At 57.0% G+C, this 138,077-nt stretch overlaps 5 protein-coding genes and 1 long non-coding RNA gene across 11 annotated transcripts in view; 2 read left to right on the top strand and 4 right to left on the bottom strand.

Moving 5' to 3' along the window:
• The first annotated feature begins 6,357 nt into the window (after positions 1 to 6,357).
• EIF1 (eukaryotic translation initiation factor 1) lies at positions 6,358 to 8,891 on the top strand. The gene is made up of 4 exons (XM_074941037.1): positions 6,358 to 6,524; positions 6,904 to 7,067; positions 7,680 to 7,781; positions 8,180 to 8,891. Exons 1-4 carry the CDS (start codon positions 6,494 to 6,496, stop codon positions 8,222 to 8,224), a joined length of 342 nt encoding a protein of 113 aa, XP_074797138.1. The 5' UTR covers positions 6,358 to 6,493; the 3' UTR covers positions 8,225 to 8,891.
• A 5,065-nt stretch (positions 8,892 to 13,956) lies between these two features.
• LOC141978627 (gastrin/cholecystokinin-like peptide) lies at positions 13,957 to 18,035 on the top strand. 2 transcript variants are annotated; one of them, XM_074940849.1, is made up of 3 exons: positions 13,957 to 14,075; positions 17,071 to 17,286; positions 17,790 to 18,035. In XM_074940849.1, exons 1-3 carry the CDS (start codon positions 13,958 to 13,960, stop codon positions 17,912 to 17,914), a joined length of 459 nt encoding a protein of 152 aa, XP_074796950.1. In that variant the 5' UTR covers position 13,957; the 3' UTR covers positions 17,915 to 18,035. The 2 variants fall into 2 exon arrangements, with proteins under 2 accessions (XP_074796950.1, XP_074796951.1); XM_074940850.1 differs by lacking the exon at positions 13,957 to 14,075 and adding an exon at positions 15,786 to 15,858.
• A 1,751-nt stretch (positions 18,036 to 19,786) lies between these two features.
• HAP1 (huntingtin associated protein 1) lies at positions 19,787 to 36,515 on the bottom strand. Of its 2 annotated transcripts, XM_074940641.1 has the most exons (15): positions 36,226 to 36,515; positions 31,405 to 31,481; positions 31,011 to 31,127; positions 30,530 to 30,630; positions 29,907 to 30,015; positions 29,461 to 29,539; positions 29,062 to 29,192; positions 28,839 to 28,913; positions 28,488 to 28,616; positions 28,049 to 28,119; positions 27,567 to 27,773; positions 26,653 to 26,966; positions 24,255 to 24,473; positions 23,532 to 23,637; positions 19,787 to 21,892 (listed from the first exon to the last, which is right to left on the bottom strand). In XM_074940641.1, the coding sequence occupies exons 1-15, from the start codon at positions 36,371 to 36,373 to the stop codon at positions 21,403 to 21,405; spliced, it is 2,373 nt and encodes a 790-aa protein (XP_074796742.1). In that variant the 5' UTR covers positions 36,374 to 36,515; the 3' UTR covers positions 19,787 to 21,402. The 2 variants fall into 2 exon arrangements, with proteins under 2 accessions (XP_074796742.1, XP_074796744.1); XM_074940643.1 differs by lacking the exon at positions 23,532 to 23,637 and having other exon boundaries at positions 21,701 to 21,892; positions 36,226 to 36,512.
• Positions 36,516 to 42,611: 6,096 nt separating this feature from the next.
• On the bottom strand, positions 42,612 to 58,999 carry LOC141978494 (uncharacterized). Its single transcript, XR_012636391.1, has 3 exons — positions 58,909 to 58,999; positions 53,850 to 53,975; positions 42,612 to 42,751 (listed from the first exon to the last, which is right to left on the bottom strand). It is a non-coding gene; the product is annotated as an uncharacterized LOC141978494 (long non-coding RNA).
• Positions 59,000 to 67,260: 8,261 nt separating this feature from the next.
• Positions 67,261 to 118,084, bottom strand: JUP (junction plakoglobin). 4 transcript variants are annotated; one of them, XM_074940930.1, is made up of 15 exons: positions 117,997 to 118,084; positions 85,012 to 85,235; positions 83,222 to 83,478; positions 82,118 to 82,356; positions 81,139 to 81,340; positions 79,466 to 79,610; positions 78,033 to 78,136; positions 73,752 to 74,090; positions 72,944 to 73,099; positions 72,197 to 72,316; positions 71,813 to 71,963; positions 71,076 to 71,197; positions 70,088 to 70,127; positions 69,138 to 69,295; positions 67,261 to 68,123 (listed from the first exon to the last, which is right to left on the bottom strand). In XM_074940930.1, exons 2-14 carry the CDS (start codon positions 85,226 to 85,228, stop codon positions 69,162 to 69,164), a joined length of 2,226 nt encoding a protein of 741 aa, XP_074797031.1. In that variant the 5' UTR covers positions 85,229 to 85,235; positions 117,997 to 118,084; the 3' UTR covers positions 67,261 to 68,123; positions 69,138 to 69,161. The 4 variants fall into 4 exon arrangements, with proteins under 4 accessions (XP_074797031.1, XP_074797033.1, XP_074797032.1 ...); XM_074940932.1 differs by having other exon boundaries at positions 85,012 to 85,239; positions 117,999 to 118,015; XM_074940931.1 differs by lacking the exon at positions 117,997 to 118,084 and adding an exon at positions 117,160 to 117,450.
• Positions 118,085 to 136,512: 18,428 nt separating this feature from the next.
• P3H4 (prolyl 3-hydroxylase family member 4 (inactive)) overlaps positions 136,513 to 138,077 on the bottom strand; it is an 11,075-nt gene continuing 9,510 nt past the window's right edge. Inside the window, exon 8 of the mRNA XM_074940991.1 lies at positions 136,513 to 136,927. Coding sequence (XP_074797092.1) covers positions 136,914 to 136,927 — 14 coding nt within the window. The 3' untranslated portion in view covers positions 136,513 to 136,913. The remainder of the gene's footprint in view (positions 136,928 to 138,077) is intronic.

Here is a 138,077-nt window from a genome sequence, read left to right on the forward strand (position 1 = left end):
ACGGACCCTTGGTCTGGCCCTGTCTGGCTGCTCTCCTGTTCTAGGAGTGAGCCTGTAAAGAACAGCGTGTCACAGCTCACCAGCTGTGTTGTGTCGGCGTCCCACCACCATGCTGCAGATGAGTGCTGCTGGACTGCGCATGCCAGTTTGTTATTGTAGGGTTGTTGTCGGACGCTGGGCTGGGAATGCGGGATTGTTTTCCGTGCTTCTCAACAAGCTGATGGAAAGTTTCTCTTGGGAGATCTCTTCTGCACCCCACTCCTTAGAGAGCCGTGTGTCTCTGTTCTGTCTAACACAAGGGTGGGCAAACTATGGCCCACAGGCTGGACCCAGCCCCTCAGGGCTTTGGATCCGACCCACGGGATTGCCCCCTGTGGTGCTGCAGGCCCCGCGCCACTCTCAGAAGCAGCTGGCACCACGTCCCTGGGGCCCCGGGGGCGGGGCGGAGGGCTCTGTGCGTTGTCCTTGCCCCCAGGCACCGGCCCCCCGCAGCTCCCATTGGCCGGGAATGGGGAACCGTGGCCAATGGGAGCTTCGGGGCAGGTGCCTGGAGGCGTGGCAAGGGCAGCACGCGGAGCCCTGTTCCCCCACCCCCAGGGGCCGCGCAGGGACGTGGTTCCAGCCACTTCTCGGATCGGCGCGGCGGTGGGGCCAGGGCAGGCAGGCAGGGAGCCACCCCAGAGCCGCTTTAGGTAAGCGGTGCCAGGCTGGAGCCCAAACCCCTCCTGCACCCCAACCCCCTTCCCTGAGCCCCCTCATACACCCTGCACCCCTCCTCTGCTCCAATCCCTTGCCCTGAGCCCATTCCTGCACACCACACCCCCTCCCACACCCCGCACTCCCTCCTGCACCCCAACCCCCTGCCCTGGCCCTGCATACAATTTCCCCACCCAGATGTGGCCCTTGGCCCAAAAAGTTTGCCCACCCCTGGTCTAACAGAAACTTTGCAGATAAAGTCAGTCTTCCTACCCTGCTGAGGAGATTGTTGGTGCCCTATAAAGTAGAGCCCTGTAGTGTATCATTCACAACTCATAAATAACATCTGTCTGGCTATGGGGTCCCCACTCCAATTCGCCACGTCCTCGATACGTCTCAGCGAAAAGCAGGTGTTCCTGGTTATACGCGCCATGGGCCTGGGCTATGCCGAATGGCGCCCTGAAAACCAAGCTGTCAGGCTCCACATTGCCAAGTTTGCAAGCACAGAGCTTGTCAACCACAGAGAACTAGACTTAGGCCTGCATGCAGATAGGAGTGGTAATTTGCTAAGTATTTTGTGTAAACGGATCCTGCACCAATTTAATTCACTCTTTTAAATGCCCATGCATTGGATACAGAAGTTTGGATGGCAGAATTGAGCTCACAAGAGAGATCAACAGTGCCACCTTGTGGACACTCCAGGACAAATGCTTCCCACCGAGGACTTTTTGCCCGTTTGAATAGATATCACACCAGATTCCAGGCTAAGGAACTCCTCGAGGTCACTAAGTCGCACAAAGCAAAGGGTCAAACAAGTGAGACGGAAACTTTCCCTGCAGGGTGCATGGGGAGGGCATTTCCCATCTGGCTTGGCAGAAAATAAATGCATTTCTAGCCTTTATGATTGCGAAGTAACCTGTGCCCTGCCGCCATTTTCTGCCTGCTTGAGGCTGCAGCACCAGGGAGGTGCGCAGGGCCTGCGATCACCACAGGGACCTCGGGCTGGCTGGAAAACTCGGGTTGAAATAAAGGGGCAATATTTCAACTAAAATGTTCACGTTTTCATTTTCCAGCCAGCTGCTGGGGTAGGTCTGAACCGCGACACGCTCTCTGAGTCTTCCTCTCTCTTCGTTTTACCGCTCAAAAGGTCTTTATTGGAACAGCTGGGAGGGGTCAATTGGCGCCTTTTCCCCAAATCTCTATGAATACAGACTAGTGACTTCCGGGATGGCTTGACAAAGGTTGGGACAAGGGATCAGTCCACGCTGTCAGCCAGTGGACTGGAGATACAGGGGGTAGATTGCTCTGTTGAAGTTCTTGGTGTCTAGACTGCTCTGATGGGCACCGTAGAGACAGGAAACAAGAAAACAATCGATTGGCTATAGGAAGTGCTTGCGGTCACTCTAGAGGTGGTGCTCTTCCCTGAGAGTCACTACGGCAGTGCTGCTGGAGGTACTCTTAAGATGGGATGTAAAACTCAGGCCCTGGTCAATTATGGTCATTAAAAGATTTGATTCCATGGCACCTTTCACAAGAGTTGGAGTGTTGGACATTCTCCAACTTCGGTAATTACCAACCCTGCCAGCCTAAATCCCCCCCGTAGTTTCAGTGGTTCTTCCCTTTCCATCTTAACCCTCCATTATACAGTTTTGCTGTCATAGTGCAGGGGCCACCTCAGAAGTGGCTGCATGTCAATCAGAAGTGAATGATGTAAAGTATTTTGGGACCTGTCTAGCTGAGAGACACTATATACAGGTATAATTATGTGTCTATCATCTAGAGACTGCGGAAGGGATGCTGCCAGATATGATATCTGGTCCATTCTGAAGGGAAAGCATGAACAGAAAAGCAGGCACATTATCCTAGAGAAAAGACCCATCTGTTTATTCCGGATGTTGGTACAACAAATTCACATTTCAGAAAAAACAGAGCAGGATCTCCCATGAAGCCAGCCCACAGAAACAAATGCAGGGGACAGATGCCTTAGAAATCCCAGCCATGGACAGTGAAATGCACTGAGGTGTACCCACCTCTCTGTATGGTAAAACAAATAGGTAGCTTTTAATCCATTTAGCTGTGGAGCACCTCAAGGCTGGACATGTGTTGATGCTAGTTGGAGAAGTGGGTCAGACTAGATGACCACAATGGTCTCTGGAAATGGCCCATCTTGATTATCACTACAAAAGGTTGTGGGGTTTTTTTCTTTCTCCTGCTGGTAATAGCTTACCGTAACTGATCACTCTCATTATAGTGTGTATGATAACACCCATTGTTTTATGTTCTCTGTGTGTATATATATATATCTTCTTACTGTATTTTCCACTGCATGCATCCGATGAAGTGGGTTTTAGCCCATGAAAGCTTATGCTCAAATAAATTGGTTAGTCTCTATGGTGCCACAAGTACTCCTGTTCTTTTGACCTTAAAATCTATTATTTATACATCAATAGAACTACCAAGGATGACGCAATCCCTAAAGACAGGTTTCAGAGTAGCAGCCGTGTTAGTCTGTATCCGCAAAAAGAACAGGAGGACTTGTGGCACCTTAGAGACTAACCAATTTATTTGAGCATAAACTTTCGAGAGCTGAATGCATCCGATGAAGTGAGCTGGAGCTCACGAAAGCTTATGCTCAAATAAATTGGTTAGTCTCTAAGGTGTCACAAGTCCTCCTGTTCTTTTTGCAATCCCTAAATAACGTCATTGCTCACAGGTGCCACAAGATGGCATCACAGCCACTGACTCCAGTCGCAAAATGGTCTCTCAGTGAATCCCTCCCAGAGCTGAACCGAAAACCAGCAACCTCATGAAAGCTGAGGGCTCCAGAGATGTGGGCGGGACGGATGAATTGTAGGTTCAACAAACCTCAGTGCAGTAAATACAATGCAGTAGCCCCAAATGTCTCCAGGAGGGCTGGGCGGAGGGGGAGGGGGGTGTCAGTCAGTTTCCCCAGAGGTAACCGCTCCCCAGAGGCAGGTGTCTCATTCCTGTGGATCTCTACGGGTTTTGTTTCTATTACTTTATTTGAATTTTTAGTGTATTTTAAAAAAAAATAAAACACCAGGAGCTGGATGTCAAGTTCAGTTGCAAAGAAGAATAACCCACAATTAAACTCCAATCCAGTTTTACTCCGTATGGTGGCTGCACCGTGGGGAGACACTTCCCAGCCAGTCTGGGAATGGGGGTTTTGGCTACCACGGGACAGCGGGAAAGCTATACATCGTCTTTTGATAACTGTAGCTAGCACAGACTGCTGAGATCCAGCCTCTGAGCCACTGGATTAGAAGGACCTGGAAATAGGGTTAGATGCTTCTCTTTTTGAATTGTGTTCAGCTACAGGCCCATCCACACAAGGTTTGGGGAAAGGATTTGATCTGAGACAACTAATTCCTGCTGACAAGTGATTGGGGCTTAGCAGATTCTTACAAACCCAAGGTGATAGATTCACCCCCACGGCCCTTCTCTCATTTCCAAGGGCCGCAGGCAGAGGGGGCTGGATTAATGGATGGAATGACCAGAGCATAAGCCTCTGCTGGTCATAAGATCCCGCCCAGTGAGTTGTTTTCAGCAATGCCAAGCTGCAGTTTGGAGGGCAGTAGTCTATTTACGCTGACTGTAATTACAGTTTATAAGGAGCCACTTCTGGTGTCACAGCTTGAGCAGACTGGATGCTGGGTGAGATGTGTTGTCCAGGGTGTCATGAGTCACTGGCAAGGTGCTCAGAAAGCTGCTGCTTTGTGGTATTTCAACTGAGCATGTATGTAGCAATCAATTCACCCACCACTCACACAGCTACCTCTGAAGTGGAATGGGGCAGCTGCTCTGTGCCCGCAATGCTACACAACAGTTTAGGACAGGAAGTGGAGTGATTTACAGTAGAAACTCAAGTTATGAACACCTCGGGAATGGAGGTTGTTCGTAACTCTGAACAAAATGTTATAATTGTTCTTTCAAATGTTTCCAGTTGAACATTGACGTAATTCAGCTTTGAAACTTTACAATGCAGAAGAAAAATGCTTCATTTGACCATCTTAATTTAAATGAAACAAGCACAGAAAGTTTCCTTGCCTTGTCAAATCTCCCTTTTTAAAACTTTCCCTTTATTTTTTAGTTTACATTTAACAGAGTACTGCCCTGTATATACTTTTTTGTCTCTGCTGCTGCCTGAGTGTGTACTTCTGGCTCCAATTAAAGTGTGTGGTTGACCAATCGGTTCATAACTCTGGTGTTTGTAACTCTGAGGTTCTACTGTAGGCAGTTGAAATGCCAGGGGGAATTTAAGTTGGTCAAAACATGATTGGTTGAGATTCTTGGTGCAGGATGATACCTTCTTCTGCGCTTCCTGCAGCGTTGATGGAGCCATGTAGGTTCTAGGATATTAGAGAAACAAGGTGGGTAAGATAATATCGTTTACTGGACCGTCTGTCGATGAAAGATATACGCTTTTGAGCTTACAGAGTTCTTCCTCTTTTATTGGACCAAGGTCTGTTCGTGAAAGAGGAAGAACTCTGTAAGCTCAAAAGCGTATATCTTTCATCGACAGACACTGGTCCAGAAAACGATATTACCTCACCTACCTTGTCTCTCATCTGCTTTTGGGAGCCTCAAAATTATCCGTGATGATAACAATAAACAGCTCCCACAAAATCCTGGTTTTACCCACGACCTTCAGTCCCCTCCAGCCCCTCTGCCGGGCAGGTCAGCATGTTTTCCTCGTGCTGCTCTCTGGTGCAGATGGACACGCGGCGCGGCATGTCCCGGGCACGCCGGGGGGGGCACCACATGCCTCCAGTGGGGGGCCGCTGCGTCCAGACATGCCAAACCCGCCAAAAACACGCAGAAAGGGGGCTTGTTTTTGACTTAATTGGCTTGTGAGTTGCTCGTTGGCTAGTTCTTGGCTTGTAGCTTGTTGCTTCCTCTGTGTGATGGGCAGGGCCAGCGGAGCCAGGGGTGCAGAGCGGGCCCCCCCCAGCCCCAGACTGCAGGCCGGGGGGGGGGACTAGTCACCTGGGGGGCTGGGGGATCGGCTTGTTGTGAAAGGGGGGGGCTGACGGGGAAAGCCGAGGGGCTCCTTGACCGCGTGGAAGTTGGCAGCTGAGGCCGTGCCCTAGGGAACGGGGCTGGGGGGCGGGGGCAGGGCACTTCCCAGAGCTGCCGGGGGGGCGCACTAAGGGGGCCGGGGGGTCCCAGTTTGGGTTCATTCCTGGCTGTTTCCTCACACGAGGTTCCCGTTCACTCCTGGCGACTCCAGGCCCCTGCGGGCGGGGGGGCCTGGGGGGGCGATGGCGGGAGGGGGAGGGGCTCAGAGGGGCTAGGACGGAGAGGGTGGGGGAGGGGCCGGGGGTCGCTGCTGGGCTCGGGAAGGGAGACAAGGCCCCGGCTCCCCTCCCCCACCCTGCGGCCCTGTCCCACTAAGGCCACTCCCGCCCCATTGCGCATGCTCCACGGCGCACCCCCTCCCCCCCAACGCGCATGCGCCAAGCGCGTTCCCGGGCCCCAGTGCGCACGCGCCCGGCCCCACCCCTGCCAGTCAGGCCGTGGCTCCCCCTCCGTGCGCGGTGACGTTTCCCGCCCCAGGCCAATCGCAGCCCTCGCTTCCCGTGCGCGCTGGCGTCACAAGGGGCGGCTATATAAGCCGGCGGCGCCGGTCCCGCCCCCCTGACACGGTCTCGAGCCGCCACAGCGAGAGCATCACCCTCCCGAGAGAGACCCGCTCGAGCCGCTGCCGCCCTCGCCGCCCGGCCGCCGCCCGCCCGCTCCCGCCGCCGCCTGCACCGAGGGAAGGGAAGCGTATCGTATGTCCGCTATCCAGAACCTCCACTCCTTCGGTGAGGGGGCGGGGCCGGGGCGCGCGGGGGGGGCCGGGGGCCCGGTCGCTGGCGCTCGCGGGGGGTTGGGGGCGGGGCCTCGCGGTGGCGCAGTTTTTAGTCCCCGGATCGCTGCGTCAGCGGGGGGGCGGGCTCTGACGTGACCGACGCACCCGCCGCCCAATGGCGAGCGCTGTTTCGATGGCGTCGGTTGTTTTTTTTTTCGGGCGGGGCGGGGCAGGAGTGGCGCAATCCCCGGGGAAGGGCGGGGCCTGAGGGCTCCGCTTCTCTCCCCCGTCCTCTGATGTCACGGCCCCGTGACTCGCCGGTGACGTCACGAGCCCCTGCCCGCGCGCGCGGGGGGGGGGGGCAGCGGGGCTCACGCGCGCTCTCCCCCCAGACCCCTTTGCTGATGCAAGTAAGGGTGATGACTTGCTCCCCGGCGGCACTGAGGACTACATCCATATAAGGATCCAGCAGCGCAACGGCCGCAAGACCCTCACCACTGTCCAGGGCATCGCGGATGATTACGATAAGAAGAAACTGGTGAAGGCCTTCAAGAAGGTGGGGGCTGGCCCGGGGGGGGGCAGGCTCCTGTGGGGGCGGGGCAGTGGGTTTACTGGGCAGAGGGGGAGGCTCCCGTGGGGGGTAGTAGGGATTTAACTGGACGGGGGGGGTTCCCGCGGGGGGCGGGGGAGGTTTACTGGGCGGGGGGGAGGCTCCCGTGGGGGGTAGTAGGGGTTTAACTGGGCGGGGGGGAGGCTCCCGTGGGGGGTAGTAGGGGTTTAACTGGGCGGGGGGGGCTCCCGCGGGGGGGGGGTTTTAATGAGCAGTGGGGCGGAGGGCGGCTGCGGGGGGGGGGTGAAGCTGGAATGCTTCCGAACTAATGGGGGTCTTGAAAGTGCTTGGATGAGCTGACTGGCAGGGGCACATGAGGATGAAAACTGGCCTGTAGAGCTGCTGTTAAACTGAAGTCTCAAGCCTCTGAGGCTAATAGTTACAAAGCTTTGATATTAAAAAAAAAAAATCTAAGTTCCAGGAACTGGTCAAAGTCCATAGATTTCTTATGTTTCCATGTGGAAAGATGACCTTGTATGGTGTGTGCCTGCGTTATGGGACAGGCTGATATCTGGCCTGCGCTGCATTTTTGCCAAAATATGGTTTCTCTGCTCGTAGAAATTTGCTTGCAATGGTACTGTGATTGAACACCCTGAATATGGAGAAGTGATTCAGCTGCAAGGTGACCAGCGCAAGAACATATGCCAGTTCCTCATAGAGGTATGACGTTCCTTTCTAGAGTTTGTGCTCCAGCACTTAACAGATGGTATTCACTGTAACTTTATCAACCTTAGTATAATTTCTTTACAATTAAAGAGATACCTCCATTTGCTGTGGTTTAATGAGGTGTTAGTTTTGGATCTGATACTTCCTGATACCAAAAGGTGGAATAAGAATCAGAGTGTGGAGAGGTATTCAAGAAATTGCCTGCATTTTTCTCAAACTGTGTATTGCTTGTAATGTTCTTGCATTTCTAGGGACTCAGTCTAGTTCTTGATGTTGTAGCTTTGTGCTTCCTTGGTGACAGGAGCTTTGGAAATTTAGCCTGTATCTGAATGTCAGAGGTTCACCAGGTTAGTGTTCTGTAAGGCATGTTCATGTCTTTTTTTTCTTCACAGATTGGTTTGGCTAAAGACGACCAGCTGAAGGTCCATGGGTTTTAAGTGCCAGTGGGTCTCTGACGCTTTAAGTGAGAGGACTGCCTTGCGATGAGTAAAATCCCCTTCTGTCCCTTGTCATAAGTTTAAAGCCAGCTGGATTGTGTAATGTAACCATCTGAAGTCTGCTGTTTAGTCTGGACTATAGTGTAACTCAGCGATGTAATAAACTGGCAAGAGCCATGCTGTCTCGTCTTGCTGTCCCTCATTTAAACCGAGGTAAATCAGGCAGTGTCCAGCCTGAAGCTAAAAATAACCAGAAGTTTGTGTTAAGTCCAGGGACTCAAGTCTGTCCAGAGACTGTCTGAATCTCTCTTCAGTCCAGCTTCCTTTCCATTTAAATGGACTTTAATACTTGAGGTGCCTACTGTGGTCCTAAACGCATGAGGCACCAAACATGAGCTGTGACACTGAATGGGGAAATAGCATCCTGTAGGCAGGGCTTGCTTCTGGAAGTGTCGTGGTCTAGACACAAACTGACTGACCAAGAAGAGTAACTGAAGAAATCTGCCTTAGGAGATACCTGGAAGATTGGCTTCTCCAAGGCTGAATGTCTCGACCTCAGGCCAAGTCAGCTGTTGGTATCATTAAACCCAAAGATACAGGGTAGAGTGCTCAAAGGAAACATTACCTTGGGTTAAACTTTTGACAAGGGATCAATTTTTGGATCATTGTAGATAGAGCTGCAGAGCTTACATGTTACTAGTAACTGCTGCCCAATGCCCTGTGAAGCAACAGATTCTTCGTTTCAGTTTTAATGTTGTATGTAATGTATTTAAACCTTTATTTAAATAAAAATGGTTTTCAAAAACACCTGCCTGGTGGATTCAATTTCCTGTTTGAGCCAGAGGGTCTCTAGTTGCTGCTGTTCTAAGTTTGGGGCCATGTATACCTTATGCTAGTTGGCTAATTGGCTTGCTCTACTGGGGCTGAGGGTGGAAAATGACCTTTGAGAGATGTGACTTACCAAAGTCTAGGTGGCTTCCTTTGTTGCATCAGCCATTGATGTGCAAACATCTGGACAACCTTTCCTGATGAGTTGCTCGGATGGGATTTCTATGAAAAGTTAGTGAGCCCTGCTGTGGGCACTGCCTCAGCCCATACAGGATTGAGGGGGAGTTTCCTCCCCCCCCATTGCTTTACCTCACAATAGTTGAGTTGAAGGTCAGTAGTATATGCAGCTGCCTTTCTAAGTCAAAATGTGGCAGCCATGGTTGTAGTGTTGAATTGTTAGTGTGGACAGAGGCCTGAGTAGTTAATAGGCTGATTATGCAGTGTAACTGCAGCCATGTTGGTCCCTTTCCCAGACCTGAAGAGCCATGTGGCTTGAAAGCTCACCAACAGAAGTCAGACCAATAAAAGAGAATCACCCACCTTACGTTGTAAGCAGCAAAAATCTTGGGAGATGGTTAGTGGTGGCTTGTGGGTGTGTCTAATACAGATGTGCTCAGGAATGCAGCTTGAAGCTTCGTGGGAGCACAATGAGTTTTTAACTAGGGTGAGGCCCTTTTGCTTAGAGTGGGGGAAGAAGTGTTCCAGGGTTGGACATCTGCCAACACAGCGCAAAAGCTACACAGGATTTACCATGGTGGATCAGAACACTGCCAGGCTCCTGGCTCAGCCTGGCAGTTGCTTCACACCACCGAGGAGGGATGTTTAACCCCAAAGGGGAGAGAGAAAGATGGAGGTTGTGTTGGGGGTGGCACAGAGTCAGCTCTACTTACCTGGAACAGGTACAATCTAAGGCACAACTAGGAGCTGTCCACTTGTTGCCTGACTTTCTTGTTTAAATTACACCCATGTCTGACTGGCTTCCCTGAAACAGCCCTTTGATCTCAGACCTGTTTTCCAGTGGGGTGCTCTGCCTGCTTTACAAACCTCTCCTGAGAGACTTGGCTACAGTTACGCAAAGCAGCAGGGAATCTCTTACAAAAGCAGTGAGTTAGAACAATGACTTTCTGTTCCTAGGGGAATGACTGTAAAGGGTGTGTGCTTGGGCCAGGATTGAAATAGGGGCAGGAGATGTTCATAATTCATTTGGCTGAAGGGCTGGGATGGTCTTCACTCAGCTGCACCTGTGCACAAAATCACGGATGCAATAGCCACCTCTGTGCCCTGTGCTTTAATTGATGGAACAGAAGAAAAATATTTTCATGCTAAAGTGAACGGGTTGGGAGAGTTCAAAGTGGCAAGAACTAGTTTTAACACAGGGTAGCTCCTATGCAAATGAGCTTTTATGGGGTAAATTACTTATTTCTAGAGCACCTGTCATGCGACTGAGCATGGTGATTGCTCAGTCCTTGCCCCACTGACGTCTGGTAGCTTTACTTGTCCTTCCTTGTGAGCTCCTGGCAATGCAGAGAGCCTAGCAAGCACTGAGAGGCTAAAGGCCTCCTGGAGTCTGGGATAAGGACACTTAGTCAAGTTCAAGTAACTTTTTATGTATTAAAATATATCTAGCACCATCACCAGTGTTAAGCTGCAGCTGGGAGTTTGGTGGAATGATGAATATAGCCCTGGTTCCCCTTCCCTCTTTGAGCTCAGACAGTCACGTGTAGTCTGAAGGGAAGAGCTTGGTGTAAGCTCAGTAGCTTCTCACCAATGGAAGGTGGTCCAACAAAAGATATGATTTCTCTTGGACTAATGTGGTACAACAGTGCATATTTTAACCTTCCTCCGTTGGGGGCCCTGCTTGGGGGAGGAGGAGACCTGCCTAGTGGGGCTGTAAGGCTCTGTCTCCATTAGGTGTTTGATCCCTGCTAAGTACAAATGGTGGGTGCAGTTTTCCTGGGGTTGGGAAATGGGATGCACCATGTGGTGGAAACTTGACTGCACAAGTGTGAAATCAGGTCTCCCAGAGACATGTGTACCCCCCCAAATACAAGGTTTTCATGTGAGAGTAAGGTATGGCTGCTAGACATGAACATCAGGGAAATGGCTCACTGTTACTAATAACCTCTTCCAGGGAAAAACCACTGGGCTGGGGCCCTTGTTGACACTGCTTTCTGATCTATAAAGAAAGCATAGAAGGTCTTCGTTAAGGTCTTTTCACCTTTAGAAATTCAGGTCTTTCATGAGATGGAGAGAAGTGATCTTAAGCTTGACTGTTTAAAACTCTACCTCAGATCCTGGCTTCATTTAAGTCAATGGGACCAGGAATTCAATCAGTTTTAACCACTGATGAATTGACGACAAGAATAAAGTCCTTGTCGGAGATTTGATGGCTTTCCGTTAATGAGCAAACTCTCAATGAATGTCCCTGTGCTTTCTGAGAGTTGCCAGCAAACCAGAGGAGGACTGACTTGATATTTTAAAGTTAAAGAACCAATCAAGAAGGAAATATCTTTCCAGGCCTCCCACTAGTCATAAATATACAGAACATGCATCAGCCTGTTTTTAAATTATTTTAATTATTTCCAAACAAGCCCCTCGAGCCCCCTTCGGGGTTTTAAGGATTTGCTAGCCGTGCTGGCTGAAACGGACTTTTTCCCCCAGTGGACTCTACTCAGTGCTCATAAAAGCCTGTTCTCCTCACTGTGAAGCCCGAGCCATGATCCCTTCTGGCAATGCTGATCCTGATTCTTCTGCTGAGCTTCCCTGCTGCAAAAATCAGATACGTCAGTTAGGGCTTAGCTCCATGGGAAAGGGAGTCCAGTTATACCGGTATAATTAAACTGATAGAGATACACTGGTCTAACTCCCATGTAGACACTCTTACTCCTGTATAAGGGGCTTTCTGGGGGGGTTTCGTTTGAACCCTTTCCCAAGTGACAGCAAGTTTCCCCTTTAGACAAGGCCTTAGGCATGGGCTCCAGTACTGCTGTTCCAACACAAGAGGGAGCCACTTGCACACCAGAAGAGATGAACTCTGGGACTTGATTTTCATGTCCACTCTGATCCCCTACACCTGGGTCTGTGCTCTGTCAACCTGTCTGGGAAGAGGGACCAGGCTGGCTGCTTTTGCTACCGAGGGCCTCTGGGAACTCACCCAATGGGGACAGTGCAGGTGGCCAAATATTTACTTCCCTGCTGATGAACCAAGGGGAAATAAGTGTCACTCCTCAGATGCATCCAGTATCACAGGGACTTTCCAGCGATAATTGACAGAGGGTGACAGCAGCACTTGACTCAAGATCGGCGGAAAGGCTCATTTAGCCCAGATCAGCAGCATTAGGGGCCGCTAATTGCAGAACAATTTGTTTGTTGCCTGTAGGAAACGCTCCAGGGAGCAAGCCATCGATTGGGGCGAAGCATTAGCACTTGATACCTTCCCCGCCAGGCAGATCCTGTTTGCCCTGGGAGCCAAAAGGGAAGGATTTTGTTTAAAGAATGTTTGCGCTGCTCGGAGCCTGTTCTGAATGAGGCCACCTCCAGATGAGTTAGGGGGCAAGCTGTGAACCTCCCAGGATGCACCCAAGCCAGTGGCAGTATCCTTGGCCATTAGCTACCCAGCGATACCTGCGTTAGCTTGGCACGTCAGCGGGCTTTTCTTCCTGACCTTAGCTGTGGGTCAGCTCATATCTTAATGCACAGGCAGAGCCAGAGGCTGGGAGCCCATCTTCTGTTCCCGGGTCTTTGTCTCACCCTGGAAAAGACGCTTCATCTCCCTATGCTGTTCTGTGAGGATAATGATACTGCCCCACCTCAGAGGGGCCGGTGACATCTCTCGTCTTAGCCCGATCCCTTCTCACAGCACCTGGCTTTGGCTGCACCCAGCTGTGTGTCTAGCACCGCAGCCGGATCTGTCTCTAGTCTTCAGTTTAAATGAGCTCCAAATCCAGCTGCTGCGGACACGCTCGTTAGCAGTCCAGGTTAGTGTCATGCCTTGCAAACACCATGGAAATGGGGAAACTGCTCTGAGAATTGGTAACATACCAGGCCTGGGAGCAGAGCAGAGACGTGCACCAAGACAGATGCCCATTCAGAATATTGCCTCCCATGTCCTGAGTCTGCCTGAGCTTTTCTCCCTAATCCCCCCCAAGTTAACACCTCCCTGCCCCTCCACCCGATCCAATTGCCAAGCCTCTAATATCCGTGTGGGGAAGGACACAAGTTAATGCACGTGGGCAGCCCTGCCACCTGCGACCCCGTGGTCTGTAACTTCTCCAGAATCCCAGGCAAACCCTTGTCTCTTTGGCCAGGTCCCTTAAAAGCGGGGAGGAGGCCCTCAAACAGCGTAGCATCAATCGTGAGGGCTAAACAGGCAAAACCAGGCCACTATTTTCTTCCTCACGTGTGCTCCAGTGAGAGGCCCTGTCCCAGTGAAGTACCCCACTTAGGGCAGTGTGCGAACACAGCACGCGCCTTGAGGGGATGAGCCTGGAGCTGACGAGAGGCTGGAGGATTGCAAAGCAACAAGCCGCGCAGCCCTGGCCGTCAGGCTGGGAATGAGCCACGAGGCCTGGCACTTCCCTTAATGGCTCCTTCAGCCGCAGCTGGCATCTGGTGGTGGTGGGGGCTGAAGGATGCGTCTCCGCAGAGGACGGGGGAGGAATTCAGGCTAAACAACGGTTGTAGCAAAAAACAAAATCCCGCTCTGGTGGCGCAGCTGTGGGTGAAATCCTGCCCCCACCGACTTCAAAGGGGCTTTGTGCTGAGTGGCTCCAGGCTTGGCGAGTGAACGGCCCGCCCCCCACTCTCCAGCACTGCTTCCTTTGAGGGCTCAGCTTCTCCTTACACCCGCGCCAAATGAGCGGCAGGACCAGCAGCTGGCTGGAATCTTGCCCTGGTCCCTGACCCATGGGAGCAGCGAGTGCGCGGCAGACCAGGGTGGCCCAAAGGCCTGGGGGGGGGCCGTTCCTCGCCGTGGCGTGTGTGGCCATGGGGCGCCAGCGAGCAGCCGGATCGCTGGGCGCAGGTGAGCACGGGGCAGCTTTGCAAACCCCTGGCTGTGTCCTTTAGCGGGTTGTGTCAGGGCAGCTGGGCAGCAAGCGACTCCCTGCGTTTGGAGGCGGGTTCGTCCTGCATGTGAGCAGGGCGGGCACCTGGCAGGGCAGGCTTGGGAAGGGAGCTCCCCCCAGGTTTCATGCCTAGGCCACTGACTGGGCACAATGCAGGCCCAGCCGGCACCCCGTTGGTGTCCAGCGTGTGACATGGGGTGTGGCAATTGCAGGCATTTGTCTCATGGGGCCGGTGCCCACAGCCCACTGCCCCCACTTTCCCGGCAGCCTCCGCAGAGAGGTGGAGGAGGGATGGGGTCCCAGAGGCTGCGCTCACTCCAGAACCAGAGGGAGGAAGGGAGCTGGGGAAACTGACACACGTCACACGCTGGCGGCGCACACTGGGGCCCTTTCCCCCCCCACCACCACCCTCTGCCCCCCCCCCCCCCCCCGCCCACCGCTGCTCCCTTGGTGATTAAGTGCACGGGAGGCGGCGGTGCACTGACCGGTGGGTGCTCTGCGGTTAGTGGGCTCCTAGCACCCACCTGGGAGCAGCTCCAGGGGCTTCGCTCCGCGTCGATTCTCTAAACAGTCGCGTGGCTGTAAGTGTGTGGCTCACCCATTGATTGCCAGAGTCAACAGGCCCCCGGCTGCCTTGAGTCCTTAAAAACGACCATTTGAAAAGGTCGCTAGGGAATTAAAAGCCCATCTAGGGCTGAGCCCACCACCCCATCAGCTCCCAAAGGATGCGCTGCGTCACAGGGTGCCCCGCCCTGCAGGCTCCTTGCCAGCTGCCCTGTGTGGGGCTGGGCTGACGGAGGGGCTCTGATGTGGGAGTTTCATGCCCAGCGTGGACTGAAATCACCGGGGGCAGGTGGGTTTGTCACGCTAGAAAACACTTTCCTAGTGGCATCCTGCTCGGCACCCTAGTGCTCGCTAGCCCCCCCCCCATGGTACGTTCACGCCGGCAGGAACCATTACTGGAGCCCCCGGACAACACACCAGGTTGGGGAAGGGGGGGGGCGGGGCTGCAGTCACAAACCCACTTTGTTGTTCCCAGGCAGCCAAGTGGCCAGGGACACATGTGAGAGCCACCCCCGCCCCCCCCAATGCTCGAGGGTCACTTGCTTCTATTCCCGCCCTAATGGCGCTTGACATAAACCCCCCTCTTTGTGGGCCCAGGTGCACATGCCAGGAAGCAGCCAGCCTGCCACAGGGCACAGGAAACTAAACGCTGCCTTGGGTGTGCACAGCCGCACTGCCTTGGGGCCCGAGCCAGGCTGACGCGAGCTTGGGGAGGGCGGGGGGCAGGCAGGGGTTTGCACAAGGGTTCTGGTCCAATGCCTGCTCCCCACCCCTTACCCACTGCTCCCCACAGTGCCCGGTGGGTGGGGGCTTCGCCTCGCCAGCTCTGGGACACGCCACACACGTGAGCCATGGTGCCCTGTTTTGCCGAGCGGTGGCTGGAGCTCAGTGGCCGCGGAAGCGCTACCTGGCTGGGGTTGGCCACGAGCCAGCGCATGGCAATGCCCCCTTCCCCACGCAGCGTGGCACATGGCCTGTGACGCCCTCTGCACAGCCAGAGGGGGGGGCGGGGTTGGGGAGTCCAAAGGCGGGGCTTCCACCCATGGGGGTGGAGCCTAGCCCCCTGCACCACCTTTAAAAAGCAGGGGCTTGGCCCCTGACACGACAGAGGCGAAAAATCTACCCAGAGGTGACACCTGATTCCTTCGTCTGCTTGCTGCCGCCCGACTCCAGCAGGTGAGAGCGTTCGGGCGCCCAGTGCACGCTTTGGGGGGGGGGGTGCCAGTGATGGGGGGGTGGGTCTCACGGCCTTGGGGTGCTCGTGCTGCTGGGCGCCTTTGTGCCGCACGCTGCCTCTCGGGTCTCCTTTAGCTCCCGGTCCACGTGTGCTGTCCTGCTTCCCCACCCCAGCTACTTGTGTCACTGGCAACTGGCCAGTACCCTAGGTCTCTGGCTGGTTCAAGGCAGGTGCAAAATCCTGCTGATGGGGCAAAGGGAGGTGCTGAGCTCCCCCCCCCCCCCGACCCCATATGCCAGCTTGCCAGGGGCTGGCTGCTTAGCCCACAACCTGGCAACTGGCCCGTGCCTTGGTGAGGGTGAAAACGGACCAGGCATAAGCCTTTAGCTGCAAAGGCAGAGATGGGCCAGGCCTGGCAGCTCGTTCCCCAGGGACCAGGGCACGCTTGGCCCCTGCAGGGCCCCTCTCGTGTGCTGGGGCTCCCAGCTCCTCCCTACGGCTGGCCACAGCCTGCTGGCCAGCTCCTCCCTCTGCTGCAGCCTACAGTTGCCTCGAGCTCCCTTTGCCTGGTGCTGCCCCGGCCCTGGCTTGGTGTGAGCTGGTCAGCTGCGGGCACCAACTCCCCCCGGTGCTAGTCTGTGAAGTGGGCTGGGACGGCGGCACAGACCCAGTGGGACTGCACGTGTCACTCCTCACACCATGGCATCTGGGCTTGCTCTGAAAGCTCCTGGCACTGATTGGGGGGGCCCTGCCCTGACTCTGCCTGGATCAGCCAGGGAGGGGCTCTATGCCTGGGGCAAACTCACCCCCACTCTGCCCATCAGGAGTGCCTGATACCCTGCTGTATTTGACCCACATATCACCAAGTGTGTGCCTCACTGGGAGGGGAGGGGGGGGGGCCTCTGTCTGCCCTGGCCGGGGGGAGCAGGTTATGGGGCCGTCTTAGGGCATTGCCAACTGTGAGGCACAAAGCGCAGGCCGGGGACGAGCTTTGGGCTGGGCCCAAAGTGGCAGCACCCCCCAGCCCAGCCACCTGTGGGCACCCTGCCCTGGGTCCTGAAGCAAGAGCTGAGCGTGCCCTCAGCTGGGCAACCTGACCCGGGCTGGTGAGCCCCAGCCCTGCACCCACCCCTGACCGCTCTCGGGGAGGCTGCTGCGTCACGACACTGTCCCAGCACCAGCCCCCAGCAGCCCCGTCTCCTCCCTTGCAGCCATGAAGGTGGAGGTGTGCCTGCTGCTCGCCATCCTTGCGACCCCCGGCCTCGCCAGGCCGGACGCCCGCCAGCTGGGCAGCGCGCCGGGCCCTGAGGAGCTGGCACGGAGCAGCAGCGGGACTGACCCTGGCCCTGTCCGGAGAGACTTGCTCGGGGCCCTGTCTCAGGACCAGAAGCACCTCATGGCCAAATTCCTGCCCCACATCTATGCAGGTAGGAGCTGCAGTGGGGCCGGGGCCGGGGCCGGGGCCAGGCACATGCCAATCCTGGCCCTTAAAGCCCTTTTGTAATTGCATGCCTGACCCTCTCCTCCTCCTGGCTGTTAAACCCTCTTGTATCGCTCGCCCCGTCCAGCCCACACACAGGGGCCCCTGGAGCCTCCACTGCTGGGCAGCCACCTCTGGGGTGGGACACGGCTGCTATTCACACACCCTGTGATAGTTTAGGGCAGGATATGGAGGATTCCACCCCACTGCAGGGAGGAGGCAGGTTGGCTGCCCCACCCCGATGCTGCTGGGCTGCGGTTCAGCTCAGGAGAGCATTGCCCACACTTGGCCATCACCTCACTGCTGTCTTCAGGTCACCGGGGGGCTAAACAGCTGACGGGGTTGCCCCTGCCAGGCCCCCCCCAGGGCACTTTAGTGCAGGTTAAGGGGTGAAGCCAGCTGGCTCTGGGCAGGGGGGTTAACCGGGGTCTCTGTTCCCACTCCCGGCAGAGCTGGCAAACCGGGAGGGCCATTGGTACGAGAACAATGCCCTGGGCCCCCTGCACGACCGCGATTATCCCGGCTGGATGGACTTCGGGCGCAGGAGCCTGCCCGCTTCCAACGAGGCCGCCTAGAGGAGCAGCAGCCTAGGCGGCCTGGCTCCGCCCTGCCAGAGGGGGCGGGGCCAACACAGCAGGCTCCGCCCTGTTACAGAGTTTTAAGCATCTCGCACTTGCTCTTGTTTTCAAAACCTTTGGCTGCTGCTCCCCAATAAAATCTGCTCCGTGTAGCCCCTGCGGTGTCTGTTCTCGCGCACGATTAGGCCACAGCAGGACACCTGGGTTCTGCCGCCTGCCATGTCCCCTCCCAGGGCTGGACGAGCGGCTTCAGGGGCTGAGGACACAGCTGTAAAAGGCAGCCGGCGGCTGTTCGGGCAGCGTTCCCACACACCCCAGGCAGGGCACTGCCAGAGCCGCAGGGTAGCTGATGTCTAGGCCGTCAGCCCCACCTGGGCGCCCCAGGGGTTTTGCTCTCCCTCTGAGCCGGACACAACTCACGGTGGTGCTGGGACCAAGAACTGGCTTCCACCCAGAGACTCCCTGCCCTGGTTTGCTCCTGAGAGGGGATGGGGATGGCAGCTCTGCCCCCCAGGATCAGGGTGGAGTGAGGAGGCAACGGGGGACAGCAGGTGTTTGCTGGGCTCAGCTAGCCCTGGGCAGGCAACTGCAAGGGCCCTAGGCCACCTCGCCTCCTTAGCAGAGGCCAACCCCCCCCCCCGGTCAATGCCCAGTAAGTTATGTTAATTTATTCTTTTGAAGCCAGTGCTTCCTTTCTCCCTCCCCCTTCTGCTCACTTTAAAAATAAAGATAGATAGATTTGGGGGGGGGGGGGGGGGTTTGATTCTCTGGTTGCAACTATTTTCTCCCCCCCACACACACACCTTAATCAAAAAGCCAAGGCCCAGCCTGGGGCTCCAGGCCCCTCTATGGGCACAGGGGGGCAGCCTGCAAAGGGGGGTGCTGGTGCCCTAGGGGCCAGGTGAAGATGGGGTAGGGAAGCTGAGGGGCATCAGAGGTCCCAGCCCCAAGGGGGGCAGGGGTGACAGCAGCAGTAGGTGGAGCCAGTGGTGGGGTGAGGTCTGGTCATGCTACAGCTCCCTGGCCAGCCTGGGACAGCAAGTCCTGATCTGGGGAGGGAGGGATGCTTCCCCCCTACCCTGCCCCAGCCTAGGGCTCCTCCCCACCAGCAGCTGCCCTCACCTCTGCCCCATCGCTTTTCTTGCCCACTAGCCCTGCATGTTCAGGACTCCCTGGTCAAGGAGTAGTTCTTGATGCAGGAGAAGTTCTTCCAAAGAGCAGAATGAGTGGTGAGAAAGCCCGACAATCCCGTGACTCCAGGAGCTGAAGGAAAACAATTGCAAGACTTGTAGTAAAATTGCCAGCGCTGGCCCCTGGACCTAGTCAGGGTGGAGGATGCCAGAGCTCAGCTGCTGGGCCATTCCTGGCCAGCTAATTGCAGGGGACAGGGCGCAGGGTATCATGCTTGCAGGGGTATTTCAATCAATCCCTCCAAGCAGCTCTCAGCCACCCTCAGTGCAGGGGGAGCTGCTTTAGTCCGGTCCCCTGGGGGTGACACAGCAGCACCATCCCTCCCCCCGGCAGGTCCCTGCAGCATTCACCCAGGCTGGTGCCTACACACCTGGCTCCTGCCCCGTGCAGCATGGGGCACCAGCCTTTGAATAGCTGCAGCCAAGCAGCTGACCCCCCCCCCCCCCCCCCGTGCCCCACCTCACCCCTGCTTCGCTGAACCCATGGGGGCAGCTCCAGAGACCTCCCCACTGCTGGGATCTGGTCATGGCCAGGCCCAGCTGTCGCTTGAGGGGTCAGGCCACACAAGCCCCTGTCCTGCTCAGATGGCGCCACGAACACCAGGCCAGAGCCGGTTCTGATTACGTCACGTTTATTTCACCAGAAAGACACAGCTGGGGAGTCGGGGGGGGGGGGGGGGGGGAATAAACTCCAGCTAGTGCAGAGACTTATCGAAAACAGCAGGACATGGGGAGCAGCAGCTGTGCATGGAACAGCCCTAGAGCCACACCCCCAGCAGCACGCAGGCCCCGCCCCCTGTGGGAAGGGGCAGGGTCTTCACTCCCTAGTTTAGTTTATTGATACAAGACAAAACAGCTGTTGAAAAATCTCAGTGTTTTAAAAAGACAGGTCGGCCCAGGGCCGCGCCCCGCTGGGTGACAGGAAATCACACACAGCCCAGCCCTGCCAGCCCAGGGGGTCGAGTACAGCCCGGTTCCAGGGACTCGGGCCAGAATTGCTTCGGCAGGGCTGGGCATTTGCTATTGTACAATATTAACAGTACAGCAGGGCCCACCAGACAGCCCAGAACATCCTGCATTGACCCCAGCCCCTCCAGGAGAGCAGATTTCCTCTCCCCCCGGGGCCTGGGCCTCAGGCTGTTGGGAGAGCAGGGCCTGGCCTGTCCATAAGAGTCACTGCCCCCTCCCTGGCTGGAACAATATTGCCTGTTCCTCATCAAGATCCTAAGCCCCCCCTCACCCCATTGACAGCCACAGCCGCGGCACCTGGCCTTCCCCACCGCTGTGCTCGGCTAAGAGGGAGTGTGGGTGTAGGGGGGAGACCAGGCAGCGGTGGGAGCCACCCGCACCACCTACATGTAAACCATAGACCTGAGCCCCTTCCCTGCCCACGGTTCCAGGGGCAGACACCCCCACCCCCAGCTGTGCCTGCCCACTGCGGCTGAAGGCACATTCAGGGCTCGGGCAGGCGGCTAGAGCCCCTACGAGCAGGGGTTGTGCCAACTTCCCTCCCCAGAGCCGCTGCCCCTCGGCCCCTGAGCTTCCAGACCTGGTTTCGTGATCCTGACACGACCCCCCCCGGAGCAGCGGAGGCAGAGATGCTGCCATCCTGGGGCGGGGGGTGGAAAAGGACAGGACAATGGATCATTGCAAGATGCGACAGGCAGCACAAGCTGCCCCGCAGCCCCCCAGGCCCCACGTGCACTCTGTGCTCCCCTAGCATTAACATGGCTGGGGGAAGGGCCCAGTCCAAGCACCTGCTCTGAAGAGACCAGAGCCAACCTCCCAGCCCAAAGCTGAGTTCCAGCTCAGCAGAGTGTCTCTGGCCTCACCCCCTTGGTACAGGGCACACGGGAGACCTGCTGCACCTGGGGGAGGGGAGGCGGGGGGCTTGCCATGGGGCAGCCTGAGCCCCCCTGGGGACACGTCCCCTATGCCCAGGTCAGTGGCAGAGAGCCAAGGTGCCTATTAAACAGCAGCTGCTGCTGCACTGGTCATCACTGCCACTCAGAAAACGGTCACCCCACCCCCATCACCTGTGGGGGGCCCCTACCCAGGGGACCCACTAACAGTGCCTGGAAATAAGTTAAGAGACAACAGAGCAGATCCCTCCACAGAGCCCAGGTCCCGCCAGCAGCCAAGAGCTGGACGGATCATCTCCCCCTGCCAGCTGGCTCCTGGCTGGAAAGGGCTCTGGGGAGGGGGTGGTGGGGAGGCTCACGTTGCTCTGCAGGGGTCATGTCCCAACCAGGAGGCTCACGGGCTCCCCTTAGCAGCAGAGTCCCAAGAACCAGCTCACGGCCGTGTGGTGGTGGTGGCAGCTGGTGTCCCAGCGGGCTGCCTGGCCTCCTCTGTGCCCCGGAAGGAGGCCTCTCCTCTGGCCACCACGTTGTCCAGCCTGAGTCTCTTCAGCTTCTCCACCAGGTTCCAGCTGAAGATGTTGCTCTTGTTCTGGGATCTGCTAGGCCCAGGGGCCCTGCCGTCCTCCAGCCCGGGGGCCCTTGGGAAAGGCTGAGCCAAGCCTGAGCTGCCCGGAGACCTTCCCCCCAGGCTGTCCCACTGCTCCCTCAAGGGGGAAAGCCAGGAGGGGGGCTCCGGCGCCCGGAGCGCAGCCAGGGCGTTGCTCGCTCGCACCGAGGCGGAGATGCCGTGCTCCAGCAGCAGTGTGACGAGCCTGAGAGGCGCAGCCAGCGCCCTGGGGCCAGGGTCCGGAGCCTGGGGCACGGGGCTGGTGGCACTCAGCCTCTCAAAGGGTCCACAAGAGGGCACGACTGTATTATAAAGACTGGGGAGGAGAGAGGGGAGAAAGCTGGTCAGTACAAGGAGGTGGCAGCCCCACAGGCCCGGCCTGGCCTAGGAAAGAGGAGCTCTCACTCTGGGCTGAGCTTCCCCCCCAGTGCCCTGACCTCTGGCATGCCCCCACCCCAAAGCTCTGGGCTTCGGGCCAAGCTCCGGACTCCTGGGTTCTACTCCTGGCTCTGTCCCTGACTTGCTCTGGGACCTTAAGTCATCTTGAGCCCCCAGGGGGGTGCCACAGGGTCCCTGCCCAGCACAGTGTGAATAGTTTGACCCAGCCAAGCTCCATCCAGTGCCAGCTCCCCTGCAGCCCATTGCCAACACTGAAGGGAATTGCCCCCGGTGCAGCCCTGGGAGAGAACTGGCAGAGCAACTGGGTCTGTTTGGAGAGTCCCTGGCTCTACCCTAGAGCAAGGAGCTTCCTCTTTCCCGGCACTGGTCCCGTTAGCTCGTTTACTTAACGAATCCTTTACCATTAACCTGCAGCAGCCAACACCCCCCGCCCCCTTAGCCAAGTCACACAAGGTGCTGAGAGCCCACAGCAAGTTTAGGACCCCCCTTGCCCAGGGTAGGGCAGCACCTCCCGCCTGGTGCCAGCCACGTTAGTCTCTTTAGGCCTAGAAAGAAAAGGGAGGGTGGGTTAATGGCACATCCTGTGTCCCAGGCAGCTACTGGTTAGTGGGTTAGTTGGTGCTCCCCAGAGGCAGAGGCTGGACCCAGGCTGCTCCCCCCACACACAGGAGGGGCTCGACCTACACACATGGAGCATGGCACTGCCAGGGCACCGGGCAAGTTGGGAATCTCAGCCCAGGGGGGTCTGGCTCCTGATGTCCAATTGCTCATTCGTGTCAGTCAGTGCCAGGTCTCTGCGGAGATCTGACTCCTAAAGCAGCATCTGGGCTGCACAGAAACCCCTTCATCTGATGGGAGACAACAGCTGCCCGTTCCCTCTTGCTCCAGTGCTGGGCCCAGCTCCGCCAGGCTTGTCAGCCCACCAGGAGCAGCCACCCGCTGGTTCATTAGGGAGCGGGGATTCTTAGCAAGAAACTGGCACGACAGGGACGCCCGGGTTTGCCAGTTCCCGAGCGCAGCTGGGAATCAAGCCAGGCACGAATCCCCCCCCCACAGCTGCGGGGGATGCAGTGGGGCACATAGGGAAGAGCAGCCTGGGCCAGCCTCTGCAGTCCAGCGGTAACCCCACTCACACCTCGCAGCCTGCAGGGGGGCAGACTTGGGGGACGGCGTAGTCCTGACCCAGAGCAGGGGCCAGCTGGCAAGAGCCCCCTCGTCACCTCCCAACAGCTGCTCCCTGCTCTGTAAGCCCCCAGGATCCTGCCCAGACAGGCAGCTGGAGGGATCCTTCCTGCAGCGCACATGCCCCCTGCGCTCAGTGTCTGTGGGGCTGCCGCGCCCAGCTCTGCCAGCGTGATACGGGGACTCTTACGTTCGCACCGAGCCCCTCAGAGCGTCAGGGGCTGCAGGAGGCGCCCGCCCCAGGAGTGCCGCTGCCTAGAACCAGGAGCCGATAGAGCAGCCCGGGGGGCGGGGGGAGAAAAGGAGACAGGTTAGAGAGGGGATGATTGGCTCACAGGGATGGGGACGGGAGGGCGGGGCCCTGGCCGCCTTACCTGGGTGTCACCATGGTGATCTCCTTGCTGGGGTGCAGGATGCGGCAGGTGGTGATGGTGAAGGTGGATGGAGTCTGGGGGAGGTTGTTAATGGAGGAGCGGAACACTGGCACGGACAGGAGACACGGGGTTAATGTATGGGTGGGGGATGGACAGACTGACCGACCTGGGCACCAGAGACAAAACCCGGGGGCTCAGGGCTCTGACTACAGCACAACACAGGCCCCCAATGAGTCAGCAGGGAACGGGTGCAGGGAGACCCCGGCGGGCTCTGTAGGGCTCCTGGGGGACCCCAGCCAGGGGCAGATTCAAGGACCAAGGCTGATGTTTCCGCACAGCAGACCAAGGGCCCCTTTGTACACACCAGGCTGAACAAGAGCAGCTCCCAGGGCGGGTGGAGCACCTCACGGGGACTGGGGGAAGAGAGTCTCAGGCCCTGGGCTGCCCAGCAAGAGACTGGAGAGAGAGCCAGACAGAGCGTCCACACATGGATGACCGAGACAAGATGGACGTGCAGACAGACATGGGAAGGAGAGACGGCAGCAGGGGTCCTGGGAGCACCTGGATGGGTTGGAGCAAAGGACGCCAGCCTTGTTGCACCCCAGCAGGGGGCATGGAGAGTCCCGCTAGCCAGGCCGATACCTGTCTGCTGCTGGCTCAGGGTCCCGTCAGGGCAGGCTTAACCCCCCACACACACACACACCCACCCCGGCCCCGGCTCACCACTGGAGCAGCCGTTGGCTTTGGAAGGCGTGGACGCAGCGAGTGCCGGGAACATACTCAGGTCCACGTCATCCTCCTCAAGGTCATTCAGGTTGTAGACCTCCTCCAGGTCCACGTCCAGCTGCCGGAAGTCTTTGGTGAGCACACCAGGCCGGGGGTCCAGGATCCCACCCAGGTTGGGCTTCGCCAGCTGCTGCCAGTGGTGGAGAGTCACCGAGCCTGGGGACAGAGACACCAACCATGCAGATCTCCAGCCCTTAGCTCCGTCCCATGCTGCCAGGGGCCCCAGTGCCCAGAGCTGCCGACAGACATCGCTATGGCTCTAGCCCTCCAAGCCACCTCCTGCAGTGGGGAATGTCCCACGTTTGCAATGCAGGAGACCCCAGCAGCGATGCTGCGGCTCTGCCCAGCCCCCGGAGGGCAGCAGCATTCACAGTGCCTAGCATCACCACAGCTGGCCCCTGGGGGGGGACAACAGACACACTGGTGGGAGAATTGGGTCTTAAATTGACTCAAATGGTGAGCTCAGCTGGGAGGAGGGAGTGAAAGTTCATAAAGGGTCACAATAACCGAATGGCTGAATGGTGACGGGAAAAGGCTGGGGGGGCGGGGCGTGGAGACAGACGGAGACTGGCCTGAGGCCAGACCTCAAGGACTGTGTTGAAACTGGGCTTGGTAAAAACAAGATGGTGGAACTGGAAATTAAGGACCCAAAATCGGGGTGCTGGGTATTAGGCCTAAGTGTGGGACAAATAAGGGGACAGACTGTTCTCTTGTCCTTCTTTGAGGCCCCAAAGAGCATTTGGGGCGGGGGGGAGAGAACAAAGGGGCTCCTGACGCAAGCTTCACCATTACGGCTGCTACATGCCCCCCCCCACACACACACACACACCCTCTCCAGGGACCCTGGGCCATCTGCATCCTAATGCAGAGACCCCCTGAGCAGACTGGGCAGAGACATCGCCACCTCTCCCGGCTCCAGCTGAATCCCACACCTCCTGGGATGAAACGGGGTTGGACTTTCACAGCAGCCACAAGGAAAGCTCCAGCTCCTCGCTGCTGCCTTCCTCCCTCATGGGACAGGCATCAACCAGCGAGACCCTGCACACTAGGGGGGTTTCCTGCTAGAACTCCCCAGCTAAAGGGAGAGAACAAAAATATTCCACTGAACCCCTCACTGACCCCTTCCACGTCAGAGGCTTTAACCGGTTTGTCTTCTCCTGTAGCGGGAGGATTTTTATGTTTGTATTTTGTATACTTTAGAATGAAGGATAAAGAAGAATGTAGCATGTATTCAATGTATTGATGTAGGATTTGACCATATCCTGCCAGCCCCCTTTCTGAAAGCAGAAAGAAATGGCCTAATGGGCCATTGGTAGAGATGCATCAGCCAGAATCTGTCTGAGCCGATTTCGAGGCAGTAACAGACCTTTTAGGGTCACCACTTTGTTGTAGGTTTAGCGTTTTAAAATAAGTAAAAGAATGCAGTGATTGTTTTCTCTTGCATTGCAATTTGATGTTCCTGTTCAAATGTTCTGTGTAAATCTATTCTGTTGTGTGAGAGAGGGAGGAATGTGTGTGTTAGAAGATAAGTGTGAAGGCCATCATTGGACCAGACGTTCTAGGGAGGAACTGAGGACAAACGTAAGGGTGCCAGGAGATTGCAACACACCCCTATTGAAATGTCAGATGGCAGCAAATTAATGACTAAAAATAAAACAGGCACCTATCAATGGGGACAAAAGATCTGTAATCAAAACCAGCATAGGGTAACTCCCTAAAAAAACTTAAAATAAAAATTAAAAAAAAAACAAATCAAGTACTCGTCAAACAATTACAGCATAATGATGCAAAACTCATTAGTCCCAATTTAAAAAAAAATAAAAAATCACTAAAAAAACACAAGGTGCCTTGCCATTAAACTTTGAGTTTGTCCTGCCACTTCCCCGGAGCATTTTGTCGCGACCGACAGAACCCAGCTCCTCCCTACCTGTGATCAACTGAGCTGGCCGCTATATGGATCCAAACTGGTAACTATAACATCGATGTGTGTGTGGTGTGGGTGTGAATTGTTGTTTTCCCAATAAGTGTGGCATATTGCCTTTTCCCCTGAAAGAGATCCCATGTGCTTTCCCTTCGCAGGCAGCGGCCTCCGGATGCCCAGCCCTGGACCTCATTCATGGCTGTTTAACGCTGTCCAGTGACTGGCTTATGCAACACCGTTGGCCCGGTTAGTCCATTTCAATTAATACAACACTTAACTCCCAAGGCTGACGCAGGCGGCTCCTCCAAGCAGCTCCCCTTGGGCCTGAGCCCAAACCTGGCCTGTTCCTCACCTCCTGCCCTGGGGCCACCCTCTGTGCGAGATGCCCCAGGCCTGCTTGTTCCCCTCACTCACCTTCCAGGGGCTTGACGATCTGCAGCTTGTCTGGCAGGTAGGAGAGGGAGCTGAGGGAGAAGCCGGAGGCCCCGGTGTGCTCCGAGCTGCCAGAGTAGTTGGTGCCGATGGACAGGATGCTGTCGTTGGGTGTGAGGAACCCACTGGAGCTCTCCACGTCCCTGGCCAGTTGGTTCAGCTTCTGCTCGCGCTCCGTCTCGAAGAAGGAATGCTCCGAGGCATGGCTCTCCTGGCGGGCGGACAGACGCTGCAGCGCGGCCTCCAGGTCGTGCCTGCCCGGGGTGCCCGGAGTGCCTCGCAGCTTCTCCTCGCCTCTGCCACGGGGAAGCAGGAGATAGAGTTAGGACGGCCCTGGAAGCTCAGCCCTGCAGCTGGGTGTGCCCGAGGAGCGTCACGCCATGCCCCCCGAGCACCACCCCAGTGCAAGGGGCACTGTGCCAGGGCTGTGCCCCACAGGGGTGACAAGCTGGCTCAGAGGACTAGGGCACAGTCATCTATGAGATAGACCCTTCATCTCCATTAGCCCCTTGCTGGGTTGGGTCCTGGAACCACAGCCAAGGGGGCCACCTGCCCTGATCTCTCACACCAGCTACATCCCACTGGGCCATGGCTGGACCCACCCACATTCCCAGCCACGCTGCTCCAATCCCCCGTCGGGGGTCCTGCTCCGGACCTCACACACCAGTATGATCATCAACAAGGAGACCCTACATAAACCTCCCCAGGAGAGCATCTCTCCGCAGAGTCCAGCAGAGATCAGGTATGGGCTGAGTGCGGCTGTTTGCAGCCCCCCGGTGTCCCTCCCCAGCACAGATCTTTTGGGAAGGGGAAGGGTGGAAGCCCCGACTGACCCTAGCCCACAAATGCATGGCACCCGCCTTCCCAGCCGCCGAGTGTGGGGGAGGGGCACTTACAGGGCGCTCTCCAGGTTCTCCAGTGCCAGGCTGGCGCTGTCTGACCCGTAGTAGCTGGTGCGGGGCGTGCTGACCCGGCTGCACCCTGCCGAGGGGAGGGCCGAGGACGGCTTGGAGCCGGGCAGGTTCTGGGGTGACTCCGCACGCGACTTGGCTTTGACTGCCTGGTTCACAACCTTCACCGTCTCGAAGACCCGCTTGTAGCTCCTGGGCGGGGACAGCGCCCGTCAGCGGGCTCCCCTCCCCCGGGGGCCCGCCCGCCCGGCCACCCCTCCCCCAGACAGCATCACTGGGGGGGGTTGGCCACCCCAGCCCTCATCTGCACCCAGGGACACCCCCTCAACCCCCATCCATTATATGGGTCCACTCAGGGCCCCCACCCCCGGACACGGCAGGCTCGCTGGGTCCCATGAGTCGTAGTTAAGCCCGCGCCCTGGCGGCCGGCCGGCTCCCCTGCCCCACAGCGAGGGGGGGAGACTCACTTGTACTCCGAGGAGGGTGAGCTGTCAGCTCCTTTCCTCATGATCCCTTTGATCTCCGCGGCCAGCGAGTCCTGCAGGCAGAGAGCACGTGGTGTCAGTGGGGACAGCGAGGGGAAACACCAGCAGCCTGGAGCCAGGCACCCCATGGGCACCAGTGCCCAGAGCTCAGCACAGACGCGCTTCACATGCCACAGCTCACGCATCCCTCCCTCTCCCTGCAAGGCAGGGCCATGCCGGCTTCCCCCGGGGCTGGTGCAACGGGCCCGGGCAGCCCATTCATGAACGTGGCACGATGCCCGGCTCGCCCCGGGGGGGCAGCACCCAGGAGCGCAGCTCCAACACGCCCAGCACTGCCGGACCCACGCGTGGGGACAGTGGCAGTGCCCAGGATGGGAGCCTCCCCCCGCGGCGCGGCCGGGTGCCCCGCGGCCGTACTCACCAAGGGCAGCAGGCTGTACCGGCTGAGGGTGCTGTTGGGGAGGTTCCGGGTGCGCAGGGTTTTGGTCTCCTCCTGGGCCTCGTGCAGCATGCCCTCGCACTCGGCGTATTTCTCCTGCAGGTCCCGCAGCTACCCGGGCACAGGACGGGGGTCAGGGCAGGGCACGGGGAGCCGGGCCTGGCACCCCACTGCCCGCGTCCCATGCTCTGCACTCCCCGCCCTGTCGCTAAGGGCGGCGCGGCAGAGAGCGAGTCTGGGCCCGCGGGGGCCAGGGATCAGGCCGGTGGAGGGAGCAGCAGCGGCTGAGCGCCGGGGGCCCAGCGCCGCCCCCCCCGCCCCCCAGGGGCTCACCTCAGTGTGCAGCTTCTGCTGAGCCTCCTTCGTCGCGGACAGATGCTGCTGCAGCTCCTCCACCTCCGCGCCGTACTGGGGAGACACAGCAGGTCAGGGCTGCGGTCGCCCCCTCCCTTGGCACCGACCCACCTCCCCGGCTGCTCCAGCTGGGCTGCCCCCCTCCAGGGAGAGGCCCTGGCAGCCAGCCAGACGCAGGGCGCTCCCCAGCCCCAGCACTCACCGTGCGGCACTTCTGCTGCAGGTCCACGATCTGGGCCAGGAGCTGGCTGATCTCCTCCTGCTGCCGGGCTGTGTCCTCAGTCTTGCGGGCCAGCTCCTCGGAGAGAGAAACCACCTGCCGGCTGGCTTCAGCTGGAGGAAGGGGGCAGGAGATTAGCCACGGCGCAGGGAGCCAGGCCCATGAGGGGCGCCCACCCAGCCCAGCCGTGCCCCATGGAGACCTGGGTTCCATGCCCAGCGCCCACAGTCTCCAGTGTCTGAACTGGGGAGAGCTCACTGCCGTGCAGGGACTGGCACCCAAAGGGAGGCCACTGCAGCCCCCTCCCCACAGAGCCCCCTGCCCCCCCACAGGCCAGGCCCAGGCAGGCCCCGGGAGGAGAGGAGCCCGGAGCCGACGTACAGAACTGTTCCACGCAGTCCAGCATCAGCTGCTGCTCCTGGTCCTCGTACTGGCAGGTTTCCGAGGCGATGCTGGTGGCCTGAGAGAGAGAGAGAAGGAGCATTAGCCACGGGGTGACCAGACCCCCCACCCACACCCCCACGACGGCTCCACAACGTGGCCCGACTCTGCAGGGCTTTCGATCGGGAACAGCCCCCTGCTCGCCCCCAGTGCCAGGGCAGGAGCAAAGGGGCCCCCAGCGGTCAGCCAGGGGTGGGCAGGGAGAGCGGCTGGGGCAGAGAGCTCCCTCAGGCCAAGAATCCCCCCACCCGCCAGGTCACTGGCTGCCTGTTCCTATGAGCCACAGCCTCCCACCATGCCCCCCCCGCCAGTCCAGCCTGGCACAGAGCGGGCTGCCCCCCCCACCAGCCCAGCCTGGCACAGAGCGGGCTGCCCCCCGCTCTCACCTCCAAGCGCAGCTTCTGGTTCTCCTCCTCCAGGCCCCTGAGTTTCTGCTGCAGGGCGTCGTACTGGACGCACTGCTGCAGGGACAGCGAGGACTCGTTCCGTCGCAGCCTGTGGGGCAGAGGGGCCGTGAGCAGCAGCAGCCCGGGCACCTGGCACCCTCTGCCACTGGGGCAGGGAGCAGCCGCCCAGCCCCTCCCAAGCATCGCCGCTGGGCAGGGAGGCAGCCCGTACACCTCCATAACTCCCGCCCCTGGGAGGATGCAGCTGCCCCTGGGCCTCCTAGAGAGGGGCCCATAAACCCCCAGCGCCACCCAGAGACAGGCCAGACCCCATCCACCAGGCAGGAGGAAAAGGGACCCAAGGCCCTTCCTGCACCCACCTCCCTGCTGCCACTTGAGGGGAGAAGAGGGCAGAGCCGCCCTGGTCCCAGGAGCTGCCCCTCAGAGAGCAGGTCCCAGCTGAGGGCAGCTCCAGGACTGGGGGCTTTAATGCTCAGTCACCAAATCTGGGGGCCCAGCTCCAGCCCGGGCAGGACACGGCTCTCTGGAGCGAGCGAGGCACGAGCCAGCCGAGGGCAGAGTCTCCCCCCAGTGATGGGAGCAGAGCCCCCCGGGTCACTCACGGCGTGGCAGTGGCTGTGGCCGGCTCGCTGTCCTCCACGGTGTTGGTGTAGAGATGGAGCAGGTCATCCCGCATGGAGACTTCGTGCCGCAGCTGGGCAATCTGGGGGGGACAAGAAGGGAAACTGGGCACAACCGGGGGTGAGGCAGGCTGGGCAGGGTCCCCAGAGGGCTCCCACTCATGTGGGGGAAGCAGCTGGGCCAGGTCTCCAGCCTGACTTCAGCCCAGGGCACTACCACATGGGGGAGTTTAGAGGGGCTCAGTGCAGGGGCCCCCCCATCACAGACAGTGGCCCCCTCACTGTGGGCACTGCAGATGGGATGGGCCCCAGGTGCCGAGCACCTCTCGCCCATGTGGGGGCAGGGCTGGGACAGGCTCGCAGGGGGAGCTGGCTCAATGGCCAGTACGTAGAGCCATGGGGGCTCAGCGGGTGCAGGTGCCAGGGCCCTGCTTCCCACCCGAGCCCATGGGGGGGCCTTTACCTCCTCCTTGGCCAGCTCCAGCTGCTCATCCAGGAGCTCATTGCGCTCAGTCAGGCTCCGGTTCTGCTTCAGCAGGGACTGCCCGATCCGGGCTGCGAGCTCCAGGTCCCGTTCCTTCTGCAGGGGGGAGACAGGCTGCTGTCAACTGGGGCAGGCACCCCAGCCACCCCAGACTGGCCCCTCACCCCCTTACACACTTCCTCCCTCCCCACCCAGATTTGACCAGTCTCCAGCCCACCTTCCCAGAACTGCTGCCCCATGCCCAGGGCCCTCTTATCCCAAGCCAGGAGCCTCTTGGGGCATTTCTGACACAGCAGGGCACCGTGTGAGTTTGCCACCACCTCTGGGGAGGAGCAGAGACCTCAGGCAAGGAGGGGGAAGCAGCTCCACCTACCTCCTCCAGCAGGTTGGTCACCGCGTCAAGATCATGGTAGGTCTTTGTGATCCTGCCGACCCGCTCGGAACAGAGGACTGTGAAAGAGCAAGAAAGAGGGTTGGTTCCCTGCCCCATCACATCAGCTCCACCAGCCCTCTTCATCCAAGGACTGCCAAGCCTCCTAGCTCCCCTGGTGGGTCGCTTCACCTGCCACTGAAATGCAGCCACCTCTGGGGTCAAGCCATCAGCTGCCCTGCCACTGCAAACTACAGCTGTAGGACAGGACGTGCACGAGCAGGAGTGCCCAGAGAGGCAGGAAGTTGATCCCTGGGGTGCATTCTTGAACAAGGAAAGGGAAGCCAGCGCTCGCCTACAGCACACTAGAAGCAGGGGGCGTTCAGTGGAGCTGACAGGGAAGAAGGGAGGTGCAGTAGTTAGAGCACTGATTGGGGGACCTGCTCTGCCACAGAGTCCTGTGACACCTTGGTCCAGACACTTAACCTCTCTGTGCTTCCATTCCCCATCTGTCCAATGGAGATAACGGCCCGGTGCCCTGCCTGCCAGGGCAGGGGCTGCGAGGATAAATGCAATGAAGATTGTGCTGTGCTCAGACACCATGGGAACAGGGCCCAGACAAGTGCCTTAGACAGAGAGCACGTTTGTAACTGAAGAGAGGGAGCACGTTATTTGTGCAACGCACTGTTTGCCTGTGGAACTCACTGCTACAAGGCAGCATCAAGGCCAAGAGCTTGGCAGGGAATAGACTTTAGATGTGTACTGGGAACCACCGTGGCAGGTTCAGACATAGATCCTTGTACAAAGATCTAACCCCTCACACCCTGGGGCCGCTGACTCTGGGGGGCAAGGAGATGGGTCCCTGACAGGCAGGTAGTGAGCAGAGGGGTCATGGCAGGAGCCACCTGCCAAGACGTCAGCAAAGCCCAAAGTTAAACAGAACCTCCCACCCCCCCACACACTTCAGTGGTGACCACACACACAATCCAGATACTGCGCTCAGCCCCTTTCCCATCAGCCACGCTGACCCCCAGCCCCGTGCCTCTGCAGGACACCGCTCAGACCGAGCTCAGTGGGGACGGAGGGAATGGAAAAATCCAGGCCGTGGAGACAGGATTGGAAGCGAGATCCCAGCACAGGGCCAGGCTGGAAACTGCTCAGCTCCACCAGCCTCTATGATAGCACTGCCAGGCTCGCCAGGCCACGTCACTTCCAATCCATCTCCCGCCTCCCCCAGGAGATCAGTCGCCCTCATTTGCCCCCAGAGCTGTGGGCAGGGGCAGCCAGGAGACTTCACCCAGGTTCCAACCTGGCTCAGCTCACTAGTGCAATTAGCTTTGGCAGGTCCCAGCCCAGCTCCTGCAGGGTTAAGTTCAGCTCCGTTGCCCGTCTCTGCTCAGGACAAGTGGGATGGGTGCAATGGACACAGACGGCCAGTTCCCAGCCCAGCTCCCCCACCCCAGAGGGCCCCTGCAGCTGGAGAGGGATGCTCGTGGGTCTGTGCCTGCCCCATGGGCTCTCACCTGGCCTGCTCTGCCAGGCAAGCCGGGAACACCAGGCAGGACTCTATGCGTCCAGCTGCTCACAAGGCTCCCACTGCCTGGCCTCCAGAGGGTCTCAGCTCTCGAGGGAGCGCCAGGCTCACACAGGGGCTGGAGCAGAGGCCAAAGGGTAACTGAGGCAGGGAGCAGGCTCCACAGCCTCCCCTCAGCCACATGGGGCACAGACCTGTTCCCCAGCAAGCGCCTCCCCGTTCTGTTCCAGCGTCGGCCGTGGTGGGGGTCTCCCAGCCCTCGCATGGAGTTCGGGAGGCTCCACTCCCTGGAGGCTGGGTCAGGATTGGTCCTGCTCTGCGCATGGAGAAACTGAGGCACTGAACATGGAACTGGACTCGCCCATGGGAACACAGAGTCAGCGGTCAGGAGTTGAACCCAGGAGTCTTGGCTCCCAGTCCCCAGCTCTCCCCACCCCCACTACCCAGAGACCCACCTCTCCCTATCCTGCCGCACCACAGAACGGCCCACTCCCACAGGAAGGCAGACCGACCAACCCCTGGCATAACCCCCCATGAGAGACCCCCTCGGCTACACCCTGCTGGGTCTCCGCATGAGCCAGCCAGGGCCTATCTGCCCCTTTCTGGCACCTGCTGCACTGAGCCCCCAGCCCAGCTCCCCTCCTGCATCGACCCCCCATGCCGCTGCAGAGCGGAGAGGTGCCAGCCAAGCGCCAGCCCTGCGAGCTGCCATGGGCCCAGGCAGACGTGGGCAGGTTGCCTAAGCAACAGCCAGCTGCCTGCCGTGCGGACACTAAGCAGCACCAGCGTGTCCTCGGGCCCTTCCTAAGCAGCAGCAGGGAGGCTGGACACAGCTGAGCACAGGGGAGAGACACCCCAGGGAGGAAGGGAAGCAGAAGGGGCCTGCACCATGGCGGTGGGGCCGGGGCTCTGACTTTACTGACCGCGCCAGGAAAACCTGCCAGGGCGCACTTTGGGCTCCTACCTCAGGGACGAGCTAGAGAAACAGCAGGAGGAGCTCCACCAAGGGGCGTGGGGTCTAGGGGTTACAGGAGGGGCACTGGGAGCCAGGACTCCTGGGTTCTAGCCTCAGCTCTGCGAGGGGTCTAGGGGTTACAGGAGCGGCGCTGAGAGCCAGGACGCCTGGGTTCCATTTGCAATGTTATCACTGACTTGCCAAGCAGGCACTGGGCACAAAGCATCCCAGCTGTGTGCCTCAGTTTCCCCACCTGAGGAGCAGGGACACTCTGCCTGGGAGGAGTGAGAGGATCAGCGAGCGATCTCCCCACCCAGAGCACTAAGCCCGGCTGACACGGGGCCCAGGGTGCCTGTAAAGTGGGTTAGCAGGAGAAGCTCAGAGATCCCACAAATCCCATTACGTTGCCCCGGTCAGCGGTGACGTATCGGCGGCGCATTGCCATGGCGATGCCCAGCCCCGCCGGGCCTGGGAACAGTCTGTCCCGTTCTGCCCAGCTGCTGTCTTGTCAACAACCCGGCTAATCCCGCCCCCGCGCCCCCCCCGCCCCCTCGGGCGCCACGCCCTGCTCCCGACACCCAGCCCGCGTGCAGGCTGGCACGTCCGCATGGCGGGCGGGGGCAGGATCCGAGAGGTCGGCCCCCTCCCCCAGCAGGCCCTCGGTCTCCGCAGGGGACCCCCCCAGCACCTCGTCAGGCTGCTGAACCATAATTGGAAATAATTAGAGCGTGAGCTTCGTTAAGGCGTGAGTGAGTGACGGGCGCCGGGCGGCTGCTGGGGTCTGCAGGCCGTGCGGCGAGATACAGACCCCGCCCCCCCGTTAGACCGGGAACGGGCCTGGCATAGGGTGGGTGCCTGCCCCAGCAGTGGGGGCCCCCCAGAACCCAGCCCCGGGGGTAGATTCGCTTGGCAGCCATTGTTTGGTGAGAGAAAACCGTCAGGCTTGGGGATGCAGAGAGACGGACACCGAGCCCCATCCCCTGTCTGTGTCCTGCCCCCCACCCGCCCCAGCCCCGCACTGCTCCTCCAGCTCTCAGCCAGCCCCCACCCCCAAGGAGCCCCTGGCCCTGCGCTCTTGGGGGAAAGACAATCTTCCCTCTCGGGGTCACTGGGAAGCCACCAAAGCCCCCCAGCCGGGGGTCTAGGGCGCCAGCTCAGAGCTCTGTATTCGCCGCACCATCCTGACAGCACATTGGGCCTCCCGCCCCCAGAGCCCCTCAGCACCCATGGGCCTTCCAGCTGCAGGCCCCGCCTCCCCCCAGCGGGCACCCTGCAGTGAGCCAGAGGGGGGACCGGGGCCACAGCTGGGCCCCATGTGACGCCAGCCTCCCTGCTGGGTGGCTGCAATGGGAACACAGGTGCCTCCCTCATCCCCCCAACATTTCCATCTGGCTGCCAATGCCAGCCCCGGGAAGGGGCCCCCAGCCCTGCCGGAGAGGGGTCCAGGAAAACCTGGTGCTCCCCGGGGGGCCTTCTGCAGGAGGGGAGCCCGCAGCGCCTGCTACTCTCTAGCACCAGTCGGTGCCACACACACCTTGCCCCAGACAACCCGGCGCCCACCCCTGCAGCCAGCAGCCCTGGACAGACGCAGGGGGCACTGCCGCCAGCCCAAACCCTTGGGGAACCGGCAGCCAGGCCGTGCAGACCCCATTTGCCGCCCTCCCCTACCAGAAGGTAAGGCCACAACCGAACTCGAGCGGGCTCCTGCCCCCTACCTGGGGAGGGCAGACACGCCGGGCAGTCAAGGGGCTCCGAGACCCACCCCATGTCTGCAGCACCTGCTCTGCAACAGACTGCTCCAGGCCAGGAAGCCGCCCCACGAGGGGAGAGCGACAGGGGCACCCTGCCCCGAGGGGCTCCGGCACGGCACAGCGGAGCCACCGGGGCCCTTCCCCCCGGGCGGGGGCTGGAAGCCAACCGCAGCAGGGCCAGCTCAGGGGCCAGCTAGCTCGGCAGCAGGCAGCCACCGCACGAACACACAATACCTATGGGGCCAGGCACGCCAGGGCCACCGCAAACCCGCAGCGGGCGAAAGCCAGGCACCAGACAAGCCATCCACACAGCACGACCGAGCGCCCGCCCCAGCGCCAATGCCCAGGCGGGTCCCACCATGCCAGAGGAGCGGCCACCCCAGCTGGGGCAGAACACACGGCGCAGCCCCAGGGAGGGGGCCTGGGGGATTTAACTTTAGCCAAGTGTGTGTGTGTGTGGGGAGGGGGGGTTAATATACAGTAGGACGGGAGCACACAGGGGCTCTGAACGAAGGTCAGTGCCCAGAGCACACAGGGTCAATGCACCCCCCGCACCCCAGCTCACCCCTCGCCCCGGTGCTCACCTTCCTCCAGCTCGTTAGTGATCAGATCTGGGGGGCCGGCCAGAGCTGCGCTCCCATGCACCTCCTCATAGGCTGTGGGGCTGCTCCAGAACTCCATGGCCTGGGGCCCACGGAGCCCCCCCACCTCGCACAGCTCAGAGGGGAACATGCAGCCAAGCCCCAGCTCCCGGAGCAGAGGGGGTGGGGGGTGTCCAGCCAGCCCAGCTCCCTCCCCTGCTCCCACTCCCTAGTGATGGGGCCCCACCGCTGCAACCCCTATTTATAGGGTCTCCCTTGTCTCTGCACCTGGCTGGGCACATCCCATTCAAGCAGGCGGGGGGGGGGGGCAGAGGAGAGCAGCACAGACTAGACCATCTCCTTGGAAAGCGAGGGTGCCCTGTTTCGAGAGGCGCAGGCCATGCTGGGGATAAAGGGCTCCTGGGGGCAGGGGGCAGTGCTGGGGTTAAGCCTGCATCTGTGGGAGTGGCTCTGGGGGGGTCAGTAAGAGCTCCCCCCCCTTCCCTGCAGAATGGATCGGCTCTGACAGAAGCCCGTGGCTCTGCAGCTGCATCCTTCTGCAGGGGCACCTGGCTCAGAGCCGCCCCCCTGCAGCGGGCGAGGCTGGGGCTGGCCCCACACCCTCCTGCAGACGGAGAAGCCCCTGCTGCAGAGCCGGCCCCCGGAGGCCAGTGCTGGGAGCCCCCAAGGCCAGGGTGCGAACGGTCCCCAGCTGGGAGGGCTCCGCAGATGGAGGGATCGGCTGGAGCTGTTTGAAAATCTGACCCTGACCTGACCCCTCTTCTGGCCCATAGGAGGGACCGGGGGCTCTGTGGCGAGGGGGGATCCTGCTCCCTGGATCGTTCCCCAGTGCTCAGGGTGTCTATCAATAGTATTCTCGGAGCCCAGACCCCCGGGGAGAGGAGGGGGAATCCTGGGCCGGACCCTGCAGGAGGATCCCTGTGCAGGTGCGGGGCCCCAAGCCGTTGGTTCGGCGCGACAAAGGCAAAATCTGATGGCTGGTGTCTGAAGGGGGGAATGTGGCCCTGTGGGACAGACAGTCCTGCTGCCCGTCACCCCGCTCCTGTCCCCCTCGCCACCTGGGGCTGCATGACAGCAGCCCCCCCATCCCTGCCACGAGCGCAGCTAATGAACTGGAGCGCTCGGGGCTGATTCACAGCCCCCCTGCCATGTTGGCTGCACACGGGGAGCAGAGCTCCCCACCTGCCCAAACCTGCAGCCAGGAGGAGGGACGGGGAAGCCTGTGAGGGCGGGAGGTGCTGGGGGGATCTGGGGCCTGTGGATTCAGGGTGCACGTGGAAAATGCCAGTCTCCACCCTGTACTTGGAGCCTGGGGGTCTCTCCCCATGAAGGGCGGTGAGTGGGGGGCTCTCTAGTCCATGGTGGGTGGTGGGGTGAGGGTAGCAGGGGCCACACGGGGAGGGTAGCAGGGGAGGGTTCCGGCCTCTGGCTCATGCCGAGAGGCAATGGGAGGAGCTCCGATCTTTCCCCGAATGTGGGGGGTACACGTGCGGGGTGTGTTTTCCTGGGGGGGGGGGGTCCTGTGACCCAGCCCAGACAAGTCCCAGATTTCCCACCACTCAGGTTCTTCTCAGCAGCATCGGTTTGAATCCGGGCCCGTCTCACGAGCGCCGGTCCCAGAGCAGCGATGCTGCAAACGAGCCCTTGGCTCCCAGCCCCAGCTCAGGCAGAACCAAGTTTTCTGGGTGGGAATTTCCTTCCTTCTGAGACGCCCCTTGGTGCTGAGGGAGGTGCTGTCTCCTGGGGCGGGATCTGGGGTCTGCTCGCCACAATGCTCATGGCTGGGGAGTTGTGAGCCCCGTAGGGGCTTCTCCAGCCAGCACGGAGAGTCCCATATGCAGGACCCAGGGCGCTCTCTGTCTGTGCCCATGGTGCCCTACGTCCCCTGGCTGGCTGGCAGCTGCGACCAGTCTGGGTCCCTTGCCAGCTCTGCCATAAACACGGTTGGGTGAAGGTAGCAAGGAGGCCCATGCAGGGGAAGACTTGAATAATTTATGCTGGTGCTTTAATAATGGACGAGCATTTGCCGGTGCACGTGGGAACCTTCACGGGCAGGCGGGAAGCAAGCACAACGGGAGGGTCCCATGGGGCAGTTCTGACTGGCAGACGCAAGTAAATCCCCGTGGGACAATGAACAATGGGTCAGCGCCCAGCCCAGAGCCAGACACACAGACCCCCCCCACCCTGCCAGCATTCCCTCCTCCTGACTCTCAGTTCAGGGAAACGGGCCCTAGGAACCCACCCAGCGACGATGCTGGATTGATTCCTGCCCTTCGCTCCCAGCTGTTCTTTGGCAGAGTCCCGCCACTTCAAGAATTAATGCTCTGAACCCAAGAGAAACCGAGGCACAAGGCAACCTAGCAAAGTGACTTGGCAACCGAGGGAACCTAGGACTTCTAGCCCACCCCTGCAACCCCTAGCCCCAACTCCCCTCCCCCAGCCAGAAATAGAACCCAGGCATCCTGGCTCACAGCCCCTTTGCTCCAACCATCAGACCATCACGGGACTTGCTAGGTTCAGCGAGTGTCTGTGAAGCCCTTTTCCAGGAGCGAGCCTCCCTGCTGGGCACAGACCAAACAGCCAGACCCCTTCCCCCCACCAGGGTGCAGGGAGCCCCCCAGGGCGGATCCACAGCCAAATGCCCAGCGGGTTTGTGTTCATGGCCAGGGGCAGCTGGGCTGAGGCTCCTTGCAGCAGAGCAGGAGACGCGGCCTCTGCCTAATCCCCCACCTGGGGATTTGCTCCCCGGTTTAGGTCCCACAATCAGATTACATGGGGCTCCTTCCGATGGCAGCTTAACGGACCAGGACGCGGGATCAAGGAGAGGAGCCAGCACGCCCCGCCCAGCACACATGGACCGACCGGGGTGGGGGAGTCAGAGACACGTGGGCAGCCATGCCCCTTGGTCTGGGGTGTCCCAGAGGGGAGGGGCTGCTGCCATCTGCCCGAGGTCCCTTCCCGGAGCTGGCCCAGTGGGACTGGGCAAATTTGGCTACATTCTCAGTGGCCCATTTATACGCCTTCCCCACCCCACACCTAGACCTCCTCCCCTCTCCCATCTACAGTCCCTGCCCTGCCCCCATGACTCCCTCCCTGTCAGGACCCCCCCCCCGCTCTAATCTGCCCCCTCCCCTCTTGCTCTCACAACACATGGACAATAATCACAAAGGAATCAGAGCTAATCCTGTCTGTGCCCCACACCGAACCTCTGACCCCCAAAGCCCCCAGAGAGGGGGAGCCACCTGGCCCCATGGTGCTTCCCTTCCTGGCCCCCCCAGCTTCACCAGTCCCAAGGGGTCAAAGGGCACAAGTCTCCCCCCTCCCCATAATGGGGGCTCTGTGAATGTGCATCCTGGTCCCAGGGTTCCAGCTCCTCTGCGCGTGGGCTGCTCCAGGACTCCAGCAGCTGGGGGTCCCCCCGAAGGCAGCAGAGCTGGGGGGTCCCCCTGCAGGAAGTGGAGCTGGGGGTCCCCCAGAGGGCTGTGGAGCTGGAGGACCCCCCTGAAGGCGGCAGAGCTGGGGGTCCCCCTGCGGGCGGCGGGGGTGGGACAGCATACACCTAGCGGCTTAGACCAGCTCCCACCGGCTCAGCCATGGGGCAGCGACACTGAGTGGGGAACCAGGCCCCTGAACCTGCGCCCAGAATGGCACTGGAGTGGGTGCAGGGTGTGGGGCAAGACACATTTGGCACCAGCTGGTAATGGCCTGGGTCCCATGGGGAGGCCTGATCCTGGAGGGAAAGGCCACCAGCCCCTGCCTAACGGGGGGCAGAGGGAGCTGGGGGTGCACCCCAGAGGCCCCTCCAAACCGTCCTTGCTGTCCCCTCCCGAGGAGCCCCTCACTGTAAACCCCCCTCACGAGCCCCCTGATCCCATCCGGCAGCACAGGGGTCCCTGAGAGAGGACGGAGGCTGCAGCCTGGAAATCCCCCCACTGCACCCGCGCAACCTAATTAGCTGCAATTAACTCCCGCTCTGCTCTTGTGTCCTGGACATGGGGGGGAGCTGCCCCACAGCCCTAGGGGGGGGCTGGCCCGGGAAGGGGCACCAGCTAGCCCCCCCCAGCCCTGCTCCTCGCCCTGGTTCAGGGCCCCTAGCCCCTTCCCCCTGCACCCCCAATGGGACCCCAGTACCCAGCTCCCCCCACGTCCCTTCGCTGGCCCCCAGGGGCGCCCCACGGCACTCACGGAAATACTTCAGGGTCTCCTCAATCTGCTGGGGCGTCAGGGGGGTGGGCGCCTCGGGGGGCAGCAGGGGCGTGTGCAGCCAGTCGTCGTGTTCGTACCCGAAGAGCGTGTCGGCCCGCAGGGTGTAGTGGGGCAGCTGCTCCCCCAGCAGGCTGATGATCTCCACCTCGGGGACGTTGCCACAGCTACACAGGTCTGGGGCAAGAGGAACGGGGCTCAGTGAGGCGGGGAGGGGAGCTGGGTGGGAGGACTGGGCTAGAAGGAGGGACAGCCATGGGGTGGATTCAGAGGCACTGGCAGGGCCGTGGGGCGCAGGGAGCCCAGGACTGGGATAGCAGGCAGCTGTGGGATTGGGAAGCACAGGCAGATCTGTGGGGTGGGGGGTTCTCAAAGCTTGGGGGGAGCCCAGGGCTGGGCTAGCAGGGGCTGCGGGTCGGGAGTGAGGGGCACCGGCAGGGCTGGGCTAGCAGGGGCTGCGGGTCGGGAGTAAGGGGCATCAGCAGGGCTGGGCTAGCAGGGGCTGCGGGTCGGGAGTGAGGGGCACCGGCGGAGCTGCGGGGGGTACCCGGGGCTGGGCTAGCAGGGGCTGTGGGTCGGGAGTGAGGGGCACCGGCAGGGCTGGGCTAGCAGGGGCTGCGGGTCGGGAGTAAGGGGCATCAGCAGGGCTGGGCTAGCAGGGGCTGCGGGTCAGGAGTGAGAGGCATCGGCAGAGCTGCGGGGGGTACCCGGGGCTGGGCTAGCAGGGGCTGTGGGTCGGGAGTGAGGGGCACCGGCAGGGCTGGGCTAGCAGGGGCTGCGGGTCGGGAGTGAGGGGCACCGGCAGGGCTGGGCTAGCAGGGGCTGCACAGAGAGCTGAGGTGACTTCCCCAAGTCCCGGAGGGAGTCGTTGACCCAGAGGGGCCCAGGTCACTGTGATTAACCATTTATATTCCTGCAGCAGCCAGAGGCCCCAGTCAGGCCCCAGGGCGCAGGCACCTGCTCAGAGAGCAACAGTCCGTGTTCGGGGACCACAAGACCCTTCCATCTCCTGTCTCTTTGCTCGGGTCCCCCCCAAGGGCTGGTTCCCACCGCGTCAGTGTCGGTGTCATTCGGGGATTCATTGTGTTTCTTCTCAGCCCACTGGCTCCGTTCACACGGGGCCTCTGACCAGCTGAGGGCAACGACTTCCAGTTCCCGCCCAGGGCGAGATCAGAGCCCGCAACCCCTAGAGGGGACAGGTCCTAGGTCCCCATTCCCCCCCCAGAGCCAGGCACTCCCCCGTCCTGGGGCAGATGGGAGCCTGCGACCTCTAGAGGGGACAGGTCCCGGGTCCCCCCCAAGCCAGGCAGTCCCCCGTCCTGGGGCAGACGGGAGCCTGCGACCCCTAGAGGGGACAGGTCCCGGGTCCCCCGCGAGCCAGGCAGTCCCCCATCCTGGGGCAGATGGGAGCCTGCGACCCTAGAGGGGACAGATCCCGGGTCCCCCGCGAGCCAGGCAGTCCCCCTTCCTGGGGCAGATGGGAGCCGGTGCCCCCTCGATTGCCCGACTGCCCTGTGTCCATCTGGCTTCTGCCTTTCTTTGGCTGTGGGCGCACAGGACGAGCGGCCCCTGGAGGCCGGGCACGGAGCGTGTCAGGACTGAGCCCCAGACTCCCCGGACCCCACGTTCCCGAGTCACAGCCCTGCCGCTCTGGGAAAGGTCCTGCCGCCACCTGCTGGCCACAGCCTGGGCAGCGAAGAAAATCTCCAAGGGGAAGTGTGGGGGGGAGAGGCAGGACAGCAGCCTAGCCAGGCCCAGGGCATGCTCTGGGGTCACCTGCCCCTGGGTGCCCAACTCCCTGACAGGCTGCTGGGCCTGGGATGGCAGCAGGGGTGGCCAGTGGCGCTCGGGTCCTTCCCATGAGGCGGCCGGACGGGGTCCCCCACAGGCAGAAGGCCCCCCAGTGCCCTGGAGGGTGGGGTCCCCACTGTGAACTCTGCAGCCCTCGGACTCACCCCCGCTCAGCCCCCCCAATAGGCCAACCCCTGTGTGGTTACCCCGGTGCCCCAGGTCCCAGCTGTACCCACCGGTGATGGTGGTGGCATCGTGGTATCTGCCCACAGCCGATCCCTTCGGCCCCTGGCTGGCATGGTGCAGGGTGGCTGCTGGTGAGTCCCAGCTGAGGTGGGAGTGGCGGGCGGGTGGGCTTTGGCCTGAGGGTGTCTCACGTGGGCCCGAGGCGTCCAGTTTGATCGGCCTTATGGGGGTCACCCAGCTGCCATGTGGGGAGCGTGGCACCACCCCCTGCTTCAGGAAGCAGCAACAGGGACTGGGCCAGTCCCAAGGTCCCGTCTCCGTCCCACACCTAGGGAGAAAGCACTGGGCATTAGGGCGAGCCATGGGGGGCAGAGAGTGGAACCCGCGTCCTGGCCACCGGCTTGGGACACACGTGTCTCTCTGTTGCTCCCACAGCCCTGGCATCCCCAGACGGGCAGCATTGGGCCAGGCGGCTGGAAACCCACGAGCCGGGCGTGCCCCAGGAGTGACGCCCCCCCCAGAGCCAGGGCCCAGGGCTCCTGCACATCCTGGGAGCTGCCTCTGGGCACGGCCGCCTTTCCCGCCTGGGCACCCGGCCCAAGGTTCCCACTGGGATCTGGCAGAGGCTGAGTGTGGGGCTGGCGGGGGCCTTACAGGGCGGCCCGGGCAGCCTCGTCATCAGCCTGGGGGGGATCAGAGACGGTTTCATCTGCAGGTGAGGGGAGATGGCGCTGGGGGGCCATGCCCCCCATGGCACTGGTAGAATGGCAGTGAGGAGACGGATTGGCCACCAGAGGGCGCCGGGGGCTGCAGGCTCAGCGCGGGGGGCAGAGCAGGTGGTTTGAAGAGCCGGAGCGAGGAGCCGGGTTAGATACCAGGGTGCAGCCTGCGTGTCGCCTTGGTAACCCCCAGCCCGCAGCCCCCTGCTAGCCCAGCCCTGGGCCCCCCAGCCCTGCCGGTGCCCCTCACTCCCGACCCGCAGCCCCTGCTAGCCCAGCCCTGGGCCCCCCAGCCCTGCCGGTGCCCCTCACTCCCGACCCGCAGCCCCTGCTAGCCCAGCCTGGGCTCCCCCCGGCTCTGCCGGTGCCCCTCACTCCCAACCCACAGCCCCCTGCTACCCCAGCCCTGGGTCCCCCAGCCCTGCAGGTGCCCCTCACTCCCGAACCGCAGCCCCCTGCCCAGGCCATCAGTTGTCAGGAGACAGAGTGTCTGCCATTTATGTACACTGACCCTTTGCTCTGCAACAATTACACCCTCTTATCCCACCACCTAGAGACTTAAGAAATGCATAGGGGAAACTGAGGCACCCCTACACTCTGTCTCCTGGCAACTGATGGCCTGGGCCCTTCCCCCCTGCAAGGTGAGAGCTAAAGAGTTGGAGAACAAAGAAATCTGGTGACCTCCTGGCCCGGGAAAGGGACAAAGCCCAGAGCAGGAGGGGCTGGAGGGAGTTTCAGTTTGCGGCTGGCTGGGACATGGAGTGAAGGGCAGACGTGGTTGCCTGGCTCACTGCTCCCCAAAATGGACCCAGCTGAGGGGTCCTGTTCTCTGCACTTACAAGCTCTGTGTTAGACCATGTTCCTGTCATCTAATAAACCTTCTGTTTTACTGGCTGGCTGAGAGTCACGTCTGACTGCAGAGTTGGGGGGCAGGACCCTCTGGCTTCCCCAGGACCCCGCCTGGGCGGACTCGCTGTGGGAAGTGCGTGGAGGGGCAGAGGAGGCTGAATGCTCCAAGGTCAGACCCAGGAAGGTGGAAGCTGTGTGAGCTGTGTGTCCTGCAGACAGGCTGCTCACAGGAAGGAGACTTCCCCAGAGTCCTGCCTGGCTTCATGGGGAGCAGTTCCAGAGCATCGCCCGGGGACTCTGTGACAGCTCTCTCCCGGCTCTGCCAGTGCCCCTCACTCCCAACCCGCAGCGCCCTGCTATCCCAGCCTGGGCTCCCCGAAGCTCTTCCGGGTGCCCCTCACTCCTGACCCACAGCCCCTGCTCTCCCAGCCCTGCGCTCTCCCCCCACACGGGGTCGCAGCCCTGCAGAAACCTCTCATTTCCCATCCTCGTGCGAGCGTTCCCATTCTTGTTCATCACAATAACCTTTGGTGTTTTTTCACCCCATCACATCCAGAGGGTGGATGTCTCCAAAGTGCCCTGCCACCCCACATGGGCTGCGGAGCCGGGGGGGCCACCCGGGCCATGATCCTCACCCACACTTGGGAGGGTGGGTGTAGGGGCTCCTGGGCTGGGGGAGGGTCAGGTTGCTGGTGGGGGAGGGGGGCTGAGAGGGGAAGAGGAGGTTCAGGGAGCAAATCCGTACCCCCCACTTTCAATGATGCTCCGCAGCTCCTGCACCTCCATACACACAGCAGCACCGAAAAGCAGCCACCTCTGGGGTGGGGTGGAGCAGCCAGGCAGAGAAACACTTCACGGGGCTGGGCCACTTAGGCCAAGGCCACTGGGGCAGAAGCCAAGTCAGCTCCAAGATGCTGCAGGATCTTTTATTGCTTATACAGCACTTTCCATCGACAAACTCATCCCCCCAGGGATGGACCCGTCTCATTATCCCCGGGATACAGACAGGGAAACTGAGGTACGACCTGGGGCCAGGACTTGTGGCAGAGCCAGGATAACAGGTCCTGGACTCACACCACACCTCAGGTCTCATCTGGAAGCCCGTCTCCTCGCTTGACAGGATCTAGGGAGGCCATGTGCAGCCACACAGCTGCCTAGGAGGCCCCGAAGGGTTAAATTAACCCTCACGGTTATTCAAATCGTTAAACTACATCAGCCCAGATCCTAGCAACGGAGCCAGGAATGCAGGGCCCAGGGCTCAGGCAGGACGTGCTTTGCCTGCTGCCCTGGGTTATTATTTAACTCTGGGGCGGGGCGGGGCGGGGGGTGTAATTGGGATCCTGCTGCCTGGAGCCAGCTGGGGCTGAGTTGCTGGAGCTGAGAATATCTGACTCCAAACACAAACCCCATTCAAGGGGGGTGTTGGGAGGGGAGCAGTCAGGGGGAGGGGGGGCGAATTTCAATTTGCATTAAAGTCTTTTTGTCACGGAGTCCCCGGGCGATGCTCTGGAACTGCTCCCCATGAAGCCAGGCAGGACTCTGGGGAAGTCTCCTTCCTGTGAGCAGCCTGTCTGCAGGACACACAGCTCCCCCAGCTCCACCTTCCTGGGTCTGACCTCGGAGCATTCAGCCTCCTCTGCCCCTCCACGCACTTCCCACAGCGAGTCCACCCAGGTCGGGTCCTGGGGAAGCCAGAGGGTCCTGCACCCCAACTCCGCAGTCAGACGTGACTCTCAGCCAGCCAGTAAAACAGAAGGTTTATTAGACGACAGGAACATGGTCTAACACAGAGCTTGTAGGTGCAGAGAACAGGACCCCTCAGCTGGGTCCATTCTGGGGGGCAGTGAGCCAGACAACCACGTCTGCACTTCACTCCACGTCCCCAGCCAGCCCCAAACTGCCTCCCCCTCCAGCCCCTCCTCCTCTGGGCTTTGTCCCTTTCCCGGGCCAGGAGGTCACCTGGTTCCTTTGTTCTCCAACCCTTTAGCTCTCACCTTGCAGGGGGAAGGGCTACGCCATCAGTTGCCAGGAAACAGGGTGTCGGCCATTCTCTGTGTCCAGACCCCTGCACACACCTGCCCTCTAGGGCTCTGCAATGATTATACACCCTTACCCCACCACCTAGATACTTAATAACTGCCTAGGGGAAACTGAGGCACCCCCACACTATTCAGAGGAACCATTAAGAACAGTCCCACTTCATCACATCTCTCCCCCCTTCGAGATCGAACTGAGCGGGGTCACTTTAGCCGGTGACCTGGGGAAGTTCGAAGCCACCAACGTTCCCATGGATGCCCCAGCATCTCTCCCGTTCCTTGGTAGGAGTTACACCAGGCCCTTCCAGTTTCACACCCTCCCTCAGGTCGGGGGTGGTCGATAGCACTCGCAGGCTGCATGTGGGAAGGTTTATGTGGCCCGTGCCCTTTGGCCACCCCAAAACCCCAGGGGGTCAAACTGGGATTGGGTCTTCTCCCCAACAAGCTGGCCAAACACAGCTACTTGGTTACAGGACTGTTTAACTTTCTTAACAGCTTTCACTTCATCTGAGACCTTCTCAAAGCTATCCACACTGGGTCTTTCAACAGGAAAGTCAGTGGATCCATTCACCACAGAAAATTCCTGCCATTAGGAACTGAAACTTTCTTGATTAAATCACTTTCACACCCTTCAGTGGCAGTAAACTGCTTGCAAAGACTCCATGAGGATTCCTTTCCCTAGGGCTTTTCTATGCAACAGTTCACCCCTCACAGAAATTCTGCTCTTACCCTCTTCACCGAGGGCTTGCTCTAGAGGAACACGTTCCTGAGCAACAACAGACTCTTTCTGGGTCTCCCTTACATCCAGAATCACCTCTGGCCCATCCGGCGGATTCCTACACAATCCCCTTTCAGGCAAACTGGCAGACTTCCTAGATAAAAGGTCAGAAGCATTCTCCTTCCCTTTGCCACACACAAGTTCAGGAATCTTTTCCTTCTTGCTACAGGTTTCCACACCCTCAGTAGGTAACACAATCACATCACCTTCATGCTCTCCTTGTGCCCTGGCTAGGATCTCACCCTGATTAGACAGAGTTGCTCCACCCTTTCCCAACAACACACTAGCAACAGGCAAAATACAAGCACCAGAATTGTCTGGGCTCTGGGATTTTACATAGACACTAACTGGATGCGACCGAGTTACAGGGCCATTCTCCCGAGCAGACACAAACTTAGGACCCTTCCCTTCCTGGGCTTTAGCTGAATCCAGAACCAGCTCTGAGACAACTGCACGACCCTCAACCATCACAGGCTGAAAGGCCCCTTCTGTCTGCTCCACAGACAAAGAAGAGCTGGAGAAACATTCTCCTTTCCCAGACACCCAGCTTGGGATCTCATTCCCCTTGTCCCAGCACACAAGGCTGGTCACAGACAACTGCTTGGAGACCAGGGTAGCTCCCTCCATAGGCAAGTCAATACCCCTGACAGACACAGGCACGTTTCCTTCCCTGTCACAATTCTCCACCCAGCTAACAGGTAAGGTCCAGGGACACTCATCTTCCACTCTCCTCGCCTTCCCACCCTGCTGACTAGACACAGCCATCAGCTCACAAGGCTGCCTAGGCTCATCCAGACTTTCCTTACCAAGCACCTTGCCACTCGCAACAGATCCCCTGCCCTGCCTGTGTCTCCCCCCACTCAGCTGGGGTCTCAGCTCCCACTGTGCTCAGCGCTGCCCTTGCTGTCCCAGTGGGGGTAGGTAGCGAGCTCGCTGCTTTCCTCACTGCATCAGAGCCAGCCTGAGCCCCCTCTCCGGTGTGCAAGGGGGGTGGAGAGCCCCAGGGGTCTGGTTACAGGCAGGCAGGTAGGTATCCTGAGCCTAGCAGCTCCTCCCCCCTGCCAGCCTGGTCATCTGCATTTTCACTGACCATTTCCCTCTCCACCGAATGGTTCCCTGGATTCAAATTCAAACCCTTGGCAGTTACCGGAGCAGGGCCTGGATCCTGTCCCAAAGAGACACAGTCACCCCACAACAGGGTCTCTCAGCTGGTATCCTGGAGCACCCCAACGGCCAGCCAGACCGACCCCTCCTGGGTCTGCACAGAGGGCCATAGGCAGGGCGAGGGGCTTCGTCCCTGGGATCCTCACCCAGCTCACCCAGCCCCTCAGCATCTGAGGCTGCACCACCCAGGGCCTGACAACAGTTCTCTCTGTCCCAGGATCTCGCCACCCCAGGAATGTCTCCCCATTGATCGGTTTCAGAGTAACAGCCGTGTTAGTCTGTATTCGCAAAAAGAAAAGGAGGACTTGTGGCACCTTAGAGACTAACCAATTTATTTGAGCATAAGCTTTCGTGAGCTACAGCTCACTTCATCGGATGCATCCGATGAAGTGAGCTGTAGCTCACGAAAGCTCATGCTCAAATAAATTGGTTAGTCTCTAAGGTGCCACAAGTACTCCCTTTCTTTTTCCCCATTGACCATCACCTTCCGCTCCCACTGGAGGTCTGAGGGGCCTGGCCCCAGGAAACTCCACACAGACATATAGGTTGGGGTCAGGAGTGGGAGCCTGTCCACCTCCCCACCCATCTGGCTGATGGAGTCTATGGCCTTGGGACCCAGCAAGGGAGCTCGACACCGGGGCTTTTCCGCAGGGTCCCCCTGGTTCAAATCTCCAGCCTGCTCAAAGGCAGTGAGGTGGCATCCACATCCCCCCATTCCTTAACCAGGGGCAGCAATTTAGTCTCAAGGTTCCCTGCAGAACTGGCCCCCCCGGGGTCTATCCCCACTCACCCCTGGGGGGTCCCCTATGCCTCTCCGCTCCCCCACCGCCAGCTCATGCTGCTGCTGCTGCTTCTGCAGCTCTTTCTCGGGCTCTCGCTGTCTCTCACAGTCCTCTGGCTCTCTTGGACTCAGCTCCAATCCCATCCATCTCCGATCCCCGGATGGGGAACCCGATCGTGAAGACCCTCGTCTGGTCGGGGACAGGAGTCTTGGGGATGCCTGGCTACTACTCCAGCTGCTCCCAGATCCTGCTATAGCCCCATTTGGGTCAGGAATCTGTCCCTTAGAGCGGTCATCCTCCTCCAGCTGCACGATTAACTCTGCCTTGGTGAACTTCCCAATGTATAACCCTCTCTTTCTGTACAGGGTTACAATGTCCTTCTTAAGGAGACGGTGACAGGCCATCACTCCGCTCTTCCCAAGTTGTTGTGGACTCACAGGCCTGTGTGCTCTCAGCTCCCCACGGTTTCCAGGGAGAACCCCTAGTGTGCCAGCCCTTCTCGAGGTCACCACCTCTTTGCCAGGGTCGAGCTGCAGACTCCTCCGCCCCTTGGACCACTCGCTGCAATCCCCGGGGGACCCTGTTACTGCACAGTCCTTCTCGCTGGTCACACACTCCCAGGGGTTAACCGCCCCCTGAAACCGCTCCTCTCTGAGCCTTCAGCACGCCTGGTCCTCATCAATCCCCCTTCGTTTTACTGCTCCCCGTCACTTACTGCAGGAAGCGCCATCCATGGGGTGCAGTACATCCCACCGCTGCCACCAGTTGTCACGGAGTCCCCGAGCGATGCTCTGGAACTGCTCCCCATGAAGCCAGTCAGGACTCTGGGGAAGTCTCCCCTCTGGGAGCAGCCTGTCTGCAGGACACACAGCTCACCCGGCTTCCCCCTTCCTGGGTCTGACCTCGGAGCATTCAGCATCCTCTGCCCCTCCACGCACTTCCCACAGCAAGTCCGCCCAGGTGGGGTCCTGGGGAAGCCAGAGGGTCCTGCCCCCCAACTTCGCAGTCAGACGTGACTCTCAGCCAGCCAGTAAAACAGAGGTTTATTAGACGACAGGGACATGGTCTAACACAGAGCTTGTAGGTGCAGAGAACAAGACTCCTCAGCCGGGTCCATTTTGGGGGGCAGTGAGCCAGACAACCCCATCTGCACTTTACTCCATGTCCCAGCCAGCCCCAAACTGAAACCCCCTCCAGCCCCCCCTCCTCTGGGCTTTGTCCCTGCCCCGGGCTAGGAGGTCACCTGATTCCTTTGTCCTCCAACCCTTTCGCTCTCACCTTGCAAGGGGGAAGGGCCCAGGCCATCAGTTGCCAGGAAACAGGGTGTCGGCCGTTCTCTGTGTCCAGACCCCTGCACACACCTGCCCTCTAGGGCTCTGCAATGATCATGCACCCTTACGCCACCACCTAGATATTTAAGAACTGCATAGGGGAAACTGAGGCACCCCCACACTATTCAAAGGAAACATTAAGAACAGTCCCACTTCGTCACACTCTTCATTTAATCAGAGCCTGATAAATCCCCGCCCAGAGTCTTGAGAGACAGGACCTGATTCTCCTGTTACAGCAGCATAGATCTGGAGAGACACCAGCATCGAACGGGAGTAAGGAGGACAGAGCCCACCTCCTAATGCAGGAGTTTGTAAAACACATCTTGTATCCACCTCATGGGCTGTTCAGCATAGAGGGTAACAGTCTACTACTGCTGCCCAGATAAAGGAGCTGCCCCTTTAGCTCCAGTGGTGCTGAAGGACCCAGGTCCATACGGGGCGGGAGGCTGTTGCTAACCCAGGGATCCCAGCCTGGGCTGCCCGCTGTTTCCCAGCCCAGCACACAGGGACTTCCCAGATGAACAATGGTTCCCTCCCCATCAAAGCACTAGACCTGAGACAGCACCCAGGGCTACCCCACAGCCTGGGTGCACCTGAACCTGCTGGCAGAGCCAGCCCCTCGCAGGCGTTAATGGGACCCAATTTTCTCCCACCGCCCCAGCTGCACATCAGGAGCGTCCTGGGCGCAGGAAGGGCCCTGCAGGGCTGAGCTGGGCTCTGGGACCAAAGGGGCAGCGGTGTGGGGCTGCCAGGCTCCAAACCCCCTTCCCAGGATGCTGCATGAGCTAGGATTTGTCACACTCTGGTGGGCAAGGCATGGGGGTTGGTTCTTCAGGGACCAGAAGGAGCGTGGGATTTGCAGCTGCAGGTGCGTGTTTCTCACCAGCTCCATTTGTCCGGGTCAAGCCCGGTCTGGCCTTCCCCACTCAGGCTGCGAAATGCCCCGAGGGGGCCAGATCTCATGTGAGGCCCCGTGTGCTGCCCTCAGGCATCCCTCTCCCAGGAGAGCCCTGATTTACACACAGGGAAACTGAGGCAGGGAGGGGCTATGCCCTTCTCAAAGTCCACCAACCAGTCAGTGGTAGAACTGGGACCAGAACCCAGAAGTCCTGACTCCCCCACCCCCGTTCTTACCGCTGGATGCTGCTCCTCTCCCAGAGCTGGGAACAGAACCCAGGAGCCCTGACTCCAGGCTCCCTCTTGCTCTACCCACTAGTCCCGACTGCCTGAAGAAACGCTGATTCTATCCCTGCATCCCGGGGCAGGATGGCTGTGAAGAGCCGGGCCCCACCCTGGTGGGAGTAAAGTCCAGCCGGCTGTACTTTTCCCGGAAGTTCAGGATGGCACCTGCCAGGTCACGCGGGGAGACACGCAGGGCCAAGGCAGGGCGGCTCCCCCAACACACCATCTACGGCCATAAAGGGACCACAGGAGGGGCAGTAAAACCACGCAGCCTCCCGCCCTCAAGGCCGCCCTGCAGGGAGCCACTGCTGGCCCTGGCACGGAGCAGCGGGCTGAGCCTGCCCCCACTGCTGACCCACAATGCCCCAGAGCTGCACCACACCCGCTCCACACATCGGGGCCAGGGCCCTGCCCAAGGCCCTGCAGCAGCTTCACCCACTGCTGGCCACCAAGGGGCAGGCCATGCAGGACCTGTCGGGATGGGGGTCATTCCCCCCCCAGGGATTCGGGGCCATGTCACACGGAGCCGGCTGCCTTCACAGCGCCCACACGGCCTGAGCAGCGACTGTCAGGGGAGGAGCCCCCCCCCGCCCAAAAGGACAGCCAGCAAGGAGGGAGGGGAGCACAGGATGGCTAAGGGGGGGCTGCCAATTTCAGAGTGTGGGGCCATCCCCTCCCCAGCCCCCATTCAGAAATCCTGCACAGAAGCCTAGTGGTTAGAGCAAGGCAGGGTGGGAGGCAGGACTCCTGGGTTCTGGGAGGGGAGCAGGGGCTAGTGGGCGTGGGGGCACCTTGGCAGCCAGGACTCCTGGGTTTCATTCTCCAGAACTCCACTGTGTGCCGCTGTAAAATCTGCTTCCCTTCTCGTGCCTTGGCTTCCCAGGCTGGGAGCGGGGTCAGTGGGTGGGGACAGGGGAGCCCCCTGGGAAACTCCCAGCCAAATGGGGTGGGGGTGGGGGGGCGATTCCTGGGCCTGTCCAGGAGACGCGTCCGTCCCTCTGGGAGCCCTGCGGGGTCGAGCTGCTTCGGGATCCCCGACAGCTGGGGCTAGTGGGGGAGGGGCGGGAGCTATTCCTAGCCTTCCCCCCTCCCCGGCCCTGCACCTGCTGACACCACTGAGCTAACTCCTCCAGGGCGAGCCTGTGATCTGTCCTCGCCCGAGCACCGGGGTGCGCGGGCAGGAGCAGCGAACGGCCAGTGGCGGCAGGGGATGTAAAGCGTTTCCTCCTGCAGCACGTCCGCCTGGCCCAGCTGCCGGTGTGTTTGCCAAGCCCACGACTGCCGCGTAATAAACGGCCCGCAACTTCCCCTGCGCCTTGTGACTGAGCCATGGGAACCGGGCCGGCTCTTCCCGGCAGAGCTGCCCTGACGCCAGCTCTCCTCACGGCTTCATCTTCCCTTCCAAGGGACCCTAGCACATCCCTGGCGGGTTGGGAACCCGGCTGCTCTTGGACGCACTGCTGTGGGCCTGCGAGCACCCTGGGCCCGGGCACGCCCTCTGAGGAACCTGCAGAGGGGGCCCCTGAACCCCAGAATGCTGAGCACCCCCCATTTCAGCACAGCCAACGGCCGCAGCAGCTGCCCAGGCCCCTGAGAAGCCGGCTCAATACCCTGAACTTGGCTCCGGGTCCAGGGCCTGGCAGTGGATTCTGAAGGAGACACTGGGGTGGGGTTCTCGGGACGGCGATTTCTGCTGCCATCAAACCCTGACTTAGATCTTTGTCCGACCCCTCAGACCCCAGCCCACTCAGTAACACTTCCAGGCTACGCCGGGGTCTGCTGGCGGGACGGGTCAGGCACCAGAGTAGTGGGACTGGGAAGCTGGCTGGGGCGGGGGCTCCCGGCTCTTGCCTGCTCCAGGCTGTGGTTGCTACCCTGGGTCAGGGCCTGAGCCAGCTGCGTCCCCGGGGCTCCTGAGGAAGAACTTCCCAATGCTGAGGGGCAGCGAGGGACGGGACAGGAGCATGACCCTGCCCAGGGCCTGGGTGGACTAGACGGGCTCTGGGGCACGTCCATCTCCATCATGACGGCGCTGAGACAACTGCCTTGGCGGGAGGAAGTGCCCTGGGCCTGGCAGCTGGGCAAACTGCCTCCCATGGTGGGCTCCTCTGGGCCTCGCTGCCTCCGGGGCGCCCACTCCCCCTGGCCCTCGCTGGGTCCACTGCCGTGGGGGCCCATTGCTCCAGCCAGTCCGTGGTGTCATCGGGGCCCAGTGGCTGGTGGGGAAGTTGGCCAGGGGCTGGCGGTACGCTGCACACAAAGCACCGCATGCCCACTGCAGAGCTAGGCAGGAGCCTCCTGCTTCCCCGGCACAGGGCCAAGGGGGGCCGCTGCATGATGCCCCCTTGAAGGGCACGGGCTGGGTGCAGGCTCAGACAGTGCCCACTTGGAAGGCAGGGCTAACGCTCTGGCCCAGGCCGCAGGGGATCCCAGTGCGGCACAGGGCTCAGGCCCCCAGGGGAAAGGAGACGCTGCAGGGACGGAGCATCACCCATCCGTCTACCTGCCCTCCCCCCATGCCTTTCTCTCTCCCAGGGGTGAGCCCAGGAGCCGCCTTCCCACCCAGGTTTCCCGTGGAGACAGACCGTGCGGTTCAGAGGCCGGCGGCTCCGGGGTCCGGCTGGCGGCACTGTCCTGGCTCCCAGGCCGGCCAGATCTGGAGGGGGAGCGGGTTCGTGAGTCAGCACGCTCACAGCTCCTTGGCCTGGCTCCTGCAGACAGATTAACGCAGCCTGAGAACAGGACCCTGCTCTGACGCACTGACAGCAGCTCCAATCGAGCCCCGAGCCCTCAGCCACCTCGGCAGGGAGGGTGCGACCCATAGGGGCTCCCAGGGCGTCTGGGGCCAAGCAGGGCACCTCTGCTGCTTCCATCCCTCCCCTCCAGAGAGCAGCCTCCTCCCCAGGCCCAGCATGGCACGAGCCTGGGCCACGGAGATCTGCATGGGGTATGTCTAGACCCACCACAGGGGGTGCTGCAGGATCACGGGGTGCTCCCTCCCCAGCTGGCCCCAGGCATGATAGCCCGGCCTTGGGGATTGAACCTGGGTCTCTTGTACAGTCCTCTCTGTGCCACATTCACTTCCAGCCCTGCCCTCTCTCTCCTCCAGGTGACTGCCTAGCACCCCTGCGATCCGAGCCAAGCAGCCCTCACATGGGCATTGTCTTTGCCATCCCCTGTGACTCCCCGGCTCAGAGCCAACCACACCCAGAACAAACACACCACAGAGCGGCCTGGGCAGGAAGGTGAACGCTGGCTGAGTGCAGAGGCCTGCGGGAAGGGGTCCCCTTTACGGGGATACCTGTTTGGACAGAGGTTACAGCAGCTGGCAGGGGACTCCCAGGTTCTATCCATGGGTGTGAGAGGGGAGTGGTGTCTAATGGTTAGAGCAGGGGGGCTGGGAGTCAGGACTCCCGGGTTCTGTCCCTGGCTCTGGCAGAGGAGTGGGGACTGGTGGTTAGAGCAGGGGGGCTGGGAGCCCGGACTCCTGGGTTCTACTCCCAGCCAACACTGACTCACTGTATGACCTTGGCCAAGTCCCATTCCCTCTACCTGCCCACTGTCAAATCAGGCGGTGGTGCTGCCTGACTGGCGGGGGCTGCGAGGCTCCCTGTAAAGCGGTGTGAGAGTCCCAGGCCGTACCAGGCTAGAGATGGGCCACCAGGGGTGGGGGGGCACAAGCCAGGAGCCCCAAACAATGGCACGTGTCCAGCAGGAGGCAAGACGGAGCAGACAGACAGAGCCTTGGGGGCATGTCTGACCCCAGCTCCTCCCAGCCACCCCTGCTGGTCTGGGAATGGCCGTGCTAGGAGGGGCCGTGACAGCCTGGGCCCCCTTGGAAGACGCCGGCTGCTGTTTCAGACTGCGGCTGCTGGACTATTTATTCCCCGCAGCTGCTGCTGGAGCCTGAGGCTCGCCCTGGGAGCGGGCTGGGGGCAGCCAGCTTGCAGCCGCCCACATCTGATGGTGTCAGAAGGGGGCTGGGCAGGAGATCCAGGGACAGGCTGGGCTCGCTGGGAGTGGGGGAAGCAGAACGGAAGGGCGGCGGTGGGCACAGGTAGCCAGGAGCAGTGGCCATTGCCGAGAGGAGCCTGGACGGGAGCAGAGCGTGCTGAGGAGACGGCAGGCCCCGGCTCGCCCGTTCCCCAAGCCAGACGCTGCCTCACTCCTGGTGACTGTACAGGTGGCTGGAGCCTGGGTGGGGCCGCAAGCAGCAGGTCCTGGCAGGCTGCAGCCGGCTCCACGCGCCAAGAAGAGGCACCGGCTCCCGGCAGCCCAGGGCAGGGCTGATGGGGCCAGGACAGCTCCAGATTGGTGCCGCTCCTGGACGCAGGGGCCGGAAGAGCCCCCCAGATGCCAGGAAGGGGCCCCAGGGACCCCTCTAGCTGGTGAAGGGGCAGCACCGGCAGGAGGGGTCCCTGGGGAGCCTCATCCGGCCCGGCTCAGCTGGGAGGGTGGGAGCGGAGATGCTCCCACTTGAGCCCCATGAGGGATATTGGGCCTGGGGCTGCTGTTTGAAGCCAGGCAGCCCCATTGCTCCTCCCTCCAGGGCATGGGAAACGGGCCATTACTACACACCCATCCAGAGCCTTGGCACGGACACCAGTGCACACGGCTCACCAGGGGAATCTCAGGCCCAGGGCAAGCTACACACTCAGCTCCAGGCATCGCCACCTGCCCCGTGGGGAGAAGCCAAGGTGATGGCTGGGCCATGTACAGAACGTCACTCAGGGCAGGCCCAGCCATCACCTCCCATCTTCCCCCAGCACGGCTGGGAGGCACCAGGCCAAAGAGGATATTTGGAACCCGCCTGGCAATGTACTTCCTGCAGCGGCTTATGGGGCTGTAAAGTGGGTGAAGCCAAAGCAGCCACAGCCAGGGCATTTGCATGGGCAGGGATGAGTCAAGCCCGCAGTGGGCAGGGCAGCCCTGGTGTCTGCCTCCCTGCTGCGTGCCTGGGCACCCACCACCACAATAACGGCTAACGCTCACTAACCATAGCAGGGCTGTGCCCGGGGGCAGAGAAGCCCAGACCCCAAGCTTTTCCCAGCAGTGGTTTCTCGCCACACTCCCCGAGTCCCCCACTGGACATCATGTCCCATCCCTCCTGCTCCTCTAACCCACCTGAGCTGGGAGTCAGGCCCACACGCCCCCCGTGACTCACCTTTCAGTGGCACTCTAAGCCAGATGCCTGCGCAGAGTGGCACATGGGTAGATGTAACCCAACCCGCACCCTGTACACTGTGGTCTGGAGCACTGATGGATAAGCCAAGTGCTCAGCTGTCCAGGTTTGGGCCTGGGTCACTGCAAATTTGAGCAGAGACACTGAGGCAAAGCCTCAGGGATCTCAATGCCCAGGCAGGATGAGAATGGGCACTTGTGGTACCAGGAAGCCGCGGGGCTTCAAAACCAAGTCTCAGACCCACCCCGGCCACACGCCGCTCCCTGCCTGACCGTGAGAGCGGGCCACACAAATCAACAGTGTTTCCTGCCAAAAACATTCAAACCCATTTTTTTTATTAAAAATGCTTCAACTAAATCCTCTGGGTTTTAACCCCCACAAAATCGAAACAAAACAAAGTTTCATCTCGCCCAGCAATTTTTGGTTTGGTTCCAATTTCAGATTCTAGGGGCAGGAGAAAAGCCCCTTCCTCGACTCTTCACCTTTTCCCAGTGAAAAAAAGCATGGGGGGGGGGCAAATATCTGAACATCAGGAACAGAAACAGAACAAAAATATTAATGAGACTAAGCGAAAACTTTCATTTTGTTTAATTTCTGATCCCCCCCCCCAAAAAAATTTTTGCACCATTTTTGCAAACCATTTTGATTGCAACAAAACTATTTTTCAACAGGGAAACCCAGACCTTGCCACCCACTCTTCTAGTAGCCTCAGAATAGCTGATTGGCAACCTCTGCCTTCCTGGTTCCTCTTTGTCCTCTGCTCAGGAGTCTGACTGTCCTGGGATGAGGGAGGCACGTAGGACACGGCTCATGACACGCCGAGGACTGATCACAGCCATGCACACCACGATGCAATCGACAAGGGGACAAAGTTATCTCAGCCCAGCGGAGTGTGGGGGCATGTCGGGTTTTCATAGATTCACAGCGTATAAGGCCAGGAGGGACCATTAGATCAGCTAGTCTGACCTGCACGTCCCAGGCCTTCAAACTTCAGCCAGTTCCCCCTGCACTGAGCCCAGTGACTTGTGTCTGGCTAAAGCCCCCCTCTTCCAGAAAGTCGCCAGCCTGGGTCTGCAGACCCCAGGAGACGGGGAACCCACCAGTGCCCTGGGGAGCTTGTTCCAGTGGTCTGTCACCCGCCCTGCTCACAACATGAGCCTGAGGGGCCCAGGGGATTTGCCAGACCACCTGTGGCCTCTCTGACATGAGCCTTGTTTCTAATTTCTCTGACTTCACCTTCCCGCGGCCGGGCCCTAGGCTGGAATCCAAAGCCCTTTGGATCTGGTATTTTCTGCCCAGGAAGGGACTTACACTGTACGCCAGGCCGGGTGTGTACGGCTGTACAGGTCTCTCTGCCCGCATTTCCATCAGCCCTGGAACCCTTGTGGCTCCTTTCTCCACCTTGTCAGGCCCGTGGGAACCCCAGCACTGGGCGCAGGATCGGGGATGCGCCTCACTCGTGCGGGACAGAGCGGCCCCATCCGCTCACTCCTCCCCCGTCTGCACCGCCAAGCATCGCACCAGCCCCTTGGGCCACCGCTTCTCCTGCTGAGCGTCTTGTCTGAGGGGCCCAGGGGCTGCCCTTCCCCCCACGCACTCCAGCTCTGCTCGGTCAATCGGGGGCCAGCCAAGACCCCCCATCAGCAGCCCCCAAAAGGCCGCCGATCTCAGCCCCCCCAACTCTGGGGCACGTTCCAGGATCGCTCCCGCGGCTGCTGTTCCTGCGCGCTGGGCCAGTCAACGGGAGGTTTCACGCCAAAGGGAACCGGGCGCCCAACTCCCTTGGGCGCCTTTGGGGAGCCCAGCCGGGAACGCCGCGGCGCTGGTCCGGCGGAGCCCGGGCAAACCCGCATCCCCGGCGCAGCTCGTGTCCCGGCGCCAGCGAAGCGCGAAACCCATTAAATCCCGCCGGCTAATCCGCGCCGGCCGGTCCCTGCAGGGATGGGAACGTCCCCGAGCCGGCCGGGACCCCGCTCCCGTGGAGAGCCGCGGGACCCCCCGGGCGGACAATCGCAGGGCCAGCGAGGGGTCCCCTGGGCAGCCCAGACCCCGCTTCTCCGATCCGGGACCGGGGCAGCCGGGGAGACCGCGGGGGGCTGGCCGGGCTCGGCGCCTTGGGGGACCCCCCCGGGGGCTCAATGTCCCTCCCACCCCCCAGCCGCCACCGCTGCGGTTCGCGTCTCCACGGACGCAGCGCGCCCGGAGCCCAGCCCTGTCCGCAGCGGGGCTCGGGGGGGGCTGGGCAGGGGGCTGCAGCGGCGCTCGGGGGGGCTCTGCAGGGGGCTGGGCAGGGGGCTGCAGCGGGGGGCTCGGCAGGGGGCTGCAGCGGGGCTTGTGGGGGGGCTCGGCAGGGGGCTGCAGCGGGGCTTGTGGGGGGGCTCTGCAGGGGGCTGCAGCGGGGCTGGGCAGGGGGCCGCAGCGGGGTTCGCGGGGGGCTCGGCAGGGGGCTGGGTCGGACTCACTCTGTCTGCTGCCGCGGACCGGCCGGCGGCTCCAAGCTGCATTTAACTAGGAAGCAAATGAAACTTACACATGCCTCCCCCCCCTTGATCTGTTACCGAGCCGCTCCTACAGCAGGTGGGGGGGACCGCAGGGCCTGCTGGGAGTTGTAGTCCAGGGGGCCCCCAAAGTTGCCTCTCCAGGAGGCTCTTTGGTGCGGAAGCGGGACTCCATTTCCCAGGGCGCCTTGGCGCACAGCCCCAGCGCCTCCGAGTACGGGCCCGGAGTTTGCCACCCAGCCTGGGAGCGACAAGGAAGAGCAGGGCTGGGAGCTGGCAGGGGTGATATGGGCGGTGCCATCCCTCCCCCGGCGGACCAAGACTTTGATCCCCCTTTGGACTGGAGAAAAACCTCCTAAACCTACCCTTGGTGCAGAGTGGCCCATTCCCTGCGCCGCCGGCCGGCCTCACACCGGTGCCAAGAGGGCGTCAAACCCCTGGCAGGTCCGGATCCAGTGTGGCCCTGCATGCTAGGCCGTTTTCCAGGGAGCCCCCCATTTAGACACCTAAGGGGCAGGTTTGCCCAGTGCTCAGCAGCGGGACACAGCCACATTCCCCCGAGAACCGGCCCCCCGCCCTCCTGAACTGGGCCCCCGCTGGGGGCGCTGAGCCCTTGGGAGAAAGGTCGGCCCCTATGCCATCATTTCTACCAGCGCACAGAGAAGGCCAAACGCAGCCAGCCCGATCCACGAGCACGCGGCCCTCCCTTCGCACGCCGGCCCCCGGAGCAGGCCGCTGGCCAGCGAGGCCCTGGGTGAGACGGAGATCTGACTCTCCAGGTGCCAGTGAGGCCGGTGCCAGTCCATCCTGGCAACGTTCCCCAGCGCATCCTGTCCCTGCGTGGGCATTATAGACCGCAGTGCATGGTGCTCCTCCAGCACCCTCACCGCCGTGCTGTGAGCATGTGATCGCACCTTTGGGAGGGGAACCGTCGTCAGGTCACCCAATGACCATGGTTACTGACAGTCCCCAGATGGATAAGGAATCCTGGAGCCCAAGATAGGCAGGGGAACGAGCGCGCCCATTGCTGGGAAGCAGCTGTCTCTGGGTAGGCTGCAGCAGGTGTGTAGCAGCTCCCAGGAACGCTGCGGGACAGCAAGCAGAACATAAGCACAGCCAGACTGGGTCAGACCAAGGGTCCATCTAGCCCAGGGTCCTGTCTTCTGACAGTGGCCAGTGTCGGGTGCCCCGGAGGGAATGAACAGAACAGGGAATCATCAAGTGATCCATCCCCTGTCACCCATTCCCGGCTCCTGGCAAACAGAGGCTAGGGACACCCTCCCTGCCCATCCTGGCTAATAGCCATTGATGGACCCATCCTCCATGAATTTATCTAGTTCCTTTCTGAACCCAGCTATAGTCTTGGCCTTCACAACATCCTCTGGCAGAGTTCCAGAGACTGACTGTGCGTTGTGTGTAGAAACACTTCCTTGTGTTTGTTTTAAACCTGCTGCCTGTTAATTTCATAGGGTGACCCCCAGTTCTTGTCTTACAAGAAGTAGTAAACAACACTTCCTTATGTACTTTCTCCACCCCAGTCATGACTGTATGGACCTCGATCATATCTCCCCATAGCCGTCTCCTTTCCAAGCTGAAAGTCACAGTCTTGTTCATCTCTCCTCCTACAGAAAGTAAAACGCTCAGCTAGACCCAATTTAAACAGCAAAGGGGAAGGAGGCGGAAAGCCTCTCTCCTCCCCCAGACAGACACCTGACGGGTGCAGTCTCCAGCACAGACCTAGAGGGAAGTGAGCTCCTGTCAGTCACACCTTGGCAGACCCCCAACGCCGGGCCAAGGCCTGACCCTGTGTAGCTGGGGAGGGAGCCCAGCAGCAAGGGCCTGGCCACAGGGGCAGCAAGTGGGGCGGGGGCAGTTAATACAGAGGTCTCCGTTTATGTGCAAAACACGCTCAGCTCTCAGCCCAGCTCAGCCAGCGGGGCTCCAGGCCTGGGGATTCCTTGAATCAAATGTAACCAGCTGCCATCAGGCAGCTGTCCCTGGGAGGGGCTTGAGACGGGGCCCAAGTGCAAAGACATGACAAAGACACACAGCGTGTCCTTGGCTCGTGCCCTGATTAATTCCCTTCTCGCTGTTTTTATTATTGTTTCACCTACTCTGAACTGGGACTAGCCGGGAGCTCTCGGATACATGGATTGGGAGACCTGGCTGCTTCCTTCTGGTGTAGCATCCTGTCCCCTCGCTGAATCCCAGCTATGGCCTGGTTTGCTCAGGGAAAACCCTCCCAGTGCTGAGAGGAGAGAGGGGATGAGAGCAGCTGTCAGCTGGGATTGGCCTAGAGCTGAAGCATGGAGAGCAGATGCGGAGAGGTGTTTGCAGGTGATAGGAGCTGTGGCGGAGAAGGGTCTCGCACCAGGAGGGTGGGGTGAGGTGAAAGGACCGAGACCAGCTGGGCAGGCAGAGGGAGCAGGGAAGGGAGTAAAGACAGGGTCCGGGAGGTAGTTTGGGGAATGGGGGCTGAAGACAATACTGAGCTGGATCCTGAAAGGAACAGGGAGGCAGGTGTGGGATCCTGTCCATCCATCCGTCCCTCGCTAGGCTGGCTTCTCTCTGCTGCCTGCACAGGCTGAGACCGCAGCCACCCAGTGAAGGGAGAATATCACACAGGGGGTGACAGGCAGCAGTGCCCACGCAGGAGATGGTGGTGGGGCAGGAGAGTCCCTGGGGCGGGGCGGGCGGGAGCTCAGAGTTGAGGGAAGGGATAGAGGAGGAGAGGGAGCTGAGTGGCTTCCTTTGGCCCAAGACCCTCTGCTCCCTTCGAGCCCCTCAGTGAACAGATGCTGAAATGGAGTCACGTGGTGAAGACTGAGGGGGGGAGGGAGGGGTCATAAAAGCATCCAAAGATCCAGCCAGCAGAGCAGCACCTGGGATCCCTCCACTCTCTGCAAACCACCCCAGGCACCATGTGCCTGTCTCCAGCGGGGCTCACACCCCAGCTGGGCTGACACCAACTGCCCCCACTCCGAGCGCTTACAGACACTTGGTGCCCAGGGACGGGCAGGCTCCCCCAGGGCGAAAGCCCGGGTCACTCGCTAGCACAGACTCCCTCTTGCCTGGAGGAGAGCCAGATTCAGTCAGGTGATGCTAAGGGGGGGGCAGCGCGTTCTGGCTCCAGCCACGCATGCTCTTGTTACCGACAAGCCTCAGTAATGCACGGGGGGCCCGGTTCCTTATCCCCCGTGCAAGCCCAGCAGCGGGCACAGAGCAGCAATCAGGCAGCATGTGGGAGGCTCCGGGTTTCACTGCCCTGCATTGGTCCTCGCTGGGAAGGTCCCAGGGGCCAGGGTGGCCTGGAGCTGTGGCAAATGGGGCTGCGAGCCACAAGGGGCCATGGGCCCTGCTGGAGCTGCCTCCTCCTGACCTGTGCGGGAGGAGGCTGATCCAGGCAAGGCCAGGGGTGGAGCTGGTGCCCTTGGGGAATCGTGCCTGGTGCTGCTTATGCCACAAACACTCTCCAGGGCTGTGACCACGGCACTGGCCGCCTCCAGCTCCCTGGCCATCTTGGGTTCTGATCTGGCCCCAGCCCCATAGGGGCCAAGCACCTTACACTGTTTATAGGGTTTATGCTCATAGCCCCCCCAGGAGGTAGGGCAGGGCTGTTATCCCCACTCTACAGCTGGGAAACTGAGGCTAAGGGAATCACCCATAGTCACACCGGGCATCAGTAGCACAGAGGGGAATTGAACCCCAGTCCCTAAAGTCCTGTAACACCAGGGCCCACCCCAGAGGCAGCGCTAGCCCACTGGGGGCCCTAAGCAGGACTATTTTGTGTCCCCTCCCCCCGCCCCAACACACACATAATAAAAGGTGAATGGGGGCCCCCTTGAGTATCCCAGGGCCCTGAGCGATTGTTAGGCTACTTATGCCCAGTGCCGGCTCTGGACCACGCGGCCTCCGCAGGCACGGAACAGGCTGGCACCTGCCAGGCCAGCAGGGCAGAATCCACCCCAGGCTGGTTCATGCCAGCTGCATGCAACGCATTTGCACGGCGGGGCCTGGGCTGCATAAACCTCCACGAGGTGGCAGTAAAAGGCCAGAGATGGTCAAAGCCAAGGAGGGAAGCAGAGCTGATAAATCCACTAGAGTTTCCAGGGGGCAGGTGTGGGGGGGGGGGGGGAAGGCACCCCAGGCTCCTGGCCAAGGCTCTACAGTGACCTGCTGTGGCCAGTGCAGGAGCAGCCCTGGCAACTCCCTCCCCAAGCCTCTGCCTTGTGAAAATTCAGTGCAAATTCCAGCAGCTCCTGGCTAGCATGGCCCGGCATATCACGTCTGGCCAATGGCATCTCCCCGCTGCACTCGCAGCCTCGGAGGAGGGCAGGGTTGTGCCAGCCCCACGCCAGGCATCGTGCCCCAGCATGATCTGCCAAGAGAGGGTGAGCGTGTTGGCACCGGCCAAGAGGAGGAGCCCCAGCAAGAGAACCTGCCTCTCCCTTAGTCCTCAGCCCAGCCAGGTCCCTCCTGCCTGGCTACTTCCCCTCCCCTCTCACCCTGGGGGCAGACAGTGCCAGCTGGGCCCTGCTCCTGCCCACAGCAACCCCCAGCGGGTGGGACCTCCAATGTGCCCGGCTCCTGGCCTCTCAGCTTCCTAAGCCGGCCCAGTGGAGACAGGGGCTGCGCAGCGTTGACTGTCTGCAACTGTAACAAACCCAGGACCAGTGGTGAGAGCAGGGCCGGGAGTTTTGGGGTCTCCTTGCAGGTGGGAGGGGAGAGCGGGGGGTGCACATGCCCAGGGCCTGGCCAGCCGCCCCATGGAAGCTCTTGGCTCAGGGATCTCCTGGCTCCCCCCCGCTCCCACTCATGCTCCAGGCAGCCTACTGGTGTCTGGCGCTTTCCTGGTCCTGGGAAGTGATGAGACAGGAAACGAGGCCTCGTCCCTGTGGTACAGTTGGGCTGGGGTGTCCTCCAGGCCCTGCAGGGCTGTGCTCAGCAGCAGGATTTCAATCCCTCCACCCTGCCCCGCATCCAACAGAGCCACACTCAGCCCCGGCTGCCAGGCCGAGCTACCTGCCTGGCCCCACTCCGTCTGAGCGGGCAGATGCTCATTCCACCCAGCCCCATGGCCACCAATGGGGCGGTCAGAGCAGGGGAAGCAGTGGTGAGCCTGCTCCCACACCCAGCCAGCATCTGGGCCAGGCCCAGCTGCCATGCTCAGCACCAGGCCAGGCCACAGGATATGGGATTTGTAGGATGCTGGCTCCCTCCCCCTTCCACCCCCACTTTGGGGTCTCAACCCTATGCCTCATGGGGAGCCTCCTAGTAACCACCGCCCCAAGGTATTGATTCCCAGAGAAGCAGGGGGGATCGAGTGGGCAGGGTGGGGCAGCCCCTGCCTGTCCTGCCAGTTAGAACCAAGGGGCATTATGGAGTCTCCTTGAAGCAGCTTCCCTTTGCGATTAACAGCAGCAGACAAGGCCCCTGGGTGCTGAGAGCCAGGAGGGGCACAACTAAGGCACAAGCAGGGACACCCAGGCCCTGCCGAGTGCTGGGATGGCCTCAGGCCCACACCGAGCTGGGGAGGAGCAGCCAACAGCTTAAGAGACAGGTCTGGTGTCAGGCAGTGGTCATGGGACCCAAGCATCCTGCATGCCAGGCTTCTGCTTACCCCCAGGCCACATACACGCCCCGAGATGTGTGGGGAACCCAGCCCAGCAGCCCCTCGGCTACACGCGAGCTCCCCCCCTTGTGCAGTCTTGTCTCGTTCTCTCCCGCCCCCTTCATTCCTGGCCAAGGCAAAATACCGAGTCCAGTCAGCTGAAAGCGCTGAGCTGAAGCAAGGTGCCAGGTAGACCCTGCTGATTAGCGTCTCACTGGGGGCTGTGTGAAATGGGCTTTGCTACAGCACAGACAGGGCTAGGACCAGCATTGGGGGAGGGTTGGAGGGAAGGATAAGGGGGAGCTGTGAAAGAATGGGCCCCTCCTCAGCTGCCTATTCTCCCCAGACCTGGGGCATGGGCCACGGAGTCCTTGCCTGCATCTCCCCAGACAGCGCCGAGCAGACACTGGTGCCATGCACAACCTGGGGCCAGAGATTGTACTTCACACCTTTCTTCCATCCATCGCCAACTAGCGGCCGAGACCATGCCGAGCTGCCGGCCTCCCTACCCTCCATGGCAAGACCAGGTGAGCATGGAGGTCGGGGCCTGGCAAGACAGCAGGTCTTAGCGAAGGGGAAGAGCCGGGGTGAAGCCGGGAGAGCATGATGCTCATTGACCCTCCCTTGCTAAGGCCCAGGTAGGACTTACCCCAGGAGACAGGCGGTGGGGCTCAGGCCATAGGAGAATAAACCCACGTATTTAGAGTACCCATGTTACACATCACTCAAGTTTACCAAACACAGAGGGCACGGCCGAGAGACCATGGCCAGCACGAGGAAGCAGGGGCCTTGCTATTGTGTCCCCCTGCGCCACGAACGCCCCCACATGACAGTGCCCTCTTCCTTTTCCCCACCCCGACCCAGCCGGAACACACCGCAGCGCTGAGGGCAGATCTGCCCTGGCTTGGCTTATGCAAACCCTGCAAGGCAACACCGCAGGGAGGAGGGGAGAGACCCTGGCATCACCCCCCTTGCCTACAACAGTTCAGGCAGCAGGGGCAAGGCAGGGGCCGTGGGGGCCCCACCACGAGGGTGGGGTGGTGGGAAGTGCCCTGCATGAAAAGTGCACCTTGCCTGCCGAATTCATCTGGCTCCTACGGCCTCTTCCAGGCTCTGACCTCCGTCTCCCCTTTTCCCATTGAAAAGGAAAGGCTGAGCTCCCAGGGGCCACTCAGCAGCACCAGCCCTCCTCTGCTGTGCTGCCCGAAGTTCTCCCACTCTTCCCTGGCACCAAAAGAGATGGGGAACTGCAGGAGTCATTCGTGGAGATGCAGCCCCAACTCAGCAATGGGTGGTTAGCAGGGGGACTCCGGGACTTGCTGGAAATCGTAGACTTCAAGCTGACCACGGCCCCTAGAATCACTCCCGAAGGGGGGTTGGGTAGTGATGCCCTCTCCTACATCTGGGCACTCTGCTCTAAAGCCCCTAATCCCATCCCCACCGAGTGCCAACTCCCCATGCTGTGAACCAGCTAAAGACGTCAGCACAGCGCCTGCAAGCAGCCGCTCCGTTTGTGGTAACTGCGAATAGCTCGTTTCCGTCCTCCGGCACTCAGGCACACCTTCACCGGGCAGTCCCAGGCAGCAGCTTCCAGCTGGCGTCTTGGTGGGAACATTTCCTCTCGCTGCCTGTCCCACAGAACACGGCAGCTAGGTTAGACTGCAGTGAACCTGCTCTTTTAACCCAGGCTATTGCAGTTCCATCCTGCCTCAGTCCTATCAAACCAGGGAGCTGGCGCTGGCAACAAGCATGTTTATTCCCCAGGGTTCATCACATGAGCCACGAGAGGCAGTGGACAGGAGACACCGGTGCCGGACTCCATCTTGGGATGTCAGTATTCTTCCACTGACTGGCATGGGAACCACGCTTTGAAACAAAGGGTTCCTGCCATATGCAAAAGCTACATAAGGCAGGGGTGTGACAACATCATTGTTCTTCACTGACTCTGCACCCAGGAAGACTCCTGGAAACACCTGAGGAACAAAGACTGAACTGGGGGAAGTGCTGGACCCAGGCTAAAGGGATTCCAAGCTGTAAGCAAGTGCAGCTTGCCCCTTAAGAATCCACAGCCTGCTTGTATCATCACTTACAGTGAGGATCTGCTATTCATATCCAATCTACTTAGTATATTAAGCTTAGTTTGTGTTTTTTATTTGCTAGGTAACCTGCTTTGATTTGTTTGCTATCGCTTATAATCACTTAAAAAAATCTCTTTTGTAGTTAAAATTGATTTTGCTTTTATCTAAAACCAGTGTGCGGGACTCCTAACTCGGGGAGAAAGCTGTTGCATATTCCTCTCCACATTGAAGGAGGGGATGAATTTTATAAGCTTACGCTGTACAGTTCCCTGCGCAGCGCAAGATGGCATAATTTGCGTTTATACTCTAGAGTGGGTGCGTGCCTTAGGAACTGGGAGGTGCCCTAGCTGAAGCCTTCCCATGCAGGGGTTGGTTAAAGAGCCTGCCTGCACCTACTGCAGCTGGGTGAGTCCCTACCTGTATGTATGCTAGTGAAAATGCAGGCTGAAACCTGGAGAGCTTGTCAGCTTGTCAATATCAGTAGTGTAGAAGGGAGCCCAGGCTGGTGGGTCAGGGGGCTCAGTGGTACCCCAGTTCCAGGTGGCCCCCATTACACCCATTTCCAAACAAATGCCAACGGCTCAGGAGCTGACGCAAGTAGAACCACCAGCTCACTGCAACATGGGGTTAGGGTGTTTTATTCTTTGCTTTGGTCTATACAAAAAACTTACAGAAATAATAAAATCCTCAGTTCCTGAACCACATTCCAAGAACATCGATCCCTTTCCAACAGAAGCAGTAAGCCATCAGATCTAAAGTCGCTTTAAAAATGCATGAAGAGAAGGGAAGAGGGGAAGGAAACACCACTCACCAGAAAGGAGACAGGTTAAATTGTGCAATAGTAGATTGATACAAGGACACAGTTCCTAGTGGTTAGAGTCACTCCTCTATAGTAAGGACAGTTGCACTGAAATTCTGTTCACCCACGTCTGATCGGAAGGAATAAAGCCGTTGACATCCCTTGGGCTAGAACAAAGATCCCAGGAAAACACAGCACCCTTTGTTTTCTGCAAACTCACTGGATTTGCTATTTTTAATTTAAAGTTTGTAGAAAGCAAAAGACTCATTTTAAAATGTTAGATTATTTTTGTTAAACACTAAACACAGAACAGGAAGTGGGAAGTTAAAAAGCATGAACTTAAAATCAGACAGCAAAAGCCATTTGCACCATATTAAAAAATAAAAGAAATATATATTTATAGAAAAGACTATTACTGTCATGCCAATGGAGTTGGATAATGACGCGGGAGTCGCGTGTTTTAAAGCTTCAGAAACAGTATCTTGGCTTGGCTGGAGGGTGTTTGAAGCAATCTCAGGAGGAAAGGGCCTTTTTCACAGACCCACAGCAAAAAAGAAATAAAAACAAAATAAAATCTAAAAATAAAGCCTCTGGTGGGAATGGAAAAGTTGGTCTCAGGCACTTCTGTCTCCCAAGTCCCTCTTGCAAGCGCTCATCTCTGGAGCCACCCTCTTCTGCCCGGACAACACACCTGTAGGAGGAAGGACAGCATCAGACAGCTGATGGGGTGTAACAGGAGGAACAGCAGGTCTATCAGAGTGTGGGATCGTTCTCTGGGGCTAGGCTGGCCAAGGCGGAAGGCATGCTGAAGGGGCAGTCCTGGGCTGCCTGGGGAAGTCTGGCTTAGCCCACTGACCTACTCCGCCCTGTCTCATGGTAGAGCAGGCAGCTATGCCATGGGTTGGCCATATTTGCAGGCAGCTGTACAATGGTTCCCACGCCACTGTTCCCTTGTAACAATGGACGAGAGGAAACTAACCCAGCTACCCATGGCCGTCTCATGGGGAAGGGGCTGGGAGGGCATGGAGACCTCCTGTGGGGGGTGCACAGCTCTCGGTACCAGGAGATTGCCTGGAGCTAGCACTAGGGGGCAGAAGGGGGTCATTTCCCCAGAGCCCCCAAGCAGCCAGGAGCGGTGGAAATGCTGGTCAGCAGGATGGCAGCGGTCATGCACCTCAGACCCTCAGCTCTTCAACCCTTCCCCTCCCTCACCCGCATGTGGTCCCTTCATTCCAGCAGCCACTGGTGTGTGGACTGCTGCTCGGCCAAGCTCATCTACTGCCCTCTTGTTGGATCCCGTAGCTCTCACAGGTCTGGGGAGTGTCCCATCCCTGGGAGTCTCACCCCAGGCTCTGCCCTGCACTTTCTTCATTGCTTGGGGTCCGCTGACCCATCAAACCCCCTGCCTGGCCCTAGTTCTTGGGCTCTTGCCCAGAGGTGGAAAGTTGCCTGGAGCCCTCAAACTGATGCCAGGAGCCCAGAGGTGGGGAAGGACACACTGGCAGAGTAGATGTGCTCATGGAAGGCCCGGCAGTCCCAAAGCTGTGCACCAGAAGCCAGGCTATCCAGCCACAGCTCGGCACGGCCATCCTCCTCTGTCCTCAGACAGGAGCAGGACAATCCCCACACTGCTGCCCAGGTCAAGGCAGTCCCTCCTCCCAGTCCCAGCTGGGCTCCCTGCCAGGCAAGGCAGTGGTGGCCCTACCTTGTGCAGTGCCTGAGGAGCGGGTTAGGCGAGCATGTGTTCAGGGTAGTGACCTCGGACGCCATCACTGTAGGTGTCCATGGGATAGTCTCCGTCCATATCCATGTTTATGTCCAAGGGGTCATCACCCGCATACATACGATACCCAGCATCCATATCTAGCCACCAGGGGGAGAGGGCAGCCGTTAGCCCGCATGCCAGCCACTGAGCGGAGAATTAGCACCAGCTCTGTGCTCAGGTGGGGACACCCCAGCTCCCATCCAAGCATTACAGCTGCCCTCCCGGCCATTGAGGCTGCATCGGGCTGGGGTCCATCAAGCCCAAGGCCTGACAGGCACCAGCACCAAATACTGCAGGAGACCCCAACACGGCCAGATACGGAATAAGGGAAAGTTTCTTCCTGCCCCTTTGGAGGCTGGCTCGTGTCCTGACGCGGGAGGAATAAAAGCCCCAGCTGGCCTTGACCGGGGCGACACCAAAGCTCCTGGCCACACACTTCGCCTACAGGCGGCAGCACGCTCTCCTGCAGCGCGACGTTCCAGAGGGGAGCGGACGCTGACAGGACTTGAACTGGGAGCAGGATGGCTCAGCAAACTCGAGTGAGGCTGGGGCTCCCAGGAGGGAGCAGAGAAATTAGTCTCCATGTACAGAGCATGGCAATGCCACGCTGCCAGTCACCTGGGGCTTGGCGTTTGTTCGTAGCCCAGTGTTTAGTTCTCCTGTGCCCGGACACTAAAACCCGGCCAGCCAGACGTACACAGAGCCCAAGCCATGCCATGCTGGGGAGCGGAGGCAGACGGCTACAGCCACCTGACGGGCGCTTCCGGCCAAGTGGCCCAGCAGGGCCCCCAGCTCAGATGCACCGTTTGGTGCCCCGGCACGCATTGGCAGGACACGCCGGCCCTGCCGAGCTTGGCGGTTTCTGCACTAAGCACGTGCCCAGCACTTACCCTCCGGGTACGGCTCGTTGATCGGGATCATGCTCTGCGCCTAGGGAGGAGACACACAGGTAACACGAGGGCGCAGAGACACAAGGGCTGTTTGGGGTCAGCCTTCGCATGGTGCTTGGAACACGCACGTGGGGAGAATTAGCTTTTCCCGGCAGCAATGGCTTTTGAGAAGAGGGTAACAGGACCTTATGGTGCTGGGACAGCCATGGCAGCAGCTTCCCTGCTGGGAGTTGGGACACTGGAACAAAGGCTCCTGGAGCCTCTGGGGTGGTGCCAGTGCTGAGCTGTTTTACTGGAGGAATCACACTCCTGGGGAGGAGCCGGGGCTCGTGCTACCTGGGGATGCTGCATGAGCACCCCTATCTGCCCAGCTCATGGGCTGATTGCAGCCCCAGGAGGCCACTTGTGGCCAGGATTGTGTGCCAATGCAAGATGCCTGCAGCAACAGGAAACCCAGCTCCCATGGTGCCCCCTTTGCCCACCAGCCCCAGTGCAGGGAGACTCAAGGGTTGTGGCCAGATCATGTTGGATCAGTTTCTAAATGGAGCTTAGATGTTCCAGCCCTGAGTCCCCTAGTACAAGCATTAAGCCCTCCGTTTACTAACCCCTCCCACCTAGGAACAGGCACCCCCGTGCCCTGCCCCTACCCCCACCCTCCCCATTGCAGACGGTCACACACTCAGGGCTAAGTGGAAGATGTGGCTCACGTTCTTCCTGGCCCAAGTTCCACTAGAATCCCCTGGGCCCTCTGAGCCACAGGGGGACCCGCGGAGCCGAGCGGCCTCCCAGACACCCTGGGTACAAACCCCATTCATGGGCAGGGCAGTGGGAGAACAATCTCATGGAAGACGTTAGAGCCCAAATAGAGCACTCAGCTCGGGGGGAGGGGAGAGCTCCTGCATTGCTACCAAGGACCATGAGCTGGCCCTGAACAGTTCTAGAAGGAAAAGCCGCGCCCGACCCCACCCCCAGACAGACAGGCACTTACTGCTTCCCAGGCAGCAGGGTCATGTTTGAAGAGGGAGTTGGTGAGCTCGACGGAGACGCGTTTCCTGTAGTCGGGGTTTTTGTCCTCAGAGATGCGGAACAGCACGGCTGCGGCGTAGGTGGCTGGACAGAGAGGGGGGAATGTTGGAAGAGGAAACCTCTAAATGCCAGCAGATGGCAGAGGGAGCCACGCTCCTCTCTGAGCAGATGGCTGAATGATTTCCACTTCAGCGGGCGGCTCTGCATTTAATTACGTTTCCTGTTGCCACAGGACTGCCACAGCAGCTTTGCCGGCACCGTCCCGAGAGCCTCCAAGCCCCAGGGGCCACAGTGTCGTTTCATGGAGCAGGGCCTGTGCACCGTCACCCTCCTGCTAAGTGCTTCCCGCTCCCCAAACCCCGGGGCTGGAGCCTAGTGTGAGAAGGAATGTCAAGGGAATGACGGCACTTCCTTTAAGAGCGTTCTGGTGTTGCAGCCCTGTGCATGGCAGAGGGGGCCACAGAGCGGGTGCCGAGTGTAGGAGACAGTCGAACCCTGTCAGCTGGCTAGGGCGTCCTGGTGGGGGCATGCTACAGCACCCACGCTCCAGATGGCGGCAGCCCCGAGGCAGCACAACAGGAGAAGCTGATGAGAACGGAACAGAACCAGGGCCTGCCCAACGCGCCGACTGAGCAGCTCGGTGCGAGCCCCGCTGGGAGTCCCAGCTCCAAGCGCGTGGCTCCAGCTGGCTCGGCTCACCTGTGCCTTCGTTCCTGGAATGCAGCAGCTCCATCAGCGGAGCAGAGGCCCCCTCGGCATCAATCGTGTCAGCAGCTTCCTTGTCCTGGGCCAGCTCGCACAGCACTCCAGCTGCCACCCGCTGGATGTTCTCCACTGGGGAGTAGAGCAGCTGTCGGGGGAGGAAAAGCAGCGTGAGCCACTCCTGGCACCGCAAGCAAAGCCAAGCCAGGGCTGTTCAAGACCAGCTTCTCCGGCTGCCTTCACCCACCCCCCAAGGCAGCTACTGCACATGCCAATCGGATGCTCTGGGGCTCAGAGCCATCTGGACCGCCACAAGCCACCCAGGGCCTCCCGAAACCACCCCACCTCCCCTTCGCCTTGTGCTGCAACCCAAAGCCCAACCTGCACGAAGAGAGGAATCGTGTTGAGTCGGAAGATCTCCATGCGGTTCATTGGGTCCCGGGCCAGAATATGCAGGGCTCCTGTGCACCCCTCCACTATCTCCTCCATCTTCACTCCATCCTGCAAAGGGAGCAGTGATCAGCACCAAGGGATGACAGGTGTGAACGCACAGCACCGTACAACGGGTGTGGTACATGGGCGTAGGGAGGACAGAGCACAGTTCCTCGCCCTCCCACCTGCCTGGCTGCAATGGTTCATCACAGCTGACAGAGTAGTTATGTCCTCCAGGGATCACCCAGCAGGGGGTGCTCTGAACACCAAGTGGCATCTGCTTAGAGACCAGTGCTTCTTTGGGATGGAGGGGAGGGCCTGGCCCTGGCATGCCCGCTGCACTGCGCGGAGCGCCTGGCCATGTCTTCCTGCGTGCTAACTGCATCACCAGCCATTCTGGTGCATACACGGCCGCTGCTGCTGCCAGGCGCAGTCACGAGGGGGCAGGAGCAGCTGCTGTAGCGCTGCATGTCCAGGACTACGGCCCAGTTACAGCAGCCTTACCCACAGGCCCAGCACGTGGAGCTGCCAGGGCAATACCCAGTGGGTGTCCAGGGGCCGAGTGGAGGCTTCTCGTTCCAGAGTAAGCCAACCGAGCAACGCCCTGTGCACTGAGATCCCTGGGACACAGAGAAAGGCCCCACCGGGCAGGCGCTCCCCAGCTTGGCCATTGGCCCCTCCCGCATCTGAACTTACTGTGTACGGCTGCTGCGTGCCAGCTGCCACATGGCGCTGGGCATCTTGGTGAGCCTTCACCAGCAGCTGGACCAGGCGAGGGATCACAGCAGCCTCCTGCAGTGGGGCGTGGTTAGCCGGGCACAGGGCCAGGTTGCGGATCAGACCGATAGTGGCCTGGAAGAGAGGAGGATGAGGCCATCAGACCGGGCACTGGCTGAGGCAGCAGCTGTAGGTGCTCAGGACTCCTCCATTCAAGAAAGGAACTGGACATGCCAGGAGCAGAACTTTGCATTTAACCTCCCGTGTCCCCGGCACGAGCCCAGCTGCAGAGCCAATATTGCGCCGGCTCTGTACGCACTCAGCAGGGGGTTCAGAACCAGCCGCCCCAGCTCCCTGCTCACCCGCGCCAGCCGTTACCTGCCAGCACCTACAGCGAGAAGCCACCTTCCTCCGCCCCCACAGCTCACACAGCAGGTGGTGGCTTTGAAGCCTCTAGTCAGCCTGCAGCATTTCCAGAAAGGGATCCACCTACTTCCCTGCTGCTGGGAGCAGAGGGACAAATACTGATTCAAGAAGAGACCAGCACCAGCCCCGTCCTCTTATCACCTGCAGAACACGAGTGGGGGACAGACAGGGAGCCAGAGCTTGACTGCCAAGCCCACGCAGGGTGAACAGTGGGTAGCTGCGTCTCAAACCAGTTCCCTCTCCTCCACAGGGAGCTCGGGGGGATGTTAGCGTGGCTCATTGGGCATCAGGCAGAGCTCAGCTGGGCCCCAGTGCCGCCCTCCCCCAATGGACACTCCAGAGCCCCCTCTTGCAGTTTTACCTTGACCAGTGGCCACTGGTTGGGCTGGTTGAGGAGCTTGACGATCGCTGGGATGCCGTAGTTGAGCCGCACCGAGTTCTGGGCCATCTCTGCCTCCGGGTGCCGGCTGGTGAGGTGCCGCAGGGCGCAGACAGCCGGCTCAGTGATGTCCTCCTTGTCGCCCGCCCTCAGGATGGTGTGGATCAGGGCTTCCACCCCATTGGACTGCGTGACCAGGGTCTTGTTTTTGCTGTTGTTGCAGGTCAGGTTGGAGAGGGTGCCGGTGGCGCAGGTCAGCACGTTCACATCGTCCGAGCTCAGCTGGTTGACCAGGATCTTGAGGACGCCATCCAGACCCTCCTACAGAACAGTGAGTAGGTGACCATAGAAGCAAGACGTCACACCTGTCCTCTTCACACAGGCCATCAACCGCAGCACGGACAAGACAATGGACTAGGCCCAGCCTGTCCCCTCCTCGTTGGGCTCAGCTCTACAGCAGCCACAAGCTGCATCGTAAATAGCCCCAGGCCCTTTCCCAGAGCTCTGCTCCCTCCTGCCCCACTGCTTGATAAGGTGGAAGCAGAGCTGCTTGTCTGTTCACACAGCTGAGCCATCCCACATCACAGCAGGCTCCTCCATGCAGTGAGTCCTCTGCCCCCACCTCCAAAAACATAACTCTCTGCCTAAGGGGCCGCTTCAGACCACAGGGAGCTCTGCTCGGAGGGTGGTGGTGCCACGGGACGCCCTGTGTCACCGGATTCACCGCACACTACACTATAGCCGCACAGGAGCGCTCATGCCAACTCGCAGCAGTGCCAGCTAGGAACGGCCCTGACCCATGCAGGCCAGTAGGCCTGAGAGTCACCAGCCCAGTGCTTTGGAGACATCCATCTCTGTGTGCCACGAGAACGCTTAGCTAGCCTGGCGAGCCGGTTTCAGGTAGATGGCAGCTCTGGCGTTAGGGAACCTAGGCAGACTGTGCCAGGCTGGAGTGGGAGAGGAGTTGTAACTTTAAAGAGCGGTAAGGTGAAGTTAGCAAGCGTTGTGTCAGAGCATGCTGACGGGAGGGGTTGACACTGCTGCCTAGGCACAGGAAGCACGGGACAGATTCATCGGAGAGGACCACACGCGTGTCACCGCGGAAGGTCCTGCGAGCTCCAGGCCCCACCCCCGAGTGAGCTAGAGGAACATGATAATTTGGCATCAGGGATTCAGAACCCCAATTGCGCACCCATCGGGACACAGCCTTGAAGGTCACGTAACTGCTTAGTAAAGACAATGCAGAGCATTGTACAGATGAAGGGCAGATGGTGAAAGACTCGTGTTCCTCTGAACACCATTTGCACCAACTAAGCCCGTTCATCCCCACCCTCATGCCAGGGAGATGAGATTTGTAGAGGGCAGAGCACCCCTGGGACTGAGGAAGAGATCAGCTGGAACATCAAGCAGACAGCAACACCTTGGCAGGTGGAAATGTTTCCAGGAGGGCCCTCACAAAGGAGAATTATTGAGCTGCCAACTCTATTTCTACCCCCCACCCCCACCCCGCCCCACTCTCCCTCAAACCCTGGTTGGAGCATGTAGTAGGAAGCTGGGGAGTTTTTATCTAGTCACACTTGAGATCTGCCCATTTAACTCCTCAAAGAGTGAAGATTACAAGGTACCACCCAGATGCGCTCCTTCCCCTGGGAACCAGGCTCCCTCTGGGGCCCCCAAAACTGTGCTGTTTGGGTCGATGGCTTGGCGGACTCCAGCAGGCCCGAGAACATGCACAATTCAACAACCCTTCCTCATGCCAAAGGCCAACTATTGTTCCAACTCAAGCAGGGTGTCTCAATGCAGTAAGAGTCTTGTTCGCTGCAATATTTTCTTAGAACAAGAGTCCCAGGCCTCTAGACTCCTGTAACCACAGCTAGCTCTCTGCACTGTTTGGACAGCATGAGTGACAGATGCTCCAGACATGTGCAGCTTTACTTAGGAGTTTAGTATCTTCGCCAGGTTTCCCCTGCCGGAAACATGCAAGTGATACAATCCCCAGCTGTTCAGAGCAGTATGGCAAGCCAGCACGCGCACTGTGGGTGATCATGGGGGTCACTAGTGGCAGGACTGAGGGATTTAAGAATAGCCAGAAGGACAGTGGGAGATGGGGGTGGGGTCTTGGGTCCTGGTTAGACAGAGGATGCAAAGGAGTTAAGTCAGTAGACAAAGCTGCATTCCCGTTTGCTATTTAGCAGAGCCTGACCACCAAATGTTTCATTTGTTAATCTCACTGGAGATGGAGTTACATGCCTTCCAGAAACGATCCCAAATACTTTCCACGCTGCATCAGATCCTAATCCATGTGGAGGGTCAGGCCAAGCACCATGTGGGGAACACATCAGGAAGCAGTGGAAAGGCGGGGGTTGGGGGAAGAGGACCCTGGGTGTCAAAGCAAGCAGCTTGGTGAAACTTCAGGGGCGTCTGACTCTTCTGCTCCCTTCCTTGTCCGGATTCCACCCCACCCTCCCCAGCTGCGCTCCCACGGTCCTTCCACAAATACCATTAGCTTGACGAACAATGGCTTCCTCGCTGACTGTCAGAACAGTCTGGCACCAGCCCTGGAAGTCAGAAGCAAGCCCCAGCACCGGTTCTGCAGCAGGGGAACACGGGAGACGCCTTTCCAAGGGTGCTGACACAGAACGGCTTACGCCTTCGCCAGACTCCTAGCCCCACCCCTGTGGGTGCGGTGCATGGGCTGGCAGCACACAGAAGCATGTACTTACAGGGGGCACGTTCTCCCCACTGGGTCCTGGAGATGGAGTGTAAGTCAGACACAGGCAGGGAGAGCACAGACTGCCATCCTGGTGTGAAGAGGCCCCAGGCGCCCTTGGGAGACCCTGAGCACTAGGAAGCCAGCATTTGACAGGGTAACTGGTCCAGTGGACGGGAGAAGCAGTAGATGGGATGTACCTTGATTTTAGCAAGGTTTTTGACAGTCCCACATAGGAGTCCCATAAGCCAGCTAAGGAACTGGGGTCTAGATAAAATTACTACAAAGGTGGGTGCTCAGCTGGCTGAAAGACTGTTCTCAGCGAGTAGCTATCAATGGTTCACTGTTAAACCGGCAGACGTAACTAGTGGGGTGCTGCGGGGTTCAGTCCTAGATCTGGTACCATTCACTAGGTTCATTAAATGACTTGGAGAATGGAGTGGAGAGTGTGATTGTAGGATTTGCAGAGGACACCCAGCTGGGAGGAGTCGCAAGCACTTTGGAGGACAGGATTAGAATTCAAAACAAATGGACAAATTAGAGAATTAGACTGACATCAACAAGATGAAATTCCAATAAAGACAAGTGGAAAGTACTTCAGCTGGCAAGGAAACAAATCAAATGCACAGCTACAAACTGGGGAATGGCCATCTAGGCAGAATTACTGCTGAAAAGGATCTGGGGGCTCTAGCGGGTCACATACTGAATCTGAGTCAATGTGATGCAGCTGTGAAAAAGGCTGACCTCATTCTGGGACATATGAACAACACAGGAGGTGAGTGTCTCACTCTATTCGACACTGGTGAGGGCCCAGCTGGAGTCCTGTGTGCAATTCTGGGCGCCGCGCTTTAGGAAAGCTGCGGACAAATTGGAGGGAGCCCAGGAGAAGACCATAAAAGTGACCAAAGGTTTAGAAAACCTGACCTGGGAGGAAAGGTTAAAAATCTGGGCGTGTGTAGTCTTGAGCAAAGGAGACCTGATAGTCTTCGAACATGTTAAGGGCTGTATAAAGAGGACATGGATCAATTGTTCTCCATGGCCACTGGAGGTAGGACAAAGAATGGGCTCACTTGGCACCACTGGAGATTTAGGTTAGATATTAGGAAGAACTCTCAGAGCAGAGAAGCTCTGGGACACGGTTCCATGGGAGAATGTGGAATCCCTGTCACTGGAGGTGCTCAAGAGGAAGTTGGACAAACCCCTGTCAGAGAGGGTTTAGGTTTACTTGGTCCTGCCCCATTGCAGGAGGCTGGACTTGGATCTCTCAAGGTCCCTTCCAGCCCCACATTTCTAGGATTTCCATTACTTCCTGCTGGCCCCATGGAAATTAAGCCATTGCAACCGGACTGTGACGGGAGCTGCTCCTTGGAGTCAAAGCTGGGTAAGAACATCCCCTCTGGACTGTGGATGTTGGGCTTAGTGCAGAACAGGCTAAGATCAGGTATCCCCACAGAGCACCAGACAGGTGATTAATGCTCTACAGTCTATTCAGGAACACGCCTTAGAAATGCTTATTTGAGGCTTCTACAATGGCTGGATTCCTGTGCACTCACCTGCTTGGTGGCCACATCAGAGAGGTTCCTCAAGGTCCACAGGCAGTTCTGTACGAGCCTTGGGCTGGAGCTGGTCAGATGTTTCCCCAGAGCTTGCATGCCACCTGAGGGAAGAAACACAAAGCCCAGCCCAGCTGTAATTAGCCCCAACATCCGAGCTGCCCAGCACCATCCAAGCATGTGAGAGGCTACACATGGGTTTGGGCTCTTCAGACAGCCCTTTGCAACACTAAGTCTGAGGCCACCATCCCTCCTTGTACTGTAGGGACACAAAGGCAGCATCGCAGCTGGCCAGCAGGGCTAGCAGCAATTCTGCCCCCTCGCTCTCCCCCAGAAGCACATGTCTGCACAAGCCTAAGCAAAAACAACTCGCATTTGTCCTCAAAAAGTTTCCACTGGCATGTGTAAGAAGCCAGAGTATGAGTGCCCAACTCATGGCAAGGCTGGGATGGCAGCCCTGACACAAGGGCACTAATCAGAGATTAACCCATTCCTGTAGCTTCGCAACTGCATTGGCCACTCCATAAAGCACCCCGCAACTCGAGTAAAGGTGCAAACAGGCCCACCTCCCGTCAGAGGTGTCTGTGCACCCAGAGGAACCAGTCGCTACGACCTCCTGGAAATGCCCCTCCTCCAGATGAGCTCTCTGGAAACAGGTGACAGGCCATGGGAGCAGAGACCCAGCCAACATGGAAAGGGAAGTGCCAAGACAGAGTGTCACTCCGTGTCATTCGAGCGAGTGAGAAGTGTGGGTAGCATCCTGACAGGAGTAGAGGAGACTAACAGGGTGGCGTTAGAACACTAAGTTCTAGAGAGTCGTATGGAAGCCTAGAGGGACCGACCACACAGCGAGTGCTTGGGGACGCTGCCGGGATGGGAAGTCACACAGGGGACGTGGACGTGAGCAGTGTGGGACAGGTGCTGTTTAGGGAGAGCTGTCGGAGGTGCAATGGAAGGGGATGGGAGAGCTGGGAACCTTAATAAGGGGAAGTGTTGGGATGTTACAATTAACACTGTCATCTGACAGGGTCTCTGATGAAGGCCTCATTAAGAGTAACAGCTCAGCACAGCTGGAAGCAAAGTGACATAACAAATGGAAATTAAATCCACATCCCATCTCGCTGAATAGGAGCGTGGTTCGTTATCGGCCCCTCAAGGACGAGGCACCAGCTTATTTCCATTACAGAGCAGCTCAGGGACTTCTCAAACCATAACTGACACCGAAGTAGGAGCAGGATGCTGCTGGTTCCTGCTGGCCCAGAGGCTGAGACAGGGCCCAGCTCCGCACCTCACGTTAGCCCATGTGCCTTGGAAGAGAGCAAGTATCCAGTGGTGCCTGGAAAGGGCCACAGCCTAGTTTGCTCCAGCTGTTGAGTCTGAACCAGCCCCCTCCATCTCAGGCCCACCCCCCGGCCTTCACAGGGCTCACTCACCGGCCTCCACGATGGCAGGCTTGTTGCTGGGACACACAGACAGGACCTTGAGCACCCGGCTGGTGGTCCAGAGCAGTTTCTCGTAGGTGTAGCTGCGCATGATCTGCACCAGGGCTTGGGGTCCCCCATTGGCCAAAATAATCAGCTGCAAGAGAAAGCAGCATTAGCCCTCCAGAGGGGGGCCACGAGAGGTGTCCACAGAGATCAGGTGCTGCCAGAGAACTCCGATTAATCCTTAACATTTGCACTTAAGCCACCGAGTGGGGCACTACTGCATTAGTGGGAATATCTGCTCCACTGTCCTGACTCAACTGGATCCTAGCTCCTGGGTTCAACTCCACGTGAATGGAGAGAGAGAGAGAGAGACCTGAGAACAGTCTGCAGACATGCTAAGGGCTGGTGTAAAGACAGCAGGGATCAATTGCGCATGTCCACTTAAGGTAGGAGAAGCAGTAATGGGCTTAGTCTGCAGCAGGGAGATTTAGGTGAGATATTAGGAAGAAGTTTCTAACTCTCAGGGTAGCTAAGCTAAGCTAAAGCTCTGGAACAGGCTTCCCAGAGAGGCTGTGGAATCCCCATCACTGGAGCCTTTTAAGAAGAGGGTGGTCAAACACCTGCCAGGGACTGTCTAGGTTCGCGTGGTCCTGCCATAGTGCAGGGGGCTGGACCTGACTTCGAGGTCCCTTCCAGCCCCACATTTCTATGATTCTACAACCAGGGCACCAGGACAATCTGCAGGTCCATTTGTGCAACTTAAAACTGACTCAAACATTCAGGATTAAAGTCACAGGACAGGAGACTGGACAGCCCCCAGCACTATGTGCACAGCAAATTCAGTGCAACTTCCCCCCCCAAACTCCAAGAGCCCCCCACAGAACAGCCACCTGGCCCTAAAAGGATTAAGATGTAGGCCTGGTCTAGACTCAGTAGGGTCAACATGGCTACAGCGCTCAGCGGTATGAGAAATTCCACCCAAGTGCCGTAGTTCAGCCCTCCCAACTCCCTCCCGGTGTAGACATGGCTATGCTGCCGTAGTGCCGCTGTAGTGCCCGTAGTGTAGACACGGCCTAACTACCAGCCCAGAGGGTCTGCTACTCTTCAGTGTAAGAGTAACGTCTCTGGCGGCCGCAACAGGGGATCCAGTTTCCGCCACACACGCAGCAGGCACCGACTGCTGCGTTTCGGTGCTATTCCGGGCAGCCAAGCCTTGGTCAGGAGTGTTTACACACAACTACGATCACACAGGAGTAGGGAAAAGAGGGTCTTGCTTTAAGACTATAAATACATGTCTAGGCTGGAAGGGCAGTACAGAAAAGTCTGGCAGGAGAGCTGAACTTGCTACTGGGAGCAGGATGGACTGAGGGGTTTGGGCCAGAACCGCTCCCCTGCTGGAACTGAGCTATCATGGCATTTAGTGCTGTGGCACCAAGTATCCAGGCTAGTGGGCACTGCAAGAGCGGAGGGGTCTGTGCAGCAAGGGAGGGTTTGAACCTTCCACCCTCGCCCTCACCCCAGTAGTTTCGCTGGTTCTAATTAATGGACAAGCTGACAACGCAGACCAGGTTGTCCACTGACAGCAGCCTCCACTTCCCACCTACTCCCGGATCCTAGTAGCCACGGGACAAATGCTACCAACAAGACAATGAAGGAGCCAGGGCTGGCAGCAGGCTCACCTTGCTCTCCTGGTTCCCATAGGCTAGGAGCTGAAGGCAGTCAGTGGTGATGGCGAGGAATTTCGGGTTGTTCTTGTTCAGCAGGGGAACCATCTTCTGCAGGCCATCAGCCAGGCGCACCGCCATCTTGGCACCTTCCTGGTACAGCAGCAGGTTGTGCAGGGTGGTGATTGCGTAGAACAAGACTGATTCGACCGGGGAGCTAGGGATGAGAGCATGAAGGGGAATTAAGCCACAGCAGGAGGTGGCTGAAGATGTGTGGGCGCCTTCATGCTTGTTACAGGCAGGCCCCAGAGCGGTACCGGGCACTGCATGCTGGGATGTGTAGTTCTGGCAGACTGCACCTCCATATTAGGAATGGAAGGGCTGCTGCAGGCAGCGCCATTTTATGCCAGTTGGGTGTGGCCCCTGGCAGGCGGCCCATTCAAGTGCTGTGCCTGGAAAAGTTCAGCCACCCTGGGATCAGCATGGAACAGAAGCGAGCACTGTACTGTCCCTAGCTCCGCTCCTCACTAGCCCAGCAGGCACTTCGAGCACAGCTTAAACCTCACTGGTGAACGCAACCCTCAGGGTGGCCCAAAACAGACGTCTGTGGCATTCCCACGATGGCCGGGATGGCCAGATGGAGGGAGTCCCTGGATTTCGTGAAGTGCTATAAGCTAGGAGGCTCCGTAGCCAGCTCGGCAGAGGAGATTCCAAGCTGCAGGCAAGAAAGCAAAGATTCATCTTTGACGAGGGAACGGGCTCGGCTAAGCCTGCAGCCTACTGACCAGGCCCTACGGCAGTTATCAGACAACATGCTTTGCAATGCCAGCAGACTGGCCACACCAGAGCGCTGTCAATGCCTCTCGCCTGCCCTGGCTCCGCTCCCTCCCACTTCCAGCCACCCTGTACAGCAAGCAGCTGTCCTACTGAACAGACTATGGGTGAGCCACTCCAGAGCCTGTTGGCTCAGCTCTGTACACCTGCACGTTGGTACCTGAGCATCCGCACGAGAGCTGGGATGCCTCCCGATTTGAAGATGGCCAGCAGCCCCTCGCGGTGGTGCGAGAGGTTGTGCAGGATGCTGGTGGTGCAGCGGGCCGTGTCCAAGTCGCTGGTGTTCTGCATGGCACGCACCACCGCGGCCACAATCTGTGGGGACTGCATCAGGGCGCGGCGCGACGCCTCCTTCTTGGACAGCTGGTTCACTATCATGGCCGCTTTGCTGACCACAACCTAGGGAGAGAGAAGGCTGCAGATGGGAGAGGGGTCCCAGCCGACGCTATGAACCAGGAGATTACTGAGCAGCGAGGGAGCTGAGTCTCCCACTAAAGCAGCCAAAAGAAGTTTCCTCCCTTTCAGGCGGCTAGCACTGCACATGGGGCAGCTGGATCCACTGTACCGTACTGCTAGGCTGGGCCAGAGTGGTGGGAAAGACTCTGCTCAGGGGGCTGAGAGCCCGCCCAGCTAGTGCATTCGAATGCGGCTATTTAACACAACGGCACCACGACGCGCAGCAGGAGGGCGGGCTGCAGCCAGGGCTCAGGCGCTCTGACACAGCAGAGGGTGGGGCGGGGGAAGCAGCCAGGGGTGCAATGCGACAGGTTTTTCCAAGAGATCTGTTCTAGGAGTTATTTTGGGGCAGGTCCCTGGCCTGTTAACACAGGAGGTCAGACTAGATGATCACAACGGTCCTGTCTGGCCTTGGAATCTACGCAGCACTAGAGTGCAGGCTGCCCTGCTTTGCCATCTGGCCAAAGCCGGGGTAACGCCAGGAGCGCTAAGTTCACATGAGGTATTAAAAGGGCAGAAGAGGGAGGGGAGGAACTGTGAGTACAGATGTAAAGGAACACAGTTGCCCTGGGTCAGATTCCCCCTTGCTACAGCAGGGTTGATGGGCCACGTGACCACAGCACTTTGGCAAAGGAGAAGGGCGTTGGTCAGCGTTGGCTGGATCTCCTCTGAGGTCCCAGGCACGTTGCAGCAGCCTCCCCCGCCAGAGCTATGCTTCCAGGCAAGCACGCAGCTAGGAGGTTTGCAGCCTGAGTCCCAGAGCATGCCCCGGACAAGAGCGTGCATTGAGCAGAGTTTGCTCCCTTACCGGGTCCTCGTCATTCAGCAGCTTGGTGAGCTCTGGGATGGCCCGCGTGGCCAGCTCTGCATCGTCCTGGTAGTTGATCAAGTGCACGATGGCAGATTTCAGCATCTGCGACGGCTCGGCCAGCCTCTGTACGTTGGTCTGCTGGCCATCAATGTGAGTGGTCATAAGCAGGGACCGGTCCTCCATGGTCTCTGGGTACATGGCAGCCCGGACACGCTGGGCCCGTGTCATGGCCAGCTGAGACTCCATGTCTGCTGCTGCAGGGAGAAGAGGCGAAGGGAATGTTAAACTCCCAAGCTCGGCAGAGTTCACTGCCAGGCCTCCAGATTTCAATTAGCTGAGCAGAAGCTTAACAAAATGACACCGGTAATGTCAGCATCCCAGCACGCCCCGCAAAGAGCTGGTGCTTCACATTGTAAAGAGATACAGCAGCACACAGAGATAAGGGAACACTTTAATTAACAGGCCTTGTGTGACAATTCCCAAATTATGCTGCCTAATTAAAAAAAATTAAGGGCATTTGCAAGTTGGGACCAGCTGGCTCAGGGGACTGGAATGGCATTTGGAGGCCTTTCCCCATGGGGTTTGTTGGGACAGATCCAGCTCAGGGACAGCTCTTACCACTAATTGCTATCCATAACTTCTGGGAACAGCTCGTGGCTTTGGTCCAGTTCCTGGCAGACAAAATATCCCCAAATCACACCATTGCCTAGAAGCAGCCTCAGGACCAGGGTAGGGCCTGAGCTACTCCACTGTAAGGCCTGGTCTACACCTAGAACTTAAGTCAACCTAGTGACTTCGCTCAGGGCTGTGAACAAGGATTCTTCCACCTAGCTACAGCCTTGGAGAGGTGGATTACCTGCCAAGATGGAAACCCCCTGCTGAGGATGCAAGAAATACCTAGGCTAAAGTGGCACAGCCGCACCTTTGCTGCTGTAGTGTGGAAATACCTTTCGCTTCCCCTCCTCTGCCAGCACTGTACCTCTTGTGCAGGGAAGGGGATTTACCCTCTCGGGCCAGTAATCGGATCCCTTTACTCAGAGATAAATACAGGAAAGAGCCACCAGAACCGAGTCCAGCGATTCACTCTCTAGTTAGAGAGAAATGGAGCCAGGGTCTTCTAGTTAGCATCACAGAAGCCCAGCCCAGCCATTGTAGCGACCAAGAGAGCTGTCATTCTGGCTGTGGCAGGCTCCGCTGACAATGTGCAGGTGTTTGGGGTGCAGGGAAAAAGGGGAGGAGGAGAACACTTTTCTGGTTTTCTTCCCCTCTGTTTCAGACATGCCAGAGTTGCACCATCACCAGCTACTTTGTGCAAGCAACAAGCTGTAACACCTAGGAACAGTACTGCACACTGCCCCCAAGCAGCCAGGTAACTGAGAGGCAAACGTGGCTGATCACTAAGCTGGGATCAAACAGCTCCTATCTTGGAAATACAGCTTAAAGCGCCATTGAGGCATACGTGGAGACTGAGCTCAGAATCAGAGATGTGGTTATGCCACAAAACACCCTCTCTGTATGAGATCCTTCCTGCACTCAGAAGTGCTGCCAAACAATTTACCTTCCCCTGCCCTGGTGTTTTAAGCTGCAGTGACAGGCCAGGCGTGGAGAAGACAAAGGATTTACGAAGATGCACCCAGAGTGGTTCAGATTAAGTATAGGACATGAGAGATTTTGAGAGGGAGGTGGAGAAAGGCTGGGATGGAGCACTAGAATTTCTGCACAACCGCCATTCAAGTATCTGGTTTGCTCATCACCAACTTTACATGCTGGCCATCTGTGTCCCCTACCTGCTGCTGAGCCCAGGCCCTGGCCCCCCGCCTCTCTGTAGGTGGTTGTCTTGATGGTATACTGCTTGGCGTAGAGGTCCTCATCATCCCCGATGCATTTGCTGCTGACCGACGGCACCTGGGTGTTCACCCCAGAGTGTATGCCCGAGTCGTAGGTGTAGGTCTGCTGCCACTCTGTCACCTTGATCGGCTGCTCCATCATGTTCATCACCTCCATTGCTGCTCTGCAGGGAGAAGGGGAAGGAAGTTACAGCCTCCATCCAGCACATGGCCAAACTGAGCCAGATTCCGAATCCCAGCAGACAGCTTTCCTGCCCAGAATCCCCCTCTCCCCTCGCAGACCCAGGCTAACGCACCATCTGTGGCTAAGTGCTGCTCGCCATGACCCTCCCACACATGCAGAGATCACTATCTGCCGTTTTCTTATTACCAAGATGAAAGGATGAACCAAGATGACAAATCCCACAGCTCAGCAGTTTGCCTCTCATGTTGGGACATGAAAGGAGGCTGTGACTGGTACAGGCAGCCTGACTAAAGCTCCAGCTCCCCATGGCCATTACTCGCTGCAGAAGGGGGTGGGTTATTCTCGGTTCCTGAAGGCGTGCGCCAGAACATCCCGTGCCGAGGGACAGATCCCCTGCTATTCCGGGAAGCACAGAGGAGCTTTTTAAAGAGCTGTTTCCGGACAGGCAAACTGGCAGAAAGCTGAAGCCAGCCACAAGGGTTTGGAGTTTAGAATAAAAACAGGCTTTTCAGAGAGGTTTCTGGGACAGCTTGAGTGTGCCTAAAAATAAGGCAAGGCACGCTAGCCTGTCCCAGTGAAACACCCTCTGACCGGGCACTGGACCCAGAGCTAAGACAAGCTGCTGTATCTGTGCCGTAGGAGAGACGTGCAGGAGAACAGGTAGTGCTGTTCCAGGGCAGGTACTTACCAGAATGCAATAAGCAGAGTATCGGCACCTCCAGGCAAGATCACTTACACCCCTAGTGATGGGATTTGAATGGAAACAGCTCTGCAGAGTCTCCTCCAGACTGCCATACAGGAGAGCCAGGCTGGATCACCACTCTCCTTCCTGGGGTTGACAGCAGCCGGCTCAGCCCCTGGGGGAGGAGACGCCAAGCGCTCCCGCCCAAGCAGCCACCGCCCCATGCTGCTAGAAGGAGTGGCTCACAAGGGAGTGCCAGATTCCAGCCCATACCGCTCAGACATTAAGGTGGGGACAGCCACAAGGAACCTAGATCAGGGTAGGAATCCCTTGAGCCTCCCCATGGCTGTCAGCACTCTGGGGACTGATTCCAGCATTTCTGCCAGGTGTGAAGGGGGAATCCAGCCTTTCCGACAGTGGAAATGCTCTTTGTTCAGGTATACTCCCCGCCCGCCCGCACCCCCCCTGCACAGCCTCAGAAGATTCCACACAGACTTGAGGTCAGGCTGCTCAGGATTCACTTCAGACTCAGCCCCACGACCCCCACAGATGAAGTGAGCTGTAGCTCACGAAAGCTTAGGCTCAAATAAATTTGTTAGTCTCTAAGGTGCCACAAGCCCTCCATATCCAGGAGAGCAGACAGCTGCTGCAGAGGTATTTAGAGAGACACAGAGCAACCAAGCAAAGAGCCACTGGACATTGGCAGCATGAGGCTTGGATGCACAGTCTGTATGCTGCATTTGCAGCCTGTGCTACTAACGGAGACTCCATTGCACTAAGGAGTTAATGTAGAAGAACAGCTGCAGCTGGGTGCAGATACACCCAGGATAGGAATGCCAGTTAATCACGGTGGCTCTCTGGGTAGGGGGTTCCTCCAGACCCTGGCAGACAGGAAGGATGCATTCCTGAGAGAACCTGGCGAAACAATGGAAACACCGGGAGCCAGGGGCAAGACTGATCTCTTTAGTCACCTGAACGGCTGCTTTCAGAAAAGACTTGGCAGCTCAGAGGCTTGGGAAGAGGATATGGAGCTTTCACCTCTAGGTCACTGGTTTGAATCTGGCACATGCTGCTAGCAGTTAAGTTAGTCTAACAGCTGCTTGGCCTACACCCAGTGAGTTGGTGTGTCTCCGTCCAGCTCGGAGGGGGAACGCTTGTTTGCTCCACGAAGCCGGTGGCTGTCTTAGCACTGCCCAGTCATTCAGCGATTGACCTAAGATGGAACCTGCTTCCTCTCAGAGACAGTCCCATGAGGTTAATAAAGCCAAGACTGGTGCTGTGGGCCAACCAACCCTACAGCCGACGCATACACAGAGGCCACGCATCCTCAGCCAGCTCAATAAGGAAGTGCGCTTCCTTGCGAGCCATGTTTACCCTACTTTAACCAAGCTTTTCTCTTTATTTAAAGCTCCAGCTGGCATTTGATTCTGCTCCACCCAGCTGTGCATTGAGCAGAATACCAAGAGGTACCAACAGCTACTTATCTTGGAGCTGACCGCCCAGACTTGTATTCACACCAGCTGAGCGGCTGCCCTGTGCCCCTCTCAGATTGGGGAGAAAGTGACCCTCTAATCCCAATAGGCACCTAAGGTCCACAGAAAACAGGAGGGGGCCCCCGATTCCAAGCAACATCCAGACCTTGAGGAAGGAGTTCTGGAATCTCTGGAATCCAGCTGCGTTGCTATTGGCAAGGACTTGGCAACATGTGAAGGGAGGCGGGGTACTGCAGGTGGTAAAGCAGGTTTCTCAACCTCCCCACCCCAGCACAGCCATGTCCGGATGCTAACAGGGCCTATTCCAGAATCACTTGCCTCCTTTCCATTGGCACAAGCAAAACTCCCTAATGGAGCCATCCCTATGGTCCTTAGGACCGGGGGTGGGGGGTGTTTCTGCCCAGAGAGCTCCAAACTGATAAGCAGTAAGCCACAGATCCCAGCCCCATCTGCATATGGAGGGAGGACGCTATCCTGCTCACCTGGAAAGCACCGAACGCTTCTGGGGCAATACCACAAGTAACTGAGTAATGCTTGGCCTCCTCCCTGCCCAGCCCTGCCAGCCTCACCCCATTGAGTAGCTCTCTAAGACCCACCTTGCCAACGGGCGGCAGTAGCAGGCAGCATAGGATCGCAAGCAGGAGTGCCAGGCTAAAGAATTTGGGCAAGAGAGCTGAGCAGACAAAGAGCTTGCTGCTTACTGTCTGGACTGCATGTTGGCTTGCACCAGAGTTTGGCTTCTCCAAAGCAAGTGGAGTACATTATAGCCAGGGCTGATTTGCGTGGGAGGGATCAATTGTACTGGGGCCCCAAAACCTCTGCAACTGGGGTGAAACGGGAGGAGGGCCCCATCGAACCGGACGTATCCGGTACACAAATTTCTCTTGACAGGCCTGATTATAGCCCCAGCCTTTGTACTGAGAGCAGGGCTTCGTTTTGCAGAGCTATTCCCCAGACCCACCCCAGAGGGTGTACGGGTGACAAAGCTCAAGGGGCTGGAGCACAGCTGGCTGGTAGAAAGGGCAGCTCTAACCCTGCCTGCTTCCAGCTTGTGTCAGACAAGCTCTGTGCCTCGCTTTCCCCATATCTGCACAGTTCCACTAAAGCACTCAATGCTTCTACAGGGGGCTGCTTATCCCCAGCATCAGCATGTGTTTGGCACTCAGGGGATTATTTGAGAAAAGCAGCCCATGCCACAGATGGCTCCAAACATGGCCCTGCCCTGGGGACAGCTTGGGTAAACACAGCAGAAGCTTTCCAGGAAAGCGCCTGGTGTGGTTTGCACTAGGAGACAATGGAGGTCATTCCCTGCTGCTATGCATTTCCCCAGTCCCACCTGTATGGAGGCATCCAGGGTGGGGGTTCTAACCCTAGCAGATGGAAGGGCATCCATCCCCCACTTGCCGTCTACCCCCTCAAAGGAACCTTTCTGCTCTCTGGGGAGAGGGGAGGTTGCTCAGAACAGGAGTGACCCAGGCTGACCCACGGAGCCAGGAGAGCTGCCTTTTATGGCCATGCCAGGCTCCACTCGGACTTCATTCCCACTCAAGGTTTGCAGGGACCTTAGAGAGCAGAAGAGCCATAGTCCACCCTCCACATTGCCTGTGACCCAGACACGGAGTCACAACAAGTCAGGAAGGGAGGGATGAGTCACAGTTTCAGACTTGATAAGAGCAGGGAGGACTGGTAGAGGCAGCCACATGCATTTCCAAAGGAGAGGTTTAATTACCACCTTCCACCAATACTCTTGAGTCATGCGTGGAAGGAGCTGGACCAGGAGAGCTCTAGGCGGACTGCTCCCCTCCACCCAGGAACAGACCCAAGCCAAGCTATTTCATGGGACAGCCCAGCCCGCAAAAGCTACAATGCAGCCTTAACCCATTTCAGTGCCTGAGCTGGCAGAAGTTAGTCCAACCCTGACCCCCATTTCCCTCGGCCAGCTGACTTAGTGGCACGTCTTATGTCTGAGTCAGGGCATTGGGAGGATTTTATATTTTATAGGGCAGAGGGGGATTGCACCTTGCTGCGTCGGGATGAGGTCTGCTCAGGATTCGTAACTGAGAAGGTTGCTTTTCCTGCAAGGGCTTGGTGAACACATGTCTGAGCACCACCCAGTTACCAGGCAGCCCTGTGCTGTAATGAACAGCAAGAGCCATGTTCAAGAGAGAGCGAATCAGACCCAGGGCCTGGCAATGCATTCAGACAAGCCAACACAGGGAAAGAATTCAAAGAGGAGCCCAAAGGTTGCCTAGTAGAGTTAGAACAGGGGTCAGGAAATCTGGGATCTACTAGTCCCAGCTCTGCCTCTGATTGAATTTGGACAAGTCACTGCACTTATGCACCTCAGTTTCCCCACCTATAAAATAGGTGAACCACACTGAAAATTAAACCTCACCAGTTTAGTGCTATGAAAGTCTACTAGATCCCTGAAATCCACACAAAGCTAGCATACAGACACGCCCGCTCATCATTTTCTACCTAGTCCCCCGTGACTATCCTATGTACATTTTAAGGGCAGTGTTCTACTCTTGTCTGTCTGTAATTTTAAGCTATAAAGTTGTAATTGTATTTACTGGTTAGGTTACAACTTTAATGGCTTGTGCATAATGCATGCGTATGCGGTAGTAAAAAAGGCAAAGAGAACCACTAATGGAAGCTGCTCAAGCTATTTACTCCCCATCACGTGTCAACAGGGTATGCTGGACGGGGTGGAGATCGGGGTTGAACTAATGCAAAGCACTGGGGTCAAGTAGAATATAGGACGTGGTCTCCACACCACACAGGAGCATTCAGTTATCAGTGAGCTGTTAACGAAGGTAAGCACGGATCAACATTTCCAGAAAAAGGCCAGAGTCGATTGCGGACTCAGTGCTAAAAAGAGACTGGTCTTACATTCAGCAATTCAGCCCATATCTCTTGTTATCCTGGTAGGTCTGAAATACTTCTGTCCCTCTTCTCGCATCTGTGAACGAAGTGAACTTAAATTGCTGGGTACGCAAATACAAAGGGTCAGTCTGAAAACTGGGCCAATATTTGTGAAGAACAATTCTCTTTGCAGTGTCAGGTGGGCGGGATGCAAGTTGCAGGCTGACAGCCATCCGTCAAGGGGACAACAAACAAAGCAGTGGCAGCCAGGAGACCCTCAGAACAAGTCACTGAGCAGTATCCAGAGACAAATGACATTGTCCTAAAGTCACTACTTGTTATGGAAGGGCACCTGCAGAGCTCATCTCAGGGCGAGGCTTGCTACCAATTCCATGTCACCGCATGCATGCCCCTCTATGGGCGGCAAGGTGACTGGAACAGGGAGTCATTTGAGACAGCCCCAAATACACAGCCCTGGTCACTCCCCGTGAGTACTTTCCCTGCCACGGGGAGGTTGGCCTTTAAGCCACAATAAAAGCAAGGGAGTTAGCAAGTCCTGGAGTGAGTATCGACCCACTTCTGTTTCACAGCTTGGTCAGTTCCCAAAAAGAATACTGCTAGATCCCAGGGCACCAGACAGCAGTAGCAGCTTTCTTTATAGCTGAGCAGACGGAGGTTTTGCAATTTGGACAGAGAACTGGGGGTATCTAAATATAAGCACCTGGGTGGGAAAGGGGATGGGAAACACTTAGCACTTCTCAAATCTTCTCCCATGCCCCAGTGAGGTAGGTCTGAGTGATAGGGAAAATAGCAAGGAGGTGAGGTGAATCACACAGTGCCGCAGAGTCTGAGCCACAACGAGGAACAGAATTTACGTGTGTAACCTGCATGTTATCCCAAAGCAGAGACCACCTACAGAGGGAGGAGATAGTCATAAGCATATGGGGCCAAGACCCCAGAAAGTAAGTGTTCCTAAACTGGCTGGGTACACGTACGTACACAAGGACGGTGGGTCAGAGAGAACACTGGAGTCAAGGGGAGAGATTTTTCACAGCAGTTTAGGAGATTTAAACACCTTTCAGTAGGATTGAAGAGGTGTCTCAATCCCTTTGCCTACTTTGCAAATCTCAACCAAGGACCTTACAGACAAGATGAGGAAGCAAAATGTAAGTGGATGGTACTTGAGACATGGAACTGGAAGCCGAAGAGGTCCAAGAAGGGCTGACTGGAGCCTATGGAAGGACTATGAATGCGTGCAATCACTATCGGTTTCAGAGTGGTAGCCGTGTTAGTCTGTACCAGTCTGCATCTGGAAAAAAGAAACGGAGTACTTGTGGCAACTTAGAGACTAACATTTATTTGAGCATAAGCTTTCGTGGGCTAAACCCCACTTCATCGGATGCCCCAATGAATGTTAACTCTGCACTGAAATTCAGCTTTTGCTAAAGAGGGGCAATTTTCTATTTAAGGAAAAATGAGTTCCCCCCCAAGGCCAGGTGTAACCCTGAGGGGAACCAGACCATCTGCCTCCCTCCAGTACCGCACAGCATGAGCAGGGCTGCTGGAGGATGTCCAATCAGAGGCCAGCAGAAGGAGCAGGTTTTGTGAGTGCACGAACTATGAGGAAGGGCTGGTTACAGAAAGACTGAGCATATACTGGACAGTAACTGCTGCTCTGAGAGATGAAGGAGTTTGACAGCCACTTATTTTCCAAGCATGCCTGGGTTCGGCTGGAACACTGACTGCTCACACAGCTCTGCATAATGCATGAGCTGCTGTAGTTTTTCCAGTGTAGGTGGCAATCATTTAAGCTTACAAATCAAAAGATAGGCCGGGGTGTTTTACAAGCTTAAATGAGCTGTGCCGGATAAGTTTTGGCTGCAAACAGGAAAACAATTTTCAAGGCACTGCACATGACTATCTGCTCTAAGAGACTTGTACAAATAGTGAGCAAGCCAATGCCCCTGTGACACAGCATCTCTAGTCCCACAATACAGCTAGCCACTCAGAAGTGCAGGCAAATTATGTCGGCTAAGGCACCAATCTCTTTGAGAGTAGCCTGATGAGTGTTTCCCAGATTAAGACTTCGGGCACCAGCTTTCTTCCATTCCTTCACAGCACTCGCCATGAGGCTTCAGAATACGCCAGACCCAGTCTTGCAACTGCCCAGCTCCATTACAGGACAGAGTTAAAGGCAAGCAGCTGGAGTGCAGCACTGCCCAAACACAGAGCAGCTTCGTGAAAGGTGGGAAGAGTTGCAGGAGCAGTACTGGTTTGCATGCCACTGGAACAGAGGGGCCAGAGATCATGACAGGGCCGTTGGCCAGGAGAGCCCTGCTAGGCGATAACAGATGAAGGGCAAGGGAGACAGCTGGGAAAACTGTACACTACAAGATGTTATTGTTTATAGTGTGGCCTTTCTGGAATTCCTTGCAAGTGTATTCAGTTAGGAATTAGTATTATTCTGACTGAGCACGCATCTCCCTTGGGGAACAGGAGAAGAGACTTTCCCGCTCCTATTCACCTCTCTGGGGATGGGGATGAGGAAGGAAGCAGGTTTTATTCAGTTCAGAGCTGCACTGGAAATATGAAAGGGGATTTTAGCCTTTTTATTGTAGGAGCAAGAGCAAATGAGGTACATTAATGCAACAAAGAGCCTTGCAAGTGGAGATCGTGTTTGTACTTTGACCTAGTTTTCTCCAGAGTTTCATCCATGCTACAAAATAAAAAAAGCCACATTTCAACCCACCTGGCAGCCTCTGGTCAGAGGCACGGAGCGAGCTAGTAATAAGCCTGATCCTTCGCACCTTGAGAAGTGTGTCTGTAGGGTTAGGAAGTAGCGCAGATCAAGCAAGGAGTGAGCCTGCAGCAAGTGCAACTCCAGGAGACTGAGCTAGCGGAAAGAGAATGTCGCTGTTTGACTAAGGGCTCGGAAAATGTCAGCTGCTCCAGGAACTATCTATTCTGTGTTTCTCTGCTGTGCTCCCCACGGTGTCAGTGCATTGTGGGACCTAGGAGCCTCAGAGGAGAATCCAGCTCTGTCCCCTTGTCAGATCAGGGGGTTTAGCACAGGAAAGCTAGTGAAATTCATTCTGAAGGCCGCAAGATATATGGTTATTCTGGCCTCCCAGTTGCAGGCAACATGCCAAGTGGGTGGTCAACAGTGCCCACCACTGCAGAGATGCCTAACCGCTGCTGGAGCAGAGGTGGTCCCTCGTGTGGCTTGGGCCAGTAATTTGGAGGGACTGGAAGAAAAGGATGCCTGAGTCTTCACCCTGTTGAGTGCAGAGAGAAGCAGAGCGAAGGTATGCTCTGCGCAGCTGCAATCAGAGCAGAGAACAAGGTAACAATGCATCCAGGCAGTCTTCTGTAGAGCAAATGACATGCAAAACCTTTGCTCAGCCTTGAAAATCTCTTTTGGTGCCAGGCTGCTCTGCATCACACCAGCCATACCAGCTACATGGCCTCCTACTCCAACACAGCAAATACAGAGTTTCTCTCCATGCCTTCCGAGTCAAAGAGAATCCTTTCCCCAGGATATTAGCTCTGAAGAGGTCTCGTAGGAGAGAATTAGCCGTCACGAAAACAATGCCCTTGGTCGTCAATGACGAAAGCTGACCTACAGCATGCAGGCATGTAAACAGAGATTAGGTTAACTGGTCTGTACATAAAAGAACAGGAGTACTTGTGGCACCTTAGAGACTAACAAATTTATCTGAGCATAAGCTTTCGTGAGCTGAATGCATCCGATGAAGATGGCTGTAGCTCACGAAAGCTTATGCTCAAATAAATTTGTTAGTCTCTAAGGTGCCACAAGTACTCCTGTTCTTTTTGCGAATAGCAGCCGTGTTGGTCTGTACTCTGAAACCTGTACATAAAAGGGTTTCCAGTACCACAAACACCCCGCTCGGATTTGGAAAGAGCAAGAGAATTTGCGGGAAGACCAGAGGGCAGGCAGCAAGTAGAGCTGAAGCGAGATGTGACCAGAGGACCCATGCAGTGACCAGTGGTGCCAACACTCAGCCTGGTATTTACCTTAAAGCCATGGGAACAGATTAAATAATTTTATTAAGATGATGTTGAAGTAAAAAGAAAATGGTACAGAGTTTAAAGCATACAAGTTTCTGGTTATCAGGGAATAAGGTACAGATTATCAAGGGGTGCAAAATTCGGTTTAGGAATGGGTGACGTAAGGAATACATAATCTGCAATCTCCCCAATTGGGGGTAAAAGTTTAACAGATCAAAGTACAGACATTGAGATATGGGGGTATGTTGTTCATATAATGGCTATGTTCAGGTGTGGAGTATAATGAGTGGATACAATGATGAGGATGGATTTACCCTCATTGGGTGGGATTTAATGTTCAGTGAGTTTATGGTTCCAGTTCATATGGTCTAATGGAAAAAGTCTCTCCGTCCCTTTTTACAGTCTCCTCCACTCTTGAAGTGCTTAGCCCTGTTGCTGTGGAGGACAGTTTGAAAATGTGGCCCTGAAGGCATCATAACCAGAAGGCTAATTTTAAAAAGATTGAAGTCTCATGATTTTGGGGGTCAGACTCATGAGTTTTGAACTTTGCGTTGGCAGCACTGCAGGGGCCTTCAGGGAAAGTGGAGCACAGATAGACCACCTCACAAGGGACAGGGTCCTCCTTCCCTGTAACAAGCAGAAACCAATTCTGCCACCAAAAACTTCTGCATTCAGAGATAGGGTCATTATATCAGGACTCGTCTGTTTAAAAAAAAAAAAAAAAACCATGATCCAGGTATCTGCTAGGCTGCTCCCTATGCTTGTGGGGTGGTGTAGCATGAAAAGCCAACAGGAAATGCTTATTATGAGGGGGGGGGGGGAGTTTTCCCATTCTATTAGTAGCTACAGCAGCGGACACCAGATCTCTCCCAGGAGACCATGTGAAGGTCAAGCCCTGCTCCTTTAATGGAGTCCGGGAGAGTAATACGCAGCACACTCCCATCCATCACTTTGGAATTGCTCTGCTGGCAGGAGCTCTAGACATGGACTTGCCACTCAACTGTAATGCAGCTTCGCACCCTTTGTTGTGTCAGCACAGGAGCTGGAGATATCCAGGCAGGAGGAGCCACACCTGCTAAGCTACCACCTCCTAGACAATGACCCTGTGCAGCTGTCTTGACGGGTGCAAACAGCACCCACTGAACGCAGTACAGATGGGGACCAGATCACACTGTGGCAGCTCTGTACATTGACCGGGTCATTGGGGTTTACCACATGAATACCTTGGTTTAGTTTAATAGCAGGCAGTTGGTAAAAAACAGGAAGCAGAACAACAGCTCGAGATAGCCGCCCATCTACCAACACTTATGGGACATTACAAGAGATATTCCCTTTGATGGTCTACCTCTGACCACCTGCTGAGCTCCCCCCCTCCCCCTGACTAGTCTGTCCAGGGAGGGGCCCAAGCCTGGGAACACAGGAGAACAAAAACCCAGCAAGATTTAAAAGGACACACCCTCAACCAGTGAAAGGAAGTTACGGGGAAAGGGACCAATATCTGTCCTAGACCCCAAAGCTATAGGCACCTGGGACAGAGAAGCTTCCTTCGGGTCTCCACTAGAGGATGGCAATGCCTCTGGGAAGAGTCCTGCATATAGACAGTTTAAGACCTTTTTTCCCCTCCCTACCTCCTTACTCCTGCTGTTACAGATTTAACACTTGGTTTAAGAAGGCTGCTAGTCACTATCTACCACTGGTCCCAGACTCCAGAAGGGCAGAACCATGGGTGCCATACCCAGTCAGAGCTGCTGGTTAAGCTCAGTTCATACAGAAGGATGCTGCAGCTCAACACCCGGTCTCAGAATGGAAGAATTGCACAATTCCATACCAGAAGTCATGGCGCGAGGCGTGCAGTCAGAGGGGACAGAGCTGCAGCGAGCGCTATACTTGTGACCTTGGAACCAAGGAAGATGCTGGGAGACTATCCATGAAGCTGAGATGATCTATTGGACGGTTCCACATCCTCAAAGGGGACAGCAGCAGCCACACTGCCCCAAGCATGCTTCTTTCTAGAAATCTGTCAAAGTTAAGAAAAATCCAGATGCCAATGCAGAGGGTGGAATGGAAGTGGACTGAGTGTCACCTAGCTTGCTCACCAGAAAGATTCAACAGTCACACAAGATACTACCCTACTGAACTGATTCAGTGTAATTACTGCTGAGAAGCTGGGGCTAACCTGTGCCTTTTCAACTGTAAGTGTTTGGCTTGCAGTTACAAGGGCTATTGCTATGCTGATAGGACAAACAGTGCTCCCCATTCCAACCAAACCATCAGCATGTGCTGTTTCCCCAACAGCAAGCACCTGATGGGGAGAGTACACTTTGGTATCCAAGGTGCAGCAGCTCACTGAGGCACAAGGCTGCTCCCTCAGAGGCATGGGAAAATACCACTCTGCAGATTCAGGAATTCAGGCAAAGTCACTGCCCAATATATGACCAACTGAACTCTATGAAGCAGCCAAATATTTGTACAGGCAGTGGGGAACTCTCTAAAAGCTGGTGGAACCACTGACTATTAAACTGGCGTGACAGTTTCTAGCCCTGAAAGTTTTTATGGAACATGCCACTGCCAACACTTTTGGGAGTAAGCAACTCTAGTGAACTGGGTTTCGCTTCCACAGCCAGGCACTTACTGACAGCTGAAAACCATGGAGATTCCAGACTGGCCAATTCCATGCGCATGTCGGGAGGAAAATGAAACTAGATGTGCAAAGTTTATTTAAGGGCACAAAAGTGTCAAAACAGAACCAAGTATCAGGTCAGGCTAGATGGTTTAGCCATCCGCTCCCCAAGAGCAATGACTTTTTTAAAAAGGTTTAATTCTTTCCTGCTACAATCCTGGAGTCAAGGAGTTAAGAATCCTGACAAGGAGCAGAGGAAGCTACAGCTGGAAAGAGAGAGACTAGAAGCCTCATATCTCCAAAGTTATTTGATCTACATCCAGACAGCTTCATCTTTGCACAGATAACGTCTGACAAGGAAGTCTCCAATAAACATGCATCTATTTGCAGCTCGAATGCCTGCGTCTGGCCCTTTCCTTTTGCTCTCTGAGATAAACTTGCCCTTCTTTGTGCCGAGCAGGCAGCAGAATCTTTATTAGAGTTCCAACTTTAAACTGATTTACTGTTGAGTGACCCCAAAAAAGCAGCAGGGAAGCCGTAAATATTGTTGCATAAAAAACAACCTATCCCCAGAGATGCTCAGCTCCTGGTCATGACACTTCCAGTTGTCAGGCTCAAATCACTCAGCCAGCTTCTCATGGGGGGGAGGAGGGGGTGGTGCAGGACTGAAGGGTAGGAGCTATGCATATCAAGGCACAACAAGAGGACATTGTGCCCCCATACTGGAGTGCGTGACCACATTCTACCCCACCCCCCGTTTCAAATCACAGGCCAATGCTGAAAGCCAGAACTGCCAGCTCCAGTTAAAAGGATGTGAGACTAAGAACACAGGGCTTACCAGAGCACTAACCACTAAAATAGGTTAAATAAAGCTCAGGGATATTACATTAACCCCTTGGACAACACAGAGAATCCTGCTAAGCATCTGCTCCACTTGGAGGCTGAAGAGCCATGGTGTTTGAGGGTTACCCTGCCATAACCAGACAGTCTAGTTACACTTTAGAAATCTTACTTTGTGCTTACAATTTTTAGTAGATTTCAAACTAAAAGTGTTGACATTGAGCATCCTAAAGCACTACCCTTCAGAGGCAGGCCAGTAACTTTAAACACACCTTTGGGTAAGATGGTGTTAAGAGGGGGGAGCCCCCCAGTTTCCCCACACTTGGGAGTTTTTAGGATTTCATTTGCCATTCTACATAGAGAACAAACCCAAAGCCAGCTGCCCTCCCCTACAGAAGGAGCAAGGGAGGGAACAGGCAAAGGAGCAGCCCCTCCATTTTCCGGGAGAGAACAAAAGGTCAGAAGGGCTGTTGCTCTCCCCATTCAGGAATCGCATTGTTCACAGCGAGGCACAAGTGGGATGAGCCTGAGCAAATGCAATTAGATACTCAGGCCTTTAAAAGAGGCATTTAAGGCAGCTTGACAAACACATGTAGCAAGATGCACAGATTTTAAGGCAGGTGATCTCAAATCCTCCCACCAGCAAATTAGATAACACTTGAGGTACAGAAAGCAGGGAAGAGAGAAAGATGCTAGAGAGAAAGGTGCTGGTCTCTAGAGCCGTCAGGAACAGTGCCACACCTAGGGTAAGGAGAAGAGTTTCCCTTTTAACTCCATGTTCACGCAGTCAGTCATAGCCCAAATCCCAACCTGCAGAGGGCTTTACATGTCTAATTCACACACTTCCTGGAGGTGATCTGTAGGCCCCAGAGGTCAGATGAGTCTATCACACCTGATTATCTTCTCCCCTCACACAACACGGGAAATATTAGACAAAGCAATTTCTTAGTGCTGAGCCCATATCTCAGCTTGTCTGACCTTATACACACACACACACACACCCCACTGAATCCACTCACATTTGGGGGCACCACCCACTCTGCCCATCACAATGCCAAGGATTGACTCGGGGCAGTCCTGAATCCATGAGCCCCTCCAGCATTTCCGACTTCATGTGGCCTGGCCTGCCATCCCCTTCCTCAGCCCACAGCAGTGGGAGAGGTCTCCAGCAGGTCTTTGCATTCACACCTTACTAACCACAACAGGGGATTAAAAACAGGACATGTTTTGTCCTGCAATGAACCCTAACTTTGCAGCAAATAATCAGGGATACAATTTGGCCTTGAAGGTGTCCCAAAAGCTCGTAAAGCAAGCCCACTGGAGCACCAGTCAAATCCTCTGTGTGAGGTATAGAAGCCAGGAAACCTTTGGGATCTCATGACAGCATCTGTGGCCCTGGAACGCCACTTAACACAATCTCTCCACACCTCCCTCCGAGGGGTAAGTGTCTAAGGGCTGTATATAAGTGCCTAAAGATGCAGACAGGTACCTAGTGGGGTTTTCAAAAGTGCCTAGGTGCCCAACTCCCATGGGTGTTATCCCACGACATGCCCAACTCCATGAGCTCTGGTGGAATTTTCAGAAGTGCCCAGGGACCTAAGTACTTTTAAAACAGTGGCCCTAAAGCACTGCTTAAGTTCTAAGGTGATCTACAAGGTCTGAATGGAGCCCATGTTGCTTTGTAAGGGGGTCGAGAAGCATGTCCAGGCCCTGTCCACACCTTCCTATGCCACTCTCTAAGGCAGAGATTGGGTTAACTTCAGGAGCAGGTCAAAACTGCTTTTCCTCCTAAAAAAATTTACAATAATTATTTTATAAATTATAAATTTATAAAAATTTACAATAACTGCAATAATTTACAGCTAATGAAGCTCAGATGGAAGGCACAGCAAATGCAGTGCTCTATAAAAGACTAGTTGCTGAGGTTATGAAAGGGGTCCCTTCCCAGAAGGAGAAACAAGGATGGGAGAGAGAGAGAGAGCGCACAGCTTTTCAAGATTCCACCAGCATCAATGAAAAATAAAAGCATTAAATATATAAAGAGTCAGACCTTCGGTAGCTTAAATCATTTCAATGGAGGCTTTACAGGGAAGGAAAGTTGAGGAATTCAAAGGGAGTGGAGGGACCTTTAATGAGGAGGAGACTCGTGTGTTACAGGAGCAGTGATCTTTTAAAAGAAAGCTGAAATAGCAGAACATGATTCACTCCCTCCCTCCCCATCCCCCACTCTGCTAGCTCTGTCCTTATCATCTATGCAAACAAAGGAAATGAATTCCTCTGTTCTCCTGGCATGTTCATACTGTACTGGAACCGTTCCCCCAGCTTCCCATGTCAGGTAGATGAACAACAATCAACAGGCTCTTGGATAACGTCATTCCGAGTTGCCCAGAAAGATGGGAAGGGGCCTCTGGAGATGGGCCAGCTGACTGGAGAAGGTTATTACAAAATAGTCATTTTTAAATGCCATCACTGGGAGGCAAAGGTCATTTCCAAGACTGTTGATACAAGGCTACCACAAAGCATCCTCCCTCATGCACACAGTGGTGTGTGCATTTCTCATGCATTCCTTCACACAAATCTCAGCTCAAACCAAGAGGCACCCTCCAAACTGTGCATTTCTCTGCAGTTACCTGTTTTGTTTGGTTGCAGCTCTCCATCAGTAGAACTCACAAGAACAGATGCAAGAGAGGAATGCATTCTCCAAACCCTGGAAGTGCCTTGGCTTTACCCAAGTTAACAGTTACTGACAACCCCACACACTCAAGTCAAGTTCAGGCTGTAATATTTCAGCACTTCCTATCATACGATGACAAGGTGTTATGTATTAATAGCTTCCACTACTCTCCCCTTCTAAGAATATGCACAGTGCTGGTCATTGCAGCCATCTTCCCCAGCAAGTGGAGTACACCATCCTCCTGAAAGCTGTCTGAGACACACCTGCCTCCTTTAGGTCTTTTGCTGAAGTCTGGTTATTGTAGGTACACAGCAAATGGTGAGCTGAAATGGCCATTTGTTGGGCCACCACCGCGCTAGCTGTTTGCATGTTTTCCTTACCTGCTGCAAGTTGTTCTGCTTTCTGCCACACGGAAGCAAAAGCTCCACACAAGGGAAGGCCAGGGAGCCAGCATCTGCCAGACAGCATGCAGCTGAGGGCATTATCTCACCGCCATATGTACTCGTGGGTATGCTTAACACGATCAGCCGATCAGCCTATTCTATTGTGTCTCATGCTGATATTTTCCATTGGATTAAGCCTTGGAAGCAGTGAGTAACTCAGCCATGAAGAGACATTTCAGAGATGCCAAAGCCAGAAGGACCATTAAATGATCCAAGACCGAGGGGCTCGTTTTTCAGAGGACATTATATTTCCCCCAGTTACTGAGCACAATAATGCGTTCATTTGTGTTTGGCTAAAGCCTCTTCTAGAAAGGCATCCAGGCTGGATTTGAAGACATCAAGAGATTAAGAACCCACAACTGCCCTTGGCAGTTTGTTCCAATGGTTAATCACCTACACTGAAAAATCTGTGCCCAATTTCTAACTGACTTCAACTTCCAGCCATCAGTTCTTGTTCTACCTTTCTTTGCTAGGTTAGAGACCCCATTACTACTTGGTGTTTTCTCCCCATGAAGATACTTCTATTACTCTAAATCACCTTCTTTTTGATCAGCTACACAGATTGAGCTCTTTAAGTCTCACTGGAAGGCATTTTCTCTAGACCTCAAATCATTTTTGTGGCTCTTTTCAGCAGCCTCTCCATCAGCATCCTATAAAACGTGAACAGAACTGGACGCAATATTCCAGCAGCAGTCTCACCAATGCCATAGGCAGAGGTAAAAGTCACCTTCCTGCCCCTATGTGCTACTCCCCTGGTTTATCCTAAAATGGAGAGTCAGGGAGACATGCAGTAATAAGGTGCGATGCCCTGACATGTGCAGTGCTGTAACCATGGAACACCCTCACATGGGCCATCCTTGAGTGGCTGAGAAACTCCACTTTACATGCCCTCTCCCTGCTCCACCCAATCTGGGGGGAGGGTGGAGTGTTATGCATGTTCTTTCCTGCCACCACTGCTTGGAAGGCAGGGACTCCTGGCAACGCTGGGTGGGGTGGGGCACCATTGCTGACATGGTTGGTATACACACACGCGGCAGCACCTCCCATGCATCAGGGAAAGCGCTCCTGCAATCACAGCTGACTGGGACACCAGTCAAACCTGGCCTATTGGCCTGCATGCAACTTGGGCTAAGTACTGCTGTAGCAGGGGACAATGGGCAACCATGATTAATGCCAACTCCTATGTTGCATTTATGCAAGTCAGCTGCATTCACCCTCAATACTGTATCAGGGCAATCTTTAGACCAGCGGTGTCCAATACGTTTGCCACTAGCCACATGTGGCGAATAGGCTATTGAATTGTGGCTAATGCATGTGGCTTTTTTATAATGTGGCTAATAAGAAAAACTGAAAACCCCAAGTGTGGCTAGCAGTGTGGCTAGCATTGAATTTCTATTGGACACCGCTGCTTTAGACCAATCAGCAGGCCTTTTGCCAAAGGGAGCTGGTTAGACCCCAGTCAGCTAACCTGATTCCACTCTACCACGTGCGCATAAAGAAATGCCAATTCTTTTCCCAATGGGAAGGTCCAAGGAATCTTTAGCAATTTTACAGAGCACCAAGGTGACTGACACACCAGAAGCATGCACATTCTTTGAGAACACCACGCACAGAACCCTCCCACACCCTTCTGTCAGCCACTTCTGAAGGTATGTTTGGCTGAAAGAGGTCACTGCAGAAGTTTCCATTTTTGAATCATAACTATTCCATCGCCCTTGCAGGCCAAACCTGTCGCACCACGTGGGCTCTCATAAGCCTGCTAATATATTTTTGCTGTTCGACATGTAAAAAAAGGGAAGCCACTCCCTTTCCCTCTATTTTCCTCCCATCCCACACTCTCTCTTCCCAGGTTAAGAACCTGAAGCCACCCCATTATTGCATCTTTACTTTGGCAGCAGTATCACCCTCCCCAAGGTTAAGAGTCAACAGGGACCAATCTCATTGGTTGTAATTGCACATGCATGCCCCATTATTAAGAGCAAAATCCAAAGGCTCTGATAATTACTACATCAGAATATAACTAGAGGCAAAATTATGTTAAACGTGTATGCTTCTGTGTTAAGCCCTTTCCCCGCCCCTTGACCTGCTTTCCCATTAACAAGATGTTTAGGAAAGACATTGGTTTATATCAACAAAGCTGGAGAGAATCCCTGGATGCAAACCAGCTCTTCCAAGCCAGTCAGCTGTGCTTGGGGACTTCCCAACATCCCCGAAAACAAATATGGGTCCCAACCATCAGCATGTAAGTGGAGAGGCTAGTTAGGCATAGAGGAGCAGCACCACCAAAACCCTGGGAGCAGACGTGACACCCCAGGAGGAAATGCACCACATCTTCAAAACACCGTGGTGTGATGTTCGAGGCGGTCCCCTCTTCAGCTGTCTACAAAAGACACTTGCAACACTCTGCCCCAGTTACACGGAGTTCTGGTGATGCACACTGCAGCTTCTGTTGCACAAGAACAGATGAAACGCATTTGTGCGTCCACACCTACTATGCAGCTACAAGTGCTGTACCAGGGCATTCTGGGAAAGCATGGCCAGCCAACAGTGCCGCGGTACGTGTCGAATGCCCAGCAGGACACAGAGCTGCCCCATGGGCTGCTGGCATCATACCCTGTCCTGCCACAGAGAGCTGGCAAGAGTATCAGACAAAGCAGTTACAGAAGCACAAGGGGGGAGGGGCTGTCCAGCTACACTGTGGTGGAAAGAAGCATGCCAGACCAGCTGCAGAAAGACAACCATGCGCCAGCTTAGGCCACCAACTCCTAGTCTCGAGGTGGGCAGGGACACAGCCGGATTTAGACCCATCCATGCTCAATTACAAGCCCAGCTGAAATTAGTCGTGGAGACAAGATCTAAGTATCAGATATGCTGCCTCCACTAGAACCCCCATCCAAACATGTTCTAGGTATATCGAAGTCTGGAGACCTACAGAACTGTCCTATGGCAACACCAAAAGATGCTAAGTTCAGAATCCCAATGTGCTAGGTGTTGCACAGACACAGAACAGAGACCCTGCCCCAAGGAACTTCTAATCGAAACAGAAAGAGACAGAGGAAAGATCTACCCCATTGCACAGTCAGGGGACAGAGACAGAGATTAAGCAATTTGCCCGTGCACACCACAGGGAGGGTTTGGCAGAGGCAGGAAATTAAACCAGAGCTCTGGAGTCCCAGTCCATACTCTTAACCACAAGCATATCCTTCTCCACGGAGCAGCGTAGAAAGGCTAGGGTTAGACATTTAATAGCAAAAGGCAAGGGTTGAAACTAAACAGAAGAGGTTAGGGGGTTAGTGGTATACAGAAATATAACATGGCTAGGATTCATTCAAAAACATAGCAAAGGGGCAAGTTTTAGGCAGGGGTTTAAAACAAAGGCAATTAAAAATAAAGATGCCACTAACGAAGCGTGTTCCTGTCAACCCCTCAGTCACCTAGCTTGCAAGTGCTCCCCATCTCCTCCAAGATGTGGCAGACTAAGCTCTTTGGGGCAGGGGTCGCCTCTTCCTCCATTTGCACAGAGCACCATAAGGCTGTATCCCCCAGTCCCGAAGGCAGCCTTCGGGGATTACCCCTAGATGCACAATAGACCTGGCATTTCCCACGGCCTCTTTGAAACCACGCTCAGCGCTGCTCCTTGTGTAGGATCGGGACGAGCCATCTGTGCTCCTCGATAGGAAAGGCATTTGATTTTAAAATTTAACAACAACCCTTTCTGCGTAAGAGGATGTTCTCTCGTTGTCAGGAGAAGCTGGGTCTTCTCCTGGGGACACAGCTTCTGGTGCAGGAAATCACTGTTGGTGCTACAGCACGGGGCTCAGCTTCCTTCTCACCAGTCACATTTCCTGGAGAAATCAGCAGCAGCTGAACTCAGCTGTCCTCGGTGAGTGTTATCAGAAGGAAACAAGCAATAGCACTTGGCTCAGTGCTTGACACCATGCTGGCAGACACTCTAAAAACCTGGACGGGCACCTTGGAGAGTCATTAAGGTCACGAGAATGCATCTTAGTATGTCTCAGTGGGCATTAATAGAGGTGCAGTTGCCCTACACTGTGACAAAACAGTCTCCCTCCGAGGTCCAGCAAGGACACCCAGCCATCGCCTCTCTCAGGCAGAGACCTTCATCTCTCTCACTGCTGGCCAGAGATTTGTCCTGGCTGTACAGTTCCCCACCAACACTGATATCCCCAGCAAACCAAACTGTCTAACCAGTACAGCATCTACACTTTGTTTTCTATTCTCAAGCTCCAAAAACCGTAATTACCCGCAGCTGTAAGTTACCACACAGCTCTTTCTAAGCAAGCACATTTATTCTTAAGGTGAAAACGTTAGAGAAAGCAATTCAAACCCAATAAAAGAATCTACAGACATGCTAATAAATGTACCACAGATCACCCCACAACGCTGCAGGGGCTCTGGTAGAAGTCAGTCCTACAAACCCCACCAAAGGGTTCTTCTGTGGTTACGAGCTCATAATGGCTTTAGCTCAGAACAAGCACCCCCATGCATGTATTGGGCTTTCTTCTATACAGTCTGAGCCTTTGAGCTTCAGATGCCAAAAACAGGTAATCAGTAGACACTGGTCCCTTCAGAGAATTGCCACAACTGTCCCACTTTCATTTAAGGAAACCAACATCAAACCTCAGGAACAGAAATTCTATATGCTCAGATTCTCTCATTAACGCCCATTTGTTCTTGTTGGAAATATCAGTGGGACAGATGAGAGAACTTGCCATTTGCCCATGAATAGCAGATTCTGGCATGCTTGCTTGAGCTGCCCGTGACTCCAAAACAATACAATTAATCACAGTAACTCCATCTGGAGAAGATAGATTTTATTACTTTTAAAAAGCTATGAACAAATAGCTCCCTAAGATCACAATAATTGCATGCTTTAAATTTAGGCTTTGAGGCACTCATGTGCTATTTCCAGCTTGGATAATGGCGAGAAAAATACAGTATTTCTGTAGTGCACTCCCCATTTTACAGCCAAGAAAGGCATTCAAGAGGGAGAAAACAAAAGGATTTGGGGTCCTAACTTCATTTCTATATTCAACCACATTACATCTGCAGAGTTCAGATGTTTCATAAGAAATTATAACCAACACCAGTCAACGCCCAGCCTGTCCGAGCAAGTTAATGGTTTGCCACGAGTGCCCTGCCTGTGTGTCAGAGTGATTACTAGGCGGCTGTTTAAATTGGCCAAAGGTCTTTTTACCACCAGTTAAGCAAATGCACTTCATGCCGTGATATGCCCTAGTAAGTCAATGCCACAAAGCAACAGAGTCCAAAGGCAGCATGGCTCCACATTCCCGATATAGCAGCCGCAGACAGATGTGACACCCGCAGAAAGCTATACAGCTACCCCCTTCCACCCCCCATCTCCCCTCTGCCAGCTAGGCACTTTCCACAAAAGAAGGGCAGGGGAACGCTTCTTATACAAGTTTGCTAGCAAAATGATGCAATTGACATATGTGGATCCCAATTAGGAATTTTAGCTTTTTCCAAAACCGAATGAGCCTTCAAAGAATTCACAACAGCCACACTCATCCGTTAACAAGTCTCATTTGTCTTCAGTGCACTGGAAAAAAAACTTGAGCAGAGTTCACCCTTTCCAATTTCATTGCGTAGCTGGAGAAAGAATTATCTTTCCGGAGCTGGAAATGGTCTCCCACCCCCGCCACTGCTTGCTGCCAAACACCAGCAATATTTTTCATCCAGAGATCTCAAGGCATTTTACAAGGGGAAGGCAAAGTTGGGAAACTGAGGCAGAGTTGAAGCAACTTGCCCATGGTCACAGTAGACACAGAAGAACCAGGGTTCTAGTTTCAGCTCCTAGACCAGTATCCCCCCCTCTCCCTCCCAGGGCCATGCTGCCTCAACATCTCAGGCCCAGTTTGTATTTATTTTTACAGCTGTTCATGGGTAATGGCTTTGGTCAGCCAGGTGTGGAATATTCAAAAAACATTTAGTAACCCAGATCACTTTCACCTGGCTGTCCATCCTGCCTCAGGAGTGGGCAGAAACCAAAGTCTCTCACTCAACAACCTGAAGAGAACCTTGAGACACATTTGGTTTAAGTACTGAGAAGCCAAAACTCTCAGTGCACTGGGGCTAATGATGCAAACACATCTGTAGACAACATCTGTATTAAGAGTTTCAGATTGAATGCCACACCCCCTGCCCTTTCTGTAGAAATGATTTCAGAACAAAGTGACTGAAGCATTATGAAATGCCTAAAGGCCTGACAGAATCTGCAGAAAAACTAATCAGGGATGGCAGATTTAGAAAGATATTTCAAACCTCCATCTAATTAGAAACATCTTTGTGTCTGACGACTGTTTCCCCAGCCCAGCAGTTTATGAAATATACATTATTCCTACACAAGAGAAGTGGGAGGTCTGTTTGTCAACGAGATTTCAGACAAGAGCACAGCAATATTCCTAGGCTGCGTATTAAACTTCAAAGCTAGAACCGCACTTGTCACTTATGTGCTTGTTTCAAAAGAGGTCTGAGTGCTGAAAAGAAAATTCCTGCTCTGCAGACACAAGAGTGTTTTATTCTGTAAACACCTGTAGTACCAGTATGTTTCAGTGGGGAGCACTAGACCATCCTAGGACAAAATCACGGATTCAATTTCAACCAAGGCTATTTATGCAGTACCACTGATGCTTTACAGATTGGTCATATGTGATCCCTGCCCTAGAGATCCTCAGGTACTAAGGTGACGGGCATGAGGCAAAAACCTAGACAGCGGAGAAAACTTACAACAGAAGATCAGTTCTCTGGTCTTTCTGAAACTGCTCTGAAGGACAGAAGATGCATTAGGAGCACTTTCCAAGGAGAGAGGCCGATAACCCACATCACCCAGCTAATGCTGTTCCCTCACTAAATGGATCCCAATACCCTTGTCTACTAAGCAGCACTTACTACTTATGCTTTCCATCCACAGATCCCAAAGCACTTTGGGAAGGCAGGTCCGTGTCTCCCCAAAGCCACACAACAAGCACATAAGACAGTGAAGAGAAGTCCAACAACTACTGTGTCATGTATGACTGCTGACTACCTGCACCCTTCACTACCACAGCTTATTTCTTACTGCAAAGCACTTTCAGATACTCAGAGAATGAGAAGGATCATACAAAACCTAGTTCTATTCCAGCTACCAGTTTACATGCCTAACCTGAAACATTTCCCCAGCACTTTCAGATTCCAAAATTAATGTGACATTCAACTGAAGTTTGACAAGCTAATTAGACCAGGCAAGCTCATGCCTGAAAACATTTACATCTTTAGATGAGATCAGTAAAACAGTCAGAACCAGGACTTGCAGCTACCTGCAATGTGCTTTTTGGTTATACGCTACACCAGGGTCAGGAAGGAGCAATCACTACAGCAAAGCGGGGCAGACTTTTTTAAATTTGTCAGTGAAGAAAGCACCTCCCTTTGCGAGAACACAAACATTAGTTTCTACAGAATACCTCTCAGCCATTACTGTCAAGAACTGGTAAGGAAACCCAATCTAGCCAAGCCAGATCTTTGCTATTTGCCAGGGAAGCTTCCCCAATAGGACTTACCATGACCAGCTAACGTGTTAAACTAGGACCTGGCCTTGTCCATACTGGGATTTTCACACATGTTTGATGACATTAGGTAACATGTTAAAACACTCCTCTTTTCCTAGTGTGGACATTGCTTAAAGGAGCAACAAGCAACTCATTCCCTCTTCACTGTGACCCTGCCACACTTGTTTTATTCCACATCCCAAAGGTTCCACGTTCCTGAACTATTTTGCGTTTTGTTTTGGCGACTGCCACTGTGCAACTACACCCCTTTTAAAGCTGCTTCAGTCAGGTTTTGAGATTCCTTTGCCAGTTTTTCTACATGCAGATACAATACTCCTGCTACCCCATATAATCATCATCTCCAACTGCTCCTCTGAACCACCTGCTGTGTGGTGTCACACTGGATGGGGGAAAAAGAAAAGGAGTACTTGTGGCACCTTAGAGACTAACAAATTTATTTGAGCATAAGCTTTCATGAGCTACAGCTCACTTCATCGGATGCATGCAGTGGAAAATACAGTGGGGAGATTTATATACACAAAGAACATGAAACAATGGGTGTTACCATACACTGTAACAAGAGTGATCAGGTAAGATGACAGCTAGGAACTTGGTGAAGAGCTACTGGCCCCATGAAACTACAGAAGGGTTGCCAGTGTTCTGAAAGAGCCACAAATCTTCTCAGACATGAAGGTGAGAGTCAAAGGTCTCTAATCAGATCCACAATGGGTGCACCTGCACTAACGGTGTAAAGCAGAACGATCTTGTGGATCACGCACTAGACTGGGAGTCAGAAGACAAGTTTTGCAAAAAGAAAAGGAGTACTTGTGGCACCTTAGAGACTAACAAATTTGAGCACAAGCTTTAGTCAGTTACAGTGGCCCACCTTGATTATCACTACAAAAGGTGTCATCCCCCCCCCCCCCCGTAATAGCTCACCTTACCTGATCACTCATTACAGTGTGTATGGTAACACCCATTGTTTCATGTTCTCCGGGTATATAAATCTCCCCACTGTATTTTCCACTGCATGCATCCGATAGAGAGCTGTAGCTCACGAAAGCTTATGCTCAAATAAATTTGTTAGTCTCTAAGATGCCACAAGTACTCCTTTTCTTCTTTTTGTGGATACAGACTAACAAGGCTGCTACTCTGAAACCTGTCATAAGACAAGTTCTATTTCCAGTCCTGCCACCTCTTGGGCATCTCACACCACTCTGCTTTTGGGCTTGTCTGGGGGAGAAAGTTGCACCAGATTAATTTAAAGGGTGGGAGTTAAGTTGATTTTGTTACACCACCACTAACCCCTGCATAGACATGCTTCATTTAAGAGCGACTTCTTTTGGTTTGGCTGACCTCAATTAAGAATTGGTTGAAGTGAAACAGAAACAAACTGATGCAAACAACTGTGTGGACGCTTAAATCTGTGCAACTATTTTTTTTTTTTTTAAATGTTGGAAAGACATCAGTTTCCCTATCTACCACAGGGGGATGAAAGTACTTGCCTTCCTTTGTGGAGTGCTTTAAGAGCTCTGATAAAAGTGCTATGGAAGACCAAGTGTTTTCTGAAACTGATCAAGAGCTAAAGTGTAAAAAGCCAAATCCTACAGAGCACAAGAAGAACACAGGCTTAGAGATAAACTTTAGAAGCAACAGAACCAAACTCAAAGTTGGAAAAGCCTCACAATCATTAAAACCTTACTGATCCCAGCTCCTGAACCTGATCATGGATTTGTGGGGGGAAGCCAGCTAACGCAGTTAGTTCTGTACTGGTCATTATCAAGGATAATTATTGCCTGGGACTAGAGGGGAAGTTGTTCAAGGTCTGCAACTATAAGGAAGGAGAATCAGCTTCAGAGGTGGTAGAAGCAACTGACCTTCCCAACTGGAAGCTAAGCACTGGGGAAGCTGTAACATGAGAGACAGCTGTAACCTCTCAACTGTGTGAAGTGACCATGGATTCAAGTGGTGTTCAACTTACTCCAAGCGTTCCCCAAAAAGATGCTTTTGTGCGTCTGGAAATGCAGCTCTGCACCAGCAGGATTGGTCACAATGCTATAAATGGAGTTTCCACTCCCCTCAGTTCTGAAGGAAGTGGTCTTTTTCCTCAGCTGTGCAGAATTGCTCATTGCTGGGGAGACTCCTCTGAGACAGACATGATGTTGCTTTAGTGGGCTTATGACATAGGTGACTTTGGAGAGATGTCATCATGTTTAATACGTCTGTTTTTAAATCCTTTACAGTTTTACACCACTACCCTGCTGGGGGCGGGGGGGGGAAGATGGGGTTAGAGAGCTCTTCAGAACTACGACTGCAACACTTAAAACTCTCCCCACTTCACCACTGGCATGGTCCAGGCCTGCGAGGACTCTGGGGGCTTCCAATACCCTGTTCTCATGAGCAGGCAGAGGTAGTCTGTTCTTCCTGACACCATTATCCATGGCACCAACCCCCACACCCAGCAAGTTGCCAGGTTAAGTTTTCACTAGCCACATAGCCCTCCTTCTGGAGGACTGCTGGCTGAAAGCATGGAGAGGTTAAGCACTAGTCTTGTCAATCCTGACTGCGTGTTTAGGGTATCTCTACGCAGCCCATGGAAGCAAGCCATCCAGCCTGGGTCAGACTTGGGAAGGGGGTGGGCTTCAGAGCCTGAGCTGCAATTTCAAAGCGCTGTCTACACAGCTATTCTTGGAGCACTAGCACGACACCCACTAGCCTAAGTCCCTCACATCCGGTTCCCGTCCCTGTCCCCACCCCCTCAGGCTGGGAGGCTCGCTGCAAGGGCTGTATAGAGACACTCTCAGGGCTAGTTTACTTTGATAGCCCTGTTTGAAAGAAACTGACTTGGGGAGGATACACCCATGACTCATGGGTTGCTGAGACAATAGAAGATAAAAATCCATTGTTCTAAAGTGGCTGCAGCGCAGTGGCTGTTTTGCATGGACTCTCTGGCAAGCCTGAGAGAGGGAGGTTACTGGGACCCACTTTCCTACATGCCATAATTCAAGTTGCATTTTTTAACTAGTTTTCCCCAAAATGGCCCAAGCAATTTGTTCGCATTAACCCAGCCACCTAAAAAAATGTAAGACAAATGTGAAGTTGCAAAGCACAAAAAAAAGCCATTTCAAACCACAAGCGTTTGCATTCCTATAGCTTAATGGCCAAACCCACTTAAACCAAATTTGCAGTAAAATGGGTATTTCCATGACATTTTATGGAACCCTTCCAAGCTGATGAATAGTTACAGATTTAGGATGTACAAAGACAGTTTAATTGGGTATTCTGTACTTTTATAGCCTATTCAATAAACATTAACAAAGGACATGAAAATGGACATTTAAACCTCTCCAAATCCATTATCAGAGAATGAACATATCTATTGGAGTGTTTTGCCTCTATTACAAACAGCAGGGACCTTGGTCAAGTGACAGGGACCTCCATGGCGTGCCAACCCCATTTAGGAACACAGCTGGAAAGCAGAGGCTCCATCCAATCACCGAAAAGAAGATTGCATCCGATGAAGTGAGCTGTAGCTCACGAAAGCTCATGCTCAAATAAATTGGTTAGTCTCTAAGGTGCCACAAGTACTCCTTTTCTTTTTGCGAATACAGACTAACATGGCTGTTACTCTGAAAAGAAGATTGTTGCTTTTAAATCCCCCTGGAAATTCTCACTTCTCTTAACACCCATAGGAACAGAGAGCTAGAGATTCTCCAATCCCAAACTGACAGGTGAGTGAAAGTGCACAGATGGCTACTTGGTGTTGGCACTTCTTCACTCCAGTATTTCATCAACACTCAGAGGCGGAGAAAAAGTCTGGACAAAGGTGCTGCTGGAGACAGACTTCTTTTTTTGGTTCATGACAGCAGAGTCAGACTATAACAAGGCCATTTACGCCCTCAGAGTTACCGTCTCCAATGGTAAAAGAACCAAACAGCATCATTGCAGGGTTCTGAACTTTACCTCTAAGCTGGGATATGGGGCTTTCATTAACAGGTGGAAGGACCGTGTGTGCTATGGCTTCACCACTCTAGGTGAACAAGTAGCACAAATACCAGAGAAGCAGGGTGCCAGCTGCTCAGGGCACAGTGGTGGGTTTGCTGGATCTACACAACCTGCTCTTAACACTGCAGTGCAGGAGTTAGCTACAAGTAGAAGCACTATGGAGTCTTCATAGCTCAAGCAAAGGTTTTGTTTCAAGAAGAGCTTGTGTCGTGCACATGGACAAAACTACTTCAGCTTTAGCATCAATGCCTCTAGAAGAAGGGAAGGATTTCAGAGAAAGATGGTGCAGAGAAACACTGAACAGCTTCATTCAACTGCATGTGGAAGGGATCTACTGTTGGCAGGGGATGGGTCTAGGTGCAGAGATCCACCCATTCCAGCAGTTGACAGGAGAGAACCTTTGTTTTGTGGTTAGAAAGGCAGGAGAAATGAGGGACAGATTTGACTTGCTGCAGGTCCAAGTATTTGAATAGGAAAGGGTCACGCATTTCCCGGAGGGCCTGCTACTTCTTGGGGCACACACCAGAGGAACTCAAGAGCTCATGGGCGTCTGTAGCTACTACAGGGTGTTGGGGGAACTCGAGTTTGCAAACAAGTGCTTGCTTGTGGGAGTTTCAAGGGGATTCCAGTACAGAAGAACACATGTGAGTAGCATCATGCCTTTAACATCTCCTTCCAGCTTCTCCTTAGTCCCTCTGCCCTTCTTTAACCTCCCTGGCCCGGTCCTGCTCTTCCAGCCCCAGTACTGATGCGCCTGGGGATAAGACACACTGACTTGATGAAGCTCTTACAGTGCTCCAGAAAAGGCAGCTGAGCATTAATATCCCCATTTTGCAGATGGTGTAACAGACACAGGGGAAGAAGTGACTCACCCAAGGTCACATGGAGGGTCCATATTGGAACTGAGAATAGAATCCAGGAGTCACTACCCTACCCGCTGGAGCTCATTCGTTCTCTGCAAGAACATGTCTACTTTAATCAGGCACACAAGCAGGTGCAGCGTGGGAAAGACACAGATAACCTGCTACTTCACATCTAAAACTGACATTCTTTGCTTTTTAACTGAGACTGGCAGAGCCAGAGTTGTTAATGCTTGACTTGAAAGTCACCCTGAATGCACTAACATCTGACCCACGAGCTCAGAGTACTCACGGATGTCACCCCCAACATATTTTTAGAGACCCATGGAGCTAAAACACAAGTGGGCACTTTGTTTCCCTTCAGGCAGAGATCAGCATGACTCATTTCAAAAGGTTCCCAAGACACAGCCCCAGCAATTGAACACACTTAAGTGCCTCCTCTCCTCTTTCAAAACGCTCACAATCCTGCCATCCACCTCAGTGAAGGAATATGCTGTTCTGCCTGCTGGGAATACACCCCAGGTGAACACTGCCCTCCCTGAGAATTCAGAACATGGACACTGAGATCCTGGAAATAAATAGCACATTCTCAGCACTGCCAGTCTCCATACTGACAGGTTTCAGAGTAGCAGCCGCGTTAGTTTGTATTCGCAAAAAGAAAAGGAGTACTAGTGGCACCTTAGAGACTAATCAATTTATTTGAGCATAAGCTTTCGTGAGCTACAGCTAAGGTGCCACTAGTACTCCTTTTCTTTTTTCTCCAAACTGAGAAATTTATTGGCCTAGAAGAAAAGAGCAACTTTAAATACTCTGTAGAATGCTGGGACACCGGCCGATTTCAGAACATTTGGTATTATTGTGAAAAGATGTTTTTATTTCTTTTGCTCTTCCCAAACTTAATTTCTACCCAAGAAAACCACAAGCACAAGAAGTTTCATCTTTCACATGCATCTTGTATTTTCTGCAGTTTGGTTCTAAGCAGGCTTTGCTACAACATTCACTGAGAATAGAGGGTTTAAATCAATGGTACAGCATCACACCAACTTCAAGATTCCCACCACCCACCACTTTTTCCATGCCAGATGCTAGGTCAGTTTTCTGCACTGGGGTGGATATCAGCCCGGAACAGAAAGTGCAAAGACACAATGCTTTGTGTTCAGTTACTTCACACCAACAGAATAGTCTGAGGCCAGGTCTACATGCAAAAGTTAAGTCCACTCAGCTACGTCACTCAGGTGTGAAAAATTCACATCCCTGAGAAATGCAGGTAAGCCAGCCTAACCCCTCATGTAGACAGTTCTAGGTAGAGGGAAGAATTCCTCCAACAACCTAGCCCGCCTCTCTGGGAGGTGGATTAAATAATTTTATTAAGATGCTGTTGAAGTAAAAAGAAAACGGTATAGAGTTTAAGTATAGAAGTTTCTGGTTATCAGGGAATAAGGTACAGATTATAACATGGATGGGAGAACCCCTCCTGTTGCTGTAGTGAGTCCTCACACTGAGGAACTATAGCAGCACAAATGTAGCATTTCAAGAACAGACAAGCCCTCAGACTTTTACAATGCACAATCAGGTCCATATTCTGTTGTTATGGACAGCACCAAGCACCGCTGCCTGACTCCCCTTCATGCAGCTCTCCCTGTATTTACCATATAATTAAATATGCACCCTCCCCACTGAGAGCAAAGTACATCAGGCCATTTACAAATACATGTTCACACTGATTTTATGGCAGCAATTTTCTACTGAGATTCTCTTTTCAGGGTCCTTATACAAGAGTTTTTTCCCCCCCCAGGCAACTCCCAGCAACACTTTGGCATTGTCCCTTCATCTTTGCTGCAAACCTAATTAATTAAGCTAATCATTTAGTAATGCAATTAGAACACCCTCTCCACTACCAGTGCCAGGGTTCCCCCAAAGCCTGGCAGCATGGCAGATTGAACATGCTTGTAATTTTACCCCATGGATTCCTTCCTTTTGCAGACTCATGTCCTCCATTTTTACCTTCCACTCACACATGAGGTTTGAGTTTATTCCTTCACTCCTTACCATCACACTTAAAGTCCTGCCTACTTTCATACTCAATACTAACTCCCTCTCATTTAAGGACAGTTCTGGTAATAAGATGAGAACACACAAGATTTGGGGCTCTAAAGTTACTTTACTCCAACATGCTGCAAAGCATAACGAACTGGCTCAAGCTCTTACAAATAGGGCCCTACCAAATTCACATCCACGAAAAACATGTCACAGACCATGAAATCTGGTCTCCACTGTTAAACCTGGCTATTGTGGGTGGGTGGGGGGTGTCACTGTATTTCTACCCTTAATTCTGTGCTGCTGCTGGCAGAAGCACTGCCTACAGAACTGGGCTCCCAGCCAGAAGCTGCTACTGTCCGGCCACCCAGCTCTGAAGGCAGCACAGAAGTAAGGGTGAAAATATTGCAAACCTCCCCCCCAATAATAGCCTTGTGACCTCCTTTTGGGTTGGGACCCCCAGTTTGAGAAACGCTACCTTAAGGGCTTTACAGGTTTATATTTTTTTAATACATAGCCATGCTTTGTGACAACACCATGAAACATAAAAGATTTAAATCTCTGAAACCATGGATTTTAAAAATGACCGTGAAATTTACCAAAATGGACAGTGAATTTGATAGGGACCTATTTATAAGGTCCCAAACTCAGCTTTGAAGGGTGTGACATAGACTGTGCAATCACCGTACTGCCGAGATCAAGCATGCATGCGCTCTGAAAACCAACAAGGGACACTGAGGGTATGTGCACACCAAGAAGACTAGACCAGCACAGCCACACAGTGTAGACACAGCCTTCTTGAAGGAGTTTTGCTGTCAGTGGCAGGCCACCTCCTCCCGGAACTACTTCCATCAACATTGCTGTACAGTATCTACACTGGGGTGTGGTTTTTTCAGGCCCCAACCTGCATAGATATGCCAATAGAGTTTTCAAGTGTAGGCCAAGCCTACCTAGCCAACTGCACGGCAAACAACTTTAACTTGCAATCTAAGTGTCAACTTGCTTGCAAATCAAGCCTCTACCACTACAAGCCATGTGACTACAGGGGACTCCAATCAGGCAATTTCATTAGAGTGTGTCAACACTGTTCACTTGTACAGGATCTTCCTTCCAAAGACCTCAAAGCACTGGGAGCCAAATGCCCAAACCCTGCCTGCACCAGTTTTTGTGTTTTGCAAGAAAAAACACATCAGTCACAGACTCACTGCATGTGAATCAAGAAAGCATGTTTGATCATTTTATAACAAATACATGAACAGTATACAGCAACCTCAGAAAGCGAATGTGTCAAACGCTGATAAGCAGCCACACTGCAACTTCACCCTGAAAGCTGGTTGTACTAGATCCACTGCACTGTCAATTACACAGAGGGACAATTTTAAGTGCATGTTGCTCAGGCCTCAAAGAAATTGCCATCTTATGTTAGCATATGGAGAGCTGAGTCTGAACGCTGTCTCGTCCTCCCTCCCATAACAATCAGGGCAGCAGTGATCCCACTCTCACCGAAGACCAGCCAAGGAAACAATTTTCAAACTTGCTGCCAAGGAATCAACAGCCACAGCAAGACTCGAGCAAGCAAACAGGAAACCCCCATTTTGAGCTTTAAACAAAAAAAAAGTATAATTTCAAGGACCAGTTGAAGTGGATTTGCAGAACATCTAGCTCAGTGATTTTTGTAATTTGGCATTCAAGAGGAAATCAAGCTGCACTGCCTGTTACCAAGATTTCCCGAATTATAAAACAGCTCAATAAGCCTGAAAACCCAAGACAACTCCAGTTTACACCGCTTGCCTTTCATAAGCAGCAGGCGTCCCTTTCGGTTTACTGCACAGTACAGATTTCTGGAGCCGCTGCACAATGCAAAACAGATACAAGGCGTCTCATGCTCCAGATCCCATCAGGATCCAGTTTCTCCGTGCAAAGCAACTTCTCCCTGGACGTTTAGCAGGAACCCGGCAAACCTGACGCTCCAGCCAAGGCGACTGCAGAGGGTGCTTGGAGCGCGCTTCGGATTCTCGGCATTAAATACACACGGCGCCCGACGGCCTTCAGCGACGCCCCGGCTTGATCCGGAGCGACCGCAGGGCGCGTTAAACGCCGGCGAGGGCGGTCACGCTGGGAACGCGTCTCCTGGGCGAGGGACGAGCCCCCATCGCCAGCCGGCGAACGGACTGTGGGCCCGCGGCCACAGACACGGGCCCGCCCCCGCCCAGGCCGGGCCCCAGCGCCGCCCCCCCCCAGACTTGCACCAACTTTGCTCGTGCGCCACTTGGCTCGTGCCAGACCCCAGACAAACCGGCACAACCCGCCCCGCCCCGCCCCGAGCTCCGGGCACGGAACCCCCCCCCCGGGCACGGAGCCCCCCCCCCGCCCGGAGCCCCTATGCTGAACCCCCCCCCCGGGCACGGAGACCCCCCCCCTCGCCCCGGGCCCTGCCCGCGAGGCTCGGAGCCGGGACCGCTGCGCCCCCCCCGCCGACGTTGACCCGGGAGAGGCGCCGCCCTGAGCCCTCGCCACTGTGGGGCTGGGGGAGGGCGGTTCCCCCCCCGACTCCCCCCCCGACCCCCAATGCCGCTCCCGGGCACGCGGAGCCCCTCAGCCCGCCCCCCGCCAGGCGCGAGCCCTCACCTGCGCGCGCGCTGCCCCGCTCCCGCCCGGCACTGGCGGCCGCCCGGCTCGCACCCAGCGAACAAAAGGCGGGTGGGGCAGAGCCCCCAGCCCCGCCCCCGCGGTCCCCATGGACACAGGCACCGCCCGCTCGCCGCCACCCATTCATTGGTCCGCTCGCCCTTCCCTCATGCCGGCAGGGGCGGGGGCTCTACTGCCCCCTGGCTCGCTGGACCGCCTCCCCATTGGCCGCCTGCCGAGCGGAGGGCGGCCGGGCACGCGGGGCCGGAAGCGGATTGGCGCTTGGACTGGGAGCTGGGAGGCGATTGGACGTCGGGGATGGCGGTCACGGGGCGGAAGGCCGGGGGGGGTGTGTCCCTAAGGCAAGTGGGGAGGTGCCCACCTGGATGAGGTCATGCAGGTGAGGGAGGGGCTCGAGGCTAGGAGGGAGGAGCCTGCGAAAGGGGAGGGGCGGGGGCAGGAGGAGTCTGGCCGGGGTCGGGGGCAGCGGCAGCGGGAAGCCGGGGGCAGGGGGAGGCAGGGTCGGGGGAGTCTGGCAGGGGAGGGGGGAAGTCGGGGGAAGCCGGGGTGGGGGGCAGGGGGAGTCTGGCAGGGGGAGGGGAAGCCGGGGTGGGGCAGGGGGAAGCCGGGGGCAGGGGGAGTCTGACAGAGGTGGAGGGAAGGGGGAAGCCAAGGTCGGGGGGTCTGGCAGGGGCAGCGGGAAGCTGGGGTGGGGGGTAGGGGGAAGCTGGGGTGGGGGGAAGGGGGAAGCCAGGGTCGGGAGAGTCTGGTGGGGTGGGGGAGTCTGGCAGGGGTGGGGGGAAGTCGGGGGCAGGGGGAGTCTGGCAGGGGGAGGGGGAAGCCGGGGTGGGGCAGGGGGAAGCTGGCAGGGGGAGGGGGAAGCCGGGGTGGGGCAGGGGGAGTCTGGCAGAGGTGGAGGGAAGGGGGAAGCCAAGGTCGGGGGAGTCTGGCAGGGGCAGCGGGAAGCTGGGGTGGGGGGCAGGGGGAGTCTGGGGTGGGAGGAAGGGGGAAGCCAGGGTTGGGGGAGTCTGGCAGGGGTGGGGGGCAGGGGGAAGCCAAGGTCGGGGGAGTCTGGCAGGGGCAGCAGGAAGCTGGGGTGGGGGGCAGGGGGAGTCTGGCAGGGGCAGGGGGAAGCCGGATGGGGGACAGGGGGAGTCTGGGCTAGAAGCTGGGACCTGTTCAGTCCCCTAAGAACTCTTTGCAGTGCACCTTCAGGCAGCTCCCCAGAGGGGTCCCATCCCCCTCTAGGTAGCCCCCACAGACAGCAACCCTATTGTCCCCATCACCCCCCCCCCGACACATACAGAAACCCCATTTCCCCTCTCCCAGAGAGAGGGCCGCCACCATAACACCCCACTTCTCCTTTCAGGGGGAGGCATGGGCCTGTTAATAACCACGTGGGTCACATCCCTCCGAGCGCGGGGCGATGCGTGTGACAGGCTGTGCCTAAGCTAGGACTTGGAGATGGAGCTCACAGTGGACAGCAGCCATGGCTCCCTCATGGGTGGCTGCGCATGGTTTAGCTGTCTGAGCGCAACGGGCCCCGCCATGTTCAATAACCTCATGCTCAACCACCTCCCTTGGCAGGATCCAGTTCAAAACTGCCTTCGTTATTCTGCAACGCCTCGGTGCACTAGTTCCAGCCAAGCTTGACGACTTTCTTGGCTCCCTTCTCTTCATGTAGCACTGGTTTCCCTTCTGGCCCCAAGTTCCCAACACAATCCTGTAATCCGTATGCAAGAGCCTTCTCCTCTGCCTCTCCTCCTGCCTGCACCAGGCTCCTTGTGTCACTCCATTTCTCTCCTGACTTCCTGTGAAAACATTTGTTTCTCCCTTGCATTCCCTGCAACACAGCGCAAATCCAGACAGGAACAACTGTGCAACCAATTTGACAGAGGAGAAATTGAAACGGAGTCACTTTTCTACTCCAGGGTCCCGGGGTCGGGAAGAACGATATTTCCTCCAATGATCAGAAATGATAAAAGACTTCCCATTAAAAAGCAATGAGGAGAACCTGTGCCCGGCCTGCAGGGAAAGGAGCAAGTTGATAGGAATAGCATCTCACAGTTTAACACCCTGCCACCACCAGCGATGCTGACAAATGGACAGAAGATAAACCCCAGCAGCTTCCAGATGCTTGCTACAGCGACCAGGGATCCAGACCTGCGGCTTCTACCTCAATCACTCTTCGATAACCCTTTGTCTGGCTTGAAACACTAATAAAGTATCTTGAATCTGAAATATCTTGGGACTTGGATTCTTTACCTCTTTGAAGTGTTTGCAGAGATACCATGTGTCTGAAAGCCTCTATAGCCGTGGTTCCCAAACTTTAACAGCCTGCGAACCCCTTTCACTAAATTGTGAAATCACATGAACCCCCTCCTAAAAATGAATATTTCCAGGGATTTAAGTTTAAATTTCCTCCACACTCCACAGGGCTCCTGCTGGACCCCGTTGACCGCCCCAACTGCCCGGCCCCGCTCTCCCTGGAGCTCAGGCTGCCAGCCCCACGTGGAGCGCTGGGGTTCAGGCTGCTGGCTCCCCTGCTCACAAATATACACACATTATATATAACTAGCCCCATCATGCCACTCTGAAGAACGCATGGTCATGGCTAAACAACTGCATTCCACAGGGTGTTGTACACAGATGGTTGCAAGACAATGCATTCAAATCCTGATATAACTAAGAGCTTGTTGCTGGAAGCCAGGAGCGTCCCAGCCAAGTTGCAGGTGGTCTGATGTGAGGCTGCCACCCATAGGGAGCTTAATAGCTCACTGAACCAGAAGGCGAAGCAAACACCTCTGCTCCCATCTCTTTCCATCTCCGTTCAATTAGGCATTTTCCTTTGATTTGTTGCACCCTCTTTGGTTGAAACAACAAGGAGCACTTGTGTCACCTTAGAGACTAACAAATTGTTAGTCTCTAAGGTGACACAAGTATTCCTCGTTGTCACACACACACACACACACACTTTGGACCAGGACCAGATGTCAGTGGGGTTCCTCCAGCTTCGCAGTGCAGTCACTGAAATCACCCTGCTGTGTATCACCCTCAGTGTCTATTTCTCTCATTACACCTTGCCTGGATGGAGCTCACTGATCTGCCTGATGCAATCTTCCTTCTCTCATCACCCCGCCCTGTGCCCCCCCTCCTTCCTCCTCATCCATCCACTATCACCTTGGGGGGATGCCTGGGTTCGGTATTAACCTTGTCCTCTGCCTGTGGAAGTTGTTGTTAACCCCACTCACCCTGCTGATGATCAAGTCCAAGGACAGGCTACCGTCCCTGCACAGGCAGCCTGGTGCGATTACTGCTCCAGAGAAGCTAGAAGCCAAGTTTAACCGGGACAAATGGGGCTTTGCCAATCTGCACTCAGGGTTTTTACTGAGCCATCTGTGCACAAGACCAGGTTCTTCTGGGGAAAAACAGGGGCAGAAAAGACCAGGATCAATCAAATTAAGCTGAGCACTAAAACCAAAACCCAAGAGGCCTTTTCTGCATATCAGAAAGGTGTCCGGGAGGGTTGAGGGAGGAATAAATAAAGGGGGCCCACGTCCTTTCATCACCCATAAAGAATTCACCAGCCAGGGCCCTGATTGCAGGAATATCCCTGCTGCAGCCATGGTGGCTTTGGGGTTTTCCTGCCCCTGCTTCGGAAAGAGGGCGTGGGAGTTGGAAACTAACAGGTGAACACCACATCCAAGCAGATCCTTCACCACGCCCTGCCCTCCAGCACAGCTGCCTGCCTCCCGTCTCCCTCCATTAGATCCGGAAGAATCCTGGGACGTGTCAGTTATTTGGGAACTGCTGTTCCTCGCCGTGTTATTTACACCGTCACCCTCTCATTCCAGCCTGTCAGCGCTGTCGATTCTCACCCACCCACCCCTCCTTGCTGCCCTGGCACCAGATTAACGAACTGGCAAACGTATCAGGTGCTGTACAGCTCCTGGTGTGTGTTTTCTGGTTTGTATCTCCTGCCCGGGGATTAGAGCACGGCCTGGCCTCCTGTGTTCAGCACGACTTGAACAACACAATTATCTGCCACTGCACTTTGTAGCCAGTCCCTCGGTAGCCCCTTTCCAGCCATCAGGAGAAAGGTTATTATTAAAACTCCATTTCCTGACAGTGCTTCCAGGCTTGGTTCGTACCCCCATTAAAAACTATCAATGCACCGCGCTTTCCAAAAGCCATTTGTGTGACACAAGCCCGGCTGCACTTCCCTTCAGCTCCCCGGCAGACTTCAATTGAAGCCGCTAATGCACAGTGGCTACGGTTCGCAGCTGTCCTACATCTAAGGCCTGTCAAAATAACGATCAGCTCAGAGAGCCCCTCTCCCCGCAGGGCAAGGCAAGGAGACAGGACACGGGGCCGAGGTCATTCCTCATCACCCTGGACCGTCCCCCATCCCAAGGACAATCCCCTCCGCACCACAGAGAGCGGCCTGTGGGGATCCAGGACCGGGGGGAAAGCAGGAATCGGCTTTATTCGTGGCAGCACTAAGTGGGCGCAGAGCAGAACGGGCGCAGCCAACGCACGCTTTGCACAAGGCGGCTGGGAGCTCTGCACGGCAGGGATGGTGTCCCGGCTCCATGTTTGTACAGTGCCTGGCGCAGCAGGGTCGGGTCCCTCGCGGGGGCTGCTGGGTGCTAGAGCAATACAAACACCAACAGGGTATCTTGCCCACAGCACCTCTGTGTCCTCTTATTGGATTAATACAGACAAGGGACCAAACCTAGCCCTGCTGTAAAAGGGGGGCTGCAAAGTATCAAGGCCACCGAGATGTGTCTCTCCCTGAGAGCAAAGTCACCTTGTCCTTCCCCTCTGCGTGCTAATGACCCTCAGGCACTGCAGATTCCCCCCGGGAGCTCCCCAGGGCAAGGGCTTGTGGGAGGCTCCTGGTACGATTCTGATTTGGGGGATTGTTTTGAGGAAACCCAAAAAGTGGAATTATGGCTGAAAATGGACCAGTGATTGGCCAGAAGAGGGCTGGGAGCCGGGACTCCTGGTGGGACACTGACCGGGGTCCTGCACTACTGGCTGGTCATTAGGCGGGGGGGTCACTATTAAGTTACAGCAAACCCCCTCCTGCCCCCATGCCAGGGGCTGAGCACGCTGCCCCCCGCAACCCCAACTCAGCTCTCACACGGAGACCCTTTGCCTCTGCAGTGGCAGTCATCCTTCAGGGCAATTCTCAGCGAGAGAGACCCCCCCCCAGCCAGTATCGCTCCATCTGCTCTAACCACCAGCTCCAGGCCCTGGCTGCATGCCAGCAGCCTCTCTGTGTAAAGTGAGCTGGGGGGGGGGGGGGCCACACAGGGGACTAGGATCCCTCAGTTTCCTGGGAAGGAGCAGGGCTGCATTGACACAGCCAGTTCTGGGGCCCTTCCCTTGCAGCCTCCGTCTCTGCTGGCATTCTCTGTGCAGGCCCAATGCCTCCGCTGTGCCGTCTCCCACGAGGAGCTGGGGCTCCTACCCGTTTGGCAGGGAGTTGGGACAACGCCCGTGTGAGTTTCCAGCAGGAACTTTCCACCCTAGCAGCCCAAGTTGGGGAGGGAGGGGGAGCACCTTATTTCACTTAATTACAGACATGGCTCTGCAAACGCTCCGCTAAAAAGGGCCATGGGAGGCCAGAAGCCCACAATAGCGCCAAGTACCTGAGCAGAAGCGAGCACCACGCCCCTGAGGATCAGGCCCAGTTCTGGCCCTGCTTCGCTCGACTGCTGCTCTCGGAGATTCCACGACGGGTCATTTGAAACCAAGATCTGTTCCTGTGCTGAACTGCGCGGTCCTCCCTCGTGCGTGAGCCGGGGCACATCGAGGAAGGGATGCTCACGAGAGTTGGCTGGTGCTCTCCAGTTTGTTATTGTAGGGTTGCCCGGGAGCTCTTCCATTATTAGCGGCAGGTCCCTGCAAGGTGCAGGGCAGAGGAGCATTCACACCAGCCAGGCCAGGCTGAAAGCTTCCTGCCATGTAAATGTCCCTGACCGTGAGGTGTGGTCACTCCACACCGCTCCACAACCAGGTAGCACCAGCTAAGATTCACCTGAGCTGGTGTCCAGGTTGCAGAGGCCTGGAAAAGCATCCAGCCTGGCTGGAGGAGTGGGGGGGGGGGTAAATATTACCACCCAGGGGATCTGCAGACGCTGGGATTGTGGTCCAGTGGCAATCCTACAACAACAAATGGTGGGAGGCAGGGTGTGAGCACTGGCTGGACTAGGAGTCAGGAGGGCTGGGCTCAATTCCTGGCTCAGCCAGACTCACTGGGTGAGTCATTTCTTTTAGGACAGGCCTCAGTTTCCTGTCTGTAAAATGGGGGTGACACATCCCTGCCTCCAGGGGTGCTGGGAGCATGATGAAAGCCAGGTAAGTGCCTAGACAGAGCGGGGGGCAGGGCCAGCCACCTCTCCCGCAGCAGGAGCTCTGCCCACAGCTACCTCAACACTCCCCACCACAGGAGCAGAGGAACCTCCAGGAATGGTGACTGCACCTGCCCAGCGTGCAGCCACAGCGAGGGACCCACAGATTTCCCCCGCCCGTTCCAGGAATAAGCCACCCTGGGGCGCTGCACCAGGAGGGGGCTGAGAACGGTCAGTCAGTCCCGGTCCTTTGCTCTTCGCTTTTCTCTCCACAGACAAGGCCGGCAGATTTCATTGCCTATTTCTTGCTGGTTACACTCCTGGCTTCCCAGGAGCAACAGCCTGGCATCGACCCCAGCCATGCCGAGGGGGGAGCATATGCCCAGCCCCCTGAAAGTCGACAGCTGGAGTCCAGCGCCTCCCCTGCAAGCTTTCACTGCATGTCAACTGTGCAGCCTTCGCCAGCTGCTGGATCCGGGCCTAAACGCTCCTCCCACTTACGCTGCTGTAAATCAGGAGCACCCCACTGCTGGCAATGCCATGGCACTGGGGTAAAGCTAGAGTAAGGGCAATCCGAATCTGGCCCAAGGGGTAGCGTAATTGTTGGCTTCAGAGCATCGCTCCTGATTTACGCTGGGGTGAGACGAGAACCAGATTGCCTATGGTTTTAAGGCCTCTTGCCACACCCAGGCAGATGCTAGGTGGGTGTGGATCAAGCTGATCCATGGAGTCCAAGACTGGCCACATCCTTGCAGAAGGGTGGGTTCCACGGGGCGTGTGGTTTCACTCTCTGGCCCAGCCCCTGTGCCAGACAACTCCCCAAATCCCCCCCTCCCCACCACAGGCTCCACAATGAGATGGAGAGTGAAGAGTGCGAAAGCAGGGCGCCAGCTCCATGCGTCCAGAGCCAAGAACGTCGCACATCGTCCCCAACTCCTGCCTTTGCTGGAGTACAGAGTAAATCATTGTAAATATTTCAGCAGTGCATTAGGTGCAGTCAATTTCAGTTAAGTGTGCGGCCAATTCATCTATAATTCACTGGCTCAGCCCTGCAGTCAGAGCCAGGGCTTGGTTCCTTGGAGCGTTATTGTTTATTAATAAAGTGGATTGGAAAGGCAAAGGGAAGAAGCGGCTGCACTAACCTGGTAGGTCTCGTCCCCTGCAACAGGCTTCTCCCCTGGGCTTCAGAGCCTGCCGGGCAGGGCTGGCCTGGAAAGTGTGGCACTGAAGGTCAGCTGGCTGCTTCCTCTGGCCATCCAGCCTCCCGGGAGAAACCCTGGCACGTCCCCTCCCTGACACGTTATGGGATTAAATATCGCGACTGACCTGAATGGTCAGGAGAGCCCAGGGCTGGTGGCATCTGAGCCAGGCCAATCAGGCACAAGGGAAGCTGGTTACTGCAGGGGTTAGGGCAGAGGATCCAGAACTCTTGGGGTCTGGTCCTCGCTGCGCCGGTCCAGCTTGCTGCCAGAGCTCGGGACAGCCACCGGACTCCTCGCTTCGGGGGCGGTACTGACCATGCTCCAGGATGGGGGAGAGGAGGCCTTTCTGATTAAAATGAACAAATGATATAGAAAGGGAAAGTATTAATTACAGCTCTGCCAGGGCCCCTCAATCCTGCCCTGTAGCCCCTGCTAGCCCAGCCCTGGGCTCCCCCCCAGCTCTGCCAGGGCCCCTCAATCCCGCCCTGCAGTCCCTGCTAGCCCAGCCCTGGGCTCCCCCTCCCAGCTCTGCCAATGCAGCCAGCTGCCCCCAGCTATGGGAGGCAGGAAGGCACTTTGCATGCAGCTTGGAGGCTGGAAATACCGCAGCTCCAAGTTTGCACAGAACCACCTGGCCCTGAGCCTGAGGGCACCTTGCGTATGGTGCTCTGGGATGAGCAGAGCTCGCTGGATCACTTGTGTTGCGTGCGGAGGGGCTGGGGGGGGGCGACACAGGGACGGAGGAGGGAGGGCCTGTCCCACCCTAAGCTGCAGGAGCTAAAGCCTTCCAGTTCCCAAGTTCTCTCCCTCAAACTGCCCATAAATCGACTGAGCACCAATTCAAGCTCCAATCGAAGTCGTGTTGCAGCCCAAGCAGATTGAACAGAACATCTGCCTCCTGCATTATTTACACTGTCTGCACTGATTGGCTTCCCGCTGGCACCGCAGGGCTGGGGCCGGGCCACCGGGCCCCCACTCCTGGCTGGGCGGGCGGTGGAGGGGGAAGACAATCCCTCCCGCCCTGCAGCAGCCTGGCACCGTCCCAGGAGTCCGAGCATCAGCCAGTGGCACCGAGGCAGGGTCACGCGGGGCCGTCTCTCTAGCCTGGATCAAAGGGCAGAGTGGGGAGCTGGCACCGCGGCTGCCCAGGCTGCGCCCGCTCTGGGAGGAGCAGGACTCCAGGGCTCGCTATGCAGCTCTGAGCCCCAGAGCCAAGTTCCCACCACGCACGCGGCACCGGCTGGACTGTGCATGGCACAATGCTGCTTCACACACACTTCAGCCAGCAGCGCTGCCCCCTCCCTGCCATCCTGCCCCTCCCGGCTCCTTGATCCCTCCACAACCACCGCCCCACCCGACCGCCAGTCCCCTCTCCTTCCCTCCTGCCCCTTGCAGACATTCCAGGCTCCAGCCCAGGAAGAGACTCTCGGTCCCTTCCCCTGCATAGGCTGTGGCACGGAGCCAGGGTCCCCAAGGCTCCACATGGCTTCAAGACACAAGGAGCTCGCTGTGCAGGGCCAGGGAGTGCTCGACGCCGCGCCAGGACCGGGCTACCGGGAGACACGCAGGGCGGCTCTGCTGAGCCCTCTGGAACTCGAGAGGAACCGCAAGCCAGACACCCTGCCCCAGGCCTGGCGGAGCTGCAGGGGCTCTGTCTGTCCGGGCACGGGGTGCAGGAGCGTCACAGACCAGGCTGGGGCCTGCAGCGCAAGCCGTGCATAGGAAACATCGGGGGAGGTTTGGCCTCACGACTCATGGGGCTCATAGGAACCTGAGCTGTGGTGGTGGCTGTCTCAGAGCCAGGGGCAGGAGCTACAGGCCCCGCTTATCTCAGCCCGCCCCTTCGTCTGGGGGAGGACACCTCACTTTTTACTTCATCCCCCTGAAGCACACCAGCACAGGCGACTGGACCAGGACTCCTGGGTCCCATTCCCATCTGTGCCTGGCATGACCAAATCCCATCCCGCCTCGTGCCTCAGTTTACCCCTGTACAATGGCAATCTGGACCCTCTGTGCAGGGGGCTTGAGGGGTTACTGCATTAGTGTCCCTGCCGCACCCTGGGATCCCAGCATGAAAGGGGCTGAGGGGAGGGGGTTATTAGCACCCCTCATTGCAAAGAGGCCAGAGCTTGGACTGCAGTCTGGCCAGGGGCCCGAGGAGCAAGTGCGTGAGGAGGGGGTAGGCAAGTCCTGTTTCTCTGAGGCCCTGCAGGCAGAAGGGCTGGAGTGTGGGGGGGGTGAGTCTCCTGGGTAAATCAAAGCCAGTGTGGATGGCACCAGAGCAGGGACCAACATCCAGCAACTGCTGGCAGAGCAGCAGGGCCCTGGGCAGACAGATGACTACCCCAGCTGGCTCGGGTGAGGCATCAGGACAGAGCCCTGCATGGCCAGCACCTGTTTAGGGCTAGAACCCTCCACCCAGTCCCCTGAGGGCCAGAGTCAGACCCCCAGCTCAGCAGGGACCACTCACTCCTCATGGGAAAGTGAGGTGCTGAGGCTGGATAAAATTCACTGCATGTGTGTATCACACTCGGGAAGCCAGACAAATGGCATCAAATGGAGCAGGTCAGCAGGGCCCAGCCTGGGAGGCAGGGGAAGCCGGCCGGCCCGGCCCGGCCCAGCCCAGCCCAGCCAGGGGGCAGGTCCCAGTAGGATCAGATGAGCCCAACTCCCATCAGCCTCCCCACAGACCCACCTGGTGAAGCCACTGCAAGGTCCCTGCTCAGCTCTTGGTGCAGGCATCTGGGGCTGGCCGCCTGCAATTCGGGGCAGAGGCCAGAGCTCTGAACGGCTCCTTCCATGGGTCAGGTTTACACCAGGGAGCAGCTCCAGCCCCCCAGCTCTACCTGTTTCCCCTGGACCTGGGGTCAGGCTGCAGCAGCACCAACCAGACAAGCAGGACCGCAACACCTGCTGAGCGGCGGGGGTGGGGGCAGGGCCCTTGGCAAACACAGGTGTAGATAATTGCACAGGTGGTAGGCGCTGCACTGATCACGGCTCAGCCTCGCCTCGCCCTGGGCGAGTTGACGGGAGCCAGGCTGGGCTCAGCTGCGGGGGCACTTGTAGCCCAGACCCTGTGGCAGCCCGAGAGCCAAACAGCTCAGCCCAGAGCACAAGGACAAAGGGACACGGCCCCTCGTGCTGCCAGACCCCAGCTCTGCCCTTCCTGGGGCGAGGACGCAGCTCCTGCGGGAGGGCGGGCAGCTCTGGGCACAGCCTGTCCCAGCCGCGCAGGGGGCTCCAGGGACTGTTACTCGAGAGGAAAATGCAACAGGTGGTGGGAGCTGGTGTCTGGGAGCAACTCCCACCTGCTGCCCCACAAGCCCCTCGAGGGAGTGGCGGAGCCGGGGCCCGCAGCACGATGGGGGGCTGCAGGTTGGAACTAAGGGGCCACAGCAGAGCTGTGGGTGGGGAGCCCAGGTAGGGCCAGCAGGGGGTTGCACATCAGGACTGAGGGGTGCTGGCAGAGCTGTGGGTCGGGACTGAGGGGCATCAGCAGAGCTGGGGGGGGAGAGCCCAGGCCTGGGCTGGTGGGGGCCCTAGTGCTCAGCGCGCAGGCCGGGGTGAGGAGTCATGCTCAGCCTTTCCCATTATCCTGGTATTTGATCCACACAGTGACGCAGCAGCTCCCGTAGGCCCCCCCCCATGCACACACACAAAGGGGGAGTTTGCCAGCAGCTGCTGGAGGGTGACGCTGGCCCAGGGCTGGGTGTGGGAGCCCCCCCGGCTAAGCCACTTGCATTTCCCGAGTGATGGGAGCAGGGTCCAGGTGCTGCAGCTGAGGCTCGGTGAGAAGCTGGTGTGATTGGCAGGGGGTGAGGGGTGACGCTGCCCTGCCCCCCGCCCCCCGGAAGAGCTGCTGGACCCGGCCTGGAAAGGGGCCGAGGCTTCCAGGCAAGGCCAGGCGGGCGTGGGCCAGACTCCAGCGCTGATGGGACGGCTCCATCTGAGCGGGCGCCAAGGCCCCTCCAGAGCGAAGCGAGAGTCTCTGGAGCGTGGGCTGCAGAGCCAGGCTCGCGGCTGGGGGTTGAACCAGCCCTCGCGGGGGGCCTGTAGCACTGATGCGTTCGCTCTGCTCTTCCCCCCCTGCGCTCTCAGGGCTCCCCCGTCAGAGCCCCAGCAGGGGCGTCTGCAGAGCTAGTTTTAGTGCTGTAACCCAAGCCTGAGTGGTCGACCCAGGGGCCTTTTTGCAGCATGGACGTACCCCTGGGGGCCCCCGGGCTGCCGCCCACCCCAGAGATCTCCAGGGGGCTGGGGCACAGCTTGGAACTACCCGCTGCTGGAAACGGGCTGGTCCAAGAAGTGGCTCCGTCGCGGCCGGGGGAGAGTCCGAGCGACATTTCTCGTCTGTGCTGCTTGCAGTCGCCACAACGGCTGAGCTCCGCCGAGCAGCGGGTGGGGTTAAACCAGAGCAACCAGCCAAGCCAAGCAGGCCGTCGGTGTGGCCTGACTTTAAAGAGCCCAGGCTAGAGCAAGAGCCTGGGAGCCAAGGCTCCCTCCCAGCGTCTGCCCCACCTAGCCTGAGCCAGGTCCCATTTTGTGGGCGCTGAGTGCCTCACAATTCACCCTCCCTCACCCTGCGAGGCAGGGCAGTGCTGCTGGACCCCCTGCACCCTTGGGAACTGAGAGGCTAAGTGACATACCCAGGGTCATACACGGAGTCTGTTCAGAGCAGGGACTGGAGCCAGGTCTCCTGATTCCCAGCTGAGTCCCCAAACCACTGGGCCACCCATCCACCCTCTTCCTGGTATCACTTCGCTTCTCCAGGCCTGTCCTTCCACAGCCAGTAATGCTTCCTAAAGCAGCCATGCATGGTTACCCATCGCTCCGGGATCCTCAGGCACACAGGGCTGGAGATGGACCAAGGGCTGCAGTTTCCTGGATAAAGTTTAAACTCAGAAGCCCAAGGTTATTTCCTGCCAGGTAGCAGCAGCCTGCAAGGTTCACTTTAGGGCTAGTGAGGGTCTCGCCTGCCACAGGGCAAGGTGGGGTCCCAGCTGCCAGGCTCAGCCCGCCCGTGGAGTTTGGGTTGGCCATGGTGCTCATGTGCCCTGCGCCTGCTTCTGCCCAGGGATGAGGACCAGAAAGAGCCACTGGGCACCTCAAAGGACAGCGCAGGAGAATACTCACGAACCCACTGCCCCATCCCAGGGCTTTTGTGCCCTGCAGAAATCCAGGTGACAGGAGGGAAACCAGCCCTCATCTGTCTTCAAAAGCAGCCTGCAACGAAAAGCTTGCAACTTGCCCGGCAGCATGCTCCTACGCCGCATCTGCACGCTCTCCCTGAGCGTCCCCACTGCCCGCACATCCGGCTGTTCTGCCTCTCGTGCCTCGTCTGCTTTATTTGCTTTCTCTCCACGTCCCCCGTCCCAGCGCAGGGCCCAGCCTACAGATGGAACAAGGAGCTCACTGGAGTGCCAGGGCCCTTGATGTGTTCATCAGCCTGAGGAATAACCCAGATAAAAGCCCACCGGGCCCCCAAGCCTCCAGATTCAGCTGAGCTGAGCAGCAGGATTCACTGGCTCAGTTAGAATGCATTTCCTGTCTGGAAGCGAGGGACAGATCTTCAAATGCCCCTGCAAGAACAGGATTTCATGGCCCCACGGGAGCCAAAGCCCAGTGTGTATCCTTTCAGTAAGAGGAAGAAAGGAGCCAGAGAGGAGCACTCCCCCCTTTCATCTCCCAGACGCCTCAGAATCCAAAGCCTGCCTCGTGCCGCAATTAACCAGCACAGAGCTCTGCTCCTTTGTGTCGTCTGACCCCTCGGCCACAGGTCGCTGCCCGGTGGACGTGTCGTTAACGCCATCCGTGCAGAGCGGCTGAAAATGTGCAAACAAGCCACGTCCGAAAGGGGCTGCAGCCCGCGGGGTGAGTTTTCTGGGCATGGGGCTGTGACAAGGGCCAGTGCAGAGGACAGGCTACCCACCTAATTCATAGTCCTTGGCTGGTCAAGGTCAGGAGAGACAGCAGCTGCCTTCGGCTTTGTCTCAGCCGAATTAACCCATTAGATGCCACACAAATCGCGGTGCCAACAGGTTAACATGAACCATGCTGGGGTCTAGCCTCAGCTCTGCAACTTTCAGAGTAGCAGCCGTGTTAGTCTGTATCCACCAAAAGAACAGGAGGACTTGTGGCACCTTAGAGACTAACCAATTTATTTGAGCATAAGCTTTCATGAGCTACAGCTCACTTCATCGGATGCATTCAGCTCTCGAAAGTTTATGCTCAAATAAATTGGTTAGTCTCTAAGGTGCCACAAGTCCTCCTTTTCTCTTAGCTCTGCAACTGAGACACAACAGGGCGCTGGGCAAGTCACCACGCGGCTCCATCCCTCAGTTTCCCTATCTGGGAAGTGGGTTGATGATCAAAGATGAAGGTGCGAGCCCTTTTGGGAGCTTGACTCCCTACCCACACCTGAGTGAGCAGGGATGCCAAGAAACCAGAGGAGGGATGCACGTCCCCCTCAGGGCTTTGTGGATCAGTCCAGTCCCCAGTGGACAATTCCGTCCCCGGTCAGCAGAGCACCAAGCACCACATGGGCCATGGCGACCGATCTGCCCCTGTGCTCCCAGACGGGGTTGCTGCAGCACAAGACCAAGGTACCCTGGAGCAGGGAAACCTGCCCTGTTGCTGGAAGGTAAACTGAGGCCTTGGCATGCCAGGGCTGCCACGCCAGCACCCACGCGCTGTCCACACAACTTGAACCTCCAGATTACCTTCAGGAAGCCTGCAATAGCCCAGCCCCCTCTCCAAAGCCAGCCATTGCCCCCATTTCCAGGAAACCGCTGGGTTTTCCTAGAGGACGTTGCAGCACGGAGCTGAGCGCCCTCCCAGCAGTTCATAGCTGAGGGATGCGACCGTGGGCTCTTCCCTCCCCGTGGGTCACCCTCACTCCTTGCACCCCCTCTCAGAGCCTGGAAGTTCTTTGGGGCAGGGACCATTTCTCTGGTTGGGTCCGAGCAGCACCTGGCCCACTGGGGCCTCCTGGGACAAGCAGGAAGCTGGGTCTCCATGGCGCGGGGAGAACCTCAGAGGTTTCTCTTCCCAGGGGTTTGGGGGAACCTCTCTCCTGGGGTCACATTGCCTTGGAGCTGCCCCCCACGCAACCAAGGTTTGCATTTGAAGAGCCCCCAGCAAAGGTCAAAACAAAACTGGGCCAAAATTGGTTAAAAAAACCCTTAACTTTGTCCAGGCTCCACCCCCTAAACCCCAGGGCCTCCCCCCAGGATCTGTCTCACTCAACCCCAGTGCCCCAGGAAAGCACTGGCACGATGCAGCCAGGTGAAAGTTTGGGGGTTGTAATAAAAACCCAGGGAAGTTCCAGGCTAGCGGGAACCCACCCCCTCATTCTCCCCATTTCATCCTAGTTCAGTTACTTGCAAAACAAAGAGAGTCCCCCGCAGAGTGACCTGGGGCAGGTGAGCTCCCACCCCCACCCCAAGGCAGATCCGTTCCTCACCCCCCCAGTTCTGCTGGGGCTTTGTGTTTTACATCCCCCTGCAGCTCCAGGATTGGCCCAGGCTGGGCTGAGGAGCTGGGAGAAGCCAAGGGGAATGTGGCGCTCATCCCAGCAGGGCAGGGCAGGGCAGGGCGGGGCGGGGCGGGCCCTGGCACCCCCCCAGGGTACACGCTATGATTCAGCCTCTCGGTTTCACTCCTCGGAGCCAGCGTCCCAGAGGAGCGAAAACGCCAGCTCAGCAGGGAGGAGCAAGCGCGTGGCTGGCCCCCGGAGCCAGCGCTGGGAACCGGCGTCCCACTGCCCGCCCTGGGAGTGCTGCGCCCGGCACAGGCACCAGCTTGCCTCCATGTGACGTTTAAAACAAAATGTGCACCGCCCTGGCCCTGAGCCGCTGACACCGCGGCAGAGGGAGCTTCCCCCCCTGCAAGCCCCGTATGGGGCACAGATGGCCCCACCATTGCAGCAGCTCCTGGTGCCCTAATGCGGGGTGCTGTGGGTAACGATGAGGGCCAGCCCCTGACCACGTCTCCTGGTCCTGCCTCAACCCCAGCCCTACCTCTGACCCAGCTCCCCTGGCCCGGGCAGTGATGTGGGGGCCACCCTTCTGCTCCCCAAGTCCTGGGGATAGGCACGGCCCTGCCCCCACCCCTAGCATAGACAGAGCAGCCTCCAGGCTGCTGGGGAGCAGAGAATAGCCAGTGTGTTCCACCCCCGTCCCCCAATCTGCCCCATGGGCCCAGGAGAGCAGAAAGTATCTGGAGCACAGTGTGTTCCACCTCCTTGATGGGCGGGCGGGGCTGGTCGCTACTATCTGCCCCCCCGGCCACAGGGCCAAGGGAGGCAGCTCGACACTGGGACTCACGGGGGCGTATGGCCGGCAGAGATTGTGTCCAGGAAGGGGAACGGATCCCTGCAGGTTTGAATCCCCAGTATCAGGTTGCAGCAAGGGACATAGGAGCCCTGGAGCGTAGGGACCGGGCTGCTTGCTCGGGGCTGCAGAGAGCCCGGCGGGGTGGGGTGGGGCTCAGCGCTTTCACAGGGACTGCAAAGTTACCACAGGCCTCATTTCCCCTTGGCCAGTTGAAAACCAAGCACCCAAACCAAAGGCCAATGTTGCCCCTGCTCCCCAGGCTGGGCCCCGGCTGCCAGCACCAGCCACGCTCAGCCTGACCAGGGGCACATCTCACAGGCCATTGTGGAGTCCCTGAGGTGGGGAGGGGCTCGCAAAGTGGGTGGTGCAGGGAACAGGACACACAGGTTACAGCCTCCCACCCAGCAACAGGCGAGTCAGATGTTGGTGAGTCTGGGAGGGGCCACCTCCCCTCCCCCACCCCATGGCACTCACCCCACAAGAGGGTGGCAAAGAGCAGTCAGAGTGAGCAGCCGGGCCTGCCCATGCCCAGCCTGCGCCAGGGGAGCCCACAGGCCATGGGCCTCCTGCAGACAGAGGAAGAGGCTGGAGACCCAGCAATTCCACAAGTGGCAAATCAGGTGGGTGCCCAACCTGCGACCCCGGGCACCTGGTGATCGGAGAGGCCCACAGCTGCCCCGGGACCAGCCGCCAGCTGGCTCTCATGGAGCACCTGGGAACCGGAGCCCAAATAGAGAGGCCACTGGTGGAAGCTCGGGCTTCCCTGTCTGGACCAGAGGTGCTGGAACTGGGGGAGCTACTGCATGAAGTGGATTCCATTATATCCAGGGTCTAGTTTGGTTCAGTAGCTCTCAGCACCCCCACTGTACACATTGTTCCAGCGCCCCTGGTCTGGACACATCTGACAGCCAGCAAAGCTGCTGCCTGGCACCTGCGCTGGGCCAGGGGGCCCGATAGCCCCCGGGGAGGGTCGCAGCCAGCAGGGCCTGCAGGGGGAAGGGAAGGATCCTCAGGGAATTCGGCTCAGACAGGGACTGGCTTCTGCGCCAGCCAAAGAGAGCAGGTGCGAAGGGGGAAAGCTCCCCTCAGCCCCAAGCACCCCAGCCCTGCCCTGGGGGACCCCTCCGGGAGCCAGAGCACAGCAATTATTGAGGCATCGGGCTGTGGACAGTCCGTGCCCATAGTGTCTCCCAATGCTCTGCAGGGAGCGGCTGTGCTGCTGGCCCCTCCCGGGCGGGACCCCAGCATCTCCCCAGGCCCAGTTCCCCAGCATGGGGCAACCCCAGGGCATCGCTGCCTGGCTGCAAAGCACCTGACCTACTAGCTCCCTTTGCCCCTCTCCTGATGCTTTGGGCCCAGGCCCTCAGGCTGCATCCCCCAGATCCCACCAGGAGCCGGAGCCCACACCAGGTATTAGAGATGCAAGAGCCCCCAAGCTCCCTGCCTGGTTCCCTACAGCCCCCGCTTCCCTGGAGAGCAGCCCAGCGATGCACTTACCAGCCACAGCAACCTTCCCCACCTGGTCTCCTCGTGGCTCCCAGCGCCACCTACTGGGGAGCGCTGGGAACCTGTGGGCCAGCGGGGCAAGGGATCATTTATCGATGGGGCGCTGAGTCCCCCCCGGCTCCCCAGCCAGGTGCCTGCTCTGCCCCTGGGCAGCTGCCAGGCTCTGGCATTCTCCAGTGGGGTGAGGTTCAGCCTCGCGCCCCCCTCTGCTCGTGTTCGCTCTCCTGCCCCAAGCAGCCCTGCTGGGCCCAGGCTGGGTGACGGGGCGGGAAGCAGGGGCACCTTGGGGCCATGCTGCCAGGTGCGTGCGTCTAGCAGCTAGTGGCACCGTGACAGCTCAGAGGTGAGACGCTGGGGGGGCGGGAGGGGGTGCCCCCTTCACTGTTAAGGCCAAAGGGACCATTACACCCACTGGGCCTGACCTGCACCACACAGACCGGAGAATCCCACCAGTGACTCCTGCACTGAGTTCAGGGACCGGGGGTGGAGCTGTCGCACCGCCCTTACAACCGCCCCCCCTTCCCCCGCGTGGATTTAAAGCCCCTGCGTGACAGAGAACCTGCCATATCCCCTGGAGAACCAGCACCTGCCCCTCTAGGCCCAGCTCCCTTGGACTGGGGGAGGTAGTTACAACCCATGATCCATTTGCCTCTCAGCCTGCCCACCCCTTCAGTCTCCCACTGCGAGGGGGTTTCCCAGACCCCGGGTCCATCTCCCAGTTCTTCTCAGCCCCCGCCTCCAGCCTGGCCCCAGAACCGGACCCGGTATCGCTGAGGGCTCGCCAGCCAGCCCGCCCGGAGAGGGAATCACAGCCCAGCACCTGGCAGGCGTGCAGGGGGCCCCAGGGAAAGGACCCATCCGGATTTTATTGAAGTTTAGCACAAATATAAAAAGGAACGGTCCCAGCAGGAACCATTAAGTTAACGGAGAGTAACCTCACCGAGGGCTGGTCTCGCGGGAGACCCCGAAGCACGCAGAGCGGCTGAGCGCCCCCGGCAGCCCCAGCGCCACTGGCTGCAGCTGATGTGGAGCCCCAGCGCACCTGTGACTGGCCCAGAGGTGCCGATTCCCACCCACCCCCACCCTGCCCCAAGGAGCCTCGTTCTCCAGCCAGGGGGCCGGGCCCTGGGGTTCTCAAGTGTTATTCAAGTACCGTGAAGTGAGGCCTCATGGGAAGAGCAGGCGAGGCGTGGGATTGGTTCAGAGGTGCCGGAGCTTGGCCAATGGGATCCAGGAGTCCATGGATTATTTAAGGTGGTTTAGGCACAAAAGGCAAAGGCAGAAGGTCCGGGCCCGTAGGGACCCCCGGGCAAGCCCGTGTTTATACATGGCAGAGCCTGGGGGAGCCCCGAGTCCTGCTCTCGGGGCAGTCCTCGCCCCCCAGCTCCCACAGGGAGAGGTTATTTGGGGCCATCTGCCCCCTGGCCCCTTTGGCCTAGACCCAGGTGAGATGATGGGGCAGAAGGGCTGTCGGGGCAGAGACCCGGCTGAAGATGTCACTCAGCCCCCACGAATGCTGCTCATCGGATCCTCTCTGCAAACAAAGAAAAGCTGTCGTGAGGGGCGGGCCCCGCCGCATGTCAGGGCACCGGGCTAGGAGGGTCTGGTCCCTGTTTCTGTGCCCGCCGCGTCTCAGGAACTGCCGTGGGTGGGCCAGGAGTGCCAAGCACCTCCTCTGATGGGACTGCCTGGGGCCCCCCCAGCCGGTGCCAAGCACGTGCACCGGGCTGTGGCTGGAGAACCTGGGGCCTTGGCGGAGAGGAGACTGGACAGTGGAGACTGAAGTGCTGCCCAATCCCTTCTGGAGGGAGCAGAGTGTGAGGAGGAGGGAGGCACGGCGCGGGGGCCATGCAGATGGGGGACAAGCCTCAGAGACAGCTCATGGCTCACCCAGCCTGGATCTAGTGCCCTGCAGACCTGGCGTACTTCTGCAGCTGGCAAACACTGCCTGATCCATCGTCTCCTGCTTGGTCAGGAGCTTAGGGGCAAAGCTGCTGCTTCCCCCAGGCTCATGGAGCTGTGGGAGGGCAAGGGGATGATAAATTCCCAGCTGTGCAGTGTGGCGCCTGCCCCCTGCCCCAGGGTCTTGCAGCTCCAGGCCTGGGGTGGGAGGGAGGCTGATAGCCGTAGACAGCAGAGGCTGCCCAGAGCCATGCAGACGACAGACCTAGCTGGGATCCCACTGGGACAGGGAAGCACCAGACAGGACAGAGGCAGCCAGGAAGGAAAGGGGGAGGGAGGAGAGAGCCCAGCTCTGCACAGGCCCCTGAGCGAGGCTCGTTAGCATAAGGAAGGTCCTTGGGGGAAGCAGCAGCCCTGCAGAGGGGGATTGGCCAGTCCACAGACTTTGATCTCCTTGCCTCGAGCAGGGTCCTTTGTGCTCCGGCCGGAGGGTGTTGGTCCGAGATAGCAACAGGATACCCCATGGGGAGATGGGGGCACTCAGCACCTCTCAGGATCAGGCCCGTAGTGCTGGTGAGAGAGGCTGGAGCATGGGCAAGGGCAGAGCAAGCTCCCCCCATGCCCTTCTCCTTCTGCCCCTGGCTGGGGGGGATGGCATCTCCACAGCCGTCAGCCCTGGGGCCCCCCCTGAAGGGGGCAGCCGGGGGGGGGGCTCTAGTGAGGAGGTAGAGCCAGGCTGCGCTGTCGCCCCAGGAGCTGCCTGGGTGGCTGCTCCTCTCAGC

This window comes from Natator depressus, chromosome 27, assembly GCF_965152275.1.
Source record: "Natator depressus isolate rNatDep1 chromosome 27, rNatDep2.hap1, whole genome shotgun sequence".
Classification (NCBI taxonomy): domain Eukaryota; kingdom Metazoa; phylum Chordata; order Testudines; family Cheloniidae; genus Natator; species Natator depressus.

What these genes read in the sequence shown, in the direction of transcription:
- JUP (XM_074940930.1), bottom strand. Translation starts at nt 85,228, where the DNA reads ATGGAGGTGATGAACATGATGGAGCAGCCGATCAAGGTGACAGAGTGG. An exon ending in ACCAGTGGCCACTGGTCAAG is followed by an intron (nt 73,100 to 73,751) that starts GTAAAACTGCAA and finishes CCTCTCTTCCAG; the next exon opens with GCCACTATCGGTCTGATCCG. An exon ending in ACCCTGCTGCCTGGGAAGCA is followed by an intron (nt 70,128 to 71,075) that starts GTAAGTGCCTGT and finishes TCTCCTCCCTAG; the next exon opens with GCGCAGAGCATGATCCCGAT.
- HAP1 (XM_074940641.1), bottom strand. Translation starts at nt 36,373, where the DNA reads ATGTTCCCCTCTGAGCTGTGCGAGGTGGGGGGGCTCCGTGGGCCCCAG. An exon ending in TGACCAACCTGCTGGAGGAG is followed by an intron (nt 31,128 to 31,404) that starts GTAGGTGGAGCT and finishes TCCCCCCTGCAG; the next exon opens with AAGGAACGGGACCTGGAGCT. An exon ending in TCACCCTCCTCGGAGTACAA is followed by an intron (nt 27,774 to 28,048) that starts GTGAGTCTCCCC and finishes GTCCCCGCCCAG; the next exon opens with GAGCTACAAGCGGGTCTTCG.
- EIF1 (XM_074941037.1), top strand. Translation starts at nt 6,494, where the DNA reads ATGTCCGCTATCCAGAACCTCCACTCCTTCG. An exon ending in CCAGAACCTCCACTCCTTCG is followed by an intron (nt 6,525 to 6,903) that starts GTGAGGGGGCGG and finishes CTCTCCCCCCAG; the next exon opens with ACCCCTTTGCTGATGCAAGT. An exon ending in TATGCCAGTTCCTCATAGAG is followed by an intron (nt 7,782 to 8,179) that starts GTATGACGTTCC and finishes TTTTCTTCACAG; the next exon opens with ATTGGTTTGGCTAAAGACGA.
- LOC141978627 (XM_074940849.1), top strand. Translation starts at nt 13,958, where the DNA reads ATGGGAGCAGCGAGTGCGCGGCAGACCAGGGTGGCCCAAAGGCCTGGG. An exon ending in AGCCGGATCGCTGGGCGCAG is followed by an intron (nt 14,076 to 17,070) that starts GTGAGCACGGGG and finishes CCTCCCTTGCAG; the next exon opens with CCATGAAGGTGGAGGTGTGC. An exon ending in CCTGCCCCACATCTATGCAG is followed by an intron (nt 17,287 to 17,789) that starts GTAGGAGCTGCA and finishes CACTCCCGGCAG; the next exon opens with AGCTGGCAAACCGGGAGGGC.